General features: G+C 44.3%; 1 protein-coding gene across 2 annotated transcripts; it reads left to right on the plus strand.

The window, feature by feature from the left end:
* The first annotated feature begins 10943 nt into the window (after positions 1-10943).
* KDR (kinase insert domain receptor) lies at positions 10944-86004 on the plus strand. Of its 2 annotated transcripts, none has more exons than XM_069201143.1 (30): positions 10944-11193; positions 21396-21471; positions 22627-22823; positions 27994-28115; positions 42180-42348; positions 44070-44209; positions 45201-45372; positions 46757-46871; positions 46964-47127; positions 49250-49406; positions 53198-53321; positions 54523-54631; positions 56304-56651; positions 57341-57487; positions 57927-58058; positions 59434-59540; positions 59962-60097; positions 61630-61734; positions 62550-62663; positions 63262-63350; positions 65086-65242; positions 66241-66329; positions 70738-70860; positions 70996-71107; positions 71220-71319; positions 73185-73290; positions 77928-78073; positions 79519-79615; positions 79710-79798; positions 84255-86004. In XM_069201143.1, the coding sequence occupies exons 1-30, from the start codon at positions 11127-11129 to the stop codon at positions 84430-84432; spliced, it is 3987 nt and encodes a 1328-aa protein (XP_069057244.1). In that variant the 5' UTR covers positions 10944-11126; the 3' UTR covers positions 84433-86004. The 2 variants fall into 2 exon arrangements, with proteins under 2 accessions (XP_069057244.1, XP_069057247.1); XM_069201146.1 differs by having other exon boundaries at positions 73185-73275.
* The last annotated feature ends 58175 nt before the right edge of the window (positions 86005-144179 follow it).

Below are 144179 nucleotides of genomic sequence, written 5' to 3' on the forward strand. Positions count from 1 at the left end.
TATCAGTTTTAAACCAAATACCTAATACTTAGAAAAATATTGGTGAATAGACTTAGGCTTCGAGAGCCACAATTGATACATTCTGCCTAGAAGAGCCTTCTTACTGTATGTAGCCCTTATTTTAACATTAGGCAAATATTTAGTATTTTAGAGGAAGCCTAATTCAATGTCTTTTGCTCTAGACATAGAAAAGGCCTTCACCACTGTAAAGTGAAGATATGTGCTTAATATCGTGGAGAAGTCTGGGTTTGGGAATCGAGTGACTGAATGAGTCAAGGTGCTTTGCTCCAATCCCTCTGGTAGGGTGTGCAGAGAACACATCATCTCTGATTCGTTATGGGTCAGCAGGGGGACACATCAAGTCCCCCTTGCTTTTTGCTCTGACTATTTAATTGTTAGCATTTGTGATCCTGGGTATTGGTGAGGGTTAGGGTCTGAGAGAGAGAGCTATCACCCATGCTATCTCTTAAAATGCAGACATCCTGAGATATGACGAGGCCAGTACTGATCTTATACATTTCCCCCGTTTTCTGTCAGCCTTCTAGGAGATATCAGGTCGGGGGTTACCTGGAGTAAATCCTGTATATTCCCTTTAAACCCTCACACAGGCCACTGCCCTCTCTGGTTGGCAGAACACTGTGCTTGAAACATCATATGTTTTTTTTTTATTTGGCCATTAAAATATACTATGCAGACACTGACTTATTAAAAGGTAATATGAAGGTAGCTGTCTATTTATCATGGTTGCCACTTTCAGATGCGGGCAGAGTGGCACTGGTGAGGGTGACGGTGCTACAGCGCCTCTTCTACTATTTTGCTACCCTCCATATAGTCTCCACCGGGAAATACTTCCATAAGAAAGACAGCCTTTTAGGCTGTTAGTTTTGGGGCTCAAATAGACATAAAGTGGACTTAATGAAATTACAGGTGCCTACTGACAAAAGCAGTTGGTGCACCCCATTTTTTTAAGGCTACTACCTAACAGCCGAGTGGCAGTAGGCGGTCTGTTAACTGATGGATCGCTGTCTTCAAAAATAGAATTGTCCACAGCAAAATTGTAGGCATACCATCTTCTATCCCTGAAAAAGGCCCTTGAGAGGCTCTCCTACTCTTGCTCTACCTGATTGTTTTGTCTCAAACACAGTTTATGCCTGTCACACATTACAAAACCATATTCTCCTTTGATACCCCTCAGGAGACTGCAGGTTTACAGGCACCAATAGGATGAACGATTTAACACTTTGGGTAGAAGATGGGATTTCAGTGATAGGCGAACTGTTCCAAGGTACTCTGGCAAGTTTGTAGTCACTGCAAGTAGACATAGACCTCCAGACAGGTCAATTACGGTTACGCACTAGACCAGTGAAAGCCTTTAGTACCCATTGGGATATAAAGTATGAAAAATCACCCACTCCTGCATTTTTGCAAGCCCTACATTTCATGGGCGAAAGATGCAGGCTCCTTAGTTGACTTTATAAAGCTCTGGTATATCACACAGTAACTTCTCTTCAGTTACTAAAAGATAAATGGCAGGGAGATGTAGGCCGTGACTTTAATTACAAAGAATGGGAAAGACTGCTGTAATACCCGCATGAGGCCACCCGTAATACTCTACACAAAGCTTACTTGACACTGCTTAAAATCTAGTCAGACGCTGTGGCAGCATATCCAAGATGTCATAATAGAATGATGAATTTCAACACATAATGTACAGTTGCCCCCATGGAGAAAGAGACTGTATCAGCTGTGCTCTAAAAACTCAATAAAGATGTTTAAAAAATAGAGTTTTTCTGACTCTGTTCTGTGATAGGTACATCGTTCCCACATCTGTACTGAAATATGCTGACATTTCAAATAATTCAAGATCATGCCATGAGGATTTAACCACTTTGCTGCCACTTTTGACTGTCTCAATGTCTCCTCCGTTGATGGTAACACAAGGAGCCAGGATGGGAACATCTTTCACATTGCAGATAAAGGCAGGATACTAAGGGAGCCATCATTTTGGTGACAATCCCCTGGGCAGACCCCAAACAATAATACCGCCAACTGATAATGGTTCCCAAAAAAGCAAAATCTTGGAAATTTTTGATGTTCATTTGAAACTATTACATTAATGTATGTGTCCAAAAAGTCCACGGTTGCCACATATACCATTACTGCAATCAAATAAATGATTTTCAGCAAAGCCTCCATCTTGAACTGTATCTTCCTGATTTATTTGTTGACAGTTCTCAAATCTATTATCAAACAGTATCCTCCTGTCACCTTTGATGCTAGAAAGATCTTTGAGTTGGTGCCATTGTATATTGTTCCATCTTTGGACTGACTGTAAAGCATTCTTTACTGTTAGGGAATAGGCTGCTGATTTAATTGCATTCAGTTTCATCTGATTTGGGGGCTCCGAATAAGAATGGCTCCAGTTTGTGGAGAAAAGAGCTCTATGAGATAACCTTCCTTCACTATCTTAAGGACAATGACTTGGAAGAAGACTGCTCTCATTCCTTCAGGAAATGTTTTAACCTTCCCCCTACTGGCCAGTCTCGGCCATTTCTGGCATAGTCGGAGCTTCGAACATTTCCTGTCAAAGATGCTTTGTAATTTTATTCTAATTGGTTCTTGAAATTCTTTTCTTTCTGCTTTGTCACATAGTGGCCTGCCTGAGGTCTTGAAGGCTGTCTGAACAATGGTCTATTTGAACTATGATTGTATGAAGCTGTGTTGTGAGACTGCCTGAAAGAGGAGGAAACGTCTTCTGTTATTCTTATTCTGTGAAGTCCCTCCTCTAGTTCTGACCCAAAAAAGCTTAGTCCCTTCAAATGGCATACAATGTGCAGCATTCTTCTGTGTGGGGTCTGTATGTGTCATGGTCCTTGCAATTCATCCTGAAGGACAGTGAGGTTAATTCTGCCTATTTGTCTTCTAGGTAGTACTACTTCCTGTCTCATACTTAAGGAAAGTAGAGAACACCTGATTCTTTGAAGGAGGAGATGGGTGTGGGATTAAAGAGGCAGAGAAGACACTCACTTCCAGCAGGATGGATGGTAGAAGACCTGTTCTGGACTCCCCGAGGTACAGGATGCACAACATCACAGAGGCACAATACAGCTCACTTTTAAGAGAGAAACAGAAGCCAGTGAGTATCAGATAATGGAAGAAGGGTTCTTAGAACAGACCAATAGTCTAGAAATTATTGAGGTGGTCTATCTGTTTTCAGATGAGGAGTCATTGTAACTAACCTCTTGGCAAATCATGAAACTTGTTAGAGAACCAAAGAGGAGAAGTGCTGTGATCCACTAGAAGGCTGAATCATAGTTGCCAAACCAAAAGGGGAAATCCAAAGCCAGTTCAAAGACAGATTCCTACTCAACTGTGCCACGTCACAGGAGATAACTTGAGCAAGGTCAAAGAACAGTACTGGTTCAAAATACCAGGCTCACTCTGGGATCTGGGTGAAATTCAAATTAAGCTGGGGTAATTCACATAATTATGGGAATTTCACATTCCACCTGTTACTCAAAATTCATGAAATTACACATCATGTCACTTTTCACATTATGCACCATTTGCAGTACAAATGTGTAGAAAATACCATTTGTGGTAAACAATTTAGCATGAATGCCCAGGAACAGCAGAATGCAAGCTGCTGTTGTTCGCATTGTTTTTTTTAGGCCACAGCCTCCCTGACATCTTAGCTGTCTGGTTTGCTAAAGACATCTTAGGGGCATTCAGAAAGTTGACCTAGGAATACATTCAGCCCATTGCCTGCCATTGGCTTTGTGGTTTGTAACACATTTTCTTGTTTTCCATTTGCGGGCTTTATTTGTTGTAGGCTGCCCAGCTTGAGTTCATACCTTCCCTTCCCCAGCATTTGGTGTGCATTCAAAGACCAAGGTCAAATGTCAGGTGCTGTCTTTTGAGGGCCCTTGTTTACTTTTCTTCCTCTGACTTCAAAAGTGAGAGGATTTATATGACAATCTTGCTGGATACTGGGGGAAGGAAAGAGGGTTTTTTTCTACTACACATCAACATTTAAATGAACTGTGTAAGTATTTCATAATATATCAGAATTACCAACACAAATGAAGCACATTTTTTGTTATTTCTGAAGTATGTTGGAAGCAAATACTTTAATATGATCAAACTAAGTGATGCAATTTCCACACATTTTCGTCAGTGCGCTGTATAGTATTATTAGTAAAACTGTATGTCTGTGCAAATGTAAAGGTCGTCTCAATTGAAAATATTTTGTATGTAATTGCAATGTTCTACCACACCATGAATACTCTACTCTGCGCCACTCCACTCTACTTGGTGCCAGTCCACTCCACACCACTACACTCTACTCTCCATTACACCATTTTACATCACACCACTGCACTCTGCACCATTCTACTCTACACCACTGTACTCTACACTACACCAATTCACACCTTGCCTCTCTACTCTACCCTGTATAACTCTACTCTATGCCAATGCACTCTTTGCCACTCTTTTCTACACCACTGCACTCCTTGCCACTGCACTCTACAGCACTCGATTCTAGGGCACACCAATCTACTCTGCACAATTCTGCTCTACGCCACTGTACTCTGCAACACTGCACTCAAAACCACTGCACTCTAAGCCACTCCACTCTATGCCGATACACCCTGCGCCAATGCACTTTACTTTATGCCCCTGCACTCTACGCCAATCCACTTTATGCCACTCTAATCTACTCTGCACTACTGCACCCTGTACCACTGCTCTCTACACCACTTTACACCATTACACTCTATGACACTCTATACAACTGCACTCTACCCTGCACAACTCCACTCTGTCACTTCTCTCTGCTCTGAAACAATCTACTCTATGCCACTGTACTCTACTTAATTCTAATCCACTCTATGCCCCTGCACTCTATGCCATTCTACTTTTAAACATTACACTCTACACCAACACACTCTTCACAACTGCACCCTATGCCACTGCACTCTTCTCTGCATCACTGCTCCCTATGCCACTCTACTGCACTCTGCCACTCTACTCTGCAACACTGAAGTCTATGGCACTCTACTCTGCACTACTCCACTCTATGCTACTACACTCTATGCCACTGCACTCTATGCTTCTGCTTTGTAGAGCACTATCCTATACTCTGCACCACTCTGTGCTAGTCTACTCTGCAGCACTTTATGCCACTGCACACTATGCCACTCAACTCTTCTCTGTGCCACTGCTCTGTGCATTACTAAACTCTGTATCACTCTATACCACTCTACTGTATGCCGCTGCACTCTATGTCACTGTACTCTACTCTGACTACTCTAATCTGCGCCACTCTACTCTGCACAACTCTACGCTGTGCAACTTTATTCAGTGCCACTCCACTCTGCACCACTCTACTCTGTGCCACTCCAGCCTGCACCACTCAGGTCTCCACCACTGCAATCTACTATGCACCACTCTAATCTATGCCACTGTGTTCTATGACCCTGCATTGTACACCACTGAATTCAATGCCACTGCACTCAATGCCACTGCACTCCATGCCACTAAACTCTGCAACACTCTACGCCAATGTACTCCACATCAGTCCACTCTACTCTATGCCACTCAAGACTATGCCACTGTGTGCAACTCCACCCTATGCCACTCCAACATACGACACTCTGCCACTCCGCTCTACAACATTCGATTCCACTCTTCGCCATTCCATACTATGACATACTACTCCACTCTTTTCTATGCCACTAACTTTTAGCCATGCTGAACTGCAACCACACTGGTGTACAACATGACCAAAACACATTGGCAAAGCCAATAGCTCTTGCATAGGCAAGACCTACTGGCTTTGGCAATGTTTGTTTTTTTTTTGCATTTTTTTGTTTTTAGCATGAAGCGCCTTCTTGCTACAAAACTATATGTGTGGTGCATTTTGTGCTAAAATATAGTGCAAAATGATAGGTTTGCATTTCATATAACTGTGTAATTTCACATAATTTTGCAAAAATTTCACATAATTACACAAAAGCAAATTAAAGGAATTTTACACACCTAATTAATGCAAGGAAGCCGGAGACAGGAGAAAAAGGAAACTAATGAGGGGAAAAACAACATAGATATAAGAACGGAATCACAGATGTGAATTGAAACATTAAGGGAGGGAGTTGAAACAGTCAGTGTTGCCAGACAGGGTCTTCTGCATCCACTAACACTTCATAGGGCTCTGCCCTCTCTGACCTGGAAGTTAACTACCTGTCCTCTGGTGGCTAAGGCAGCAAGTTGCAGTCTGCCTTGGAAGCTGTTGTCCTCCATGACTATAGTCTCCATTTCCCTGTTCTCTAAATCCTCTATTTGGTATGGTTCCTAACTTTCTTGTGCAATGTCTTACCCCAAAACCATACAGTAAGCCCGTCTCTTAAGAAAGCATTCCTTCTTGCTGTAACAGATGCACTTTCTGTTGAGTTTCTTTCAACAGCTCATAAAATCAGAAAACAATGACAGGCCAGTGTAGGCCCCATATTTACCAGCTCCTATAGATAAATGAGCTCCTACATAAGCTTTCATTGATGCTGTCTGTCTTCTTATCTGTAGGGTCTTTTAGCATGGTTTTATCAGCCGTAGATCTACTCTTCATATGACTTGCCATGAAAAGAATCCACTATTACAGATTCAGGATTTAGTATCCATTTCCTCTAATGGATAAAGGTTGGGTTGACAATAAATCGGGGAGCAATCATTTTGTCAGGATCTCTCCACATACAATTACATCAAGAGCATGATGTAGCGGCAAACTAGGAATCTTCGTAAATTGTCTCAATCCGTTTTCTGGGGACATGCTGTGATCTCCTGTGTAGGAAGTCCCATAACCCTATGGATTCTTGCAAGGAATTCAGAAAGTAATTCTCTGGGGGATGTCATTTTCTCCTCCTCAGGCCCAGAAGAATTATGAGAATGTTTCTTACTGTCAGTCTGTTCAATGCCCTTATGATGGATACGACATAGAGTTTCCCAAATTATCCATCTGATTTTGTCCTTAAAGGATTTAACATCATCGTCTGTTCTAGTTCTCTTCACGTTTTTCCCTAGGAGGAGATGGAGAGCTGGATCTAGATAGAGAAGAGCCAAACTGGACTCATCCATGTGCCTGGTCTTCATGGAAGACCAACCCATAATGTTGCCTTGGAAAGGGGGACCAAAAATCAGCATATTTCTCCATACAAACAACCACTACTTACCACACTGAGTGTGCTTCTTAGATGATGATAAAAGAGCCAGGAAGATACTGTGCAAGCAGAAGTATGCATGTGCGCTTTAGTGAATTGAATCACTTTCATCATGCATGCGCATGAAAATCATCAGTGGTGGCTGCGTCTCCTCAACATGCTTGTGATCGGAATAGAAAAAAATAAACAATGGATGTGCTTCTGGCACTCGTGACCATCCAAGGGCAGACAGAATATTGGGAAATAACAGGAAGAACATATTCATGCTAAGTAGTATAACTATGCTAACCGTACATGCTTAACTTTGGTTCTCCTCCAAGTTAAATAAACTCTTCAAGGATCGCTGCTGTTCCCTCCTGGAGACTCATTGATGCTCCCTTGAAGGACATACAAACCCCTTTCCTTACCCATGACAGAAACGTTAAAGGATTCAGTGGTCGATGCCCCAGATGGGCAAGGGCCTCTTATTTCTACTCCTGCATCTCAGTTATGCTTTATAGCAACCAGTAGGCTGGGCAGGCTTACAGCCTAAATATTCCTACTTCCTGATTTTTTTCCTGTCATGAGGATTGGACCACCTCAGGTGACGGGGACAGGGACGTAGAAGAAGGGACAATGCACAAGAGACAGAACGAGAATGGTCGTTCCTGTTTTTTGAAAGTTCATTATTTCAAAATAAACTAAATCAAAAATGAAAATGATCTTTAAACTATCGATTACAGTTCATAAATATACATGGATCTTGTTTCTTCTGTCTTCTTCATTGCTTATCATGGCTTCAATTACAACTTAATTTTTCCTACTCTTCACTAAGATAATTATTCAGTTAGCTGTATTGTATTTGCAAATCACCAACAACAGCCATCATGTGTTTCGTGATTAAATATTTTTTTTAATGCTGTGAAATAACAGGAGATCCAAACCATCAATCCCTTTGATAACCAAAAATTAAAATAAAAACGTTTTGAGCAAACCTTAAAATCACTATCAAGTACAAACGCATTCACAAAAAAAAATCTAAAGGACATTGTTGTATTTAACATAACACCATCATCAACCATATAACTCACAACATAATGTTCTTCCTACTTGGTATTTTAAACATTAAGTATCAGTTCATCACTCATCTATAACTCAGTCACAAATTAAAATGAATTTCACTACCAGGAAAAATCAGAACCTCTTTGAATATAGTTAAATGATGTGTAAAAAATAAGTGGGGGTGGTAAATAGTTAAGAATCGAGGTATAGCAAGTTAATTTGTTCAATATATGCAGAGCCACTGGAATTATGTAGCTGGCGAGGGTCAAATTATGTGGCAGGATTGAATAAATTATGCCGCAAGAAAAGGAAAATTATGTACCGTAATGCTGCAGATTTTGTAATAGTATTACTTCATTATTTCATCATTTTTAAACTTGGCTCTGTGGGCATTGGCTGTACCTCATTAATATCAGTTTAACATCCAAATATAGAAATAAGCAACAGAAAGGTGACCAGTCCAGCTTTGCATAGGGCCTTCCACTGCACCGCAACACGTTTATTTTGCATTTTAGTAAAGTTTTAAGTGTTTGAGCTAGAAACAATTTTTTGTTAACATCTACAGATTATGTAGATGGATTATGTGGCAAAGGCGGCAAATTTATAGTTATGCAAAAATTGCCACCTCTGCACAATTACATAATTCCAGTGGCCCTGAATATATGTGTTATTTGTAGGGAGATTTTGAGTGCAAAAAAAGTCTGCTTGCTTTATACAATGCCCACCAAGGAATTCACGTCTCTATGTAGTTACCTCAGTGGCAATGAAATGAATTACATTACATCTTTCCCTGACTTCTTGTATGCATTTTACTGCACAAAGCCTGTTTAACATACAGCATTACATAGTACACTTCCTAATTGTTGTTAATGCTTGGATTCTAGCTTTTTATAATGCCTGTACAACCTGTGTGTAGCATGTGTATTTCCTGCTTACCGTTTTCAATTATGGATTAATTGCAATCCTTTGTTTTTGTTACAATGTTACTAAAGTTGAAATAAAGTTAAAAAAAGCAGGAGACATTTAATGGCAATAGAAGCTAGCATGTGATCGGCAAGCCCTGGTGCGAAAAGGAATGACCCTTGATTGAAACAGTCTAACATATAAGGTTATGACCCTACTACATATTGTGTGCAATGCCAATGCACCAGAGAATGTTGGTGACAATTACAGTCCATGAAGCTTCGAACCTCAGACGGTCAGAGGAGTAACATGAGTGCTAAACCTGGCAGGTTGGCGTTTTAGGAGGTAGATGTGCAATGAATTAAGGATGTAGTCCTGTTGACCAGTGAGAGTAGAAATACAATTTACCGGGGACACTATCTGTGTAAAAATCACAATACTGAATGTTGGAGCAGAATGTTGGGTTGCAATATGACAGGAAACGAAAGCTTCAAACATTAAAAGTTTTGAGGAGTGCAACAGGGTGTGCGCTTTGGAGTAACGCCTTGCATGGTGCAGATGTTAGATTAAAGGTACCATTGGTAAACATTGGAGTGGGTTTTGGAATGGTCGAGCGAGTATATCCATGCGCATAAGCTGCATTGCTTAAGTTTTCGGTTTTGTGTATGTGTTCATATTTTGAGATACAACACATTATGGCCCTCATTCCATCCCTGGCGGTCTCTGACCGCCAGGGCGGAGGGCAGCGGAAGCACCGCCAACAGGCTGGCGGTGCTTCCTGGGCAATTCTGACCGCGGCGGTAAAGCCGCGGTCAGAAAAGGGGAACCGGCGGTTTCCCGCCGGTTTTCTCCTGGCCCAGGGAATCCTCCATGGTGGAGCTGCTTGCAGCGCCGCCATGGGGATTCCGACCCCCTTCCCACCAGCCTGTTTCTGGCGGTTTTCACCACTGGCATGGGCAGTGCAGGGGCCCCCTAACAGGGCCCCACAAAGATTTTCACTGTCTGCTTAGCAGACAGTGAAAATCGCGACGGGTGCCACTGCACCCGTTGCACCCCTGCAACTCCGCCGGCTCCATTCGGAGCCGGCTTCCTCGTTGCAGGGGCTTTCCCGCTGGGCCGGCGGGCGGCCTTTTGGCGGTCGCCCGCCAGCCCAGCAGGAAAGTTGGAATGGCCGCCGCGGTCTTTTGACCGCGGGGCAGTCATTCGGCGGTGACCGCATGGCGGGCGGCGACAGCCGCCCGCCGCGGTCAGAATGACCGCCTATATGTCCCTTTACTTGGTTCATAGACACGTATTTGAAATGTAAACATCTAAATATTTGTGGGATCAAAGATGCGTCATACCATGGCATTCATTCATGGCAGTCATTTCTTAAATGTGAGGCGTCCTGTTGTGCCTCAGTCCCCCACGCAGCCGTCTCCACTCCGTGCGCTCTTTATTGAAAGGCCTCTTTACATACTCCGTTAAAATTAGCATATAAAGGTTGATGAAAGTAACATTGCATCTCTTTCCACCATGTATAAACTGTGCGTTATTATTTATAGGAACCATGGAAGAACAGCGTGCACAAGAAGGAAGTCCTTAGACACCTCCTGCGTGGCGAGCATTGGGAGTTCAGTCAGCGCTCCAGCTCCAGGCCATGAGGCCTCAGTGTGAGGAAAGGACGGCTCACCGCCGGGGGGCGCGCAGAGGGGAGTGTCCAGGCACTGGGGAGTGGCCTGTCTGTGGGCGGGAGGAGTCAACCGAGTCCCCTTTTGCTGCTGGAACTGAACTCCTCACACAGGACAGAGTGCCCTGACGCGCACTGTCACTGCTTGCGTCCCTCATCTGTACAGTGGAGCTCCGGGCTCATTGAGCCGCGCAGGACGCTAAGAGAGTGAGGAGAGACCCCGCTGTGGGCCCACTGCCCCAAAGGATTACTTCAGTATCCAGCTAACCAACTCGGCCCTGGGCACCGCAAGGATCGACATGGCAGCCCGGCTGGTGCTGGCTTTCAGCATCTTCTGCTGCGGGGTGGCTTCGCCTGAGACTTCTGGTAAGGCCGATGTACTTCTGTGTTCAGGGTGATGATTTAAAAAAAACAGAGAACCAAGTGCCCAATGGAATTTGAGTAACTCAGAAGCAAGTTAATGCAATGTAAAGGGTGGTGGGTGAACTGTAGCTGTCACTATGTTCAGCTAAACTGGACTGATTACTGGCGGACAGTCGCCAGCTGCCGACTTTGGAACTGGGGAATCGGTTTTGAGTCCCAGCGTCGGCTGAACATCTTGTGATTCTGGGCAAATCACTTAATCTGCTTGTGCCCACAAAATATTCATTTGCCCTTGCGTAATATAACTGGTGCCCGTGTCAAACGCTCCAATACATTTGGCTCGAGTTCGCGCTATATAAAACGGCAAAGAAAACAACCCAAAAAAACAATAAATAAAAACAAATGTGATGCAGGTTTCCAGTGTGAATCCTTTATTCCCGAGGGTTCCCCGTTTCTTGATGATAAAACGCACATTGGAAGCGTCCGACAGCCTCCTTGTCAGTGTGGAGGGACGGGGGTTTCCTTGTTTTCATGCCAGTGACGCAGAGGACCCACGGAGTCTTTCCCTGACTGCCAGTCTGTCTTTGGCCGGGGGAGAAGGTGCCCGCGCAGGGCAAGTGCCACGCATGAGATAGCGATGTGAGATGCGGGGTTGTAGGAAGTACGGATCCGGGTACGAACTTAGGAGGGCACCCAGGCCTGCACCTACCGCCCTGGACAGGCAATGCCTCCTCTATGCGAGGAGCGCCACAAGAGGTGATCTTCAGAAGTTGGCGCTATCATTGCATCTCAGCTGGAAGACGCTCTATCGGATGATGCGCAGCCTGCGGGCACTTCACAGGCACAGCGCTTGATACTGTAAAGCGCTTAAAAAATATATTTTTGCCCGAGGGAGTGGGTTGGGGGTCACTTGTATGAATATATTTCACTCTGCATGCGCGTTCTTCAAGGGCGGGTTTTCAGTCACTTGACAATGAAGGTTGTCAGCAATATCTAAGTCACGGCTCCAATCGCGCTCCGGCAGTTCGTGTGATTTTTGGCAAGTCGCATTATCTCCTTGTCACATGGAGCGCATACATTTGGAACACAAGGGTGCTGCTATCTCAGTTACCTGATGCGTGTCCTTTGGGGGTGGGGTTCTAGGGGTCCACCTCACATTTGTCTGTGTACTCCACCCCATCCTTAACGTGCTTCTGTTGTACTAGAAATGCAAATCCTGAAGCAAATACCACCCTTAATCAGCAGTTGTTCGGCAGATTAACCCTTTTCCCCTGAGTGCTAATAACACTGCATGTTTCACTACCCGAAAAACTGGTGGTGCATAGAGTCGTCGACATATACATTTTCAGTCTACGCAAATGCTCCGGGCGACCAGTGTACATGCCAGCGCACAATTGCCCAGTCACCAGTGCAAAATGGCCCGGTCACCTGTGCAGTGCGTATATTGTGCACCCCGATGCTCTGTCTGCAGCCAGCAATGTGACCCTTGCCCCTAGCTCCTCTTCCACCCAGAGAGGTTTTGGTCGAGTGCGTATAATGTCTTTGGTACCTCAACTACAGATATTTGACGGGCCCCAGGCCTGGGATTGTTCGTCTAAATAATGCTTAGTGTGACTGGCCGGCTTGTACCTAAGTACACTCAAGCCTACTCTCTGATTATTCCAAACCCACTCTGCCGAGTGGCATGTGTCCTGCTAAAGGGTTTCCGGGTGATGGAGGACAGCGCCTCATTATGGGCCTGCCTCACACCGCCGTCTGGGCACTTCAATTGAACTCAAGTGCGCAAGTGTCTTGACCGAGTTCATGTTTGGTATTCACAAGGGCGAATTTACATTCGCTTCTACAATTAAGCCAGTGTGTGTGAGAACATCTATGTACGGGGTGTATTGTGGGTGTTTTTGTGTGATAACTCATGCAAAGGTAGATTAAGATCACCGACTTCTAGGTCTGCAGGTATTCGCTCACTTTGCAAACAATTGATATACTGAATATCTTCAAAGGCAGGAGTACATGCGTATTTGTGGAACACCCTCACAATAATTTTGGGGTATGAGAAGGATTCTGCACAGGGATACTATTTTTCCGTGGAGAAACCAAAACGAGTTTGAAAGTGCGAATGTCATTTCACACGTGCTTAAAGATACATCACACATATGTCCTCATGCGTAACTGGTAACCTGTCAGTAACCTGGAATTCACATGGAAATGTAGAGCGGGGTCCACCAACTACTTCTGGGAATCTGCCCTGTTACAGATTCGCAGGTATTCCAAACATAAAATGAACCACTCTTTGTGGATTAGATCTCAAGAGTGTATTTCTGCGTGCCTGGATGGGACAGAGTGTGATGCTGAAGGTGTGCATGGCCTGGATGGGCAGGGTGTGATGGTGAAGGTCTGCGTGACCTGGATGGGGCAGGGCGTGATACTGAAGGTGTGCATGGCCTGGATGGGCAGGGTGTGATGCTGAAGGTGTGCATGGCCTGGATGGGCAGGGTGTGATGGTGAAGGTTTGCGTGACCTGGATGGGCAGGGTGTGATGCTGAAGGTGTGCATGGCCTGGATGGGCAGGGTGTGATGCTGAAGGTGTGCATGGCCTGGATGGGCAGGGTGTGATGGTGAAGGTGTGCATGGCCTGGATGGGCAGGGTGTGATGGTGAAGGTTTGCGTGACCTGGATGGGCAGGGTGTGATGCTGAAGGTGTGCATGGCCTGGATGGGCAGGGTGTGATGCTGAAGGTGTGCATGGCCTGGATGGGCAGGGTGTGATGGTGAAGGTTTGCGTGACCTGGATGGGGCAGGGCGTGATACTGAAGGTTACAGCTCATGATGCATGTTAATCATGGAGCTTCAGGAAGATTATTACACACATCCTGTCTGGGACCTGCTAATGCAACTTCATTACAATAGGCTTCAAAACAGGATGCAGAGGAAATCCTTGTTTTCTGTTCCCTGATGGCAGTGAACACAGAGATTGTATCCCTCGTGTCTTTTGATTTCTTTATCCAGAGGAACCATGAGACAGCTGCAACGTCTTAACACTCACCGCCTGCGGGTGGAAGTCCATTTATTCAGAAATGGATGCATCTGCTCATTGTTATGCTAGCTCCACATAATGTACTAGAGTGGAATGAAGTGTGAGGCACATACATTGAATTCTATATTTTAATGCTAGTTATCAGGGCCCGGATTTACTAAGTACTTGCATTTTGTGGGGTAAGTAAGGGTAGTTGGGGCCATGTGCTGGTCTCTAGGGATGTTGAATGGCCTATAAGTGGTGTGTGAGAATCTACTGGGGACTATATGATGGTCTGTTGATGGCATTCAAGGATCTACTTAGAAGTGCCTGAGTACTTGCTGATGATATGTAAGAGTTTATTGGCGCCATGTGAGGATAATTGTCTGTTGATGCTATGCTAGGGTTGTAGAGCATTATATGAGGGTGTTCTGATGGTTTGTGAGAGTGCAGTTGGAGACAATATGAAGGCTTGAACATGGTATGTGAGTATCTATTTAGGCCTACTTGGGTGCTTATTGCTGGTATCCAATTGTCTGCTGGTGCTATGTGAGGAGTCTGTTTGGGACTGTGTGAAGTCCTACTGATGGATTGCAAAGGTAATGGGGCACTACTTGAGGGCATTCTGATGGTATGTGACTGTATCATGGGACATATAAATTGCTTTCTTACGTGGATTACATGAATACTCCTTCATTGTTGCCAGTTCCTTGGTTGACCCTAGGTCAGTGGAAGGCTGCTGTGCCTACTGTCAGATGAGGGCATACAATCCCCTTTCTCAGGTATAAGAGCATTTCTTCAGTCTCAGGTCATCTCTCTACAAGTACAATGAGCCACATTGGGAATATCGATCTGACCTCCAACAAATCCAGCAGGTATGGAACTGTAGTGTTGTACCCAGTGCTTAAGTTGTAAAAAACATAAGTGCCAGTGCCCTCGTCAGAAGGCCACTGCGGCTTTCGCCACCCTTTGCCCCCCCCCTCCCCCAGCGCTGTCAATGACATTACTAACATACCTACTAACCATTACACTCCTACAAGTGTTACAATTCAGACTATTTCATGTCCCGAAAGCTATAAGAAAGGTTTGGCTGCAGGTTTTTATCATTTTTTATGTATATTGAGTAGAGAAAAAAACTGCTGTTATCCTCATCTCTAAATCAGATACACAGTGCCACCATGTGGCAGATTGTCATAAATTCCCTGTTGACGATTAATTGCTGGTGCCGAACACTGGAAACCACTGGCTCAAATTAAAACTGGTTGTATTTGTTAAGTGTACCCTGTTCTCATTCTTGGGGGAGAACAAAGGTTGTACGAATTCTCTTTGTGACATGCTCACTTGCACTTGAAAATGTCAACATAGTTCACAAATGCATCCATTATCAGGATTGGAGAATCAGGCTTTGTTATGTGCTCTACATTCCAGTAGTACAGCTTGAAAAGTTGAAATTCATAATGACATTTGGCCATAATGTCATTATAGTGTTTTTGCACATTTCATTGTTTCAGCCAGTCACCCTGAAACTCACGCTTGCAGGGACAGCTGCCTCTATCATGTTTGTTATTTGTCTTGATTTCTGGCACTGCTTATAACATCAGAACATATTTTTTATCTTTATTTTTATTAGCTAGTTATTTGTAGGTGTTGCGTTAAATATTTAATGCTGTTATGAAGCCTTGCACAGAATTGTATAGGCCCAACAGCCAGAAGCGTATCGCAGGCACCAGCAGCCCCTTCCGCGCAGGTGGGCCCCTAACCGTCCAAAAGACCCCCAAACATTTAGTAGGGGCCCCATTCAGTCCAAGTTCAACGAGTATCTGTGAGATACGCACGACTCGGTGACCTCACATCACATTTTGCATTTTAGAAGGCCTAGAAATGAAAAAAATGGGCACAAACGTTTGCGTATTACTTCAGTTAGTTTATTGCCTTCTAATGTTCTGAGTTCACGCTGAAGGCGCACTTTATTAATGCGTTGTTTCGCCGAACGTGTCACCCTGTGCTTCAGAAGCAGTTAACTGCGCACTTGAGCCGCTAGCTTTCGAGGCACTCCTGGAAATGGCGGGAAGCCCTCTGGCTTCTGCGTCAGAGCCCTCCTGTGGAGAATGTTTCGACACACTTTGGTCTTTCGCAATATACAAGCGCCTCGTACTCTAGCAGACCAGATAAGAACAGCGCGTACCAGGTAGTCCAATCATGAGTTTTCGAGTCACGTGGGAAACACTCGTCAAAGTAGGAAAAAGAATGACCGGACAGGGTGTAGTGCCCGTACTATTGTCTGCCTCGGTAACGTGAAGTCATTGTTTACCAAAATCATTTAATCGTTAGGCCTGGAAAAGAACTGTCATCATTTGAAGGAACTAGAAATCGCGAAATCACTTTCAACAGACGTGAGTGAGCAGGGCATTGGGTCGTAATATTTCTTTGCACCGCGTGCTCTAGCAGTACCTCAGACTGGCATAGCGCATAAACAGGAACCGCACCCTGTCCCGCTTTCCTGTTATTCAAACGTTAACGATGTCCTGCTAGAATCGCACAATTTATATCATAGGGGGAAATAGCGATAACAACTAAATGATTTAAGTCCACCTGCAGAGCAGCATGAAAAGTTGTCTTGCTGGTCGAGGGCGCTATTTCTGTCCTTGAATATCTCTGAAAATAATGAAAAGCGCCTTCGGCATACTTGGAAGCAAGTGAGAACCGCAGTGCTTGTTGAAAGCCTTGAACAGCAGGGACCCCAACGTATGTTGCATCCATTCCTGCTGCCGAAGTCCTTCCTTAGGGACACCTCTGCATAGACCGTCATTATCGTGCTTTGTAGTGGACAACAGGTAACAAGAACCCAGAGTGCACTACAGGAAGGGATTGTGTGGCTTCACTCTCTATGAACTGATGACCAAACCGACTTGTTTATGGAGGGACAAGTTGTACGAAGATTGGTGTTAAAAAAAAATACATTGAATCTATAGTTAGCAGTGGCACCTGGCTATCTTTGAAAGTGGTGAGGAAAAGCACTTAACAAGTGAAGAGAGCCATCCATGCATCCATTTTATTTATTTATTTTTGCAGTTTTATATGGTGTGACCAAGATCCATGAGGTGACTAAGAACTATTCATAAGAACTGTAACTAATGCATTGAAGCGCTTTACAAAAGAACAGTTTCATATGCAACAATGCATTACACAATTGACACAGTAACAATAGTTTAAACATATCTCATTAAAAAAAACCTTATGTCTATGTATCATAATAGTTTTTACTGTGAAGATTTGTAAAATTTGTGGTTGTAAAACTGAAAATTAAAAAAAAAATGGGTGAGCAGGCATTTTTCCTTACACCATGGTTGCCATATTTAATGCCAAGACTGAATAAAGATGGTTGCAGTGTATTAAACAGTCTAGTTGTTATCAGGGAGATCAGGGCACATCATGGAGGCCTCTGTGGGAATCATGACGGAATGGTGAGGAGGAAACACGATTTCAACATCCACTTGGCCTGGCTATTGTATCTGCGAAAGTCACGAAGATACAAGCAGCCCTAAAGATGGTATCCCAGTGCAATAAGACCCCCCTACACAGAGACTACAGAGGAGGCACCTCTGTCTCTCTCCAGTAAGCGGTGTGCTGACCCTTCAGTCTTTATAAGAGGCTACTCCAGAGGTGGCCTGGCTTGGACTTTCCATTATTGCAGGGCCGCAGAGCCAATCAAAGCTCAGCACACGTAAGTTAAAGGAAGGTCAATGATCGACAACACCAAATGCACAGCCCAAAAGCACCGACTATGATAATTGTGTTAACTTTACTGTGAAGATGCCCTGGGTTCCGGCAACATCTACTATGACGTCTGGTTACAGCATAACGTGCCACATGCTCTCCTGAGATGGAGGCTGCTCCTCCAGCCCCTAGATTGCTGGCAGAGTTGCCATTCTTCAGGGGCAGCAAGCTCCCTGGGAGTGAATTAGAGGTCCCGGGGATAGCCAGCCAGGGGGAGGTTCATTGAGGAGCACCTATCCCTCAGTTATCCATGCATCCTTCCATAGCTGCTTATATGGACTTGTTTACTTGACCTAAGTCATAGGTTGAATACCTTCTGGTGGAACCTTGAGATTACATTGTATTATAAGTATCAGTGCCACTGTGAAATGCTGTCTTCTGATGCAAATACATCGTATGATGAACATCTATTTAGTTATCATCAACATCTAATAGAACTATCATTTCCCTACTGATTATGGGTTTGCTTTTCTGTCCACTATGTCAGGAGTGCTGATATCGTCTCTTGTCCCTGCTTGTCACAGGAAATATAGAACAATAGAAGACATCTGGGGAAAAGGAAAATTTGGCAGGTACACAAAGATTAGACAAGGTTGGATAACACTGAGGATGTAGACAAAGATGGTGGGATCAGAGAATAGACAAAATGGGCATCCACGTAGGGAGTCAATAATGCGGACAGGCACATAGGTGTTTTATCTGTGCCAGGTACGTATTTCAGGCAACATGCAATTATAAGAAGAGAAAAAATCCCTGGGTTCTGTGAGCAGGCACATCTCTGGCTCTATGCTCGCTGCAGTGCTCACTGCAGTGGTAGGTGTTTATAATGCCCAGTCCAGATCATCACTGCTGCAATTGTGGTCATCCATGCGGGTGTTTGGGGGCTGCATAGAATGCCACCATTGAAGGGCAATGGTTGGTTCACTGAAGATCAGAAGGAAAGGGAGATGTCAAACTTGGGGCTCTACTTCTCATGCTGCACAATGCCATAATCCTGAAAAGGTGGACATGGTTAGCCTCATATTTGGCCTGTTCCAGTATTATGGCTTTTTCACAGATTATTGCCTGAAGTTTCCAAACCAAATTGGAGGTAATCTGGTTCCTATGATGTCATTTCCCATATACGGAGGCATTGATATGCGATGGATGCATCACAACTTATTTAGTCCCTTATTTTTTGTCACACGCATCACAGCATTTTTGTCCTTGATGTTGCTCCATTTTCTCTTGCGCTAGATCTTCATTGGATTCTTCATTTCTGAAGAATCATTGCTTGGCTGTTTTTCTACCTTGTTCAAGGAAGGATTTGGTGCCTTGTTTCGCTACACCTGTATTGCTCTTCCTCTTCAATCATGTTCTATCATGATTACTGAGGAGTTTATTTCTCTACACCGAGGAGTCGCCTTTTTGACTTCTTTTGGGGCGCTCTAAAGGAGACACTTGACACCTTTCACATGTATATGAAGTGCAAGGTGGCACCGTCGCTACTTGGGGGAGTCACCCTTTCCAGGGGCAATCACAAAGGAAGCCTAAAAGACAGTGGGAAACTGGACAAGTGGACACACACACAAAGAATAGATGGCATGGAAAAACACCTAGAGAGAAGACAAAGTGAGCAAGTACTCAGGAAAATAGCCAAGAAGAGCAAGTACCCAGGGAACTGGCAATGTGGAAGCTACATAAGAACAGAGAACGAAGTGGGTGGTATGGTAACACAAAATAGCTAGTTTTTAGCACCCAACTAAAAATTTCCTATATGGAGTGGTCCTTAACCTGTGATTTACCAAGTACAGAAAAACGATTAGTGGTGGCATGGCTTGGGTATATATATATACCTGTGAGCACAGTTACATAAAGGTGTACAATAAAGTGAGATTTATTTTTGTATAATTAAATATCACCGAGCCACCTAGCAACGCAAGTTTAATATATTTCTAATGTAATAAATACTGAAACAAATTGATAAGTTAGAATAGAAGGCCGACTGACTTCTATTTGCTAATGTTTTTGTCCCCGTGAGCTCCTAAACACCGCAAGAAGTAAAACCACATTTTAAGAAATTAGTTTGCTGTCTCAAAAGTTGTGAAACCTCCTTACCTTTAAACAATGTAGCATAAAAATAGGACAGGAAGGAAAGTCCGAAGGGCCAAGCCAAACAGGAAGGTCCTGAAGCATCCATCGCACTTCACAAAAGCGTGCCTGCTGTTCTGCACACTACCGACTCCATCACGGCGAGCATGGACAACATCTGGGACCTGCAGGAGAACAGCTCTAGAGCACCCGACAGATGCACCCATCAAGAGGACAGCAGCCCCCTTCCTGGGCCATGGGATTGAAGATTGTTTGGTCAATAGATCAAGTAGCAACATGGCATCTGAGATTTATCAATTACAACCTCTGATTAATAAAAGAAAATGCAAATGTGGAAGAGTTGATGCAAGGGAATGTGTGCTTTATCATGTTATCCAGACTTCATGTTATTTAAATGCCCGCGAGCGGAGGCAACAGTGTGCGAGATGTCAGTGAAATACATGCTAAAAAACCACAGTCAATAACAATCTGAATATTTGTAAATTCGTGAGATGGCTGAGTGTGGTGAGAGGGTGGGCATTAGAGTCAGTGTCAGTCTTTCCTTCTCACACATAGGCCGTACTTCAAAGACTGACTCAATCAACCAGTCTTGCAAGCACAAGTATGCAACAAATCGAACAAAGGGAAGCATTACAAGACCACGCTAATAACAGCAGTGTGATACAGAGCTGTTAAATAGCAATGCAAGGAGTGGTAGTACTAGTCCTTTTTAGGCCTGGCCTAGAGAGAGCTTCAGCTGTCTCGCCAACCTAATGTTTGGAAAAAAAAATCATAATAAAAAAGCTGTACCTATATATTAATGGGGCGGCCTTTTCAAACGTTGGTCTGTTCAATTGCCTTTCACATTTAAATTCTCCTCAACACAGCCTATAGTACGGGGCAATGGAGCAGAGCATTTCATCCATTGGCTGTCGTGCACTGTGAGTGTTGACGTTTTACTGGATCACATTTGAACAGCCATCTAAAATGAAGTGAATTTCAGTGCCAGAAGTGGTGTGCCTGTGTGCTGGGCCAAACCTTTGTTGTTATAGTTTTGCAAGTTTTTTAAATAAAATATAATACATAAAACAATTTGCATGTCTGTCACAACCATACCTATTATCTTTGGCAATGCTTTTTCAAGAAAGAAAATATTCCATATATATATATATATATATATATATATATATATATATACTACATTCAATTGAAATTTGGAGCATTCAGAGCACTTTCGGGATAGCTTGACTTTGAGAGGTCTAGATTATGAAATACATTTTGACCTCTAAATACTAGTTTAATATATAAGTTATTGTTGTATATTCATTTGCAACTTCTTTTCGTAGGTAATGGACCAAGCCTCAGCATTCAGAATGGCACAGTGAGAATACCTGCTAATGCTACTCTTTCAATTTCCTGCTGGTAAGTTACTTCAGCAGTGCATGCTTATGAGGTTTGATGGCACAGGTTGATTGAGGAAAGCTGCTTAGAAATACTGAACAGGGTCTTAAACAACACAAACGTTAAGAAGTATCACCCTTGCACATGAAAGTATCATGCCTTCTCTTTGTGTTGGTAAATCAAACCAAGCTGGTTTTGGGCACTTCTTGAATATTTACTCGTGAAAGAATCAAACAGTGAATGAAAAAGTGGACATGTATTTAAGAGGTTTGCAAGGGATTTGTGTTGGCCCAACTGAGGTTGGTTGCAATGGCAGGTTCTTGCCATTCCTAAGGGCGCAGTATGGTCATAATTACGTTTACATCCTTAAATAATTCAAGTGGCAAGAGTAGCAAAGTCACAGCAAAATCAAAGAGAAAGTGAAGTGAGGACCTTTAATAAAAAGACTTAAGGTCATAATAGGACCTTAGAAAGTGAAGTGAGGATCTTTAATAAAAAGACTTAAGGTCATATTAGGAGGGTTAAATGAGCCTCCCTTCAGATTTTAGGAGGGTATCCCGATAACCTGTCATGACTTCACCCCTTGTAGGTAAATGTTAGTCAGGGGCATAGCTAACATCAGTATGTCAGAGCATTGTATGTTGTGGTTCGAGGGGCCCATTGCATGCACTCCCATAATTGCTGCTTTTTGAGGCGTATTCCTCTTGCTTTCGATACGGCCCATGGAACCCTTATTAAACAACAGGGTTGAACAGTGCTGACCTACACCATATGTCAATGGAGCAGAGCTGGAAACATGGATTTGACTCCTGGTGAATCAACATTTTGTTTTTAGGATTTATTGCAAAAGGAAAGCAATTTCAAAATGGTTTGCAATGCCTTGTTTTTAAGAAATTAATATAAATTGCGATACCAAATTTCTACACATCCTTTGTGTGAATTCTGCTTTTCAGTAGAAGGATAACAAAAGAACTGCTGTTTTTTGAGTTTGCGTAGCTCAGAAGCAATGTAATTCAGTTATTTTTATACCAAACTTTATTTTAATTGACAAGATCATTTCAAAGAAGTATGCCAAAATTTAGAAATGAAACCCTTGAATGATGTGCACTGTTTGATGGACAACCCCCCCTTTTATTGTTCAGATCCATAATGCTCTTTTTAATTATGTTGTTTCAGGGGACAGCAGTTTGTTGAGTGGGTCTGGCCCAAAATTAAGAGCATTGGTGAAAACCACATTGATGTGCTTGACTGTAGCAATGGCCCATTCTGCAAAACAATGATAGTGAAAAAACTGAGAAGTAATGACACTGGAACTTACAAGTGCTTCTACAGAGAGAGCCAAGACTTTACAAGTGTTTACGTCGATGTTCAAGGTAGGTTTGATAATATGCCTATGTCTTTTCTTATTGCTTACTGTCATTGTAAGAGATGGTACATGGAAAAGGACCATCCCATTGTCGATATAGCAATTAAGATTACTTCTAATAAATTCAGGAACTATTATTACACAATCAAGTAAATTGATGATATTTTGTGGTGATACCTTCTCACAATGATATATGCTTCACAGGACACCTGCGTGTTCTTTCTAAATATGTCTGCCACTGGCCAAACCTGACTTTTCCAAGGAAGAATGTGAGTTGTTACCCACCCAGAAGTGTAAACATAGTGCTCAGTGGTATATTTAGATATATTTAGATAACTCTGAAATGGGTCTCAGGCCTTCATGTAACTTTGAAACTTTGTTATTATTTCTTTGCTGCTACGTAATATGTGTATGTGCAAATTACAGACATTTAGGGCCAGATGTAGCAAAGGTTTTTACCCATTCTGTGTCTATGGGAAAAAGTGTTTGTACATATGGCCCTTAGGTGTCAATCCAAAATATTTAGTGGAAACATTGTATTTACAGATGAAATCGGACAACTGAATTAAAAGCGCCTACCTAAAAATGGTGCAGCAGAAGAAATAGAGGCCTTTAATAGTGCTGTTGACGTAAGAGCAATCTTACTTTATCTAATGTAATCCACTACCCTTCTCAACGCCATGCACACGAGAGCCCCATTTGTCTGGCACCCGAGAAATAAGCTGGGTGGTTGCAGGGGCATGTACCAAGTGTCAGATTCTAATAGGATCTGTATTATCTGGTGATGACCCAGTCATAAGTGCGCTACTGAGGTCATGGCAGCCATTGTGACCTCCTGAATCGGACACAGAGGAAGGCAATGTAGGGACCCAAAAGAGAAAGAAAAGGTGTTGCAATGTTGACTTTTAAATAATATTCCTAATAGTCAGACATTTTAAATACTTAACTTTGCACAGTTGTGCGAAATACAGTACATGCTGGTCTTGACTTTTAATATTCTTATCAATGTTTTTGTTACTTTTACTTTGAATGGATTTTATTGCATTTCCAAAGTATGTTTATTGGTGTATTATCATGGAGTTTCATACCTAGTTCAACCAATAATCCTCATCAGGTGTTTAATCTAATTCCTCTGTTCATATTACTCCCTGAGAATCCTTTCTTGGTCGATAACCTTTGCCAGAAGGGCAAGGGTGTATTTGTTAGGTATATGCTACAAATCAGCAAGTACTTTTAGTTTCCCACCACAGAATTCATGTGTGAATACTCCCAAGTGCTAGTACCTCCCTCTAAGCCTCTTTCCCTACAAGCCTCCGGTGCTGAAAGAAAATCCACCCTTGAGAGCCAGTTTGTCCTAGACATTAAGCCCATATAAATCAAAGACATTGTTAGTAGCAACCTCTTTGTTATCTCTTAGAGAAACCTTGTTTTGCTTCCTGAAATCCCATTGCTGCAGCAAAATACCAAGTAGTGTTTACATTTGCACACATCCTACTGCTGCTCTGTGATGGCGGATGCTAGCCTGTCTTTTGATTTCATTGACGTCAGTTCTGCTTCAGGGTATGCTGAATGCTGAGCGAGAAATAAAAAAAAGTTAACCTCTGATCTGGGTCGTTTGACCAAGGCGATGGGTTGTAAGCAATTGTGCCAAAAACTACCAAATTCAGAGTAGTCTTCTCTTTTCTGACTTCATTGTAGGTGTTGATTCACAAGCACAGTACCCTGGTGAAAAGTATATTTAATATATGATTTATTTATTAATGTTTCTGGTGAGTCTGGACCAGACCATGATAGTCATTTAGGAGGTATTTCTTCGTAGCTAAGCATGTAACAGCATCCGTGATACTTAAGGATGTAAGTAGAGTGTGGAAGTTGTTATTGAGTGCACTGATAAGACCTGTTCTTGCAACACTTCCTGGGACTTTCCCATTAGAGGTCCTAACTCAAAAAGTATGGAAATATCACAATAAAATATGGATATTGTGAACTTCATACAGGATTTCATCGACCACTATCTGCTTTGGAAGAATGAAAACGCAGAACCTGAATGGTTATTTTTTTAACTATTGAAAGTGAAAACTAATTATAATTATATGAGGAGCGAATATTACAATTCATAGCATACAGAAACATACCAGAAGAAATTTAAGGGCAGAAGGTCTTTACCAAAAAGAAAATAATTATATAACATGGCTTGCATTTATACTTAGTTCATTAAAATGAAATATTTTCTCTTGCCCTCAAATCATTTGATATTTTTTCTATCTACAGTTTCCTTTCAGCCTGTAGAGTGATGCCTCAAATTTATAACAATGCAGATGTTTTGTCCGCTATTTCCAAATGTTAGGGGATTTAGATTTAACAATATATAGCCTGGCAGCAATGTTTGTGAGAAAATGGAAATGTGCAACACCCTTTGAGAGAGATTGATCAAATCTGAATATGATTAGTTCATCATTAACTTTCTTTTTCGGTTTAAAAAAACCATAAAAGCACACATAACAACATGATATAAAAACATAAAAAATATAAACATAATATAAAACCATAAGAAAGTTAAAGAAAATATTGTGCAATACACAGTGTGAGCGTTAGAATTTCTCATTCCAAGGGGCATACATTTGGTAGGGCCTTCGGTAAAACCGTGATATTTAAAAGTGTTCTTGGACTCAAGCAAAAATTGGTTAAAACCACAAAAGGGGGCCTTAAGCCCAATTGAGCTTTAAGTGCATGGTACATTGGAGTTTTGATGCTTCTTTTTCTGAGGTGCCATATAGAAGTTAAGTAACTGGCAAGCGAATAAACAACACAACTCCTAGCATCTGTCTAACATATTCTCAAGGCATTATGCCTGTCATCAAGCCCAAGAAGATGGCACAGAGGAATAATTCAATGAACATTCTGTTTGGCATATGCATCACAAAACAACAACAGGTGCTCGTCATTTCCCACTGCCTGGCAGCCCACAGGGCAGAAACTGGAGGGGTTAATATTACTCCTCCAAGAAGAAGTAAAAGAAACAATTGGTAAAATCCCCAGTCTGAATTTAATGTAAAGAGACGCTGACATAGAAAGTCATATTCACATAGTCCATAAAATCGTCAAAATAAGAGACACATAAAGGTGGATATTGCCTACTGCGGGAATAGCAGACATTTCGGCACCAATAACAATGTTCCAGTGATGGTCTTTAATATGACCCCTAGAAGTACTGGTCATTGATGTTGGTTTGGAACCAGAATTCAATCATACCTAACTTAACCAACCATGATTTAACATGTGATATCCACAGAAGCCTAGGGGGCAGCTGATGAGCTAAAATTTCAGCAAGACACTCCTGATAAGGCGCAAGTTGCTCAGTTGTCCAAATCTTTGCCCAATATAAAATAGGCTTAAGGTGAGCTTGTCAGAAACTTACCTAAGATTTAAATCAAAGCTACAGGGTACTAGTGGAATGCCTTTAGGAACATGATTAGTTGATCTGATGGACATAATTGTTTATAAGTGCTGAGTTATTTTTTTGGATTTTGTGCCAGCATTCTTGTAACAAGGTACAACAGGCAAGCATATGAAATAGGTCTGCTCTTTGATTCTGACACCCAGAAAGAAAAGAATTGTAATAGCATCCCAATTTAAATAATCTTGTGAGTCTATAATACAAATAAAATAATATTTTATAGTGTTGAATTTTGTAATTAGTGAACATTATTAATCAATGGCCCTACTCTAATGACTGTGGAATCATATGTAAATTACAGGTAACTTTTAATTTCCTGCTCTGGTAAGATGTTTGGGCCTCTAAATCATCTGATCTAAATGCATTAAAGATACTGTATATGGTCTGGATCCTTATATTATAATTGTTGTTGACAAAGACTCACAGTAGTGGACATTTGAATTGATTATGTTATGTCACTTCTATGTTTATTACAATATTACCTGATCTGTAAGTATTAACATTGCCTGGCAAATTAAATTTATATTGGCACTGATGGAACAACAGTAATGTCTCTCCCTGAAAAACCTCAACTGTTCAAAACAATTGCTGCAGTTCTACAAGGATGGCAATTAACATCACAAATGATTGAAGGAAAAAGTTCCTTTTTCCAGAGAAGCGTTTAGATATTATATTCATTAATTTTCAAACACAACCTCCAACATTGCCAGATACTCTTCGAGGCCCCAACAGTTTTGAACCATACTTTCTTGTGGTAACTAGTTTCAGTGAACCAAAGAACAAAGAAAAGAGCCAGCCACCTCTTCTCTCTGGCTAAGCAGATATATTGAAGGAAGATGTTATCAATTTAAAGAGCAAAATAGTGATGTATTTAAAATAGTGATAGTCCTTTGGCCTTTTCCACCCAAAAATAGAACTTAAAATATGGCACAGCACATCCTTCTCTCACTGTTAGTAGATTCAGAAAAAATAATGTCCATCATGATCTTTGATACCCACATATAAAACTACTTACCATTGAGTCTATACAATTAATAATTGTAATGGAAATAAACAGAGGAATAGCATGAAAAGGATACATCATCTTAGGCAGATCTGACATTATTACAAAATTATATCTACCTGTCATATGATGCCAGTTTTTAAGATTTATTTTAACCTTCTGAAGTACAAGGTCATAATCGCAACTATTGTTTTTACATCAGCTGTTTAGTTCACCCCAACAAAAGTGGCGGGTGACACTACTCGATGGTCCAATATATGAATATGAATGGTTCTACAGAATATCTGAGGTAGAGCTCTTCTATTTAAAGATAAAGTTCTGATGATCCTTCCTCGTTTAAACATCTCAATTTTTCATGGATAAATCTGAATTAACAATTATGGATTATTGAAAAAGCTTTTCATAAAATAGTAACTCTTCATTTAAAAAGCCACTTTTGTAAGTGCATGGAAAATATGTTACGTTTTTCAATTTGCACATGACTATGTGCAAGTTCCCTAGACAGAACTCGTGGCAGGGGCCATGGCCAAAGCAATTTATAGCCCACATTATTCACACATGACATTGCAAAAACATGTAAACTCCAAATTTCATTGAAACTTTGTGAACCAGCTATAGATCTTTGCCTTCTAGAACAAAATTTAAATTATTTGTTGTGTGAGCTCATATATGGTAAGCATACAATTTGCCTTCTAATTCTTGACATTCATTTTCTAGATAGTTGGTCTCCATTTGTGCCTTCTACCAATGAAAATCTTAACTTCTTTTACATCACTGATGTAACTGTAACCATCCCATGCCTCAGTACTGTGCCTGACCTGAATGTGACACTCTGCACGGTAAGTTATTAATCTCTCTACTTTATTTATCTACTCTGTGTGCAGTTATTCCTTGGAAATCACAATATACCTTACGGATACTCACTGCGTAGGATTAAGTCCAGATCCTCACTGAATCCCTGGCTTCGCTTTGTAACTCATAAAGCCACTGGTATCATTAGTTCTGTTTCATATTGCCAATGTAACCTGTTAATTACGAAAGTGGTCTCTCCAGCTGACCTTTGTTGTGCTTTTGCTTAGAACCTCTTGGCAGAAACTCCTACCCTTTTATTCTATATACCCTATTCCCTTCCCAGCCAAATATCTAGAGAAGCACATTAATACACAGTTATCTAAACATATCAACTCCTTCTTGATCACACCAACCTGGGTTTTGTCCTCTTTAGAATACGGATTGTGCATTACTTGCTGTTGTAGATGACTTTAAAATGGCAGTGAATCAGAGAGGACATGCTGCCCTGATCCTTTGCGAACTGCATACAGCATTTGACAGTGTGTTGCATCTGGGTTGTTTTGCTCATCTTGTTGCGTGGGCTCTCATTATCCTAAATGAGACTACTGGATTTCTAGGCAGCAGGATCGATAACGGTGTGGGGGACTGAGTCTGACCCACGTGTAAGGAACTCTGTCACCCTAAATCCGGTTGTTGCTCCGGCTAACTAGCAGTGCCTCATTTCTCCCACGGGGAAGAAATGATTGGGCAGCCGAGCGCATGACATCTTTGGAACTTCTCAGGGAAGTCGTGGTCACTCAGATCCAATTCAACTCTCTCATTCACAATATGGTCTCATATACAAATGACAAAGACAGTATAAGTTTTATATAATGTTTTAATAAAACGACTGTATTTTAGATATTAAGGCGTGAGCCGCAATAACCAGAACAATACAACATAGTAGGATTGATATAGTAACCAGGAGAGTAAAACATAGAAATAAAGCTATCATAATTCCTAACCGTTTCTACTCTCCCTCTGCTTGTTCTATTTAGAGCACAGCATGTTAAGCTTTCAGCTTGCCTTTCTGTATCACTAGGGAGACGGACACACTCATACCTGAGCAAAGGCCTGTGATCTGGTTCAGCATCTGCAACGAGGCAGTCAGCGTCTAGTTGTGGTTCCCTGGTCGGAATCTCCCTCTTGCATGTATTGGGACAAGGAAGTGATTTTATAACTAACATGTCATCGTGATCACAAAATGTTCCTACGCAGGAATGGCAAGTCTAGACTCCTACCACGTCTATCGGCAATGTACCAGACTGTATCCTTGACTAAAGCACAGAGTGAATATGTTATGAAGAACTCCAGTGCTGAAGTAGGCAAAACAGTGTGATATGAATAAAAAACAACACCGTAGAACTGGCTATTCTGTAAAATAACAGTACGAAGCCTAATCAAAAGCATTTAGAGCAAGGTGCACAGAGGCTCTAAGCTGTTAGCAAATGAATAAAATATATTTAGGGCAAAGTGCACAGAGGCCTAAGGCCTGAAGCTAATGCGCAAAATATACGTAAAACTGACCACACTACACCCTCCCCTTGTCGGTAGCAAGTGGTTCCAACAACATAAAAAAAAAAAAAACATGACCTAAATTTAAACCCAACATTTCGACAAGATGAGAAGACAACAAAGTCATAAATTTAGGAAACATGTGACGATAGAGCGAATTGCAATATAGTGTCAATTTAGTCGGGAGAGAGAGAAAAAAAATCCAATTGTCAAACAGAAGCAATAGAACGTAGAAGCTCCTCCACTTCGAGATATGTTAATATCGGAAGATCCACGCCACAAAGTACCATGGAGCAGGTGTGTTCCAAAGCCCCAAAACCATTGAGGGCGGCACCCCGTGTAGTGCCACGGAAAGAGACAAAACCATCTTCCTCCAGGAAGGGAATCTCATAATCCGCTTCACGAAGCAAACGCAACCGCAGTGCACAAGTCTGGGAATGAGCCCTAATCAGGAACATCAACAGATCAAGATCAACCACTGGAGAGCGCTGCTGTGAGAGACAGAAAGCCAGTGCATGTTCAAACGAGCACCAAAGGCATCGAAACACGGGTTGCACACAATCCAAAACCGGTCGGAACGACAAAGACCAGTCACACTCCAAATGAGCCAGGAGTGTTGCTCCAAAACGCTGCATCATGCGTTCACGACACAGCTGCGCTGACGGGAGCAGCAATACAGGATCTCGTTGCGGCGGGACAGCCATTGCGAAAAAAAAGCAACAATAGCAAAACTCCAGCAAATAAAGCCAAAGTAATTGGGAAACCCCCAAAAATGCTTCCGAAAATAGAGTGTATAGCCGAAGGTATCAAACCGAATACGGAAGAGAAGGTGTGAACGAAACCAACACCAACGGCTTTGAAAAAATGAGCAATACCAGCAGTGCTAGATGCATTAAATATACGTCCCACAAGTTCACCGAAGTGACTCGGAAAGTTAGTATTCAAAAGGGACTGTATCTCCGCCGATGACCTTGCCACTTGAAGTGCGTAGGTCTTGCTGGCAGATGTAAGGGCCACATGCTTTTGAAACAATAAAGCTTTCAGCCGACTCAACTTGTCGAAATCAACCTTGGAAGTAGCAATATGAGGCCAGATGTCCGCTACCTCCCTAAATTCAGTAGGGGGAAACAACACATTCCCGCAGCACGTAACGGCCTTGTTGACGACAACGACGTAAACTATTCCGGCACGCATGCCACAGCAACGTTCTCTGTTAAGAACAATGTAACTGCCGTTAGAAAGCACCTGGAAAGTGTTTTTAATTACCGGGACCGGAACTCCCTTCAGATAACAAGCTAAGTTAGCAATCGAAGCATTACACGCTCCGTGCAAGGACAGCTGTTTACAAACCATGGAATGGCTAACAGAAGCTTCGCATTCGCTACCGCTAAGAAAAACTTCCCGCAAACCATTAACACATCTGTACTGAAAAGGAAGCTCCCACACCTCGTGTATGTAACTGTCACCCAATAGTTCATATCTACCCACCGGAATGTGCTTCAAACAAGAAGTAAATTGCAGAGTGGAGATAGGCAAATTAATAACCCCATGAATCAACCACTCAGCTGACGGAATCTCAGCCACCGTAAAAGGCAGTTTCTCCAACTTTTCAATATTTAACATAACATACGTTGCTTCCTTCTTAGCCATCAATTGTTGTTGACGAGTTAAATTAAAGGAGATAAAGATCTCTCTGGCACGAATGTGCTGCCATGGAACGCGACCCGCCTTCAAGGTCTGAAGAGTCCAACCCAGCTGCATGATAGATCGTGTCTGACTCTGCCCATGATATAAAGAAGACATGTCTGATTTTATAATGTCAATAGCAGAAGAGACAATGCTGTCAATCGTGTAAACACGGTCAGAAAGGGTATGCATGCCATTATCAACAACAGACAAAGTCTGCAGCAGATTTTCTTGATCAATCTGTCTTAACCAGGCTGCAGCCTCCTGCTGGGAAAGTTTCCAAAACTCATTATACACTTCGTATAAGAACCTTTTTCTCCGGGGCACGTTGGGACCTGACAAGAAATCTTGTAAATCAGTACCATTAGACAATAACTTGAGGTGTGACTTAACTGCACCCAGCGTGGAGTACTTCAACCATTGTTGACAAAGTTTACCCACACTGTATGTAGTTATTATATCTGCATGTTCTGGTGAAATGTAACGAGGGTCTGCCCTACTAGTCCTGAACCCCCCAGAAGAAGTAACAAAACGTTGATGACACTGATTAGTGTCTACAGGCCACAATAACCACCTGCCCGGATGTAACGATGAAGCGTTAAGCGTACCATTCTGGACCCAATGCGTAAATTCACTAAAAGTATCATTCACATAGTGCTGCCAGTTATTTAATTTAGAAGGGACAGGTATTCTAGGCAAAGTCAATTCTCTAATCGACGCCAAGCCCAAACAACTAGTCTGTTGTACTGTGTCATTGAGGAAAATCATTTGCACAGGGATAATGCATGCTCGAAATAATGTATCTCTGCCTTGCATCTGCCAATTTTTCATACCCCAAACACTTTTCAAGTCAACAGTCTTCAACCAGTATTCATATCCTTCGACCGAAAGTTTAGATACAAACGAATTAGAATACAGTAATTTAGTATCGGTCAACAAAATTTGCTTATTAGAATACGGTGTCACTTTAAAATAGTAAGACTTAGCGTTTCGCTGATCATGCCCAGAAAAATATGCAAATTTATCATTATACGTTTTCGAACTCCCTTGTGGAGGAGTCGAGCAATGTTCCCATTGTACATAATTAAAGATTGACTTAGGGCTACTTGCTTTGTGAATAAAGTGGTGTCCATAACAGGTGTAGCAAAACATATCACCATGATTATCTTTAAATTGGTAAGCATCTTCATCATCATAGACAGTATAATATTGCAAATCTTTTAGCATAGCATCTACTGTCTTCACATCCCAATCATCAGAAACAATGCCTGGAATAACAATATCATTCATTGACAACTTCAGAACATACGGTATTTGAATCAATTCAGTGGGACCATATATATCAAACATTACTTTATCCCACACAATTCCATCCGGAATTGGTATTGCAGAAATGTTCACATTGGATAAGTCTCTTCGAACCATATGAGACGAAAAATGTGGTCTCAACACAGTCTCCACGTGCTCAATGTCTGATCGATCAGGAAGAAAATGACCATGTATTACCAGAAAAAAGGTAACCACAAATCCCAACCATAAAAAAATAGTCAGTACAGCCATAAAAAGCCACAAATAGTTCCAAGGAACAACTAAATATGTACGTTTAAGCCAACTTAGTAGCTTACGTGGACCTCGGATTGAAGACAGCGAAGACGAAGAGCTGGATACAGCCGCATCCGCGTCGTTGAAGCAGCCAGAGGCAGTTCTCGCAAAAGGTGCAACAGTGAACAAGGAAGCTGATGGAGGTTCTCTCCTAGGTACGCTATAAATCACATGTTCAGAAACATCAGTAGAACGTACAGCAACTTGAGAAAAAGAATCGATATCAAACGTCGACTGTGGAACAATCGCAAGATCATCTTCCACCCTCCCCAAGCTCGGAGAGGAAACATGGTCGGTGCTAATCACCTGCAGCGGGACTTCTTCCCCAGTAGTGAGAGGGATGCCGGAACTACTGGGTGTCCCTCTTGGTCTGCTGTGCAGAATCGGCCACATGTTGTAACTTGACATTATCAATGGAAACAAAACGATTTCCTTTGGCCCCTTGCAGCGGCGGCAAAATCACAGTTCTCGTGCCGCTCACCCCCAACACCGGGACAGGTGCTCGATAAGAAGGAGCAAATTCTTTCTTTACTGCGACCTTTTCACGCACTAGATCCCCAATCCTGGGTATCCAACCAGTAGGTGTTACTGGCTCATCCTTAATTCCAGAGGAGGCAGCACTTGCAGAAGAGTTATCTTCACGGAATTGTTGTAAATCCTGCAAAACAGTGACACGATCATTTATGTCAAAGGGCGTTTCTGCCGCCTCCACACCAGGACCATCTAGATCAGGAACATACATTCGTGTTCCGAACAGGCACTCATATGAAGTACGACCCCCCAGTGACCTTCTAGGCAAGTTATTAAGTGCTCTCTGTACTCCATACAGGTGGGCTAGCCAACTATGACCCGTACCTATAACCCTGGCTGTTAAGGATTGCTTTAAATCACGATTTAAACGCTCCACGACAGAATTTCCCTCGGGATGAAATGGAGACGAGAATTGGAGTCGGACCCCCAACGAAGCCATGGTGTCCCTGAATGCCTTAGAGGCAAAAGCAGGGCCCTGGTCCGAATGAAAAGCCGCAACTGCAAATGTATCGACAAAGATACGCAAATCTTTAATAACAGTCCGAGCGTCAGCCGAGCGCTGTGGCCAGACCCACACAAATCTGGAGCACGAATCTACTGCAACCAATATGTATTTGTATGCACTATCTGGTGTCAGTGGACCACAATGGTCCAAGTACACACACTGTAATGGTCTATTTGATATCAGAAGAGGAGTCTGCTGCGGGCGTCTAGCCGACGATACTTTAATTTGTTGACAGACGTCACAACAAAGGACATACTGCTTTGTCTCCTTATAGAGACCAGGCCACCAATAACGGGCCTGTAAAAGCGAAATCATGGCAGCCACACCAGCATGCGCAGATGCCACCCCTTCATGCGCTGCAGAAATTAATCGAGGTCTCTCAATCTTATTCGGTAACTCACGTACACCAACGCCTGGAATATTAACAACAGCATTTAGTGCACCACTCAAGCAGTAACTATATTTAGAAGGGAATCCTTTAGGAAATGGCGTGCCAACAGCCGTAGCTTTTATGGCAGCCGAAATCTCTATGTCTGGTTTTGAACTCGAACGAGTTACCGCGGCTACAGTGGCGATAGCCACTGCCGACTTTGCAGCCTCATCAGCCAAAGTATTCCCAGCAACGTGTATTCCAACGCGCTGGTGTCCAAGTGTATGTACAACATGGACTTTAGGAAGCGTCTCTTTCAGACCCGCAACCTTACCCCACAACTATATATGTTTAATGGTGTTGCCTTTAGAATCTCTGAACCCATTCATTTGCCAATAATGCAGATATTCATTGAAGGATTGCACACAGTAGTAGGAGTCACAGACTAGCAAGGTCAATATCGCCGGCTCTGCATGCTCCAACGCTAACAAAAGAGCTTTGAGCTCAGCCAGCTGCGCCGTGCAATCTCCCAAGGTTTTAGTATAAGTATGTCGGGGGCAGAAGACTCCCCCCTCCATAGTCCCGCTCACCACTGCACATGCAGCAGAATACTGTTGTTTAGTCCCAACCGCCGGTTGCGCAGAGCCATCGGTATACATGACCACTTCATATTGGTCAATAGGCAATGTGCCAGCAGGAACCGGGTACTCTATTTCATATTGAAGAAATTCTTGAGTCTGCAGCTTAGGGTCAAATATGTAATCCACATCAGTGGCCGCCAAAGATGTAGCCCATTGTATCCACCGCGGGTGTAAAGCTTTCGAATTAGGAACACTCGCTTTTGTAACAGCCTCCAAGGCCGGAATTGGGGAAACGACAATAATGCGTTGGCCCTGGGCTAGCGGTCTTTCCTTGATCACAGCCATCTGTACTGCAGTGAGAATTTTCTCAGTCTGTGCAAAACGTTGTTCTGCAGCAGAATACAAGTGGGACTTGTATGCTATCGGGACTGTCTCCCCTTCATTAAAGGTGACATACGTAAATCCAACAGCCCCAGGAATCACCCTGATGACCAAATTAGTTTTATTGTCCCGTGTGTGTAAATGTTTAACCGCTAAGAGGTCATTCTGCAGCTCTCGCAGTATGTGTGTATGCTCAATCGTCCAAAATCTACTTGAAAAATTCGGGCGAATCAGTTCATATAAGGGTTTTATACGTTAGGCATAATCAGGAATGTAAGTTCTGCCAAAATTCAGAAACCCCAACAAAGACTGGAGCTTCCGAACCATATTAGGAGGCTGCAGTAAAGCACATTTCTCCAAAAAATGTGGCGCCAGGCTCTTGCCCTCACTCGATAACTCATATCCCAGGAAAATAACACTGAGGAAGGCAATCTTCGATTTCTTAAAATTAAACTTATAACCAATATCAGCAAAACCCACAACAATGCGCGATACGCGACTGAGATGTTGTAGAATCTCATCGTCCGTCAAATAAATGTCATCAACATATGATAACGCCTCAGGGTCCAACTCGTGCAAAAGTTCAGTCACACGAGCCGAGAACAGTCCTGGGCTATTCTTATACCCCTGAGGTAAACGACAAAACTTTTTCTGAGAGCCAAACGCACTGAAACTGGTATAGTCCCGACTTTCGGGTGCTATATTCTGGCAGAAAAATCCATTCGAGATATCCAAAGTTGTTTTGTATTTTTTACGCACTATATTATTCATAAGCGCAGCGCTATGTGAATTCTGTATTGCATATGTGCGTGTATGACTATTCAAATGTCTGTAATCCACCACTATCCTATAGGAATGGTCCGGTTTAGCAACCGGAAATAAGGGATTATTCATCGGCGAGACACAAGGCTCAATCACACCTTGGTACTCCAATTGTGTAAGAATTTTCCGAACCGATGCCCTGGCTTCAAATTTAATAGGATATTGCGGCTGTGGCTGAGGTTCTCCTTTAATGGGAATGACATGATAAGGTGATTGTTTATCCCACCCCACATTATTTCTATATAGGGCGGGGGCTTGTGCTAGAGCCCATGAATTACCATATGACTCCGCTAGTTCTCTCGGAACAAGTGGTGAAAAGGAAGGCGCAATAACCTCCTCCCCAACTGGACAGTCGCGAACAAAGTCAGGTGGCCAATCTTGTTCGGCCAACAGGACATCATATGATTTCACCATATGGTCCCAAAAGATGGCGTGTACAACGCGGTCAACGTCCCCTTCTAATCGTAGAGTCACAAGATATACTTGATCAGGATCAGAGACTCGCATATCCGCCGTCTCGACTTGTATGAAGTCATCAGTTGCTTTCGCCTCCAGATGCTCTAGAAGACTCCGGCGAACTATTGTGACCTCTGCCACGCTGTCTAACAGCGCTAACGCCCATGTCTTGTTCGTCAAGAGAACTCTCTTCTTGAGCGGCATGTCTAACTGAGACTGCTGCCACTTTCTTCTTTTTAAACTGCTGTTTTTGTTGCAGCGGTTTCTCTTCTTGTTTAATAGAAACCTCTGCTGAGCGTTGTGAATCCTGTCTCGGTTTCACGTACTCCGTCCTCCGCTCTGACCGCCCACCTCTCTCACTTCTTTTCTCCGAGGAGTCCTGAAAGGAACGAGATTGGCGCGTATCAGTACATTGATATCTTTCAGGTGTCTTCAAAGTATCCCTATTCCTGAGATTATACTTATTTTGTGGGGTCTCCGGTTGCGGAGACTGCCCACCATCTTTCTTAGGTGTTTGCTGCTTCTTATCCCAGCGCTTTTTCGCACCCTCAGGTTGCTGTTGCTTAGAATTATCCTTATTATTTTTACCCTGCAATTGTGGCTTCTGCGGTCGAGCCCCTAGGCTATCACGACCAATACTAGAATATGTTTCAGCTATTATTCTCGAAAGTTCCCGCTCCTGATTAATCTGCGGAACGTCCCGAAGACGCATTCGCACTGCTAGTGCTACAGCCTCCCCCTTGAGATTACTCAAAATAATAGAAGAAACCGCGTCAAAATTACCCATCAATTGCATGCCTAAATCCAAGGCAGGGGCAGCCCCATATTCATCCTGAATTTGTTTAAGCACCTCCGGCAAATTAGCCAAGTCGGTGTACCGTGTGCTGTAGTATAGAGAGCGGCAAACACCGTGCCCCAAGTATTACAAAGATCCACCGTAGGAACCATCCCATACGGCAAACACATTGTCAAAATTCTATGCTTATCCTGAGGTCCCGTATGGGGAAATACTGCTTCCAGCGTATTAATTTTTTGCGCCAGCCAAAATGGAGTCTCCTCACGTTTAGCCGGTACTTTGCCCATTACAGAGTGTACAGTGGCCGGATTTATTCCCGGCACCACCGCATGTGGGTGAGCTGGAGCAGCACGCGCTGCATTAGTATTTAATGTCTGCATCACAAACTGAACTAATCGTCTGTACGTTGCAGTTAATTCCACATATAAACGACGCACTTCAGCCACTGCCACATTTGCCACTCCAGGATATGGTGTATATGTAGCCAATAAAGGCCAGGTCGGACCATCATTACTCAACGGACCTAACCTTACTGGTGTCACTGAATGTGGGAGGGCGCCATCAAGCCAATTATGGTGTTCTTGATAAGATAAAGGTATTTCTAAGTATGCATAAGCCCTGTATTGTCCAGGGACATTCGCAACAGTATATTCGTGAAAAGTATTTGTACCCCCATCAGCTGCTGGAAATATGACCCAAGAATAAAAAAGTTCCGTTCTATAGGCTGCATGGGCGTCCACCACAAAAGTGACCGGACCCCCCTGGACCGTCAGTCCATGTGCTATCAGATGACCCGTGAGCGGCAATCGCATATCAAGCGGTATATTTATTACAACTGGATTCGCCATTAGTATAACAATAATGGCTCTAGGACAGAGAAGGCACACCAATATCGGGGTATTTCCTTTCAAAGTTCAAGCTTGAACAACCAACCACTCAGTAATAGGATGTACCCAACCTGTGGTGGCGGAAACCCTCAGCCCCACGGACGTCTCCGCATACGGAACCGAGGAGTCAAAATATATACGAGACCGAGAGAGTCAGTCGGACCCAAACATTAGAGCCAGACCAAACGTTGGCGGCGCCATGTCGCGTGGGCTCTCATTATCCTAAATGAGACTACTGGATTTCTAGGCAGCAGGATCGATAACGGTGTGGGGGACTGAGTCTGACCCACGTGTAAGGAACTCTGTCACCCTAAATCCGGTTGTTGCTCCGGCTAACTAGCAGTGCCTCATTTCTCCCATGGGGAAGAAATGATTGGGCAGCCGAGCGCATGACATCTTTGGAACTTCTCAGGGAAGTCGTGGTCACTCAGATCCAATCCAACTCTCTCATTCACAATATGGTCTCATATACAAATGACAAAGACAGTATAAGTTTTATATAATGTTTTAATAAAACGACTGTATTTTAGATATTAAGGCGTGAGCCGCAATAACCAGAACAATACAACATAGTAGGATTGATATAGTAACCAGGAGAGTAAAACATAGAAATAAAGCTATCATAATTCCTAACCGTTTCTACTCTCCCTCTGCTTGTTCTATTTAGAGCACAGCATGTTAAGCTTTCAGCTTGCCTTTCTGTATCACTAGGGAGACGGACACACTCATACCTGAGCAAAGGCCTGTGATCTGGTTCAGCATCTGCAACGAGGCAGTCAGCGTCTAGTTGTGGTTCCCTGGTCGGAATCTCCCTCTTGCATGTATTGGGACAAGGAAGTGATTTTATAACTAACATGTCATCGTGATCACAAAATGTTCCTACGCAGGAATGGCAAGTCTAGACTCCTACCACGTCTATCGGCAATGTACCAGACTGTATCCTTGACTAAAGCACAGAGTGAATATGTTATGAAGAACTCCAGTGCTGAAGTAGGCAAAACAGTGTGATATGAATAAAAAACAGCACCGTAGAACTGGCTATTCTGTAAAATAACAGTACGAAGCCTAATAGAAAGCATTTAGAGCAAAGTGCACAGAGGCTCTAAGCTGTTAGCAAATGAATAAAATATATTTAGGGCAAAGTGCACAGAGGCCTAAGGCCTGAAGCTAATGCGCAAAATATACGTAAAACTGACCACACTACAATCTTACAGCTGATGTTATATAGGGTAAATGCATAGCTTGACTTTGATCTCTCATTGAGCAATGTCTGCAAATCTTATTCTTCTTACCTTCCATTCTGAATTTCATTCCTTATTATCAGGGAACATTAAGGGCCCCTTCTGAGCCCCACCCCTTTTTCAACATACACATCACCCCTTTCATTCAACTCATCTATTGACATGGTTTTACCTTGCTTTCATATGGGGACAATACTCAGATTGTACTGTGGCTCGATGGCAATGCCACTTCTTCCCAAATTAACTTTCACATATGTCTACTCAAATCTGAAAAGCAGAGATACTGCTTATGGGCACCTCCCTATAAAAGGGGCTCTGTCTAGTGACCCTCTAAACTGGGCCTGCACCTATCCCTTGTTAATCTGTTAAAATGTTTATTTAATTACACCTTTTCATTCTCTGTTCAGATTCAAAACTTTGCCTCATATTGTTTAAGGTACATCTGGGTTCTTCACAACATTTTGCATCTTCCTTTTGATTGTCAGGAAACTGGTGTTCTTTTATGCCTGGATTTCGATAGTTCTCTCTCTCTAGTCTTCCTTTGTACCTCATTAAGCAATTTCAGTGTGCACATTAGGCTGCAGCTCAACTGCTTTTTTGTCTCCTTTGTTTTTCATCAGTTTCCCATTTTCTGTCAGACCTCCATCGGTCCCGACTGGAAGGGGCACTGCCTTATAAACCTCTCTTCGTTTGCAACTAAGCCTTCCATTGTAAAAACTCTTCCTATATACAACATACATTTAAGAACTACTTACCATCTCTCTGTTTCTCTGTTAAGAACCTTTTTATGCCCCCCCCAGGTCTGCAAATCATGGGAGGAGGTCCCAAACTTTGAAATAACTTACTGTCCACTCTTTGTAATGAAAGCTGCTTTCAGACCATCCATAGTAAACTAAAACGTCACTGTTTCTCAACTGTTCTCTTCTTCCTTTAGGTGTTTCATTTTCCTCTGTGCTACTTTAACACCAAGACCTCATTAGGGTAACAGCACACTTTTACAAAACACCTCAATAATTAAATCAAACAATCAATCACATATTCCTTGTGGAATTAAGCTTAATTTCCCCTGTAAAGCGCTTATATTGTCAATCACATATGATCGATTGTGCAAAAACATGCTCCCTCCACCCTCCTTTTTGAAAGAGCTAGATTTTAGTCTAGCTTTTCCAAGACATTATTCATTGTCCTGTAGAATTATACCTCAGGTCTCTTCTTGTATAATGGAAGGTAATTGAGACTGACAAGAGTCATAAATAGATAATGCTGAGTATTTAGACAATACCCTATCATCAATTATATTTTATTACGTTAAGAATTTTGTCAAGTGCTCTTTAACCCACCAAAAGGATGTTCTGGTGCTAGGTTTGCTGAAAAGATGAGACAGGCACCTATGTGCTTTGAAAAGATAGGTGGAGGAAAATAGCCATGTTTTAAGCTGTTTTCTAAAAAACGCACAACCACCGCTACAAGTGTGGAGGATACTTGGTACAAACAAAAGATGCCAAGAGGAACGAAGCAACCTGGTGGATTGATAAGTCTGGATGTTCCCAAAAAATATGGGACCATTGCCATTTAAATATTTATGGACTAAGCAAAGACACCTGAAGCTGGCTCTCTTAGCTATCGGGAGCCAGTGCAGCTTTCTTAGGAAAGGACCAATTCAAACATAAAGAGAAAGATTATGAGTAAGTCTGGTTTCCTTGTTCTGAATAATATAGACTTGCAGTCACACCTCCCTGTTGTCCGCAGTTCCTAGCAGACATATGAATAAGTAAAGGTATTATTTAAATGTTGCTTTGTAACAAATGCTTTAAGTGCAAATATTTAACTCTTTGATTTTCAAAACTCAATAGTTCTGCAATTGTGCAAACGGTATAATCAGCCAATCATTAATTACTTGTCCAATTGACTTCGGACCTTTGTTCTTCCAAATATTGCAATGAATAGTTGTGCCTTCTATAATCAATTTGTATAATTCTAAATAGGAATGTCGAACTGAAAATAACCACATAGCTTAACTTTCCTGTAAGCATTTCACTAAGCCATTTTGTATTATGGGATTTGATTCGCAAGACCTAATTTCATTTAAATTGTACCTATAAAGTCCATCATCCTGAGTACCATACATGTTTGTGAAGAAGTTTAGGAAGTGGTTAGTTTTAATGAATTTGAAATGAAATAAAATACCAAATATTGTTTTGTTTGCTTTTTCATTTGAACTATCAAACCATATCATTGAATCGAGTCAACTATTACTCTTGTTATTAGGGGCATTCTACATTTTATTGTTAGTAAGTGTTCCACATTTCTAAGAAGTGGTTGGGCTGTATAAATAAAGCTTTACTATTTCTTGTAAATTGCATTGTATATGCCAACATACTGTGAAGATGATTAGCACCATTCAATTTAATTTCAATTACATCTACTCAGTTTTAAGGAGAGAAATGACAAATGTTTGTATTGTACATTTTTAAAAGTGTTGATCAGTTATAAATAATATATGAATTTTAAATGTTTTTAAACTTTATAACTGGTTCTCTTTATAGAAGATGATTATGATAATTTGTAAGTACATTTTGTTGAACTTACTTGAGCAACAAACATTAATAACATTAACAAAAGCATACATCTGACATAGCATTTTTCTTGCTGCATTTCTTTTTTGGGCTAACTTGGTTTAACACTATTGTATTTTATAGAAGTATCCTGAGCAGGAATTTGTTCCAGATGGAACAACAAAATCTTGGAACAGTCAAAAAGGTTTTACAATTCTGAGTGATTCGATCAGGTCTGCAAGCAGCGTCTTTTGTAAAGCTATAATAGATGAAGAAACCTTTTCCTCTCCGGTGTATTATCCCTGGGTTGTAGGTATGTCGGCAAATGCTTTTCTACAAACATTTATCTTTAATGAACATTTGCAAAGAACTCAGGCAAGGGTTCCCCTGAATATTGATTCAAGGTTCTTATCATAATTCCATCAACTGATGACTTGTGAAATCACCAGTGATATAGCAAAACAGCAATTAATGCTAAATGTCAGTGGACCAAACATATATTTTAAACCCTTTTTGAATGTTTTGAGTGGGGGGTAAATCTGGATAGAAAGCCATGTATCTACTTATATTCTCTAGTTCTTTAAACCTGGAAAACACACCACATGATTGCAGTCATGTTAAAAATGCCTTACATAATGTCAACAAGATGTATGCCCTACAGGTAGCCAAATCACTAGACCACTTCTAGGCTCTATTGTTTTAGCCAGGCAGCAGATTTTAAAGATACATGTGCCATTTTGCAAATCTTTTAGCTCAAATTGATTCATCCTATTAGGTTTTTTAATCTGGGATGGTTGGCTTACCAATAGGTGTTTTAACCCTGGATGCTCCATTTGTGAACTTTATTGATGATTTTTCTCCTCTCTGGTTCTTGAAAGACAGCAGTCATAGAAGTCTATCTTCAGAAGTGTAAATTCAGTTCTTCCTTCCTGTGCCTAATTAACTCTATCTTGTCAGGCACTTAGTAAGTATTCTGGATGGTGTTTCACTTTTCTTTGGTGACCTATTCAAAAGTCACACCAATCAAACTAAAGATTTTGAAAAGTGCTGAAACACTCACTAGACGTTGCCAGTACCTTATAAGGATTCCGAATGCTCAAATACCCTTCTAGGAAATAAAACAAAAACACTTTCACATTCACAACAATATAAAAACGCCTTTCACATTCCACATAATAAGTCAGATTGCACATTAAAATTCATGCATGTTATTTGATTCTGATGAGTGATGTTTTGTTACCTTTCTAGTGAATGGTCACTGAAAAAACTGAAAAAAGTCAAAGTGCCATTATAATAAATGTACACTGAGTTTGTGGCTTGTGTCATTGTACATCAGAAGTTTAAGGCTTATAAATATGAATCTCTTTAGAAAGGAACATTTTCTGCATCCGTATCCTAACATAATATTTGTGTATTGTATGTATTCATTTTAGCACTTGTTACATAGTTTTGCATGTATTAGCTTTACTTGTAGTTTTCTGTGGTATATTGTTCATGATGCATAATTAACACAGTCACCCTTGTGACATGCTATTCCCCACTCCCAATTGACACAACCAACCATCATACCACCTGAGAATCCACTTAGGCTTTGCCAATATTCACTGTCTGATTCTTCTGAGAAAATCTTTTGAGCACATCCAACTACTGTGCTTACTCAATACTCCCAAATGATGTCTCATTATGTTTAAACTTCTCGTTTTTGAAGCAGGTCCATACAATCCTTTTGATCTGTGTGCTATTTAAACTGGTATTTAAAAAAAACTAAAATAAATAGCCAAATAATAATGATTACAAATACACTCTCCTGACATTTTCCACATGAGAACAAGATTTCAAAATGCTCATTGATTAAGACATATTTGAAAGTTATCATGAATTTGTGTTTGGTTAGTGTAGTCACTGGGTACAAACACCACAAACTGATGTTTGTGTTTTGCTGTTCGCTTGTGTCTGTGAAATATATTTGGCAAATTCAAACACACAAGAGTTTGGTGTAATACTTGATTCATCTTTTTGGTTTGTTTCAAATAGGTTTCCAAATCCATGAAGTGCTCATAAAACCCCATCCTCTGGTGGAACGGACCATAGGAGAGCAGCTGGTTATTACGTGCACAGCCCGCACTGCTTTCAACGTTAGAGTTGACTTTACTTTGGATTATCCATTAAGCAAGGTGAGGATTATCAGGACATCTTTTCATTTTTTATTTGCCTGCTTGTTGTGTTTCATTATGTCATTGGAAATTGAATTCATAAACTTTGTAAAGTTTTCAAAGTTTTATAAACGTACCAGATTTTTCCCTTAGGTGAATTGTGAAAAAGTTAGTGACTTTTTTTTTCCGAAAACCATTTCAGAACAAAGAATTCTCCTACTAAAAATTGTTTTTGTTTTCATATTTTTCCCCACAAGATCTACTTTGGCAGGATTTATCTCTTGCAATTTAAACTTTGCAAACTTCGCAAAGTTTGCAAAGCTTGGAAAGTTTTGAAAAAGCTAGAAATATTGTAAGCTTATCTTCACTTCCTTACAGTTGTTAGGGCAGTTGCTTTGGTTGCCCTTCATACCGGATGTTTTTAACAGTGTGAATGGTGGATACAGGCTCAGACTTCCTGATTCATAAAAACGATGCTGCACTTTTTCAGTGGCAAAATGCCGAATGTAAATATGTGGCTTCATTTGTTTTAACCCAGTAGCTGAATTGCCACAGTGATGTTCTAGTAGGAGGATGGGCAGGCAAATGTGACGGGCTTGCACTCCTGTGTTTGCTTTGCATGGACTCCTTTGGTATCTGGACATGGTCATGGGAATCAGTTTCATGTTTTCAAAATGGCTGCCCTCACTGAACAAGTTCTTGTTTGGAATCTGGCAATCACACACCTTCTTGGATTACTTTATTGTTAAGAGTCCACTGATGCAATTTACCACTTTTTCTGTGTATGCAAGCTTTCTTTAAATCCGCACCTGAGCAGTGAAGCACTTGGCATCTCTGACCATTTTTGCCATGATTGCTTATATCTACAAAACCCTCACCTAAATAAATGCACACTTTTATGCTGAGCCAGATGTGGCCCTTCTCAATTGAATTGTGTTTGATCAGTTGTAGCCTTATAAGACCCAGATTTGTGATCAATTGAAGCTGATTAAATGCTATTATTGTTGTATAGGAAAGAAAATTAGAAGGCACCGACAACACGAAGAAGGAAATTCAGAATGGTCTGGAGTTTTCAAGAACTTTTGTCGTGGACAGTGTGACCCAGCAGCATTCAGGGCTCTACACTTGCATAGTCTTCAATTCAAAAAGGACTAAGAGCATTAGCAGCAATGTGATTATCTATGGTAAGAGCCCCCACCCGTTTACCTGCACAGGGAGTTGTTGTTCTGATGTTACCAGTACGTTGCATTCAACCCTTCATGCGTTTATCTTGGAGTACACAGATTCATGTACTTACTATCTGTCTGCAAAGTTACCTGATACACGCTTCATCTTTCTACTTCAATCGCTCATGGAAAATGCATATCACACAATCCGTGGTCAGTTTGTACCCCAATTGTCCTATTTTATATTTGATATTCTTTGTAATAAAAATTCAGTTACTTTATATGTGAAGTAAGTAGCATGACAATCCTACTATCCTACATAATCACACTATTAAATTACAAAATAGTGCATACCATTATATGTGCTGATACGTTTAGTTTTTGTAGTATGGAGTCATGGTGCCCCAAATGTGAATTGGTGACTGTACTAGAAGGAATGACCTAGCTGGTCTGCCTGGTCACTTTAGGCGACTTCCCCTCATTACAGCTGGTGCATACTAAGTAGTAGTACACCTGTTTGAACTGAAGACTCACAACTTCTATTAGCCTCTCTTGCTCTAGTAAGTATGTTTTGTCATGGCCTTAAGAAAAATTAAGTTTTCAATCCCTAAATTAATCATTTTTTTCCATTTTGTGGTCTTCCTTATCAATAAGTTCTGTTCTAAAAACCCTGTGTTTCTGGTGCATTAAGCAGTTTCACCAGACCATCTTGTATTGAGTAAAGTTGGTCAGGGCTTAGAGGCTGACATATGATAATAGTACATGCTTAGATCTTCTAATTGATTCTTGATAGGACACCAACATTTATACATCCACCTATGTTTCAAAACCAGGATGCATAGGTGTACTCCTTGTGTTTCTTTAATTTTTTAATGAAAACTCTCGTGGCACTTAGGGCCCAGTTCTCCATGTTGTAAGAATGTCTTGCCCAAGCAATAACGACTTATCTCTTGGTACCTTCGGGCAACACATGCTGACTTCCTCCTACTGTGGTGTGTGGTAGAGCACTGCACTGCCACTCTCCCACTGTTTGTAACTAAGCCCAGATAAAAGTTGTTCTAATCCACAAACAGCTCCGCAGTACAATTGATGAGAAACCACACTGCCAATGTTCTTAACACCCAGCTAAAATGCTGTCCCTCATTTGATCACCTTGTGATTGGTGTAGGGTTGTGGTTTTTAAAGAGACCCCTTAAAAGATGACAGTGGTAGAAGCATTGCAGCACAGCATTGACCGTAGGCCCAAGGAGCTGAATGGAGCATGATTAAAGTGACAGCTGTAAGGATTTTACCAATAATGCTGTCTACATGGGTCTATGTTTTCAGCAAAAAGATTAATGTAAGATATTGCAAAAAAAGTAATTGACTTTAAGAAAACTGTTTTGTATTTTTACCTTTTCAGAAAAACCTTTTGTGTCTTTTGATGGAAATATGGAATCCGTCATCGAGACAAGGGTTGGGGATCGTGTATGGATCCAAGCGAACTATACGGGGTATCCTCGACCAGAAATAAAATGGTAAAGTATGGATCACAGATGTGTTTGTAAAGCTTACCAACCTGTAGAAGAGCAATGGCTGAATTATATTGTGCACCTGACTTTCTCTGAAGGTGGAAGAATGGAAAGCAGCTCAGTCCCAATCACCTGATGAAACTCGGTTACGTCATGACTATCTTTTCTGCAAGTGAAATGGACGCTGGAAATTACACTATAGTGCTCACCAATCCCAGGACAAGGGAGCAGCGCAGCCGCACTGTTCTCCTGATTGTGAATAGTGAGTATACAATTCAGATTTTGTTTGTATGCTTTCCTTAATGCTCTTACTTGTGGTACGTCACCATGTTTTTATTTCCGTAAAGGAAAAGTACTCAGGTTCACCGGAGAGTTCTTCCTTTACATACATTACATTAGACAGAATTTTGCCGCTGAAATTAAGAACATGTTTTGATTTGCATTTTGAAGTCACAGTCACCAAAGGATGAACCAGAATAACAGAAATTACCAGGAAGGCCAGTTACATGCATGCTTTTCAGGATATCCACAAAAGATTAATATACCAACAATGATTCTTGATAGAACTCATTCACATAGCCCATAGTGATCCAGAAAACGTGAAATGAATCCGGCCCTCCTGGGCCTAAGTTGGGCACTCCAAAGTGTATGCTGCAGAGTTTAGGAAACTAGCAAAAGAAACCAACTTTAAAATGAAGAAAAGGAAAGAATAAGGCAGCTCTTCTGGCCTACTGGTCTGAGCCCCATTGGAAGTGAGAAGTTACTACCAACGAAATGTAGAGAGCTGGTGCTGGGAGATCATTGTGATGACCCACACTGAGCTCAGTGCTTTCTGAGAACCACTGAAGAATGGACAACCCCAGTTTAATATCACTGGACGATGGGGCATATCCCCAGGGTGGAGCACTGAATGGGCTATGTGGGACGGTCTCCATCTATAAGATGTGTGACGCCCAATTCTTCCAGTTCCATGTATAGGTGGCACTTGATTTGATCCTTGCAGGTCAAAGATAGAAACGTCAGCAGCGCTGACTCAGCCATTCATCATTCTGAAATTGATAAATTGTGTACCAAACTTATAGCTGCGTTCCCGTTAACAATTATGTTTGTGTTGTTCACTATGTAGGTAGTCACTGTTATTATTATATAAGGCCGTCACTGTTATTAGCCTTCTGATTAACCTTATGTTTCTTCTAAGATTGACCAATAGGGTGCCTCCCCCGCAATGCATTAGGGTATGTATTCGGGTTGCATTTATTGACTCTCAGTAATAGAATGGGTGCATTCATCGAGTTAAACTTAAAATGAAACTAATGTAGGCAAATAAAGCAATAGTGTACAGTAAAGGAGTGGAAAACAGCAATGAAGACTGCTCTACAAAAAGCACCTAAGGAGATGAGATGGTGGGCCTACATGTGATAATATGCTATATATTGTATGTGTTTTGAACAATGATTAACGTAAGGTCAAGGCGCTTGTTCCATGTCTTTAGGCATGGTGGCAGCCAGGCATTCAAGTTTTGGAGCTATTTGTGAAACCATACCAGGAAGTGGGCAGGACCACTAGAACAGCTAGGTATGGCGTGGCGCTAGCAGAAGCTGTACATTTCTGTTGCAGAGCTCACGCGCTCTTCCTTAATCACCGGGACCCATTGCTGTGGTAATGCACACTCTGCTTTACAAAGGGGAGCTCTGGGACATGTACTCCTGTGGCAAATAATCGGGTGGAAGCAGATGGTCCTTATTGGCAAGGGGAGAGCCCTATTTAAATAAAGGATCCTTAAATTCATTAGCGGCGGAAGTCAACAGCACTTTCAGTGGTGTAGAAGGGCTGTAATGTCCCATTCATAAATCAAAGGATGCCGAGGCCTAAACAGCACTCAGAGGCACATACACCGGCTTGTGCATCCATTTGGTAAATTAATGACCTCAGGACTTTTATTTTCCTGTGGCATTTTAGAAGGTAGGTCGATTGTAAAGTAGGTCGAGTTGTGAATCTTTTTTTTTTTTTTAAAGGTATCATTTCCCGCCCTCACTGGGACTAATTACTTAATTATTTATGCCCCACCGAGATCCACAATGCATCTTACCAAAACTCTGGTGTGATGCTGTGCCCACAAGCTTATGTCCGGTACACAATGAGTGGCGCTGAAACGTGGTTGCCTTGCCTTCTGTCTCCACATTCGATGTCAGAGAGTTGTTTAAAAATGCTCAAATGAGGAAAAAGTCTGAGGAAAGATTTTCAATGGCTATTTAATGAATACGAACCCTGTCGCTCAAGCCAGACAATTGTATGTGTTTACTTGCAAACGCCATGCCTTGCCTTTCAAAGGGTTGTTCCGATGCTGTACTTAACTTCTGACCATGTTTGTTTTCTCCTGCCAGTTCCGCCTCAGATTTGGGAAAAGGCTCTGTCGCCCGCCTTGGATTCCTTCAAGTATGGCAGCACGCAGGTCTTGAGGTGCACTGTCTCAGGAGTGCCCACGCCACTCAATATTCAGTGGTATTGGCAGCTGGAGGAAGACTGTGATTTCACTTCTCAGTAAGGACTCTTTTTGTACCCCCCCTCACACAGTGCTTCTTATTCTAAATTCCGAAGGAGATCCCGATGGGGTGTTTCATAGGATGTTATCTATAATGCATCGAGTGACCACCGTGCCTCAAGGATATGATTGCTCACCCATCTTTCACAGATATCCTTTGGCCTTAAACTAGTTGGGGGCCTCCTGAGAGAGTTCCCCCCACCCCCTGTGCTGTAGGGGCCTGGCTGCTTTACGCCCCTGCTCTTCCTTTAAGAAGGGAAAAGCATAAACCTTTGGTGTCAAATAGAGATAACCATCTAGTGGCTAAATTGCACAGTGTGAAAGTAGAACATCTGGCAATAATCCCAGCTTCCCTGCTTGACCCAACTGTGTTGTTCCAGGCAAATACTTTATTTCTACATGTCTCCTTTTTGCTCATCACTACTTGTGAGAGCACATTCAATTAGGCGTATTCTAAATGTGCGCCGCACAAAAACCTCTCTTTGATATAATAGCTAATAAATATTGCCCAGCGTCTAATAACTGAAGTCACATACAGGGTACACAAGGAAACTAACTTACCTACTAATTCACATATAGCAGTGTGATGATTAGGGTGGGGGCAGGAATGCTTATCAGTTCATTTTTTAAATTTCTCACATTTAATAAATGCCTCAATGCAATTAATTGAACTGACGTGCTAAAGTGACACACTTCCGCGTTCTATTTAAAAAAATATCCTTTTTTAATTTAAAAAAAAAATGTTATCATATGTTATCAAGATGTTTGCTGCACGATTGACATAACAAACATTCTGAAGGCGCGTCAGGTGCACGGGCTCTTAGAGCCAGATCCGACGTGTGACTCGGCATTGGCTCAGCCCTGTTTACCCAACTTCTAGTATGCCTATCTTTGGTTGACGAGTCCATATACGACATATGTGTTGCTGCCACCTGCAGGCCAAGGAGGAGGGCTGCATGCAGGAATCCACATCATAGTAGCAGCAGTCTTTCTCTTATCTGTGCGAAAGGCGATCCAGAAGAAGCGAGCGAGTTGATGTGAGCCGTGATAGTCACTGGTGCGTCTGCCCAATCAGCATACAGCTCGGTTTATCTGGGCAAACACCAGGCCACACTTCCTTGACACAGGCTTCACGTATTCCATTTTCCTGTTGTTGTTTTTCACAGAGCTTCCGCCAGCTTCCTCCGGTGTCCGAGCGCTTCCTACACAATAACTGCCTGTGGCCTCAGGACAATTCTGAAGGAGCCAGTTATTCCTCTGTTGTCTCTCTGAGTTCCCGTGAAGCCAATTAACTTAAATGCTTAAGTCTTTATGAATGGGCGTCTGTGCCAAGAATAGCTCCTTTTCCCGGTCCACAACTTTGATGAGCTGTGGGAAATCGCAGTAAATGAGAATAACAAACTGTGTTTATATTATTCTGGTGAAACCAGGTGCAAGAAGCAACACCCAAACGAAAAACATTTGTATTTGGACTGTTTTCGAGTCACTAGGACGGACGCTCAGATTATTTCCCGCTTTAAATGTGATTTACGCCTAAAAATGCACATGATTCACAAAGTTGGAAAGTAGGTGTGCAAGCATGTCACCTGTGTATACAGTATGCAACAGAGGCCTATGTTATGGATACTTAATCCCGAAATGGGCGTGGAATAGTGGATGGGTCAAGCAAACTGGAAGCAAATATGTGTAGAGGTGGGCAAGCCAATAAATTAACATGGATGGACGAAAAATAGCAGAGGCAAGGGTCTGACTTGGCTGTATGAGCCCATGCACAAGCCGAGGAATGAAAATGTTTGTCATGCAAATCGTACAACAAACATCATGCAAAATATGTTATAGTCTCTTCATACTTCAAAAAAATGCATTTCTTTAGCATGAGAAAGCATTTCACCTCAGTACATCAGATTATATCTCTGCATTGAGAGGCATTTTGTAAAAGTTCATATCCCCTACTGCCCTGACAACATTGTTATCCGTGAACTAAGATGCAAGTCATTTGTCATGTGCAACCTATTGTTGGCTTACATTCTTATTATACATGGAGCAACATTATAATCGGTTTAACACAAGAGAGGTTTTTGGACAGCACACAAAATAAACACAAAAGAATCACAAATTTCAAGGTGTGCTCATATATAATAATAAGAACAAAGAGACAGGTGAAATGTATGATTTGCCTGGGATCACACACTTTTGGTCATATGGGGAAGCCATGTTTGATGTCAGGTTTTTTGGTTTCAGATCGTGCAGCTCTGGGTCTGGATGGTTATCTATTTCTATCACTTGTTTTACATTAAGGCTTAATGCTGTTTTTAATTATTGACACATGAGATTAGACTGTGGGTGACACCCAAAAGACAAGAAAGCCTGGGTTGTTTTGGGCTTGAGGGTCCAAGATAACCTTGACCTGAGCCAGAGTCAGGCATCTGACTTGAGTCTGACTCGAGCCAGTCTCTAAAAAGTCCAACATTACACCTTATTTTCTTTCTTTATACATGTCTTGTTAAACCTACTTTATAGTGTCTACTACAAGAGAAAAGCACATTTTACAATGTATTTTAAATTTCCTTTGCAATATGTTTTGCATTTAAAATTTGATTGACAATACACGTTGGTGCATAAAACACATTTTAAATATTAGCATAACACTGACGCATATTTGTATCTTTCACAAGAATACTACAATCAATTAAGTCATGTAATATAAAAAAGTACATAAGACGTAACGTGTAATATGAATCTATATTGCCATTTATAAACCACTCATACTTCGGACTTACGAATTGTCAATGTCAATGTCAATATAGTCCCTCATTGGCAATATACCCCATATTACACAGTGCAAAAATGTTATTACCACTGTTACTACAGTAGAGTGCAAACAACTTGAGAAAACACTGATTAATACCTCACAGATTATATTCTAGATTCACTTTACAGCATTGCTTAATTTGGGCTTGCTGTTTCCGGTGCTGAGCATCGGCACTCATTTTTGAGTGCTAATTGAGGCGCTTCTTCTTCTGCCTCAAGCATTTGGTGCGAGCAAAAGACACATATGGGAAAGACGGAGGAAGGGAAAAACGAAAAAGTGTCACAAAGGGAGAAAGTAGAAAGCTGCTGGAGTGAGCTGAAGTGGCAGGGAGTGGCTTTAAACGGATTGAAGAGGCCCGAGAGGGCTTCAGGTTTATGCTGCCTCAGTATTCCGTGCTCGCATATTTAATTGCACCAGCCGCTGATTTAAGAGGAGGACTTTGAACACCGGCACGTTTTTATATACAAATTAAGCACTGCTTCATAGAACGAAATAAATGTGACCACAATCACAAGGCTAGTTATAGTAGTTTTATCTTACTCCTACATAAGAAAATCATACATGCAGATGCTTAGAGTTCAATATGGCATTTATTACCAATGTTGAGGGAGGAGAGGAACATCTTGAGGCTTTACTGTTTGAGACTCTTCATCCCTTCCAACACTCAACAATGAAAATAAATAGCATATTACACTCTTTGAATATCTGTGTGTAATATATGAGCACACACACACACACACACACACAAACATACACACATTATCCAGCATTGCATCACACATATCTTATGCATGAGTTGCAAGGGACTGTAAGCGAATCACTGAATAGTAATTTAACTAAATCTAAGTTTCATGAGTAGTTTTAGACTTTCAGAAAGCCACACCTTTTTAATTCTCCAGATTGCTCATATTTTTGGGATATTCATTTACCCTGAATAATTCTAACTTCATGACACCTTCTCTTGATCGTTTACTGTAGCCATCAACCGTCAAGCAGCAGTTCCTATACCTGCAAAAGCTGGAAGAACATTACTGATCAAAATGGTGGAAATCTGATTGAAAGAAATGAGACCCATGTTGGTGTCATTGAAGGAAAACTTAAGGTATGTTTATGTTCAGGACACCCTAAATACCTAATCAAGGTTGTGTTTACACCTGGGCTAAAATGATCAGGTGCCATTATCGTGCTTAACATATCACTACATTTTCTTCAATATAAAATTAAATAAGTAATATCAGTTCAAAGCCATTTGGGGAGAGGGCGCATGGAAATTCCCAAACAGTATAAAGCCATATGAGTGAAATTACTTCCATCCAGCTTCGAGAAGGGACCTCCCTAGCAACTCTTAAATAAATGGTGTGAGATTTCTTCGCCTAACCACAGGCAGCCCTTATATGTTACTTGTCAAAACAAAGCTTTTGTGTCAACCACTGATTCTTATTCATGTTTCCTCACCACATCTAACGTGCATTCTGTCTGCAATTCACTGATTTAAATAAAGCCTGTATCCCACTGTGCGTGTATTTTTGGTTACAGATTAATACATATCTGTGTCAACAATATAAATTTTCTACCTCAGGATACATAGCTAATCCTTTATTTCCATCTCCTTTAAACTGATCCAATGCGTCATTTGGTGCTTGGAACTTTTAGCAAAACACATTTTAAAATATTATTAGGATAATTTAAAATGTTTCATAATTTTTCACGGAAGCTGAAATTATTTGTTAAACATACTACAGTGTCCGTAAAATTTGATTAAAGTCTGCAATTGTAATTTTTTTTAATTTGTTAAAACTGTTTCCTTTACACTTGCGCATTTGCACAATTCTACAGGGCATTAGGAATGCTCTAAGCATTACCTTTTACTACAAAGGTATTTTAGGAGGTTTACTAAATTTAAATTGCTGATATAATATTCTACAGTAATTTAGAATAATCATTTTAGAAAATCGAAACTGCTTGCCAAATATCGCACCAAAGCTACAACTAGTAGATGAAGCATGTTATGGGTCTCTCGAATAGTTTGATTTGGTGAAATGTGTTCATAATTTATTTGAAGAGTTGGAATCCAGAGACAAAAAGCAGTGAACGTGTTTTAGATGTTATATCAATGTGGAGCTCACTTAATAACTATGCAGGATTCAAAAAGTTAGAAAAATATGAGGGCGCTTAGCAAAGGTTGGATACATTTTTTCAAAAGCTAATTAAAAAAAAGTATTAACCATGAAAGCGTTCATTTAAAAGTTCATAATCAGAATATGTCTGTTGTGATAAATTACAAATTTTCTTATTTTTTGCAGATCGTAAGCACACTTACTATTTCCTCAGCCAATGTATCAGCTGTATACAAATGTTTCGCTGCAAACAAAGCGGGCCAAGATGAGAGGGTGATGTCCTTCCATGTCACAAGTAAGTCACATTAGAGGTTACGGGGTCTCCATGACCTTCAAGAGAGCTCACTGATCCACGATGAATGGTGATAAAAGACACATTAAGGGGAACTACTTGTTCCCCTTCTAGAATTTCACTTGTAGCCTGTTTGCCATGTAAAATTCACTGGTGACGAACTATAAAATACACAAAAGTGCAAAGATAATGACTCCTATGTTTAAATAATTTTACTTCACCAGCCAGCATGAGGCAGAATAAGCAGTCAGGTAGAGTAGGCAGTCAGTCTACGTTAGCCACAAACCATAGTACTTTGGGTGTCATAAATAACAACAAGTGTCAAGAGAGAGTAGTGAGGATAAACTGCACACCCCTTCTCCCTTCTGCTGTCATAAGAGCCCTGCGATATGCCAACCAGTCATAAATACTACTTGGGCACTGATTCACTAGATTATCAAGGGTAGTGGGGCATCACACTACCTTTGAACCCGGATAACATCGCAGGTTGATCCCTACACCCAGTCCCTCAATATTCGTTAATTTGTTGCTGATGGTTTAGGGTATAGTCACAAATTGTAATCTAGAGAAAGTAAACAGGGCTATTAAAGCATTTTTAACTTATTTTAATTTTCTGTTGCTGCCACTGCCTTCATGACGCATGAGACCAGTTGCAGCATGGGCAGTCAGATGTACCAAATTTCAAGCCGACGTCCATATATTTAATATTAGCTGTTTGCCATCTGAAACAAGGAATGCCCCTCTTAATACTCACTTCTCTTCCTTTCCTCCCCCTTTGATGAGTGTGGGAAACACAACCGAACACTCTCTCTCTTGCACTTATGTCACTTATGTTTCAAGATTACCTGATAACTAGAAATTGTAGTTGACGATGCTCTTGCCAGTGTAGGTCATGGCTAGTTATCACTCCTGTTATGTCCTCCTACAAACAAAATGTTACGACAAAATTATTGAATTCTGAAAAAATAATGGATTAATAACAGTACTACTGTGGTTACTACTATTTCTGCTGCTACTACTGCTGGTGATAATAATAATAAAAATCGTAGAATTAATAATATCAAAACACCAACCACAAAAATAATAATGGATAGTAATACTGTTACTACTACTACTGGTGCTAGTAGTAGTACTTCTACTACTAATAATAGGAATACTAGTAGAAGTAAACATTCAGTTTCGGATTACTACCCAGAGAACTTTGAAATATCTCTTGGAACCTTTGCTGTCCCTACATGTATAGGATGCTCGTTTGATTTCCCTAAATCATTTTCACAGTCATATGAAATGTGCATGTATTCACTTCCCTGCTTATGTTAATGTATGATCCCTCTGAGTAACAGCGCATTGTACAGTTTCATTGGAAGGCATCTGTGTGGTGTGTGTTTAGGCAAATACATATTATTTTTTGTAAAGACATACATTTTCCTGATATTGGTAAAGTGGGGACATGTGGACTCTAAACCTTTCCAGCTCACTTGTCATATGAAATTCCTTAAACAGGAATACATGATAATGTCCTATTGATATTTTCATTGTCTGATTGAGTTCAGTAGCCAGTGTAATACAGTAACCATATCTCTCAACACCCAATTATATGTACATTTTGTAATGAGAAATTGTTTGTGTCTACTTACAATTTTAACAAGCCTTTAATGTACTGAATTTTTTTTAGGAGGTCTTGACATACAGCTCGATCCAGACAACAGAGTCATTGAAGAGGATCACTTTTCACTGAGATGCATTGCAGATAGACTAACATTTGAGGAGGTAACATGGTTCAACTTAAGCTCAGGAGAACTCAGAAAGCATAACAGAGGCTGGCTGGTACCCACAGTGTGCAAGAATCTGGACGTCCTGTTGAAAATGAATGCCACAAGCATGTATACTAATGGTGGGAACGTGACGTCAGCGATTGAGATCAGTAGTGCATCTCTGCACCACAGTGGAGAATACGTTTGCACTGCTGTGGACCGAAAGACTCAGAAAAGACACTGTCTAGTGAAACATGTGACCGTTCTAGGTAAGTGAGTGCTTAAAGATGACCACATTAAGGTACTTGTCTACAATATGCTGGACGGACAGGCCTTTGCCTAGGCAACCCGCAGCTGTACTCTGCTCTCTGGAATATTTCATTCCTCAAGTACAAATCTTAATTTTGATATAGAGGCAATGAAAATTATACAGCTCTGCTTTGGTTTTGACAAGGGCTGCAGCCTATTTTTGATATGGGGGAGGCGATACATTTGGAGAAAATACCCACTTCCTGTTACCAGGCTTGATTACTAGACATAGGTTTAGTGATCGCTAGGCTGGGAATTATACCCAGACCTTCAACGACTCTCCTATGGCAGTGTTATATTGTGTTTCTCTGCCTCAGCGCCACATGTATAGGTATAATAGCCCTTGAGTAATTACATTTGATCCCTAACCTTCCATAGGTAATAATTTGGTCACTGAGAACACACTTTAAAACATTTCTAGTATAATTATTATGTTTATGTCCAATGTATTCTACCTGTTAAGACAACCTATGCAAAGAAATGGGAGCTTGAGACACTTCGAAAATTGTTTTTTTTTAAATTTAAAACAAGATCATCACACATTATAGCCAAGATATGTTATTGCAGTTAGGCTTTTATTTGGCGCTGCATGCATCCTGCAATGGGTAGCAATAATAAGAACACACTTCTCCTTTTTTCACATAAACAGCACAACGAGTGCCTACAATTGAAAAGGAATTACAGAACCAAGTGGCAAATATCAGTGAGACTATAGAAGCAACCTGTCGTCCAGATGGCACGCCGATTCCACATATCACCTGGCTCAAAAACAACGAACTTCTTATTGAAGGCTCTGGTATGTAATTCTGTATACTCGTTCTTCCATTTGGTTACATTACAACCAGTCAACAGATTTTGCACACACTTTGTGGTTTTTCCTCGAACATACTTCACTTGCTAAAACATTACAATATTTTTGATACATGCGGTCATTGATGTGCAGTGTCATGTTGTTCCCAAGCTATATATGTGCTAATTTAAACCAACACATATGGACATTACATTACATAAAGTTATTTCAGGTCATGATCAGATGTGTTTCTCTTGTTAAAGGTTGCCACACTGTTCTTTTGCCATCCACACATCAAACCGTATGTAATATGGCGGCAAATTGTCTATTGTAGTGTAATATGTTCATTATTCCATGGCAAGTTGTGTGCAGCTTTAACCAATGAGAAGGGTTGAACACAACTCGGAAAACAACTACAAGTAATAACCTTAATTTTTCTTTACAGGTATTATTTTGAAGAATGGGAACCAAACTCTAACTATACAGAGAATTAGAAAAGAAGATGCAGGGGTTTATACTTGTGAAGCATGTAATGATGTTGGCTGTGCGAAAACAGAAGCAACTTTCACCGTGGAGGGTAAGTGTGCTTTTAAATGAAATATACAATTTTAATTGGGTCAGCTATGCTAACCTGAGTAAGCGAACTAGACCAGACGATAGGCACTGCCATTGCCCTTTTTTCTAGGAGTCCACCTTTCAACTTTTCATGAACTGAAGTTAGGTTACATTCCAAGTTATGCTGATTTCCCTATATCAGGGCATTTGAATCTATTTTAAGAAATGTCTTGCATTCTGCTGCTTTACTAATGAAGATACTATAAGTAACTAGGACCCCAAAATAAGTTGATCGTGACCGATCCAGGTGACTGTGTCTGAGATTGCATCACAAGCTCTATCAATTAAATTTTGTTGAATCAAACAAGCTTTCATGAATCACAGGCTATCTGCAATTTGGATGCTTAGAATACAGGAGGTCAGCTTTCCCCTCCTGTACTCTAAGCCTCACAACCACACACCTTTATAATTATTTCACCGTAAGACTTTATACACTCCGCTCACCTACGGTTGCTGACTCCAAGATACACCCAAGCATTCCACTGTCACAAGCTACTTGAATACTCAGCTTTACTCCTATAAGCCAGTTCGAGATCCCTGCTCATCTCTTCTGCTCATGCTTCTTTTCGAAACACATTATTCTAACTCCTACATTGCTAAAATAGCCATGATCATCACAGACAGAAACACCCACCACCCTTTCAGAAATCCATCATCAAGAAACTAAACATTCCAGCCTGGGGCTTAATGCGGGTCCCTAAAGCCCCTGTAGCTGGGGTTGAAGTATCCTTCAGGGGACCTCCTTTCATCCTAGGACCTAATAAATCTGTAAAATACAGGGGTGTCTGAGACTCCTCACCACACGCTGTATGTGGGTCCAGAATATTATGTTATTCCACTGTCCCACCCTTTTTCCTTCTATTGCCTTATGCCGTCATAATCTCTTTATCCTGTTGGCAGGAAGTAAAATTAGATTTGAGATGCTTCCGTTTTACGTTTGCACGTTTGCTTATTCTTTCAGTCACCAATCAGATACCTTCTCCTTTGTTAAGTTATTTCTAAAGTTGCCTAAAAGCCCACACGTAAAAATTGTGCTCAGACATTCTAATACAGGTATATTTCCCTTTGCAGCAAAATTTAGCTTAAAAACAAAACCAACGTTGCAACTTACATTTTCTGTCATAATGCCATCTTGCACTTTTTATGCATACTTTTTGTTTTGTTTAAGAATAAACCCAAAGAATAAAACTTTCTGGCTAACATAAATGGTGTTGGTCAGCTAGAGAGGTCTCTTTGCTAGAAAGTTTCCCAGAAGTTGTATTGAAAATATGAACTAATAACTTGAATTGTGACTCAGTTTTTGACTGGAAGTGACATGCTGAATGGTTCCTTTGCAGGCAATGAAGAGAAAACAAACCTGGAGCTCATTATTTTGGTTGGCACCGGGGTGATTGCCATGTTCTTCTGGCTGCTTCTTGTAATCATCCTCCGGAGCGTAAAGCGGGTAATGAAACCGTTAGCCTTGCCATCCTATGGACATTTCTCTTGCATGATAAATGAGAACTGACTGCACTTCTTTTGTGTTGATTTCCTCCATTGTTCTTAAATCAACAGGCACATTTTTCCTTGAATGCTGTCACATTCTTGTATGGTTTTCGAAGGGTCACTTAATTGGGTTTTAATTGAGCGAGATCTAAAAAAAAAGTGGCACAAACTTTTCCCTTGTGAAAGCCTGATGAACTATTTACAGTGGACAACATACTTCTGTGATGATTCTGGGGCTGCTCGGGGGTGAATTAGGCATGCATCATTGGTCTTCTTTTGCACCGAAGGAATGCTCCTCTGTTTATGGATTTATCTGCTTCTTATTTTTATCCTGGATGAGTAGTGCTTTGTGGGTGAGCTGGATTGTTATTGTTTTTCAGCCCAAAGATGAAGATTTGAACGGTGGGTACTTGTCCATCATTATGGACCCCGATGAAGTCCCGCTCTGTGAGCAATATGAGCGCCTCTCCTACGATGCCAGCAAGTGGGAATTTCCCAGAGACCGGCTGAAACTTGGTACGTCACAAAATCATGCCATGATATAATATCTTGGATATGATTTTACTTTTGCATCCCCAAACTCTATTGAAACAAATGTCACACCACTTTTTGAACTAAAGCAAAGGGCGTGTGTTCGAGTGGCCAATCACATTGGCCCTACACAGGCTGAATAACTGAATGTATGCGTCTTTTAGTGTCTATTTCTGCATGCTCCATTATCTGTTTACAGTGCTTCTCCTGCCTCCTATATAAGCACTATGTGGCATCATGTAACATATATTTCCAGTGGCTGAGCAGGGAACCATCATCAAAAGATATTTATTATGGTATAGTCAAGCCAAAAAACATTGCACCTGGGGCTCGTTGAAGGATAGGAGCGTGTAAGCATTTTTCATCGTTTTCTGCTGTCAACGAAGAAAACCTAGGTCCTTATACAACCTAAACAAAATACCTGGAACAATGCTGTCCACTATGTAGGGCAGTGAAACATGATATGTCATTTACATTATCACAATTTCATCTTTAATTGTGGGGCAATTTTAGAAATTCCAGAGCCTCTGTGATGCATTTCCTGCCCAAAATGAATGGCTATATCTCACTTGTGTGATATATGATGTTTTGTTTTTGCAGTACCTGAATGACACGTGGTGGGTGATACACACAACCTGCTCATAACACTATTAGCTAGGCTCACAAGTTAAAATTGCACATGTACTTCCATATGTTCACTCTCACTTTTGGGAGAAAAATTACTTAGAAACTAACAAAAAATCAAGGGTATGTTTAGAAAACTGAAACATCTCACACAAATCACATGTGTAAGCATGTACTCTTGCTTAATGTGTTTGGGTCACATTTACAATAGTGTTCATGCTCTGAAAAGTGCATTGCAACTCTTAATTGTTCCTCTACAGGGAAACCATTTTCCCTGAGAGCAACCTCTTCAAGTACATCATTTGGGTTATTCACACCCATCGCTACTCTGGAAACACATTTCCACTTGCCCTTGTCCGAACTAAATCTTTGACCATATTCAGAATGGGAAATGTGGCTTGCAAAGGTTTGTGAAAACCCAAAAATTGCAAGTTTGTGGGTGTCAATCACCTTCCCAAAGCATCCCCATCTCTAAGAACAGATTTGCTTGCACTTAATCTTATCTATATAATAGTGCATGTGAGTAAATCCCCTTATGAGTGTAAATCCACACTTTCTTTTTATATATATATCTAACGAAAATTAAACTTGCAAAAACAACCTGATTGTGCATAGTAGGTCTAGGAACAACTTTGTGAATCAGACGTTACATGTTTAAGTCAAAGAATCCAGGTAAATGTATACAAAAGTAATCTAGTGGTTAGACAGAATGAACCATGTATGTGACTGAATGTCTGTGATGGGCCAATTAGCGAATTTATAAGATGCTCAAATCATAATGAATACAGTTTATTTCAAGTGAAGATCGTGTGGAACAGATACAGAACCAGGAATGTCTGATGTCATGATTGCCCTGAAAATACATCTTAACATTTTTGACTATTTTCTCTTAGGTAAACCACTTGGGCGTGGAGCATTTGGCCAAGTCTTGGAAGCAGATGCATTTGGAATTAACAAAATTGCTACTTGCACAACAGTGGCTGTCAAAATGTTAAAAGGTATCCTTAAACATTATATCATATTAAACAAGTTTTTGCTGTAAGTATGTACACAGTGAACAGAGATTTTAGCGATCAGATGCACACAAATTACAAACTGATCTCTTTACACTCCCCGTGTGTTAGAGACATACAACTGGACATTGTTTCAGTTCCATATTTACTTTTAATAGATCATTATGTCTATTGCCTACTGAAATACAGATTGTACTCTGAGCATACTTAAGTATCCTTAAATGTCTGCATCACTGGATCAGTGGTTATTAGTATTCAGTATCACATATTGTTTATTCTATTTATTTTAGCTTATGAATGCGTCTATTTTGTCCAGAGCCACATTTCTGGCAGTGGCAATGTCTCAGTACATGTTGCTGGCGCACACCAAATTAATTGACATTATGTCAGCTCCAGAGAATATGCATTTTCAATAGTTCAACAACAAATGTCGTATTTTGTGGTGGGATTTGATTCTTCAATCACCAATCTTAAATACTAACTGTTGATCGCGTTTATTTATTTGGCGATATGTAATGATTTATATTTATGGTCAAAACCCAAACACATTTTTAGCAGTTGGATAACAGGCTCCCTACAGTGTCAATGCTAACTAAAACATTCTAATTAATTCAGAGAAGGCAGATATATCCTCTCTATTCATTGGAACCATAGTCTGGAACTGTTTTTAGAGGGTGGGTGCTTTTAGAAATATGGTGCCATATTTTGGTAAAAGCACAAAGTTGCAGGGTTCTTCTATGGTTTTGACATTTTCTTCCTGAGGATGTAGCATGAACGAGGTGCCATTGTTTGTTTTACAGAGGGGGCCATGTCCAGTGAACACAGAGCCTTGATGTCGGAGCTCAAAATTCTCATTCACATCGGTCATCACCTCAATGTCGTCAACTTGCTGGGTGCCTGCACCAAACCTGGAGGTAAGGGTGGCAGTTTGGTGACTTCAGGATTTAGAGCCTGAATTCCTTGGAGCTGTAAACATTCATAGTCCAGAGTCCTTGTTGTGAGGTTTGTAATAGGAATCATCAGGAGCATCTCACACATGAAATGCCTCATGATAGTCAAGTGCTCACCTTCCCATGCATTTTTTTCACCACATCCAGCCCAGTCACTCCTTAGCCTCTTCCTCTGATGCTCAACATCCCCTGGCGTAAAATGCTCACACATTTTCTACATGATTAGCCTGGATAATACCATTTGCCCAAACGTATTGAGACAAACTTTTGGCCACTACAGCAAACGTCATTTACTCCACCTTAGAACACATTTGATAGGTCATTTCAGTGGAAACATTTAAATCATTGTGGTTTTACAGGTGCCAATGTCTTTAAATCTGACAACCCCGATTTAGAAACACATATTCTACTGAACTTATTAAAAATATTTTAGTTAGGTATATTCTGATACATGAGAGGAGAGCATAGGGCTGTAATAGTTAAAGTGAAACAAAGGTCTCGCGTCACATGCTAAATCAAAGTACGGATATAATTACCTTGTGAATATTTTTTGTTTATACAGGTCCCCTAATGGTGATTGTCGAGTACTGCAGATTTGGGAACTTATCAAGCTACTTGAGAAGCAAGAGGAATGCATTTGTGTCATATAAGGTGAGACATTTTAATCTTGTATGTAATAAATGTACATTTGCATTAAAAGAAATGTATAGAGAAATAGCCTGGTCTCGTAGTAAAGATGCACGTATTTAAAGAATACATTATGTCAATTGTTACTATTACATTTGCATAGAGCAGGTAAATCCTTGGACAACACCTGCTGCCCACTTAATTGTCATGTAGGCTCTGGAATGAATTGGGCCACGGCACCCCTACCCCTCCGGGGAGCTATATTGTCAACCAGCAGGAACCCATAATTAGTGTTCACTGATAGAACAATGCATGCTTGTTTCAAATTGCGCTAGATGCAAGTTATTAGTTGGGCTTCATATATTCATAACTGGTGTGTCTGTGTCAACGTCCTCTTCATTATCTCATAAACATATCAATGGATACTGACTACACAGTGCCAGTAATATGAAATGTGCTTTACGTTGCACTTGTCCATCAGTGGAATATATCTAAATCCTTGTACAGGTTGCATGAGACTTCATGTATAAGAAATATAGAATTATAGATTGGTAGCAGTGAAGTAAGGGAGCGTTTTTCACCAGGGATTCTGAGAGACATCAAATAGACAACAAGAGCAAAGTTTGAGTTGTCTATGATGTCTCAGAACCCTGAGGTGAGAAACATCACCGGAATTCCCATTTTACCGATCTATAATTTTATGTTATTTATGGCCCTAAAATCATCTCACCATGCTTTCACCTACCATGCAGGGGCAAAAGAGTAATGAGTGAGCTATATATAACATGGCCTCTCTTCTGTGTCCAAAGTATTTAAAAAATCTGGTCTCCGGCCACCCACCCCATCACTCCATGTGCCCTCTCCTCCAGAAGCTGTGCCTAGTGTCCAGCACTGCTCTGACAGACTCAGATAGTCTGGCCAGAGCAGACTGGAGTACCTTAATGACTTAGCAACAGTGGGTAACTTTTGCTATGTCATAGCAGTGATTACTGGATTTGAATCCAGTTATTCACCCTAGTGACTCTACCAGAGCCATACATAACCATGACAATTGGTGATGTTTCCATCCTTGCCATAATATAACAGATGTTTTGCACATTCACCCCGCAGTCTCTCGACAATATTGACAGATAATGGATTTTTATTCTTATCCTGCTCAATGGTACTGCCATCACCGTTCTTCCATAAGTGAAGGGGAGTGCTACTTGCATTCATTGGGCTTTGTGCTACGCAATCTTCATGTTGGTGAAAGCTCAGTAATGGCAGGAACTAAACAAAAAGTGGAAGTGTTTCACTAAGTAGATGACCTGGTTGACTTAGATCTCATTATAGTCCTAGTCCCCCCCCCGTGACACATGCTCCTCACCCCTAGTAGTGTGCATTGTTTATAAATCACACCCTGTCAATTTAAGAGACAGCAGCCTCCAAAGTGCCATTGTGCACTATCTGCTCATCAGATGGGGGTTTGCAGTCACTGCAGTCCCCCCGAACAAAGCTGCAAAGTTCGCTCAGGGATGCTCACCATTCTGAAGCAGCCTTTCCCAGGACCAAGGGTGTTCATTGCTCAGTATACTTGCATCTTTTACCTTGATGTTGACGCACATGTCTTTAGAGGGCAGCTGGGACTGCATCTCTTGCTTTATCATGTCCTCTTAGATGTTCCATTCTCATTCTGGGAATAAAAAAACCTGCAAGGTGATGTATGTACTCTGAAGGGTTCTTTCCATTTTGATGTGTGAAAATGAATATTTCATTGTAGAACAAAGCTGGACGATTTAGAAATGGGAAAGAAATCTATGTTGCTGACGTCCCAGATGAAGTCAAGCGTCGTTTGGACAGTATTGCAAGCAGTCAGAGTTCAGCCAGCTCTGGCTTTGCAGAAGAGAAATCCCTCAGCGACGTGGAGGAAGAGGAAGGTAAGTCGTTACCTGAAGGGTTGTGTTGTGAGCTTACTATAGAGGGTTTGCTTGAGTCAGTGAAGGAACTACTCGTACCGAGTCCTCTGCGGCCAGACGGATATCCTGCTACGATAAATTCATAAACATTAAGCGGAGCTAATCATAACATCGAGCATTTCACCACTTTCTGCCACCCTGACCCTATATTTTCCTGCTTGTATAATAGTACGGGTGCCAGAAACTTCCTGAAACTGAACTACTCACCTTTATCAGCTTCTTGTACCCACATTTACTCAGCCCCTCACAATTAGCACAGTCATGCAGTTCCCCAAACCACCGTTGTTTCTGTGCTTCTGCTTCTGTTCTTTACTACCAGAAACACAGCCAAAAGCACAATCAGCTTTCAGCTTCACCCACAGCGGAGATCTGTCCTTGCAAAATGGCCCTGTCTTCCTCAGGCTTCAGTACCTCCACATCAGTGTTGCAGTTTAATGTATATTTCAAATCCATGCTGTTCAGTGTGTATAGTCTGCTGTCCATCTTATGGTAATGCCCCAATTTTTAATGTATCTTTTTTGAACCACTGCGTTCATTTTGTCTTCTTCCCAGCTTCTTCTCCTTTTGTTTTCTTCTTCTTGTACTGCATTTATGCTTCTTGTGGTACGTCTTTGAGTTTGCTCCATATTCGTTTTTGCTGTACATAAGTGTCACCTCTAATACAGCACTTCACTAAAAATGTGCCGTTTGTCAATATTATCTCGAGACCAATTACAGCCCTGTGTCGCCACTCTGCTTATGTAAAACTTTCTAATGACAGTCCATCACCTACACTAAAGTTACGCACCATGTGTAGTCGTACTGAGTACTTCTTGCCTCTGTGTGGTCTGTATCACACTATGTTAGGTACAATACTCATTCCCTTGTTCCCCAAAGACACGTTTACAGTATACAGGGCTATGCAAAGAAGCTGCCATGTGTGTTACTCACAGGTGACTTTGTTTTTATCTCCTTCAAAGAAATTTGCAAAAATCCACTGACCATGGAGGACCTTATCTGCTACAGCTTCCAGGTGGCCAGGGGGATGGAGTTTCTGGCATCTCGCAAGGTACGGTGTCATGTCAGACTCAGCATTGAAAATATTCAGCACAAAGCAAACTGGTATTCCAAAATAAATCCACATTTAATTATATACATGCACATTCCACGTATTATTTAATGACAAAATGATGTGCCACTGAAAGCAGGCAGGGAAAGGGTATGGATTGTGATTTTGGATAAAAACGTAAGTATATACGGAATGAAGTGGAATGCTTGCTGTGAAGGCTAATTGCACAAGGAATGCATGAAAACTCTGACATTATTGGTACTGACTGCTAGAGCAGTGGATGGAATGCAGAGGAATGAGGAAAGGAAAATGTGAACAGAGAAAACAAACGGAGTGGAATATTAAAGTGGAGTGGATGTTATGAAGGCGTGAAGCAGTAGTAGACATGAAAATGTTGGCAAATGTATTAGGCACGGTACTGTTCAAGCCTATTCTGAATTTAGATTTCTATTAAGCACATAGGCAAGGACTAAATTTGTGTTTTTTGCTTGTTCATGTATAATACTAAAGTGTTGACAAAGCGTGTGTGATATCTGCTTTTTCACTTCATTAAGTTTGCAAATTCAGCTTAGGTGATAATTACACAAGAAGGTGACCCAGCCACGGATTACAGCAGTGTGTTTTAATTGTGCATTATCTATAATATGATAACAAAAATAAATATAAATTCCCTAATTTGAGAATTCTTTGTGTAACAGAACTGGGAAGTAGAGCCAAAGACGAGTTTCAAAACGCTTAGGACCTGATTTAGGAGGCCCTAGCGCCACCTTAGCGCGCCATAGGGTAATTTCTTTCAAGCTAAGGCCGTGCTAAAGTGGCTTTTACATGCGGCATATTGACAAAGCAGCACAATGCATACATTGCACCACTTTGCAAACACTTGTGCCACGTTATGCCTGCGCCAGGCATAATGTATGCAAGGGGTCATTCCCCCATTAGGAGGGCAAAAAAAATGGCATAAGGAAATCTAAGGCACTTTTAACGCTCAGAGCAGGAGTTAACAGGGGTCATGCAATTGAACACAATGGGCCCCTATGTACTCTGTAGGAGTAGCACCCAAATTTTGTTGCTACTCCTGCAGAGTACATCAATAGCATCAGGAATTCTGACGCTATTGCCCCCAACCCTGTGCCATGGTGCTCCGTATTTTAAATACTGCGCACACATGGTGGAGGTGGGGGGGAACTAAGTGCTCAAGTACAGTGGTGCCACATTTCCTAAATCAGCCGCATAGGGCCTTTTTACAAGTACGGCGGTCCGCAGTACCCATGGTGGCGGTCCAACCGCTGCAACCTTGGTCGTCCGACCGCCAGATTATGGTTCTGGCGGTCGAACCACCAGAAGACCGCTGCCACCACAAGGATCATGGACCCCAAAGGGTTGGTGGCAGTGCACATCGTGGTCAAGCATGGCGGTGCTGATGTCGACACCGCCGTGCTGATCACAACTTTCCTTTCTGCCAGCCTTTTCATGGTGGGGACCCTCCCATTAAAAGGCTGGCAGAAAGGCAAAGGCTGAGCCTCAGGGGAGGCTCCTGCACTGCAAAGCTGTTGGAAGTACCTGATGATCCTGCGAAGGAATGTAATTGGTTGGAAATAAAATTTCTGTATAAAGATACAAACTGTTCAAAGACTTGCTGTGGAAGCGGCATGTGCCCTAAAAAGTGTATCTGACTGGTAAATGTGTGTTTACCTTTCAGATTTATCAAATCTGTGAACCAAAACACAATATGTATCGTAATCATACAGCGCCATGATATGGTAATTTAAATGGAAAAGACATCTATGCTCCCGGGATCTGGAGCAATGTTCCTATATCCATCAGGAGTGCACTGATTTAGGAAACAGTTGAAGACTTGCCTCTTTAAAGAACACTAAATCAAAAGCACTAACCACCCACAACCCACAATCCTATTGCTGTTTTACTTTTTTTGTCTTTGGCCATGTACTGCACTCTATTGCCATTTAGCTAGGTTTGTGCTATAGAAATTTCTTAGGATACAAGGGTTAGGGGCCATATTTATACTTTTTGACGCAAAACTGCGCTAACGCAGTTTTGCGTCAAAAAAATTAGCGCCGGCTAACGCCATTCTGAAGCGCCATGCGGGTGCCGTATTTAATCAATGACGTTAGCCGGCGTTAGCCGCCGGCGCTGCCTGGTGTGCGTGAAAAAAAACGACGTACACCAGGCAGCGCCGGCGTAGGGGGATATGGAGCTTGGGCGTCAAAAAATGGGGCAAGTCAGGCTGAGGCAAATTTTTCGCCTCAACCCGATTTGCGCCGTTTTTTTCGACTCCCAACCCCCATAGAAATGACTCCTGTCTTAGCAAAGACAGGAGTCATGCCCCCTTGCCCAATGGCCATGCCCAGGGGACTTATGTCCCCTGGGCATGGCCATTGGGCATAGTGGCATGTAGGGGGGCACAAATCAGGCCCCCCTATGCCACAAAAAAAAAAAAAAAAAAAAAACCTACCTGGACTTACCTTAATGTCCCTGGGATGAGTCCCTCCAGCCTTGGGTGTCCTCCTGGGGTGGGCAAGGGTGACAGGGGGTGTCCCTGGGGGCATGGGAGGGCACCTCTGGGCTCCTTCAGAGCCCACAGGTCCCTTAACGCCTGCCTTTTCCAGGCGCTAAAAAACGGCGCAAAAGCGGCGTACGTCATATTTTTTGACCCGCCCACTCCCGGGCGTGAATTTTGCCCGGGAGTGTAAATACGGCGCACATGCCTCGGAGTCGATTATTTAGACGGGAACGCCTACCTTGCATGTCATTAACGCAAAGTAGGTGTCCACGCAAAAAAATGACGCAAACTCCATGGACTTTGGCGCTAGACGCGTCTAACGCCAAAGTATAAATATGGAGTTATTTTTGCGCCGGAATTGCGTAAAAAAAAACGACGCAATTCCGGCGCAAACAGAGTATAAATATGCCCCTAGATATTTAAATCCAATGTGAAAGGAAATGGGAAGTCGTTCTAGCTGGTTGGAAATTGTTCCTGGGTACATTGGAAGAAGAGTCAGTAACTGAGAATGAGCTGGACAGCAGAGTTTCAAATAGCAGAGGAAGACGTAGAAAAAGTAATAAAAAAGAGAGCATTTTTCATCTGATTTAAGCACAGAAAGGATCCCATTTAGAAAGCATTTAATAGCGTGGCAAGCTATAAAATAATTTACGGGGGCTGCCAATCAGAGTACAGATCATTGCTAAAAGCGTTTACTATTGTCCATTCAAATAGGTTTTAATTGCTGTTTGTTTTGACTCAATTGACAGAATTTGTTTTTACTGTGAACATAAAGGGCCATATTTATACTTTTTGACGCAAAACTGCGCTAACGCAGTTTTGCGTCAAAAAAATTCGCGCCGGCTAACGCCATTCTGAAGTGCCATGCGGGCGCCATTTTTAATCAATGACGTTAGCCGGCGTTAGCCGCCGGCGCTGCCTGGTGTGCGTGGATAAAAACGACGTACACCAGGCAGCGCCGGCGTAGGGGGATATGGAGCTTGGGCGTCAAAAAATGGGGCAAGTCAGGCTGAGGCAAATTTTTCGCCTCAACCTGATTTGCGCCGTTTTTTTTCGACTCCCAACCCCCATAGAAATGACTCCTGTCTTAGCAAAGACAGGAGTCATGCCCCCTTGCCCAATGGCCATGCCCAGGGGACTTCTGTCCCCTGGGCATGGTCATTGGGCATAGTGGCATGTAGGGGGGCACAAATCAGGCACCCCTATGCCACACAAAAAACAACAAAAAAAAAACTACCTGAACTTAATGTCCCTGGGATGGGTCCCTCCAGCCTTGGGTGTCCTCCTGGGGTGGGCAAGGGTGACAGGGGGTGTCCCTGGGGGCATGGGAGGGCACCTCTGGGCTCCTTCAGAGCCCACAGGTCCCTTAACGCCTGCCTTTTCCAGGCGCTAAAAAACGGTGCAAAAGCGGCCGTACGTCATTTTTTTTGACCCGCCCACTCCCGGGTGTGAATTTTGCCCGGGAGTGTAAATACGGCGCACATGCCTCGGAGTCGATTTTTTAGACCGGAACGCCTACCTTGCATGTCATTAACGCAAAGTAGGTGTCCACGCTAAAAAATGACGCAAACTCCATGGACTTTGGTGCTAGACGCGTCTAACGCCAAAGTATAAATATGGAGTTAGTTTTGCGCCGGAATTGCGTAAAAAAAAACAACGCAATTCCGGCACAAACAGAGTATAAATATGCCCCAAAATGTCTCAATGTCACCTTAAGTTAGTGGGTTGGATGATGTTTTTTGCTCTAAAGCGGGTTTCTGCAGCAGTTATTTTTTCATGCATCGATAATCAGTTGAAACTGAGGGAATTAAATATATGAAAGAGGTTAGCTGCTAGTCAGAAAGGTCTTAAATGTCTGACAACCTTTATTTCCTCTTCTCTTTGCAGTGCATCCACAGAGACCTGGCGGCTCGCAACATACTCTTGGCAGAAAACAATGTGGTCAAGATCTGTGACTTTGGTCTAGCACGAGACATCTACAAAGACCCAGATTATGTGAGGAAAGGAGATGTAAGTTGTAACATAAACTTGGCAAGGAAAGATGTATTTTGGCATTGACTCACAATCAAGCAAACCTTCCAGCTATTCTTCTGAGACCTGCATGTGTCCTTGCCTTCATCCGATCCATCTTTTTTCTGTTTTCAGGCTAGACTTCCTCTGAAATGGATGGCACCAGAAACCATCTTCGACAGGGTGTACACAACTCAGAGTGATGTATGGTCCTTTGGGATTTTGCTATGGGAAATATTTTCATTGGGTGAGTATCATTAATCTTGGATTGAAATGTTGTCAAACGCTTGACCTAAATACCTCTATTGTTTGCACTGTGGATGACAGTGTTTATCATAACAATATATTTACTCTTCCAGGTGCCTCTCCTTATCCAGGCGTACATATTGATGAGGATTTCTGCAGAAGGTTAAAAGAAGGAACCAGAATGAGAGCCCCTGAGTATGCGACTCCAGAGATGTGAGTAATTGAAATTCATGTCACACAATACAGGGATTTGCACCTGGGGAAGTGCCAATACACTGGTTACTCCCTCCCCTCATAAAACATATTACTGGCCAAATGCTTCGCTCATGAATCCTGAAGTAGCACGACCTTGCTGCCTTTTACCCTCCCAGAAAAAATAACCTGGCAACCTGCCATCCTTTTTGACCTCTTTTAGAGCTTTCACTTCAAATATTAATAAGATATAACTGGCTACATGGTGCCATTTTCCTCTCTGGGCTTTTTCTCCTCCTGCAGACTTTGTCAGTTGCGGCTCATGGGGATTAAAAGGGATGGGGTGGCGCGTGGCAGGGGGGAATAATAATAAAACACAAAATATATATAAAAACAAAAAAAGTACCAGCTCCGTTCCCGTGCCGCTCCGTGCTGCTCGTCTCTCCCTCGTTGCTCCAGGCAGGCACAGGCTCCCAGCCTGCCCTGCGCCAATCCTGACGCTGCTCAGAGCAGGTTTAGGATTGGCTGGGAGCACCCAGCCAGGGCGCTCCCAGGCAGACTGGGAGCCTGTGCAGCTCTCGCCAGCCTGGCAACTGTGTTGCTGGCCTGGGGAGAGCCCTGTGCTCATGTGTGTTTGGCTGACCCGAGACGGCCAGCCAAACGCAAATGCGCACTGAGGGGAGTGCACAGTGCACTCCCCTCATCTTCGTCATACCCCATGGCCTGCCCCTTTAACAACCAAATATAGTTTATTATTGTTTGGTTGTTAAAGGTTTGCAGAGGCTGCTGCTGGTGGGGGGGGGGGGAGAGTGGGGGGGGGGCAACACTCCTCCACCCTAATGGAGGAGCCACCCCCGGGCTTCGTGATGCCATGCCAAAATGCACTATTTTTTAGTTCACTGGTGTGACATCACACCAGTTAACAACAGCATCCAGAACCTGCTGTTTAGTATAATTGCTGTCTGTTCAAACCATTCTTAATAACTTTCTCTGTGTGTTTGTGTATGTATTTATGTTTGTTACACTCTCTAACCTAAAGGCTTTTTAGACCAATACAGCATTTAGCATAGCCTGTTACAATTACTAAAGAGGAAAAAAGTCACTACACACATGGCCAGAATATTAAATATTTCTGGGAGATGGACATACCTTTTTGTATGAGCACAAGTTTTATAAAGTGTCACAACTCCATAAAAAATGTCCAGGACACATGTTTTATAAGTGTTACAAACTCATAACAAACTTCCAGGACACCATAGGGAACTGTCTTCTAAAAAAAGAGTTGGAATGGTGTGAAGTCTAACGTAGATCTCCATGATACATTTGTTCTATTAATCCATTACTTGCAATAGCCTAATAAAAGAAACAATCATTTCCACAGAAATGTTACAGAAATGCAAAATTCTCTTATCAAAGCTTGTTAAAATAGAGCTTGACTGCATCGTCCCTAAAGGGACCCCAAACTATTTTTGATACGCTTCTGTCTAGAGGTGCCTCTTTTTGTTTAACACTGAAAATTACAATCCCCCCAAATCTCCCCTCAATCCTAAATGAAATTTAGTTCTACGTCCACATTGTGTTCAAAGCATCATTTGTGGATACAGGGGAGTAATTGCTATTTATGTGAACAAGATCTAATCCACAGCAGAAATATACAGAAATATCAGACGGTGGTAAAACATTTCTTGACCATCCAAGAGAGAAAAATAATGCAACGCTATGCAAAAAGATATTATCATATTATGGAAACACACACCTGTATAACTTTAAAAAATGTTTTGAAAAACATCTTTGAACTGTGCAATGAAAGGAAACATTGCTTTGTACAGTATGTAACCTGGTTGCCTCATTAGTAAATAACCACTGTGGATTTTGTTTTTTCTCAGTTATCAGACAATGCTCGACTGCTGGTACGGAGATCCAAAATTAAGACCTATCTTTTCCGAGCTGGTGGAACATCTGGGAAACTTACTGCAGGCAAGTGCTCAGCAGGTATGTGAAGGTTGACAATTTATTACAGCTATAAATTGTGCCAGGGCATATTTGTGCCTTGTAAAATGTCTGTGAATAAAGCTAAAGCTGTTGTTTGCATTAGGCCATGTAATCTAATTTGTATAATAGACCCACACAATTATACATATAAAGAATATTTTGGCCCGTATTTATACTTTTTTTAGCGCCGCATTTGCGCCGCTTTTTGACGCAAAACGGCGCAAACCTACAAAATACAATGGCATTTTGTAAGTTTGCGCCGTTTTTGCGTCAAAAAACGACGCAAATGCGGCGCAAAAAAAGTATAAATACGGGCCTTTATGTTTTGCCAATAACTTTGGTGCCGATTGACAAATCTTCACAAAATGTTCAAGACCTATGCTTCAGTTGAGTGGGGGCCTCGAAAAAGGGAGGGTCTCAAAACACATTTTCCACATTAATTTTCCCATAGGGTCTTTAGACGTGCCTAGAGCCTGAACTGATGAACGGAATTACACCAGATTTGGCAGGAAGCTAGATCCTCCTGTTCCACAGATTGTGCTTTTTGTAATTTGGTGTAAATCCGTTCAGTAGTTTCTGAGATATTAGAGGGTAAAAAATATAGACATCTAGGGACGCAGAGGATCTGTGGATCCCACTTTCCCCATGCTGATTGGCTGTCATCACTTCAACAAGTTGGCAGCCATTTTATGACTCGTCTTCAGCCTAGTCCCACAAAAAAAGATTTTTAAAAAGGGGCCAGGGTAGGGACAACCTGACTCCCTAACCTTGGTGCAGGGGTCCCCAAGGTGAAAAAAAGGAGGGGGCGCAGTGTGTCCTCCTCCTAGGCCCCAGGAACCACCACGTCCTGGGGCTAAGATATAAAGAAATGTGGGGGTGCACAGCACACCCGCGCCCCAGGCACCGCCACCTCCTTGGGGCAAAACATGCTAAAATAATGCAGGGAGCCCCATGCGGCACCTGGGACCGGCACCTCCCCGGGGCAAACGTTGGCTATTAATGCAGACAGGGGCGTATGACCTCACCTCCGCAGGCCCCGGGACCACCACCTCTCCAGGGCTAAACATAAAATGAATGCAGTAGGCACTGCATGACCACCTGCAGCCCTGGGGACCACCACCTCCCCAGGGTATGCAATAATATGTATGCAATATGTATGCAGGAGGGCCCACTGGGCCTGCCCAGGTCCCCAGCCTCAGTAACCGCCATCTCCCCAGGGCTATTTATATAATTAATAAGGGACAGCATGGCTCTGCGTCCTGTGGATCACCACCCCGGCCTGAAATAAAATAATGACGTGGGTCCATCTTGGGCCTCTGGGACCACCATCTCCCTGGGGCAAAATTCAATGTTGGAGTGGGATCGTGCCATCCCCCCCCCCATTGTGGACCACCACCTCCCAGGGCCGGCTCCTGTTACCTCCTGAGGTGCTCACCCTCAGGAGGTAGCTGTTTCCTTTTGCTTGGTGGGAGCTGACAGCTCCCACCAAGCAATAGCAAACATAACTCCACTTTCTACAAGTGGGCGTTGTCAAACAGTTCCTGCTTGCAGAAAGTGAGGTTTTCATCTGTTTCCCTGCACGCAAATATGTGTGCAAGGAAACAGATTAAAACATTGCTTCTGTAAGGGAGCTGTTATTTAAACCAGTTCCCTTTTTGCAGGAGCAATGCCGGCTCCCCAGGACATTGTGAGCGGGATAGGACAGCAGGGGCCTTCAGACTGCCCCTGCGGTCCTCAGTTGGCAGTAAGTATCTTGCTTGTAAGCCACTTTGAAGTTATTCCACGAGAGATCATTGCAATAACAATAATCTCTCCACAGAATGACTTTCAAGCAGCACACAAGCAAGATGTGTGTTTGAACATTGTAGTTAGGTTTTGGTGCACACCAGAACAAAGTGACATCTGGCTTGCTGGTAAGGCTCTTGGACTGTTGCTCAGTAGGTTGAAGGTTCAAATCCTAGCATCAAATGCAGTGTGTCTAAAAATTCACTATTGTTTTGACTATTAAACATTCCTGGTGATGGAACATTTATATATTTTTGCCATCAAAATAGAAAGACTTACCTGTGGCCGAGAGATTAAGGTCCACTCTAGGTGTGTCAGCAGTCACATTCCTGGTTTAATTACTTTTCATATGCAACTATTTAAGATATATATTGAAATGTAATTGCACTCTTTTTACTGTCAAATATTTTTTTCTTTTGAATTTGTCCTAAAATATATCATTCTAGGTATATCATTCATCAAAGTCTAAAGAAACTCTCTGCGTAGTTATAGGGGGTGCGGCCAACCCCCGCCACGGTGCGGGGTTGGATGGTTATAGGGGGGTAGCCTCAGGGACAGGCCTGGCACAGCACAGGGTTAGGTGGTTATAAGGGCTTGGCTGCAGGGCCTGGTCACAGTCCACAGGTGGGGGACCGCATCAATACCTTCAAACAAAACAGTTCACACTGGTTTCCCCTCTATGATCCACTGCTTGGAGTAACATACTTTATGTTCACAGTAAACAAAGCAGACTGAAACCTTCCTGCGGTAGAGAATATAACAATTCTCAGGCCGTATTTATTCACAACCATATAAACACGACATAAAAAACATCATCATATGTACAGTATTTCTTTTCATCCTTAAATGTCCATAATTATTTACAATATGCATCTCAAATAGTTTATGTTCTTTAAAAAGGAGTCATGGTTGTCCACCCACCAGGCACCTGTGGCATCCTCTGTAAACTGGGGGCCGTGTTCCCCCCAAAACCAATTACGCTTCACAAGGGGAGACTCACCTGCCCCCTCAAGACAGAGGGGGCGCGGGCCAGCATGAAAACTATCCCCCAATCCAACCATGCCAGAGCCAACCCTAAGCAAGGGATCCCCCCTGGCACCCAATGGGAATGATACTGGGCAACCGGGCCATACCTTGGTCCCCTGGCGCAGTCTCATCCCCCCAAATTAAAAAATTCCAGGGCCATGTAATGGAGTACCGTGGGGGGAGCAATGGACATTCGCGGTAGCGGTCGTCCCGAGCCCCTTTCCTAAACCCACAGCACCGCCACCCTGGTTTGAGCCAAAAAGCTCATGATACCATCTTGAGTTTGCCTGCACTAGTATTCTTGATGCCAAGGTTATCCACCTGTTTTGTGCCAAAACATGACTCCTTCCCTCCTAAGGTCTTCCTAATACTGCTATTCTTTGGGGAGGGGTGGGCGGGAAAGAATTCCTCCAGTCCTCTGGAGGAGTGCGTCGATTGTCAGGGGCAGCCCAGGGTCAAGAAAACAACCTGACCCTAGAGGGACTTGAGTCCCCCTTTTAACTAACTCGGGCTGCCCCTGCTGATTACCTGGGAGCCCCCACCACACACCCTTCAGCCAATCGGCTCACCCCTCGGGGTGAGCGCGATTTTCAAAAAAATTCGCGGCAGCCTCAGGCTGCCGGCCGAAACCGGTCCGATCCGGCCCGCACCTGTATTGGGGGCGCGCTATGCCGTGGTGCGTGCCCCCTGCCCAGGCTCTGTAGCCAACACCTGCCGTGCGCGGCTGTAAGCCATTCATGGCAGTTGTTAGATTAACATTTAGTAATTAAAATTACTTTACGTTTTTAAAAAACATAGAAATTCACTGAAAAAAAACAAAGGTTACAGGAACGTAATGGTTAGGAAATATAATTTTTTTAAAAACATAGAAATTCACTTTAAAAAGCCAAAGGTTACAGGGACGTTATAGTTAGGTTCTGAATTCACTTGCACAAAACCACAGAAATTCAGCAGTTATAGTTGGAGTTATTTCTAGTATATAACTTGCGCCCTAAGGTAACTATAACTCGTGCAGTCACCATGCACTATTACAGCACTCATGACAGTTTCTATAATGTTATTATTAAAATATAAACGAAACAGCAGTCAAATTATTGAAGAAAAAACTGTGCATATCGGGGGCGCGAGTTATAGTTACCTTAGGGCACGAGCTATAGTTACTAGGAATAGCTCTAATTATAACTGATGAATTTCTATGGTTTTATGCGTATAAATTCAGAATCTAACTATAACGTCCCTGTAACCTTTGTTTTTTTAAGTTTATATACATATATATTTAATTGACTATATAGATAGATATTATATATACATAGATAGACATATATATATGGCATTTATATATACCCTTTCAGGCTTAGAGTTCCAGATAAATTATGCAAATAAGGGAACGGGGAACTCTTTACAGGTTTTGGTGGAGAGCAGCTCTGATATGGAGTATCCTGCAGCACCATAGACACTGAATCTGCTCTTCTCAAATGTCTGTTTTTCTAGCAGAGGTTTTAAGCATAGAATTAAACTGTGCCATCCTCAGCGAGCGTAAATGGGACAAAGCCTTTTGCATTTTTACAGCAAAGACTTTAAGCACAGAATTAGTACCATTCATAATGAACTGAAAAATAACAAAAGCCTTTTACCACTCAAGGCTCAGTATTACAGCTTTGCATTTGCAAAATACCATCCAAGCCAACCTGGAATGAATACAAGCAACCCTTTGCCTAAAATCTCTGCTAGAGAAATATTTGTATGCCTACTTTATGAGCACTCTTGTACTTTTGCGATTGATGGCTAGAGTATGTATTCTGATGGATGCTGATTTTATATTTCAGGACGGTAAAGAGTACATCCCAATGGGAGTATGTCTAAACATAGATGAAGACTCCGGGCTCTCCTTGCCAACTTCGCCGGTTTCCTGTATGGAGGAAGAGGAAATTTGTGATCCTAAATTCCATTATGACAATGCAGCCGGAATAAGGTACTGCTCTATATTTGGTAAACATCCTATCAATTATCGTGGTATTGAGGGGGGAGGCCAGAATTAGGAAGGAAGGACACTTCAGCTGTTTGTTTCTCCTTGATTCCTTGTTTTGGATGTTGGGAACACAATGGAGGGTTCCCTAATATTTCTTAAAGACCTTGTATACTTTGTCAACAATTATGAATGTCATGATATTTCTGATAAATATCAGTTTGCAATGCAGTCAGAATGGCACTAAAATAAAGTAATGGACCAGCTTCTAATAAAACTGAGAACTTATGAGTTGGAAAGGTGAGGTAGTTCTGAGGCATACAGGGAGAAAGTGGGATCACTTTCTGCATGGCATGATCAGGTCTAGATCAGAAAACAATGAGGTGTTTTAGAATGGAGCAGAGTTAAACCTTTAGTTGGACGCTGCCATCACATCTCAGCAGGACAGCCATATTCTTAACCTTTAATGGGACAGGCAGCCTATATTTCTATCTGATTGCTACACTTTTAAATGCGATGTAACTGCACTTTTTAGATGAACCATATACCTAGGCACAAAGTCATTATATATGTCTTCCACCTTGCACCTACTGCACGTAAAGGTGAACCAGCAGGCACAAATATTATCCCAACTTAAATCCCCACTTTTTACATATCACGTTTCAAACAGCAGAAGAGCCCTCTAACATTTCACATTTACTCCAGATACTTTCCTCAAATTTACTGTAAAAAAGATGAATCCCACTAAGTGCTCTAAGCGCCAGCCACAGTTGCTGTACTGTAAAAAATTTCCTACAGAGCAAACTCAGAGCCAACTCACGAAAATCACACTCTAAGGTTTCCCTATTGATGGTTAGTTGTGAATGGAGGCAACAAGTATTGCTCCATGACTATGACTCAGGGTGAGCGACTGGGTGGCATTGTCTCATATCACTCAGCCCTCAGTGCATTGAAACAGGTCCCCAATCAGGATGAATCGGAGGAAACACTGCTGCTGAGAGCCCCTCATCCCTTTGCAGACAATATTTCCTGCCTCCATTCTCTATTTCTCATTCCTGTGGCTGCCTTTGCTGTATTACATGGTTCAAACCACACAGAACATGCCTGCAACAGAGATTATTTCAATGATATGACATGTTCGTGGTGGAGGATCACTGCTGTAATGGTGTATCAGCGCATTAAACCACATTGGCAACACAGAAATAATGAAAATCTAGCTCTGCTGTACTGATCCTCCAAGTGTTAAAAGCTTTAATGTTGGGTGGCAGAGGTCCTCTTAAAAGGTTGCACAACCAAGGCTGACCTTATGGAAGCTAGGGCAGATTAGTCCTCAAAGAAACATCTTACTCTGCAGAATGCCTGATCGATTCACCAATACAATCTTGTTAGAAAATTATTACGTTCAAATGTAAAGACATAGTTACTTAGCCATGCTTTTCTTTCTTTTGCAGTCGCTACCTACAGAGTAGTAAACGGAAAAGCCGGCCAGCAAGCGTGAAGACTTTTGATGATGTCCCACTGGAACCGATAGTGAAAGTGGTTTTGGAGGTAAGATCATATACATAAGCTTTGACTCTTCCTCTGTTTTTTTAACGAACAAGGTCCATTCCCTCATCCTCTGATATGTATATCACTTTAATAGGATAATCAAACAGACAGTGGGATGGTACTGGCTTCAGAAGAACTGAAAACCCTGGTAAACGCAACAGGAAACCCATCAAACTCCTATAGGTGAGTCTTAGCTTATAAACTGATGTGCTCAGTAGACATTCACATGTGTTTCTCAGTGGGATGGGACAGATATCACCCACTTATGAGTTCAAATATCTTGGTGACAAAGCTGTCTTGTTTTTAGCTAGCAACAGCTAAGTTCTCACTAAAGTGTCAGAATATTTCTCAGTATCCATAAGCAAAGTAATGATCTTGACTTGTGATTTTTTTATGTTGTTCCATAAATTTGTTGAAGCTGTAGAAATGTGCAACCAGCAGGTCACAGGTTTGAATTGTAATAGATGTAATGCAAATTCTATTGAGCTGTATGAGTCCCATTTAGTTGGTTAATCGTAACACTGGTTAAATGAATTGCAGAAGACCTCCAGGAAGGATCTGGGCACCTTGAGATGGTGGTTTGTAAGATACCCAACTCTAGAGGAAGCACCATTGGCTCTCACTCTATAGTGAGAACACTGAGAATCCTACCCATGGATCAGTGTTTACTTCCTTACCTTTAATTTACCTAGAGTCAATAGGCGTATCCACGAAGCTGTCCCATAAGCTATGAAATGTGTGACTGCTGCTTGATAGTGACTTTCTTTTCAAGCCACCCCTCCTTCGTTAGTCAATGAAGTCATCAGTAACACTTTATGTGTCTCGCTTCCCTTGCTTCCAGCCTCCTGCAAGATATCACTGGTTCACATGGTGCTCAGTTTCCATTTAGACTATTGTGATGCCATCTGTAGTCAAAAAGAGCCCAGAACCATGCAGCTGGACTCGTATTCAGCTTTTATGGTTGCAAGGGTATCTCCGCTGCCTTCACAACACTTCCCTGGGCTCCCTAGGAGAGCCCAGACTTCATAATGCTGTGCAACAGGACTGCTCGACAGTGGCACTAGGAAGCTCTCTATGTCCTTCCATCTATCACAACCAAACAGAAGCCTGAGGTCAGCATCTCAAAAACTACTTTCCACCCTATCATTCTGTTAAGGAAACACTCTGCACTTAAGGGTGTGATTAGAAAGACTTCTTGCCCTTTCAGAGAGGACTGGAAACCGCCCATTTAATTCAGATTATGGACAACGAGTATATAATAGGTCCTATCGCTTTGATTTGCCTTGTTGAAGACTACACGCACCTCAGGTCAGTCAGATGCACAAGTCTGGCCCCTCCATACAGCAGCTGACGCCTGTTAATCAGGGGGCCACGATTTAATGCGCACATTGTACAAACTGCGGTAGTTTGAAGGACGTCAGTGCTCCGATTCATGGCAACCGTCCCGTCTTCCCTCATGACAATCTCAGGTTTTCACTTTCTGCCACTTTAGCGCTTTGGGGGCGGCCTCCAGCAGCATAACGTGCATACCTGTGTACCAACCGACTCCTCTTGTGGTACTATTATGTCAGCTTCCGTAAAGCTGCAGCTCTCCCTACTCACAACAATGGCACATGCCCTGCAGATATCCGTGGCGGGGAGGCGGGCTCGTCTTGTGTTGAATAGCGGCTCCTTGACCCCAGAGGTCAGGCACTACAGTAGGCTGGCCAAGGAGCCGCCGGTGCAACGCTTCAACCAGTGTGCCCAAGGGCAGTCACACAGAACTCCTGTGAGCGCAATCAGGGCACTGAACCGTGGCAGCAGGAAATAGGAAACTAGAGAGGTCTGTCAGGCAGAAAACAACGCCGCCAGGGTCCACAGCGGCTTGGGTTAGGCCTGCAGTCTTTACTTTACGTCACTGTGGATGGCTCCTATGCCGTCATTCATTGTCCATTACTCTACCTACTTTTGTCTGTAAGTTTTGGACTCCTATTATTTTCCTCCTATTTTCTGGTTAGCTACATATATTACACGCGATCACCTGTTAATGGCTGGTTCTCGCCTCGCACATGGCCACTCCTATAAAAACACAGGTTTTACTCTATACAGTACAGGTTCTGTAGGCCCAGTTCTCCATCCCAAGCACACCTTAACACTTACATTACTTCATAAATGTCCAGAATAATTTGATATGACAGCAGAAGTGGCACAGCTGGTTTATGCACCTGCTGTGCAGTCTTCTGAACCTCAAGAGTACAGCTTCATATTCTATCTAGACTGACTCAGTCTATCATCTCTCCCATTGATCCGAATCTTGCCAACCCTACGTAATTATATATTAATAATTCTATACATAATGGCAACTGATCTGCAGCACACCGAAAATAAAAGTGAAACATAATTTTCACTGAAGAGAATACTTTTATCCCTATTCTGTAGGCATTTCCATACGTAAGTCACACTTAGGTGCAGAACCAATTTAATTTACGAATACAAATAAAATGTAGTGATTCACAGATTGCAAGTTTGCCATCATAAATACTGAAAATTAAGCTAGTCTGGTGAAAGTGTTATGTGTCAGATCTTTCCAGAGAGTTGGGTTTGTTGGTGCACCATGGTGAGCACACAAGCCAAAGCTAGTAAACATATTCAACACACGTTTGTGAGGGGAAACAACGATGGCTGAACAACGACAGGCGTTTTCCACGAAAGCGGAACAATACTTTCCTGAACAACGACCCTATTTTCCTCTGCCTTAACCACGCTTGTCTGGACAACTAACATGCATGGTTAAGGCAGATGAAAACAGACCTGGAATCCGAGAGGACGCGGTCAGGTGAGTGGGGGTGGAGTAGGGGTGGGGGGTAATTTTAGGGGACGGGGTAGTTTTAATTTTTAAGGGCGGGAGTGGGGGGGTCGGGGTGATTTTAGGTTTTAATGGTGGCGGTGGAGGGTTGGGGTAATTTTAGTTTTTAGGGGCGCTTTAGTTTTAGGGGCGCTTTAGTTTTAGGGGCGGGGTGGGGGTTCGGGGTAGTTTTAGGTTTTTAGGGGCGGTCGGGGTTGGTGAAGTTTAGGTTTTAGGGGTGGGGTGGGGAGGTCGGGGTAGTTTTAGGTTTTAGAGGCGGGGTGGGGGATCAGAGGGGTCGCATGCTGGAGAACCATGCATGCCATTCCACGCATGTCTTTACCAGGAATGCCTTTACAAAGAAAAATCGTTGTTAATGCATTCATGGTAAAGACATTAGTGGTAACAATGCCGTCGTTGTTCCGACCGCGTTGTTCAGGCATGCGTGGTTCTAGCATGCGTTGTTCTGACGTATATTCACACATGTTTGTGAGGGGAAACCGACGGGCGTTGTCCACGAAAGCGGAACAACGCTTTCCTGGACAACGACCCTGTTTTCCTCTGCCTTAACCACACATGTCTGGACAACAAACTTACATGGTTAAGGGAGAGGAAAACAGACTCGGGGTCGGAGAGGACGTGGTCAGGTAAGTGGGGTTGGGGTAGGGTTGGGGGGTAGTTTTAGAGGCAGGGTGGGGGTAGTTTTAATTTTTAAGGGTGGGAGTTGGGGATCAGAGTAATTTTAGGCTTTAATGGTTGAGGTTGGGGGTTGGGGTAATTTTAGTTTTTAGGGGCTGGTGAGGGGTAGTTTTAGGGGCAGGGTGGGGGGATCGGGGTAGTTTTTGGGATGGGGTGGGGGGTCAGGGTAGTTTTAGGTTTAGGAGCGGGTTGGGGTAGTTTTAGGTTTTTGGGGCGGAGGGACAGGGGGGCCACATGCTGGAACCATGCATGCCATTCCACGCATGCATTTACCAGGAATACCTTTACAATGAAAAATCGTTGTTAATGCATTCGTGGTAAAGGCATTAGTGGTAACAATGTGGTTGTTGTTCCGACCACATTGTTCAGGCATGTGAGGTTACAACATGCGTTGTTCCGATGTCTATTCGTTTGCGAGTATTCACAAACTTTTGTGAGGGATTTTCTGCTCTGCAGACAGTGGTAGATTTGCTTGCTTTGAGAGGTAGAGTAAATCTGTTTTCAGCAAATTGAAGAGGAAACCCCTCTAAAATGGTGGAAAGGATTATAAATGGGGAAACAAAAGCCTCTTTTACACTGCAAACGTTCTTTTACATGACATTTCTGAATGCAGGGATGCACTGTATAGATGTACCTTTCTGTGTGCAAAATATTTCAGGCGTGGAAGTACTTTATGGATTCTGACAGTACATCTCTGACTTTTTGAGAATTATACCTTTATATTAAGTCAGGTTAGTATAAATAAAAAGGGAGCATTTTATCTGCAAAAGTGAGTCTTTAAAGTAAGCCTTGATATAAGGCTTGCAACGTTTTTATTACATAATCGAAGTACCATGTAGATTTCTGATATTGGCCTGTTCATAGTTCACTTAGCTTCCTGCTTTGACTTGTGCCATTTTATCCAAGAAGCTGGAAATATTTCCTTGTATGTGCTAGTAGTTACTGAAAATGGGCGTTCATGGTATCGACAAGAGTGATGACAATTTCTTGAGAGAAAAACTCTGTATTTTCATACTATCAATTATTGTACCTATACAAGGTGGAGAGGGATACTGGGCTATCTTAGGAAAGTATGCATATACCATTCCGACATATTTAAACTTTTTTTTTTTACAGTGGGCTGGTGTCCAGCAAAAGCAAGGAATCTGTCATGTCTTCAACTTCCCACCAAACAAGTGGCTACCAGTCGGGTTATCACTCTGACGACATGGACACCACGGCTTTCTCTAGTGAAGAAACAGAACTATTGCACCAGGAGAACAAGTTTCAGAACTGCTGCACCCTGTCAGTGTAGCATGACTTTGCAATCCAGCTGAACCCAGTTTCCGCTGACAAATCTGGAAGTCACTGGAAATGTGTTGGGTCTTAAATGTGTGCCTTCTTGAACATGCATGCGATTGACATTCCGCCGGCCTTCAGTGAAGGGCGACCAAGCTAAAGGGGACTTGCACCGTGGACCATACGGACTAAGTGAAGGACTTGTCAAGGAGCCGTGCCCTCCCTGGGCAGTAGAGTATTTGTCATCGACAGAAGTATTTATATATGTATATTTTTCTATAATTGAAATATGTGTTCTGTTTATTGACACTGAGTGTCTCCCATTTGTCAATTATTGCAGATAACAGTATTGTTAGAGTAAAAAGAAATGAAGGATAAGCTCTGAGCTATTTAGAGAGAAAAAAAAATATATATATATATATATATATATATATATATATAGTATGAGTCCTTTGGAAACTTTAGTAAAATAAACCACTGTGACCATAACTCGAACATTTATATAAGAAGCTGCAGTTTTCTCTTAATGGATACATACATTCTATAGGCCGTGTCTCTAATGACAGTTTGCTGAAAAGTGGCTGTACAACATTTTTACTACTGATAGTCGACTCACATTCTCCTGCTGACATTTGTTTGCTTTAAAGATATTTTACTCCAGTACTTTCACCTACACTCCTTTCCCAAAAAACGTCAGGCAAAACAATTTGAAGTGTCCTTTTGAGGGTTGTATTAGACGTTTGAACAAAGACATTGACAGGAGTAATGATCCATCAGGCCCGTATAGTCCTCCTGTATGGCCTGCTATAATCTACAGATAAAGCTAGGCTGGGAGCATGCTGTTTAGCCTGGGTGGAGAACCGAAAAACATATTACCACTTCACTGTGGTAGCCCACTCTGTAAATGTGTTAAACTTAATTTCATGTATGTAGTGATGCACTGGTAAAATAAACTAGCAGGGCCTCGTCACTTCCATAGACATAGACTGCAAAATCGGGGTCGGCTGGGATTTGTAAAAATAAAACAATCTATAGTTTGTCGTGTTAGCGATTATGATCCCAGTAGGAGTCGATGGTAACACTAATGGGTAATTGTTCTCGGTGCAAACGCTTGTACAAGTGAGTGCAAGTGAGTGAATGAAAAACACAAAATCTACATAAACCTTCTACAGGTGCTCCGCATCAGCAAACACATGAAAGTGACTATCCCTTGACTTTATGGCTGCTGTATTTCCTTCTTTAGCTATCCTTGTACCTATACCCACATAACATACCATGATAGTGAATTATGCAAGCAAACATGTCTTGCAGCAGTTTAACTTGTAGCCTGAAGTGGTTGTTTCTTAATAGCTAATGTATTTTTATATGAAAGCTGTTTTAGTTCTGGAACTCAGGAGTTGTGAGCCAACTTTGCCATGTCAATTATTTATAACATGTTCACGTAGAGTAAATGTAATATATGACAGTGCATCTTTATGAATATATATTGTACATAGATAAATATATATATACATCATGAGGTTATGATTCGCATTTGATGTCAGTATTAGTTATCTGTATTGTGAAACATAAACATTTTTTATCAATCTGAAGTGTCTGCCCTTTTTCTTTTAAAAAGTTAACAATCTGTGGCTTTTGGCTTCAGAGCTTGAGTGATACATGTTTTTCATGTGGCCTTTTCAAATTGGCGATCTTGTTGGAGTGTACTTTGACTTACGTCGTGGAACGCAGACTCCCAGAAGGCCACAAGGTTCCATTTTCTTAAACTAGCAAAACTACACAGGGCCAAAGTAAGCTCAGCTAACAATGCACGATTCCTGTAGAATGTTGTTTGGTGTGCTGTGAGGATCTTGGTCCGCTGTACCCCGGTGTGAAAGTTCTGCAAACTGCACGTGCTCTTTGGTCACAGTAACAGCTACCCGTCTTAATCAGTTTATATGAAGTATGATTGCTTTGTGAGGTGCGGCTGCATCTAGCTTTTCAAGAGCGTGAGTCCTTGATTTTGCCCTGCACAATCAGTGTGCAGAAACAACCTATCTCCAGAGCTCGCTCTTGGGCTGGTGAAGGTATTTCATCTGTCGCAAGACGAACGTCAATTTCTTATATCTGTTGGCTTTCGATTACTTTTCTGGTGCTGTTTAGACTTCATATTTTGGGCTGTAAAGTTGTGCAAAGCTACGAATCTCGCTGGGGAGGGGAATGAGTCCATCACATTTTTTGAAGCTGTGGCATCAGATCATCAGAGCAGACATGAGTATTCCACTCTGGCCTGAGCGGGACAGCGTATCTGAAGACTGATGTTCCTCTTTTTCTAGCTACAGCTGTCTCCTAAGTTTTTCTTCAAGGCTTTTAACTTTGGGTATTTACTTCTCTCTAGGGCATTTGATCATTTTCCAAAAATATTACTGGCAGAATTTGGCTGTTTTTCTCTTACTTAAACAATCTGAAGAGTGACAAAGATTTCAAGAGTTCCTGTGACCGGTCATTGCCTACCTGGTCGAGGATGTCACACAAGTGTGCCTCCTCTTGAGAACCACACAAGACATTGTGGAAAGGACTAGTATAGTCATTGCCTACCGGGTCGAGGATGTCACACAAGTGTGCCGCACAACACTTTGTGGAGAGGACTAGTACAGGGGATACTGCCCGAGAAGACAGTGCAGCGTGGTGCCCGAGGGCACCACGTGGGAATATTCATCTGAGGGTACATCCTCCCCTTTCCAAACACCATGGTCCAGATTAAAAAGTGTGTAGTATCATTGCTGCCGACCACAATGGGCACTAACTAGTAGGGTGTAATTTCTACCCCTTAGAGTGGGGGGGGGGGGGGGGTTGCCACCAGTCGATAAAAAACATTTTACCAAGCTACGAGCAATGCTTATTCTCAAGTTAAGTTCAGTAAATATTTGCAAGAGACCAGCACTTATGTCTATTTGTTAGAGCTTGTAGTCAAAACATACATCAGGTCACAGTGTTAAAACACTTACATGCTATTGAACCAGCTGTTTAGGTTGGGTTCGCTGGTCGATTAACAGAAAATAATGACACATTAGAAACCATAAAAAAGCCTCTAGGGCTGTTCTTGAACCCGAGGAATTAAGAGCTGCTGCCTTACGTGCGTTTTCTGGTGTCTTTAACATTGCTATCCACTAAAGAGATTATTGTAGCTTTTCAATGTTTGTCTTGTTTATAAATCGAACCTGCGCTGCCTTTCGAAGATTCTGTGTTCTTCTTTGCATCTGCGGAAATTCAAACTTGTTTTCAGCCACAGTCAAGGAAATCAGTAAGTCTAAAACCAAGAAACAGAAGGAGCTTATTATTTCAAAACATCTTAATGAGATATTCATTGGTTGACCATACAGCACGTTAAAAGTCATCAACATGGTTAGCAAAAAATCGAAACTGCCATTTAACCATGTGGCCCATTGGAAACATTAACCAACATTTAAGAAGAAAGGAAACTAAAAGGGAAAAAGAGAGGCCTAGGGAAAAAAAGAAGCAAATCAGTTACCGAGGTGAACACGTTCTACTATAAAATCCTAGCTAAAGGATGCGTTACATAACAATGTACAAACTTGGAGCTTCACAAACAGTGTACAAACTTGGACCACGAACACATCTCCCCCCGAAAAAGGCCAGGCCCCACCAACTCTCTGTTTCAATCAGACATCCATTCTGCACCCAACATAGACAATAGTGCATTCCACAAAAGATGTTTTGTAATTATGATTGTTTATAAATTATGTAAATTGTAAGTTATTTTTTAGTTAGATATTAGGTCTGAGTTGCTAGGTTTATAAGGGTATGTGGTAGGTAATTAACTAATAATTACTTCTTAATGTATTGATAATTGTTCTATTAGTTATTAATTATGTAAGTTGTGTAATTATTATACATTATAAGTTATATATCAGGTGAGGGTTGTTGGGATTGTAGGAGCATAGAGTGGTTAGTTAAGTAATGAATAATTAATTAATACTTTATTATTAATTATTTTATTGATTGTTAATTATGTAAATTGTGCAATGCTTCTATTTTTAAATGGGTTTGTAGAAGTATAAGTTAATTAATTGATAATGTACATGTATTTATTAAGTTATTATTAATGATATATTGATTCATATTTATGTGAATTGTGTAATTATAATATGTGTTCTATTTATATATTAGGTGTGCAATGTTGTGCTTGTAGCACAGGTTGGGAACTTATTAAGTAATAACAATTAATTAATTAATCATTTATTATTATTTATTTCATTGATTACTAAATTTGCTAATTGTGTTATATTTATTTACTTATATTTTAAGGGTGAGCTTCTAGGTTTGTGGGAGTATATTGCGGGAATTTAATTACACAATAAATTAATAACATTTTTTAATTCATACTTATTACAGTTTTTAAGAATCATGTAAATAGTTTATTTGCTTTTTAATATATATATATATATAATTTTCCTAATAAGAATTGTATATTTTTGGTCAACTAATATGTTTATTAAAAACTGTTATGTGTTTAAAGTAAACTTAACTATAATACTTTTTTTCATATTGTTTAAAGGTATGTAACATTATTTATTTGTTTAATTTTAAAAAGGGGCGGTCCGAAAACACGTTTTTTCCCATTCTTTTTCCCATAGGATCTTTAGACATGCCTACAGTCAACTGCTGAACAGAATGACTCCAACTTTGGCAGGAAGCTAGATCTTGGTGTTGTGTGTTTAGTTCTTTGGTGTAAATCCTTTCAGTAGTTTCCGAGATATTAAAGGTTAAAAAAATATAGATATCTAGGGACGCTGCAACTCCGTACATCCCAGAGATCTCATCGGTTGCCAACACTTCAACCAGGTAGTGTTGGCAGCCATTTTGGGACTTAGCTTCAGCCGAGTCACAAAAAATAAATAAAAGGTGGCAGGGTACGAATACTCTAGCCCCCTAGCCTTGGTCTTGGAGCCCCCCTCCCCCAGGGGCCCAGTTAGGGCAAAAAAGTATATGTTTTTAAATGTATGAAAATCTGTGGATCCACCGAAAATTTAAACCAAAACAAGCGTGGTTTCCCGCACCTGTTGTTTTAACCCCTTCGCTGCCAGGCCTTTTCCCCCTCCTGTGCAAGGCCTTTGTTTGCCTATTTGGGGCAGTTTGCGCTTAGGCCCTCATAACTTTTTGTCCACATAAGCTAACCAAGCCAAATTTGCGTCCTTTTTTTCCAACATCCTAGGGATTCTAGAGGTACCCAGACTTTGTGGGTTCCCTTGAAGGAGGCCAAGAAATTGGCCAAAATACAGTGAAAATTTCGTTTTTTTCAAAAAAATTGGAAAAAGTGGCTGCAGAAGAAGGCTTGTGGATTTCCCCCTGAAAATGGCATCAACAAAGGGTTTGCAGTGCTAAACTCAGCAGCTTCCTAGCTTTCAGGAACAGGCAGACTTGAATTAGAAAACCCAATTTTTCAACACAATTTTGGCATTTTACTGGGGCATACCCCATTTTTGCAATTTTTTGTGCTTTCAGCCTCCTTTCAGTCAGTGACAGGAATGGGCATGAAACCAATGCTGGATCCCAGAAACCTAACCATTTCTGAAAAGTAGACAAAATTCTGAATTCAGCAAGGGGTCATTTGTGTAGATCCTACAAGGGTTTCCTACAGAAAATAACAGCTGAAAAAGAAAAATATTGAAATTGAGGTGAAAAAAACATCAATTTTTCTCTACGTTTTACTCTGTAACTTTTCCCTGCAATGTCAGATTATGGAAAGCAATATACTGTTACGTCTGCTGGACTCCTCTGGTTGCGGGGATATATAGGGCTTGTAGGTTCATCAAGAACCCGAGGAACCCAGAGCCAATAAATGAGCTGCACCCTGCAGTGCGTTTTCATTCTATACCGGGTATACAGCAATTCATTTGCTGAAATATAAAGAGTAAAAAATTGCTATCAAGAAAACCTTTGCATTTCCAAAAAGGGCACAAGATAAGGTGATTCAGACATCTCTGAATTCCGGGGTGACCATACAAGCATGTGAATTATAGGGAATTTCTCAAATAGATGTCTTTTTTACACACTCTCCTATATTTGGAAGGAAAAAATGTAGAGAAAGACAAGGGGCAATAGCACTTGTTTTGCTAATCTATGTTCCCCCAAGTCTCCCGATAAAAATGATACCTCACTTGTGTGGGTAGGCCTAGCGCCCGCGACAGGAAACGCCCCAAAGCGCAACATGGACACATCCAAAATTTTGGGAGAAAACAGAGGTGTTTTTTACGAAGTGCCTACCTGTAGATTTTGGCCTCTAGCTCAGCCGGCACCTAGGGAAACCTACCAAACCTGTGCATTTCTGAAAACTAGAGACCTAGGGGAATCCAAGGAGGGGTGACTTGCGGGGCTCGGACCAGGTTCTGTTACCCAGAATCCTTTGCAAACCTCCAAATTTGGCTAAAAAAACACATGTTCCTCACATTTCTGTGGCAGAAAGTTCTGGAATCTGAGAGGAGCTACAAATTTCCTTCCACCCAGCGTTCCCCCAAGTCTCCCGCTAAAAATGATACCTCACTTGCGTGGGTAGGCCTAGCGCCGGCGACAGGAAACACCCCAAAGCGCAACGTGGACACATCCTAAATTTTGGAAAAAAACAGAGGTGTTTTTTGCGAAGTGCCTACCTGTAGATTTTGGCCTCTAGCTCAGCCGGCACCTAGGGAAACCTACCAAACCTGTGCATTTCTGAAAACTAGAGACCTAGGGGAATCCAAGGAGGGGTGACTTGCGGGGCTCGGACCAGGTTCTGTTACCCAGAATCCTTTGCAAACCTCAAAATTTGGCTAAAAAAACACATGTTCCTCACATTTCTGTGGCAGAAAATTCTGGAATCTGAGAGGAGCTACAAATTTCCTTCCACCCAGCGTTCCCCCAAGTCTCCCGATAAAAATGATACCTCACTTGCGTGGGTAGGCCTAGCGCCGGCGACAGGAAACACCCCAAAGCGCAACGTGGACACATCCTAAATTTTGGGAGAAAACAGAGGTGTTTTTTGCGAAGTGCCTACCTGTAGATTTTGGCCTCTAGCTCAGCCGGCACCTTGGGAAACCTACCAAACCTGTGCATTTCTGAAAGCTAAAGACCTAGGGGAATCCAAGGAGGGGTGACTTGCGGGGCTCGGACCAGGTTCTGTTACCCAGAATCCTTTGCAAACCTCAAAATTTGGCTAAAAAAACACATGTTCCTCACATTTCTGTGGCAGAAAGTTCTGGAATCTGAGAGGAGCTACAAATTTCCTTCCACCCAGCGTTCCCCCAAGTCTCCCGATAAAAATGATACCTCACTTGCGTGGGTAGGCCTAGCGCCGGCGACAGGAAACACCTCAAAGTGCAACGTGGACACATCCTAAATTTTGGGAGAAAACAGAGGTGTTTTTTGCGAAGTGCCTACCTGAAGATTTTGGCCTCTAGCTCAGCCGGCACCTAGGGAAACCTACCAAACCTGTGCATTTCTGAAAACTAGAGACCTAGGGGAATCCAAGGAGGGGTGACTTGCGGGGCTCGGACCAGGTTCTGTTACCCAGAATCCTTTGCAAACCTCAAAATTTGGCTAAAAAAACAAATGTCCCTCACATTTTTGTGGCAGAAAGTTCTGGAATCTGAGAGGAGCTACAAATTTCCTTCCACCCAGCGTTCCCCCAAGTCTCCCGATAGTAATGATACCTCACTTGCGTGGGTAGGCCTAGCGCTGGCGACAGGAAACACCCCAAAGCGCAACGTGGACACATCCTAAATTTTTGAAAAAAACAGAGGTGTTTTTTGCGAAGTGCCTACCTGTAGATTTTGGCCTCTAGCTCAGCCGGCATCTAGGGAAACCTACCAAACCTGTGCATTTCTGAAAACTAGAGACCTAGGGGAATCCAAGGAGGTGTGACTTGCGGGGCTCGGACCAGGTTCTGTTACCCAGAATCCTTTGCAAACCTCAAAATTTGGCTAAAAAAACACATGTTCCTCACATTTCTGTGGCAGAAAGTTCTGGAATCTGAGAGGAGCTACAAATTTCCTTCCACCCAGCGTTCCCCCAAGTCTCCCGATAAAAATGATACCTCACTTGCGTGGGTAGGCCTAGCGCCGGCGACAGGAAACACCCCAAAGCGCAACGTGGACACATCCTAAATTTTGGAAAAAAACAGAGGTGTTTTTTGCGAAGTGCCTACCTGTAGATTTTGGCCTCTAGCTCAGCCGGCACCTAGGGAAACCTACCAAACCTGTGCATTTCTGAAAACTAGAGACCTAGGGGAATCCAAGGAGGGGTGACTTGTGGGGCTCGGACCAGGTTCTGTTACCCAGAATCCTTTGCAAACCTCAAAATTTGGCTAAAAAAACACATGTTCCTCACATTTCTGTGGCAGAAAGTTCTGGAATCTGAGAGGAGCTACAAATTTCCTTCCACCCAGCGTTCCCCCAAGTCTCCCGATAAAAAAAGGTTACCTCACTTGCGTGGGTAGGCCTAGCGCCGGCGACAGGAAACACCCCAAAGCGCAACGTGGACACATCCTAAATTTTGGAAAAAAACAGAGGTGTTTTTTGCGAAGTGCCTACCTGTAGATTTTGGCCTCTCGCTCAGCCGGCACCAAGGGAAACCTACCAAACCTGTGCATTTCTGAAAACTAGAGACCTAGGGGAATCCAAGGAGGGGTGACTTGCGGGGCTCGGACCAGGTTCTGTTACCCAGAATCCTTTGCAAACCTCAAAATTTGGCTAAAAAAACACATGTCCCTCACATTTTTGTGGCAGAAAGTTCTGGAATCTGAGAGGAGCTACAAATTTCCTTCCACCCAGCGTTCCCCCAAGTCTCCCGATAAAAATGATACCTCACTTGCGTGGGTAGGCCTAGCGCTGGCGACAGGAAACACCCCAAAGCGCAACGTGGACACATCCTAAATTTTGGAAAAAAACAGAGGTGTTTTTTTGCGAAGTGCCTACCTGTAGATTTTGGCCTCTAGCTCAGCCGGCACCTAGGGAAACCTACCAAACCTGTGCATTTCTGAAAACTAGAGACCTAGGGGAATCCAAGGAGGGGTGACTTGCGGTGCTCGGACCAGGTTCTGTTACCCAGAATCCTTTGCAAACCTCAAAATTTGGCTAAAAAAACAAATGTCCCTCACATTTTTGTGGCAGAAAGTTCTGGAATCTGAGAGGAGCTACAAATTTCCTTCCACCCAGCGTTCCCCCAAGTCTCCCGATAAAAATGATACCTCACTTGCGTGGGTAGGCCTAGCGCTGGCGACAGGAAACACCCCAAAGCGCAACGTGGACACATCCTAAATTTTGGAAAAAAACAGAGGTGTTTTTTGCGAAGTGCCTACCTGTAGATTTTGGCCTCTAGCTCAGCCGGCACCTAGGGAAACCTACCAAACCTGTGCATTTCTGAAAACTAGAGACCTAGGGGAATCCAAGGAGGGGTGACTTGCGGGGCTCGGACCAGGTTCTGTTACCCAGAATCCCTTGCAAACCTCAAAATTTGGCTAAAAAAACACATGTTCCTCACATTTCTGTGGCAGAAAGTTCTGGAATCTGAGAGGAGCTACAAATTTCCTTCCACCCAGCGTTCCCCCAAGTCTCCCGATAAAAATGATACCTCACTTGCGTGGGTAGGCCTAGCGCCGGCGACAGGAAACGCCCCAAAGCGCAACGTAGACACATCCAAAATTTTGGGAGAAAACAGAGGTGTTTTTTACGAAGTGCCTACCTGTAGATTTTGGCCTCTAGCTCAGCCGGCACCTAGGGAAACCTACCAAACCTGTGCATTTCTGAAAACTAGAGACCTAGGGGAATCCAAGGAGGGGTGACTTGCGGGGCTCGGACCAGGTTCTGTTACCCAGAATCCTTTGCAAACCTCAAAATTTGGCTAAAAAAACACATGTTCCTCACATTTCTGTGGCAGAAAGTTCTGGAATCTGAGAGGAGCTACAAATTTCCTTCCACCCAGCGTTCCCCCAAGTCTCCCGATAAAAATGATACCTCACTTGCGTGGGTAGGCCTAGCGCCGACGACAGGAAACACCCCAAAGCGCAACGTGGACACATCCTAAATTTTGGAAAAAAACAGAGGTGTTTTTTGCGAAGTGCCTACCTGTAGATTTTGGCCTCTAGCTCAGCCGGCACCTAGGGAAACCTACCAAACCTGTGCATTTCTGAAAGCTAGAGACCTAGGGGAATCCAAGGAGGGGTGACTTGCGGGGTTCGGACCAGGTTCTGTTACCCAGAATCCCTTGCAAACCTCAAAATTTGGCTAAAAAAACACATGTTCCTCACATTTCTGTGGCAGAAAGTTCTGGAATCTGAGAGGAGCTACAAATTTCCTTCCACCCAGCGTTCCCCCAAGTCTCCCGATAAAAATGATACCTCACTTGCGTGGGTAGGCCTAGCGCTGGCGACAGGAAACACCCCAAAGCGCAACGTGGACACATCCTAAATTTTGGAAAAAAACAGAGGTGTTTTTTGCGAAGTGCCTACCTGTAGATTTTGGCCTCTAGCTCAGCCGGCACCTAGGGAAACCTACCAAACCTGTGCATTTCTGAAAACTAGAGACCTAGGGGAATCCAAGGAGGGGTGACTTGCGGGGCTCGGACCAGGTTCTGTTACCCAGAATCCCTTGCAAACCTCAAAATTTGGCTAAAAAAACACATGTTCCTCACATTTCTGTGGCAGAAAGTTCTGGAATCTGAGAGGAGCTACAAATTTCCTTCCACCCAGCGTTCCCCCAAGTCTCCCGATAAAAATGATACCTCACTTGCGTGGGTAGGCCTAGCGCCGGCGACAGGAAACGCCCCAAAGCGCAACGTAGACACATCCAAAATTTTGGGAGAAAACAGAGGTGTTTTTTACGAAGTGCCTACCTGTAGATTTTGGCCTCTAGCTCAGCCGGCACCTAGGGAAACCTACCAAACCTGTGCATTTCTGAAAACTAGAGACCTAGGGGAATCCAAGGAGGGGTGACTTGCGGGGCTCGGACCAGGTTCTGTTACCCAGAATCCTTTGCAAACCTCAAAATTTGGCTAAAAAAACACATGTTCCTCACATTTCTGTGGCAGAAAGTTCTGGAATCTGAGAGGAGCTACAAATTTCCTTCCACCCAGCGTTCCCCCAAGTCTCCCGATAAAAATGATACCTCACTTGCGTGGGTAGGCCTAGCGCCGACGACAGGAAACACCCCAAAGCGCAACGTGGACACATCCTAAATTTTGGAAAAAAACAGAGGTGTTTTTTGCGAAGTGCCTACCTGTAGATTTTGGCCTCTAGCTCAGCCGGCACCTAGGGAAACCTACCAAACCTGTGCATTTCTGAAAGCTAGAGACCTAGGGGAATCCAAGGAGGGGTGACTTGCGGGGTTCGGACCAGGTTCTGTTACCCAGAATCCCTTGCAAACCTCAAAATTTGGCTAAAAAAACACATGTTCCTCACATTTCTGTGGCAGAAAGTTCTGGAATCTGAGAGGAGCTACAAATTTCCTTCCACCCAGCGTTCCCCCAAGTCTCCCGATAAAAATGATACCTCACTTGCGTGGGGAGGCCTAGCGCTGGCGACAGGAAACACCCCAAAGTGCAACGTGGACACATCCTAAATTTTTGGAAAAAAACAGAGGTGTTTTTTGCGAAGTGCCTACCTGTAGATTTTGGCCTCTAGCTCAGCCGGCACCTAGGGAAACCTACCAAGCCTGTGCATTTCTGAAAACTAGAGACCTAGGGGAATCCAAGGAGGGGTGACTTGCGGGGCTCGGACCAGGTTCTGTTACCCAGAATCCTTTGCAAACCTCAAAATTTGGCTAAAAAAACAAATGTCCCTCACATTTTTGTGGCAGAAAGTTCTGGAATCTGAGAGGAGCTACAAATTTCCTTCCACCCAGCGTTCCCCCAAGTCTCCCGATAGAAATGATACCTCACTTGCGTGGGTAGGCCTAGCGCTGGCGACAGGAAACACCCCAAAGCGCAACTTGGACACATCCTAAATTTTGGAAAAAAACAGAGGTGTTTTTTGCGAAGTGCCTACCTGTAGATTTTGGCCTCTACCTCAGCCGGCACCTAGGGAAACCTACCAAACCTGTGCATTTCTGAAAACTAGAGACCTAGGGGAATCCAAGGAGGGTTGACTTGCGGGGCTCGGACCAGGTTCTGTTACACAGAATCCTTTGCAAACCTCAAAATTTGGCTAAAAAAACACATGTTCCTCACATTTCTGTGGCAGAAAGTTCTGGAATCTGAGAGGAGCTACAAATTTCCTTCCACCCAGCGTTCCCCCAAGTCTCCCAATAAAAATGATACCTCACTTGCGTGGGTAGGCCTAGCGCTGGCGACAGGAAACACCCCAAAGCGCAACGTGGACACATCCTAAATTTTGGAAAAAAACAGAGGTGTTTTTTTGCGAAGTGCCTACCTGTAGATTTTGGCCTCTAGCTCAGCCGGCAGCTAGGGAAACCTACCAAACCTGTGCATTTCTGAAACCTAGAGACCTAGGGGAATCCAAGGAGGGGTGACTTGCGGTGCTCGGACCAGGTTCTGTTACCCAGAATCCTTTGCAAACCTCAAAATTTGGCTAAAAAAACAAATGTCTCTCACATTTTTGTGGCAGAAAGTTCTGGAATCTGAGAGGAGCTACAAATTTCCTTCCACCCAGCGTTCCCCCAAGTCTCCCGATAAAAATGATACCTCACTTGCGTGGGTAGGCCTAGCGCTGGCGACAGGAAACACCCCAAAGCGCAACGTGGACACATCCTAAATTTTTGAAAAAAACAGAGGTGTTTTTTGCGAAGTGCCTACCTGTAGATGTTGGCCTCTAGCTCAGCCGGCACCTAGGGAAACCTACCAAACCTGTGCATTTCTGAAAACTAGAGACCTAGGGGAATCCAAGGAGGGGTGACTTGCGGGGCTCGGACCAGGTTCTGTTACCCAGAATCCCTTGCAAACCTCAAAATTTGGCTAAAAACACACATGTTCCTCACATTTCTGTGGCAGAAAGTTCTGGAATCTGAGAGGAGCTAAAATTTCCTTCCACCCAGCGTTCCCCCAAGTCTCCCGATAAAAATGATACCTCACTTGCGTGGGTAGGCCTAGCGCCGGCGACAGGAAACGCCCCAAAGCGCAACGTGGACACATCCAAAATTTTGGGAGAAAACAGAGGTGTTTTTTACGAAGTGCCTACCTGTAGATTTTGGCCTCTAGCTCAGCCGGCACCTAGGGAAACCTACCAAACCTGTGCATTTCTGAAAACTAGAGACCTAGGGGAATCCAAGGAGGGGTGACTTGCGGGGCTCGGACCAGGTTCTGTTACCCAGAATCCTTTGCAAACCTCAAAATTTGGCTAAAAAAACACATGTTCCTCACATTTCTGTGGCAGAAAGTTCTGGAATCTGAGAGGAGCTACAAATTTCCTTCCTCCCAGCGTTCCCCCAAGTCTCCCGATAAAAATGATACCTCACTTGCGTGGGTAGGCCTAGCGCCGACGACAGGAAACACCCCAAAGCGCAACGTGGACACATCCTAAATTTTGGAAAAAAACAGAGGTGTTTTTTGCGAAGTGCCTAGCTGTAGATTTTGGCCTCTAGCTCAGCCGGCACCTAGGGAAACCTACCAAGCCTGTGCATTTCTGAAAACTAGAGACCTAGGGGAATCCAAGGAGGGGTGACTTGCGGGGCTCGGACCAGGTTCTGTTACCCAGAATCCTTTGCAAACCTCAAAATTTGGCTAAAAAAACAAATGTCCCTCACATTTTTGTGGCAGAAAGTTCTGGAATCTGAGAGGAGCTACAAATTTCCTTCCACCCAGCGTTCCCCCAAGTCTCCCGATAGAAATGATACCTCACTTGCGTGGGTAGGCCTAGCGCTGGCGACAGGAAACACCCCAAAGCGCAACGTGGACACATCCTAAATTTTTGAAAAAAACAGAGGTGTTTTTTGCGAAGTGCCTACCTGTAGATTTTGGCCTCTAGCTCAGCCGGCACCTAGGGAAACCTACCAAACCTGTGCATTTCTGAAAACTAGAGACCTAGGGGAATCCAAGGAGGGGTGACTTGCGGGGCTCGGACCAGGTTCTGTTACCCAGAATCCCTTGCAAACCTCAAAATTTGGCTAAAAAAACACATGTTCCTCACATTTCTGTGGCAGAAAGTTCTGGAATCTGAGAGGAGCTACAAATTTCCTTCCACCCAGCGTTCCCCCAAGTCTCCCGATAAAAATGATACCTCACTTGCGTGGGGAGGCCTAGCGCTGGCGACAGGAAACACCCCAAAGCGCAACGTGGACACATCCTAAATTTTTGGAAAAAAACAGAGGTGTTTTTTGCGAAGTGCCTACCTGTAGATTTTGGCCTCTAGCTCAGCCGGCACCTAGGGAAACCTACCAAGCCTGTGCATTTCTGAAAACTAGAGACCTAGGGGAATCCAAGGAGGGGTGACTTGCGGGGCTCGGACCAGGTTCTGTTACCCAGAATCCTTTGCAAACCTCAAAATTTGGCTAAAAAAACAAATGTCCCTCACATTTTTGTGGCAGAAAGTTCTGGAATCTGAGAGGAGCTACAAATTTCCTTCCACCCAGCGTTCCCCCAAGTCTCCCGATAGAAATGATACCTCACTTGCGTGGGTAGGCCTAGCGCTGGCGACAGGAAACACCCCAAAGCGCAACGTGGACACATCCTAAATTTTTGAAAAAAACAGAGGTGTTTTTTGCGAAGTGCCTACCTGTAGATTTTGGCCTCTAGCTCAGCCGGCACCTAGGGAAACCTACCAAACCTGTGCATTTCTGAAAACTAGAGACCTAGGGGAATCCAAGGAGGGGTGACTTGCGGGGCTCGGACCAGGTTCTGTTACACAGAATCCTTTGCAAACCTCAAAATTTGGCTAAAAAAACACATGTTCCTCACATTTCTGTGGCAGAAAGTTCTGGAATCTGAGAGGAGCTACAAATTTCCTTCCACCCAGCGTTCCCCCAAGTCTCCCAATAAAAATGATACCTCACTTGCGTGGGTAGGCCTAGCGCTGGCGACAGGAAACACCCCAAAGCGCAACGTGGACACATCCTAAATTTTGGAAAAAAACAGAGGTGTTTTTTTGCGAAGTGCCTACCTGTAGATTTTGGCCTCTAGCTCAGCCGGCAGCTAGGGAAACCTACCACACCTGTGCATTTCTGAAACCTAGAGACCTAGGGGAATCCAAGGAGGGGTGACTTGCGGTGCTCGGACCAGGTTCTGTTACCCAGAATCCTTTGCAAACCTCAAAATTTGGCTAAAAAAACAAATGTCCCTCACATTTTTGTGGCAGAAAGTTCTGGAATCTGAGAGGAGCTACAAATTTCCTTCCACCCAGCGTTCCCCCAAGTCTCCCGATAAAAATGATACCTCACTTGCGTGGGTAGGCCTAGCGCTGGCGACAGGAAACACCCCAAAGCGCAACGTGGACACATCCTAAATTTTGGAAAAAAACAGAGGTGTTTTTTGCGAAGTGCCTACCTGTAGATGTTGGCCTCTAGCTCAGCCGGCACCTAGGGAAACCTACCAAACCTGTGCATTTCTGAAAACTAGAGACCTAGGGGAATCCAAGGAGGGGTGACTTGCGGGGCTCGGACCAGGTTCTGTTACCCAGAATCCCTTGCAAACCTCAAAATTTGGCTAAAAAAACACATGTTCCTCACATTTCTGTGGCAGAAAGTTCTGGAATCTGAGAGGAGCTAAAATTTCCTTCCACCCAGCGTTCCCCCAAGTCTCCCGATAAAAATGATACCTCACTTGCGTGGGTAGGCCTAGCGCCGGCAACAGGAAACGCCCCAAAACGCAACGTGGACACATCCAAAATTTTGGGAGAAAACAGAGGTGTTTTTTACGAAGTGCCTACCTGTAGATTTTGGCCACTAGCTCAGCCGGCACCTAGGGAAACCTACCAAACCTGTGCATTTCTGAAAACTAGAGACCTAGGGGAATCCAAGGAGGGGTGACTTGCGGGGCTCGGACCAGGTTCTGTTACCCAGAATCCTTTGCAAACCTCAAAATTTGGCTAAAAAAACACATGTTCCTCACATTTCTGTGGCAGAAAGTTCTGGAATCTGAGAGGAGCTACAAATTTCCTTCCACCCAGCGTTCCCCCAAGTCTCCCGATAAAAATGATACCTCACTTGCGTGGGTAGGCCTAGCGCCGACGACAGGAAACACCCCAAAGCGCAACGTGGACACATCCTAAATTTTGGAAAAAAACAGAGGTGTTTTTTGCGAAGTGCCTAGCTGTAGATTTTGGCCTCTAGCTCAGCCGGCACCTAGGGAAACCTACCAAACCTGTGCATTTCTGAAAACTAGAGACCTAGGGGAATCCAAGGAGGGGTGACTTGCGGGGCTCGGACCAGGTTCTGTTACCCAGAATCCCTTGCAAACCTCAAAATTTGGCTAAAAAAACACATGTTCCTCACATTTCTGTGGCAGAAAGTTCTGGAATCTGAGAGGAGCTACAAATTTCCTGCCACCCAGCGTTCCCCCAAGTCTCCCGATAAAAATGATACCTCACTTGCGTGGGGAGGCCTAGCGCTGGCGACAGGAAACACCCCAAAGCGCAACGTGGACACATCCTAAATTTTTGGAAAAAAACAGAGGTGTTTTTTGCGAAGTGCCTACCTGTAGATTTTGGCCTCTAGCTCAGCCGGCACCTAGGGAAACCTACCAAACCTGTGCATTTCTGAAAACTAGAGACCTAGGGGAATCCAAGGAGGGGTGACTTGCGGGGCTCGGACCAGGTTCTGTTACCCAGAATCCTTTGCAAACCTCAAAATTTGGCTAAAAAAACAAATGTCCCTCACATTTTTGTGGCAGAAAGTTCTGGAATCTGAGAGGAGCTACAAATTTCCTTCCACCCAGCGTTCCCCCAAGTCTCCCGATAGAAATGATACCTCACTTGCGTGGGTAGGCCTAGCGCTGGCGACAGGAAACACCCCAAAGCGCAACGTGGACACATCCTAAATTTTTGAAAAAAACAGAGGTGTTTTTTGCGAAGTGCCTACCTGTAGATTTTGGCCTCTAGCTCAGCCGGCACCTAGGGAAACCTACCAAACCTGTGCATTTCTGAAAACTAGAGACCTAGGGGAATCCAAGGAGGGGTGACTTGCGGGGCTCGGACCAGGTTCTGTTACACAGAATCCTTTGCAAACCTCAAAATTTGGCTAAAAAAACACATGTTCCTCACATTTCTGTGGCAGAAAGTTCTGGAATCTGAGAGGAGCTACAAATTTCCTTCCACCCAGCGTTCCCCCAAGTCTCCCGATAAAAATGATACCTCACTTGCATGGGTAGGCCTAGCGCTGGCGACAGGAAACACCCCAAAGCGCAACGTGGACACATCCTAAATTTTGGAAAAAAACAGAGGTGTTTTTTGCGTAGTGCCTACCTGTAGATTTTGGCCTCTAGCTCAGCCGGCACCTAGGGAAACCTACCAAACCTGTGCATTTCTGAAAACTAGAGACCTAGGGGAATCCAAGGAGGGGTGACTTGCGGGGCTCGGACCAGGTTCTGTTACCCAGAATCCCTTGCAAACCTCAAAATTTGGCTAAAAAAACACATGTTCCTCACATTTCTGTGGCAGAAAGTTCTGGAATCTGAGAGGAGCTACAAATTTCCTTCCACCCAGCGTTCCCCCAAGTCTCCCGATAAAAATGATACCTCACTTGCGTGGGTAGGCCTAGCGCCGGCGACAGGAAACTCCCCAAAGCGCAACGTGGACACATCCAAAATTTTGGGAGAAAACAGAGGTGTTTTTTACGAAGTGCCTACCTGTAGATTTTGGCCTCTAGCTCAGCCGGCACCTAGGGAAACCTACCAAACCTGTGCATTTCTGAAAACTAGAGACCTAGGGGAATCCAAGGAGGGGTGACTTGCGGGGCTCGGACCAGGTTCTGTTACCCAGAATCCTTTGCAAACCTCAAAATTTGGCTAAAAAAACACATGTTCCTCACATTTCTGTGGCAGAAAGTTCTGGAATCTGAGAGGAGCTACAAATTTCCTTCCACCCAGCGTTCCCCCAAGTCTCCCGATAAAAATGATACCTCACTTGCGTGGGTAGGCCTAGCGCCGACGACAGGAAACACCCCAAAGCACAACGTGGACACATCCTAAATTTTGGAAAAAAACAGAGGTGTTTTTTGCGAAGTGCCTACCTGTAGATTTTGGCCTCTAGCTCAGCCGGCACCTAGGGAAACCTACCAAACCTGTGCATTTCTGAAAACTAGAGACCTAGGGGAATCCAAGGAGGGGTGACTTGCGGGGCTCGGACCAGGTTCTGTTACCCAGAATCCCTTGCAAACCTCAAAATTTGGCTAAAAAAACACATGTTCCTCACATTTCTGTGGCAGAAAGTTCTGGAATCTGAGAGGAGCTACAAATTTCCTTCCACCCAGCGTTCCCCCAAGTCTCCCGATAAAAATGATACCTCACTTGCGTGGGGAGGCCTAGCGCTGGCGACAGGAAACACCCCAAAGCGCAACGTGGACACATCCTAAATTTTTGGAAAAAAACAGAGGTGTTTTTTGCGAAGTGCCTACCTGTAGATTTTGGCCTCTAGCTCAGCCGGCACCTAGGGAAACCTACAAAACCTGTCCATTTCTGAAAACTAGAGAACTAGGGGAATCCAAGGAGGGGTGACTTGCGGTGCTCGGACCAGGTTCTGTTACCCAGAATCCTTTGCAAACCTCAAAATTTGGCTAAAAAAACAAATGTCCCTCACATTTTTGTGGCAGAAAGTTCTGGAATCTGAGAGGAGCTACAAATTTCCTTCCACCCAGCGTTCCCCCAAGTCTCCCGATAAAAATGATACCTCACTTGCGTGGGTAGGCCTAGCGCTGGCGACAGGAAACACCCCAAAGCGCAACGTGGACACATCCTAAATTTTGGAAAAAAACAGAGGTGTTTTTTGCGTAGTGCCTACCTGTAGATTTTGGCCTCTAGCTCAGCCGGCACCTAGGGAAACCTACCAAACCTGTGCATTTCTGAAAACTAGAGACCTAGGGGAATCCAAGGAGGGGTGACTTGCGGGGCTCGGACCAGGTTCTGTTACCCAGAATCCCTTGCAAACCTCAAAATGTGGCTAAAAAAACACATGTTCCTCACATTTCTGTGGCAGAAAGTTCTGGAATCTGAGAGGAGCTACAAATTTCCTTCCACCCAGCGTTCCCCCAAGTCTCCCGATAAAAATGATACCTCACTTGCGTGGGTAGGCCTAGCGCCGGCGACAGGAAACTCCCCAAAGCGCAACGTGGACACATCCAAAATTTTGGGAGAAAACAGAGGTGTTTTTTACGAAGTGCCTACCTGTAGATTTTGGCCTCTAGCTCAGCCGGCACCTAGGGAAACCTACCAAACCTGTGCATTTCTGAAAACTAGAGACCTAGGGGAATCCAAGGAGGGGTGACTTGCGGGGCTCGGACCAGGTTCTGTTACCCAGAATCCTTTGCAAACCTCAAAATTTGGCTAAAAAAACACATGTTCCTCACATTTCTGTGGCAGAAAGTTCTGGAATCTGAGAGGAGCTACAAATTTCCTTCCACCCAGCGTTCCCCCAAGTCTCCCGATAAAAATGATACCTCACTTGCGTGGGTAGGCCTAGCGCCGACGACAGGAAACACCCCAAAGCACAACGTGGACACATCCTAAATTTTGGAAAAAAACAGAGGTGTTTTTTGCGAAGTGCCTACCTGTAGATTTTGGCCTCTAGCTCAGCCGGCACCTAGGGAAACCTACCAAACCTGTGCATTTCTGAAAACTAGAGACCTAGGGGAATCCAAGGAGGGGTGATTTGCGGGGCTCGGACCAGGTTCTGTTACCCAGAATCCCTTGCAAACCTCAAAATTTGGCTAAAAAAACACATGTTCCTCACATTTCTGTGGCAGAAAGTTCTAGAATCTGAGAGGAGCTACAAATTTCCTTCCACCCAGCGTTCCCCCAAGTCTCCCGATAAAAATGATACCTCACTTGCGTGGGGAGGCCTAGCGCTGGCGACAGGAAACACCCCAAAGCGCAACGTGGACACATCCTAAATTTTTGGAAAAAAACAGAGGTGTTTTTTGCGAAGTGCCTACCTGTAGATTTTGGCCTCTAGCTCAGCCGGCACCTAGGGAAACCTACCAAACCTGTCCATTTCTGAAAACTAGAGACCTAGGGGAATCCAAGGAGGGGTGACTTGCGGTGCTCGGACCAGGTTCTGTTACCCAGAATCCTTTGCAAACCTCAAAATTTGGCTAAAAAAACAAATGTCCCTCACATTTTTGTGGCAGAAAGTTCTGGAATCTGAGAGGAGCTACAAATTTCCTTCCACCCAGCGTTCCCCCAAGTCTCCCGATAAAAATGATACCTCACTTGCGTGGGTAGGCCTAGCGCTGGCGACAGGAAACACCCCAAAGCGCAACGTGGACACATCCTAAATTTTGGAAAAAAACAGAGGTGTTTTTTGCGTAGTGCCTACCTGTAGATTTTGGCCTCTAGCTCAGCCGGCACCTAGGGAAACCTACCAAACCTGTGCATTTCTGAAAACTAGAGACCTAGGGGAATCCAAGGAGGGGTGACTTGCGGGGCTCGGACCAGGTTCTGTTACCCAGAATCCCTTGCAAACCTCAAAATTTGGCTAAAAATACACATGTTCCTCACATTTCTGTGGCAGAAAGTTCTGGAATCTGAGAGGAGCTACAAATTTCCTTCCACCCAGCGTTCCCCCAAGTCTCCCGATAAAAATGATACCTCACTTGCGTGGGTAGGGCTAGCGCCGGCGACAGGAAACTCCCCAAAGCGCAACGTGGACACATCCAAAATTTTGGGAGAAAACAGAGGTGTTTTTTACGAAGTGCCTACCTGTAGATTTTGGCCTCTAGCTCAGCCGGCACCTAGGGAAACCTACCAAACCTGTGCATTTCTGAAAACTAGAGACCTAGGGGAATCCAAGGAGGGGTGACTTGCGGGGCTCGGACCAGGTTCTGTTACCCAGAATCCCTTGCAAACCTCAAAATGTGGCTAAAAAAACACATGTTCCTCACATTTCTGTGGCAGAAAGTTCTGGAATCTGAGAGGAGCTACAAATTTCCTTCCACCCAGCGTTCCCCCAAGTCTCCCGATAAAAATGATACCTCACTTGCGTGGGGAGGCCTAGCGCTGGCGACAGGAAACACCCCAAAGCGCAACGTGGACACATCCTAAATTTTTGGAAAAAAACAGAGGTGTTTTTTGCGAAGAGCCTACCTGTAGATTTTGGCCTCTAGCTCAGCCGGCACCTAGGGAAACCTACCAAACCTGTGCATTTCTGAAAACTAGAGACCTAGGGGAATCCAAGGAGGGGTGACTTGCGGGGCTCGGACCAGGTTCTGTTACCCAGAATCCCTTGCAAACCTCAAAATTTGGCTAAAAAAACACATGTTCCTCACATTTCTGTGGCAGAAAGTTCTGGAATCTGAGAGGAGCTACAAATTTCCTTCCACCCAGCGTTCCCCCAAGTCTCCCGATAAAAATGATACCTCACTTGCGTGGGGAGGCCTAGCGCTGGCAACAGGAAACACCCCAAAGCGCAACGTGGACACATCCTAAATTTTTGGAAAAAAACAGAGGTGTTTTTTGCGAAGTGCCTACCTGTAGATTTTGGCCTCTAGCTCAGCCGGCACCTAGGGAAACCTACAAAACCTGTCCATTTCTGAAAACTAGAGACCTAGGGGAATCCAAGGAGGGGTGACTTGCGGTGCTCGGACCAGGTTCTGTTACCCGGAATCCTTTGCAAACCTCAAAATTTGGCTAAAAAAACAAATGTCCCTCACATTTTTGTGGCAGAAAGTTCTGGAATCTGAGAGGAGCTACAAATTTCCTTCCACCCAGCGTTCCCCCAAGTCTCCCGATAAAAATGATACCTCACTTGCGTTGGTAGGCCTAGCGCTGGCGACAGGAAACACCCCAAAGCGCAACGTGGACACATCCTAAATTTTGGAAAAAAACAGAGGTGTTTTTTGCGTAGTGCCTACCTGTAGATTTTGGCCTCTAGCTCAGCCGGCACCTAGGGAAACCTACCAAACCTGTTCATTTCTGAAAACTAGAGACCTAGGGGAATCCAAGGAGGGGTGACTTGCGGGGCTCGGACCAGGTTCTGTTACCCAGAATCCCTTGCAAACCTCAAAATTTGGCTAAAAAAACACATGTTCCTCACATTTCTGTGGCAGAAAGTTCTGGAATCTGAGAGGAGCTACAAATTTCCTTCCACCCAGCGTTCCCCCAAGTCTCCCGATAAAAATGATACCTCACTTGCGTGGGTAGGCCTAGCGCCGGCGACAGGAAACTCCCCAAAGCGCAACGTGGACACATCCAAAATTTTGGGAGAAAATAGAGGTGTTTTTTACGAAGTGCCTACCTGTAGATTTTGGCCTCTAGCTCAGCCGGCACCTAGGGAAACCTACCAAACCTGTGCATTTCTGAAAACTAGAGACCTAGGGGAATCCAAGGAGGGGTGACTTGCGGGGCTCGGACCAGGTTCTGTTACCCAGAATCCTTTGCAAACCTCAAAATTTGGCTAAAAAAACACATGTTCCTCACATTTCTGTGGCAGAAAGTTCTGAAATCTGAGAGGAGCTACAAATTTCCTTCCACCCAGCGTTCCCCCAAGTCTCCCGATAAAAATGATACCTCACTTGCGTGGGTAGGCCTAGCGCCGACGACAGGAAACACCCCAAAGCACAACGTGGACACATCCTAAATTTTGGAAAAAAACAGAGGTGTTTTTTGCGAAGTGCCTACCTGTAGATTTTGGCCTCTAGCTCAGCCAGCACCTAGGGAAACCTACCAAACCTGTGCATTTCTAAAAACTAGAGACCTAGGGGAATCCAAGGAGGGGTGACTTGCGGGGCTCGGACCAGGTTCTGTTACCCAGAATCCCTTGCAAACCTCAAAATTTGGCTAAAAAAACACATGTTCCTCACATTTCTGTGGCAGAAAGTTCTGGAATCTGAGAGGAGCTACAAATTTCCTTCCACCCAGCGTTCCCCCAAGTCTCCCGATAAAAATGATACCTCACTTGCGTGGGGAGGCCTAGCGCTGGCGACAGGAAACACCCCAAAGCGCAACGTGGACACATCCTAAATTTTTGGAAAAAAACAGAGGTGTTTTTTGCGAAGTGCCTACCTGTAGATTTTGGCCTCTAGCTCAGCCGGCACCTAGGGAAACCTACCAAACCTGTGCATTTCTGAAAACTAGAGACCTAGGGGAATCCAAGGAGGGGTGACTTGCGGGGCTCGGACCAGGTTCTGTTACCCAGAATCCCTTGCAAACCTCAAAATTTGGCTAAAAAAACACATGTTCCTCACATTTCTGTGGCAGAAAGTTCTGGAATCTGAGAGGAGCTACAAATTTCCTTCCACCCAGCGTTCCCCCAAGTCTCCCGATAAAAATGATACCTCACTTGCGTGGGGAGGCCTAGCGCTGGCGACAGGAAACACCCCAAAGCGCAACGTGGACACATCCTAAATTTTTGGAAAAAAACAGAGGTGTTTTTTGCGAAGTGCCTACCTGTAGATTTTGGCCTCTAGCTCAGCCGGCACCTAGGGAAACCTACAAAACCTGTCCATTTCTGAAAACTAGAGACCTAGGGGAATCCAAGGAGGGGTGACTTGCGGTGCTCGGACCAGGTTCTGTTACCCAGAATCCTTTGCAAACCTCAAAATTTGGCTAAAAAAACAAATGTCCCTCACATTTTTGTGGCAGAAAGTTCTGGAATCTGAGAGGAGCTACAAATTTCCTTCCACCCAGCGTTCCCCCAAGTCTCCCGATAAAAATGATACCTCACTTGCGTGGGTAGGCCTAGCGCTGGCGACAGGAAACACCCCAAAGCGCAACGTGGACACATCCTAAATTTTGGAAAAAAACAGAGGTGTTTTTTGCGTAGTGCCTACCTGTAGATTTTGGTCTCTAGCTCAGCCGGCACCTAGGGAAACCTACCAAACCTGTGCATTTCTGAAAACTAGAGACCTAGGGGAATCCAAGGAGGGGTGACTTGCGGGGCTCGGACCAGGTTCTGTTACCCAGAATCCTTTGCAAACCTCAAAATTTGGCTAAAAAAACACATGTTCCTCACATTTCTGTGGCAGAAAGTTCTGGAATCTGAGAGGAGCTACAAATTTCCTTCCACCCAGCGTTCCCCCATGTCTCCCGATAAAAATGATACCTCACTTGCGTGGGTAGGCCTAGCGCCGACGACAGGAAACACCCCAAAGCACAACGTGGACACATCCTAAATTTTGGAAAAAAACAGAGGTGTTTTTTGCGAAGTGCCTACCTGTAGATTTTGGCCTCTAGCTCAGCCGGCACCTAGGGAAACCTACCAAACCTGTGCATTTCTGAAAACTAGAGACCTAGGGGAATCCAAGGAGGGGTGACTTGCGGGGCTCGGACCAGGTTCTGTTACCCAGAATCCCTTGCAAACCTCAAAATTTGGCTAAAAAAACACATGTTCCTCACATTTCTGTGGCAGAAAGTTCTGGAATCTGAGAGGAGCTACAAATTTCCTTCCACCCAGCGTTCCCCCAAGTCTCCCGATAAAAATGATACCTCACTTGCGTGGGGAGGCCTAGCGCTGGCGACAGGAAACACCCCAAAGCGCAACGTGGACACATCCTAAATTTTTGGAAAAAAACAGAGGTGTTTTTTGCGAAGTGCCTACCTGTAGATTTTGGCCTCTAGCTCAGCCGGCACCTAGGGAAACCTACAAAACCTGTCCATTTCTGAAAACTAGAGAACTAGGGGAATCCAAGGAGGGGTGACTTGCGGTGCTCGGACCAGGTTCTGTTACCCAGAATCCTTTGCAAACCTCAAAATTTGGCTAAAAAAACAAATGTCCCTCACATTTTTGTGGCAGAAAGTTCTGGAATCTGAGAGGAGCTACAAATTTCCTTCCACCCAGCGTTCCTCCAAGTCTCCCGATAAAAATGATACCTCACTTGCGTGGGTAGGCCTAGCGCTGGCGACAGGAAACACCCCAAAGCGCAACGTGGACACATCCTAAATTTTGGAAAAAAACAGAGGTGTTTTTTGCGTAGTGCCTACCTGTAGATTTTGGCCTCTAGCTCAGCCGGCACCTAGGGAAACCTACCAAACCTGTGCATTTCTGAAAACTAGAGACCTAGGGGAATCCAAGGAGGGGTGACTTGCGGGGCTCGGACCAGGTTCTGTTACCCAGAATCCCTTGCAAACCTCAAAATGTGGCTAAAAAAACACATGTTCCTCACATTTCTGTGGCAGAAAGTTCTGGAATCTGAGAGGAGCTACAAATTTCCTTCCACCCAGCGTTCCCCCAAGTCTCCCGATAAAAATGATACCTCACTTGCGTGGGTAGGCCTAGCGCCGGCGACAGGAAACTCCCCAAAGCGCAACGTGGACACATCCAAAATTTTGGGAGAAAACAGAGGTGTTTTTTACGAAGTGCCTACCTGTAGATTTTGGCCTCTAGCTCAGCCGGCACCTAGGGAAACCTACCAAACCTGTGCATTTCTGAAAACTAGAGACCTAGGGGAATCCAAGGAGGGGTGACTTGCGGGGCTCGGACCAGGTTCTGTTACCCAGAATCCTTTGCAAACCTCAAAATTTGGCTAAAAAAACACATGTTCCTCACATTTCTGTGGCAGAAAGTTCTGGAATCTGAGAGGAGCTACAAATTTCCTTCCACCCAGCGTTCCCCCAAGTCTCCCGATAAAAATGATACCTCACTTGCGTGGGTAGGCCTAGCGCCGACGACAGGAAACACCCCAAAGCACAACGTGGACACATCCTAAATTTTGGAAAAAAACAGAGGTGTTTTTTGCGAAGTGCCTACCTGTAGATTTTGGCCTCTAGCTCAGCCGGCACCTAGGGAAACCTACCAAACCTGTGCATTTCTGAAAACTAGAGACCTAGGGGAATCCAAGGAGGGGTGATTTGCGGGGCTCGGACCAGGTTCTGTTACCCAGAATCCCTTGCAAACCTCAAAATTTGGCTAAAAAAACACATGTTCCTCACATTTCTGTGGCAGAAAGTTCTAGAATCTGAGAGGAGCTACAAATTTCCTTCCACCCAGCGTTCCCCCAAGTCTCCCGATAAAAATGATACCTCACTTGCGTGGGGAGGCCTAGCGCTGGCGACAGGAAACACCCCAAAGCGCAACGTGGACACATCCTAAATTTTTGGAAAAAAACAGAGGTGTTTTTTGCGAAGTGCCTACCTGTAGATTTTGGCCTCTAGCTCAGCCGGCACCTAGGGAAACCTACCAAACCTGTCCATTTCTGAAAACTAGAGACCTAGGGGAATCCAAGGAGGGGTGACTTGCGGTGCTCGGACCAGGTTCTGTTACCCAGAATCCTTTGCAAACCTCAAAATTTGGCTAAAAAAACAAATGTCCCTCACATTTTTGTGGCAGAAAGTTCTGGAATCTGAGAGGAGCTACAAATTTCCTTCCACCCAGCGTTCCCCCAAGTCTCCCGATAAAAATGATACCTCACTTGCGTGGGTAGGCCTAGCGCTGGCGACAGGAAACACCCCAAAGCGCAACGTGGACACATCCTAAATTTTGGAAAAAAACAGGTGTTTTTTGCGTAGTGCCTACCTGTAGATTTTGGCCTCTAGCTCAGCCGGCACCTAGGGAAACCTACCAAACCTGTGCATTTCTGAAAACTAGAGACCTAGGGGAATCCAAGGAGGGGTGACTTGCGGGGCTCGGACCAGGTTCTGTTACCCAGAATCCCTTGCAAACCTCAAAATTTGGCTAAAAAAACACATGTTCCTCACATTTCTGTGGCAGAAAGTTCTGGAATCTGAGAGGAGCTACAAATTTCCTTCCACCCAGCGTTCCCCCAAGTCTCCCGATAAAAATGATACCTCACTTGCGTGGGTAGGGCTAGCGCCGGCGACAGGAAACTCCCCAAAGCGCAACGTGGACACATCCAAAATTTTGGGAGAAAACAGAGGTGTTTTTTACGAAGTGCCTACCTGTAGATTTTGGCCTCTAGCTCAGCCGGCACCTAGGGAAACCTACCAAACCTGTGCATTTCTGAAAACTAGAGACCTAGGGGAATCCAAGGAGGGGTGACTTGCGGGGCTCGGACCAGGTTCTGTTACCCAGAATCCCTTGCAAACCTCAAAATGTGGCTAAAAAAACACATGTTCCTCACATTTCTGTGGCAGAAAGTTCTGGAATCTGAGAGGAGCTACAAATTTCCTTCCACCCAGCGTTCCCCCAAGTCTCCCGATAAAAATGATACCTCACTTGCGTGGGGAGGCCTAGCGCTGGCGACAGGAAACACCCCAAAGCGCAACGTGGACACATCCTAAATTTTTGGAAAAAAACAGAGGTGTTTTTTGCGAAGAGCCTACCTGTAGATTTTGGCCTCTAGCTCAGCCGGCACCTAGGGAAACCTACCAAACCTGTGCATTTCTGAAAACTAGAGACCTAGGGGAATCCAAGGAGGGGTGACTTGCGGGGCTCGGACCAGGTTCTGTTACCCAGAATCCCTTGCAAACCTCAAAATTTGGCTAAAAAAACACATGTTCCTCACATTTCTGTGGCAGAAAGTTCTGGAATCTGAGAGGAGCTACAAATTTCCTTCCACCCAGCGTTCCCCCAAGTCTCCCGATAAAAATGATACCTCACTTGCGTGGGGAGGCCTAGCGCTGGCAACAGGAAACACCCCAAAGCGCAACGTGGACACATCCTAAATTTTTGGAAAAAAACAGAGGTGTTTTTTGCGAAGTGCCTACCTGTAGATTTTGGCCTCTAGCTCAGCCGGCACCTAGGGAAACCTACAAAACCTGTCCATTTCTGAAAACTAGAGACCTAGGGGAATCCAAGGAGGGGTGACTTGCGGTGCTCGGACCAGGTTCTGTTACCCAGAATCCTTTGCAAACCTCAAAATTTGGCTAAAAAAACAAATGTCCCTCACATTTTTGTGGCAGAAAGTTCTGGAATCTGAGAGGAGCTACAAATTTCCTTCCACCCAGCGTTCCCCCAAGTCTCCCGATAAAAATGATACCTCACTTGCGTTGGTAGGCCTAGCGCTGGCGACAGGAAACACCCCAAAGCGCAACGTGGACACATCCTAAATTTTGGAAAAAAACAGAGGTGTTTTTTGCGTAGTGCCTACCTGTAGATTTTGGCCTCTAGCTCAGCCGGCACCTAGGGAAACCTACCAAACCTGTTCATTTCTGAAAACTAGAGACCTAGGGGAATCCAAGGAGGGGTGACTTGCGGGGCTCGGACCAGGTTCTGTTACCCAGAATCCCTTGCAAACCTCAAAATTTGGCTAAAAAAACACATGTTCCTCACATTTCTGTGGCAGAAAGTTCTGGAATCTGAGAGGAGCTACAAATTTCCTTCCACCCAGCGTTCCCCCAAGTCTCCCGATAAAAATGATACCTCACTTGCGTGGGTAGGCCTAGCGCCGGCGACAGGAAACTCCCCAAAGCGCAACGTGGACACATCCAAAATTTTGGGAGAAAATAGAGGTGTTTTTTACGAAGTGCCTACCTGTAGATTTTGGCCTCTAGCTCAGCCGGCACCTAGGGAAACCTACCAAACCTGTGCATTTCTGAAAACTAGAGACCTAGGGGAATCCAAGGAGGGGTGACTTGCGGGGCTCGGACCAGGTTCTGTTACCCAGAATCCTTTGCAAACCTCAAAATTTGGCTAAAAAAACACATGTTCCTCACATTTCTGTGGCAGAAAGTTCTGAAATCTGAGAGGAGCTACAAATTTCCTTCCACCCAGCGTTCCCCCAAGTCTCCCGATAAAAATGATACCTCACTTGCGTGGGTAGGCCTAGCGCCGACGACAGGAAACACCCCAAAGCACAACGTGGACACATCCTAAATTTTGGAAAAAAACAGAGGTGTTTTTTGCGAAGTGCCTACCTGTAGATTTTGGCCTCTAGCTCAGCCAGCACCTAGGGAAACCTACCAAACCTGTGCATTTCTAAAAACTAGAGACCTAGGGGAATCCAAGGAGGGGTGACTTGCGGGGCTCGGACCAGGTTCTGTTACCCAGAATCCCTTGCAAACCTCAAAATTTGGCTAAAAAAACACATGTTCCTCACATTTCTGTGGCAGAAAGTTCTGGAATCTGAGAGGAGCTACAAATTTCCTTCCACCCAGCGTTCCCCCAAGTCTCCCGATAAAAATGATACCTCACTTGCGTGGGGAGGCCTAGCGCTGGCGACAGGAAACACCCCAAAGCGCAACGTGGACACATCCTAAATTTTTGGAAAAAAACAGAGGTGTTTTTTGCGAAGTGCCTACCTGTAGATTTTGGCCTCTAGCTCAGCCGGCACCTAGGGAAACCTACCAAACCTGTGCATTTCTGAAAACTAGAGACCTAGGGGAATCCAAGGAGGGGTGACTTGCGGGGCTCGGACCAGGTTCTGTTACCCAGAATCCCTTGCAAACCTCAAAATTTGGCTAAAAAAACACATGTTCCTCACATTTCTGTGGCAGAAAGTTCTGGAATCTGAGAGGAGCTACAAATTTCCTTCCACCCAGCGTTCCCCCAAGTCTCCCGATAAAAATGATACCTCACTTGCGTGGGGAGGCCTAGCGCTGGCGACAGGAAACACCCCAAAGCGCAACGTGGACACATCCTAAATTTTTGGAAAAAAACAGAGGTGTTTTTTGCGAAGTGCCTACCTGTAGATTTTGGCCTCTAGCTCAGCCGGCACCTAGGGAAACCTACAAAACCTGTCCATTTCTGAAAACTAGAGACCTAGGGGAATCCAAGGAGGGGTGACTTGCGGTGCTCGGACCAGGTTCTGTTACCCAGAATCCTTTGCAAACCTCAAAATTTGGCTAAAAAAACAAATGTCCCTCACATTTTTGTGGCAGAAAGTTCTGGAATCTGAGAGGAGCTACAAATTTCCTTCCACCCAGCGTTCCCCCAAGTCTCCCGATAAAAATGATACCTCACTTGCGTGGGTAGGCCTAGCGCTGGCGACAGGAAACACCCCAAAGCGCAACGTGGACACATCCTAAATTTTGGAAAAAAACAGAGGTGTTTTTTGCGTAGTGCCTACCTGTAGATTTTGGTCTCTAGCTCAGCCGGCACCTAGGGAAACCTACCAAACCTGTGCATTTCTGAAAACTAGAGACCTAGGGGAATCCAAGGAGGGGTGACTTGCGGGGCTCGGACCAGGTTCTGTTACCCAGAATCCTTTGCAAACCTCAAAATTTGGCTAAAAAAACACATGTTCCTCACATTTCTGTGGCAGAAAGTTCTGGAATCTGAGAGGAGCTACAAATTTCCTTCCACCCAGCGTTCCCCCAAGTCTCCCGATAAAAATGATACCTCACTTGCGTGGGTAGGCCTAGCGCCGACGACAGGAAACACCCCAAAGCACAACGTGGACACATCCTAAATTTTGGAAAAAAACAGAGGTGTTTTTTGCGAAGTGCCTACCTGTAGATTTTGGCCTCTAGCTCAGCCGGCACCTAGGGAAACCTACCAAACCTGTGCATTTCTGAAAACTAGAGACCTAGGGGAATCCAAGGAGGGGTGACTTGCGGGGCTCGGACCAGGTTCTGTTACCCAGAATCCCTTGCAAACCTCAAAATTTGGCTAAAAAAACACATGTTCCTCACATTTCTGTGGCAGAAAGTTCTGGAATCTGAGAGGAGCTACAAATTTCCTTCCACCCAGCGTTCCCCCAAGTCTCCCGATAAAAATGATACCTCACTTGCGTGGGGAGGCCTAGCGCTGGCGACAGGAAACACCCCAAAGCGCAACGTGGACACATCCTAAATTTTTTGAAAAAAACAGAGGTGTTTTTTGCGAAGTGCCTACCTGTAGATTTTGGCCTCTAGCTCAGCCGGCACCTAGGGAAACCTACAAAACCTGTCCATTTCTGAAAACTAGAGACCTAGGGGAATCCAAGGAGGGGTGACTTGCGGTGCTCGGACCAGGTTCTGTTACCCAGAATCCTTTGCAAACCTCAAAATTTGGCTAAAAAAACAACTGCCCCTCACATTTTTGTGGCAGAAAGTTCTGGAATCTGAGAGGAGCTACAAAATTCCTTCCACCCAGCGTTCCCCCAAGTCTCCCGATAAAAATGATACCTCACTTGCGTGGGTAGGCCTAGCGCTGGCGACAGGAAACACCCCAAAGCGCAACGTGGACACATCCTAAATTTTGGAAAAAAACAGAGGTGTTTTTTGCGTAGTGCCTACCTGTAGATTTTGGCCTCTAGCTCAGCCGGCACCTAGGGAAACCTACCAAACCTGTGCATTTCTGAAAACTAGAGACCTAGGGGAATCCAAGGAGGGGTGACTTGCGGGGCTCGGACCAGGTTCTGTTACCCAGAATCCCTTGCAAACCTCAAAATTTGGCTAAAAAAACACATGTTCCTCACATTTCTGTGGCAGAAAGTTCTGGAATCTGAGAGGAGCTACAAATTTCCTTCCACCCAGCGTTCCCCCAAGTCTCCCGATAAAAATGATACCTCACTTGCGTGGGTAGGCCTAGCGCCGGCGACAGGAAACTCCCCAAAGCGCAACGTGGACACATCCAAAATTTTGGGAGAAAACAGAGGTGTTTTTTACGAAGTGCCTACCTGTAGATTTTGGCCTCTAGCTCAGCCGGCACCTAGGGAAACCTACCAAACCTGTGCATTTCTGAAAACTAGAGACCTAGGGGAATCCAAGGAGGGGTGACTTGCGGGGCTCGGACCAGGTTCTGTTACCCAGAATCCTTTGCAAACCTCAAAATTTGGCTAAAAAAACACATGTTCCACACATTTCTGTGGCAGAAAGTTCTAAAATCTGAGAGGAGCTACAAATTTCCTTCCACCCAGCGTTCCCCCAAGTCTCCCGATAAAAATGATACCTCACTTGCGTGGGTAGGCCTAGCGCCGACGACAGGAAACACCCCAAAGCACAACGTGGACACATCCTAAATTTTGGAAAAAAACAGAGGTGTTTTTTGCGAAGTGCCTACCTGTAGATTTTGGCCTCTAGCTCAGCCAGCACCTAGGGAAACCTACCAAACCTGTGCATTTCTAAAAACTAGAGACCTAGGGGAATCCAAGGAGGGGTGACTTGCGGGGCTCGGACCAGGTTCTGTTACCCAGAATCCCTTGCAAACCTCAAAATTTGGCTAAAAAAACACATGTTCCTCACATTTCGGTGGCAGAAAGTTCTGGAATCTGAGAGGAGCTACAAATTTCCTTCCACCCAGCGTTCCCCCAAGTCTCCCGATAAAAATGATACCTCACTTGCGTGGGTAGGCCTAGCGCCGGCGACAGGAAACTCCCCAAAGCGCAACGTGGACACATCCAAAATTTTGGGAGAAAACAGAGGTGTTTTTTACGAAGTGCCTACCTGTAGATTTTGGCCTCTAGCTCAGCCGGCACCTAGGGAAACCTACCAAACCTGTGCATTTCTGAAAACTAGAGACCTAGGGGAATCCAAGGAGGGGTGACTTGCGGGGCTCGGACCAGGTTCTGTTACCCAGAATCCTTTGCAAACCTCAAAATTTGGCTAAAAAAACACATGTTCCTCACATTTCTGTGGCAGAAAGTTCTGGAATCTGAGAGGAGCTACAAATTTCCTTCCACCCAGCGTTCCCCCAAGTCTCCCGATAAAAATGATACCTCACTTGCGTGGGTAGGCCTAGCGCTGGCGACAGGAAATACCCCAAAGCGCAACGTGGACACATCCTAAATTTTGGAAAAAAACAGAGGTGTTTTTTGCGTAGTGCCTACCTGTAGATTTTGGCCTCTAGCTCAGCCGGCACCTAGGGAAACCTACCAAACCTGTGCATTTCTGAAAACTAGAGACCTAGGGGAATCCAAGGAGGGGTGACTTGCGGGGCTCGGACCAGGTTCTGTTACCCAGAATCCCTTGCAAACCTCAAAATTTGGCTAAAAAAACACATGTTCCTCACATTTCTGTGGCAGAAAGTTCTGGAATCTGAGAGGAGCTACAAATTTCCTTCCACCCAGCGTTCCCCCAAGTCTCCCGATAAAAATGATACCTCACTTGCGTGGGTAGGGCTAGCGCCGGCGACAGGAAACTCCCCAAAGCGCAACGTGGACACATCCAAAATTTTGGGAGAAAACAGAGGTGTTTTTTACGAAGTGCCTACCTGTAGATTTTGGCCTCTAGCTCAGCCGGCACCTAGGGAAACCTACCAAACCTGTGCATTTCTGAAAACTAGAGACCTAGGGGAATCCAAGGAGGGGTGACTTGCGGGGCTCGGACCAGGTTCTGTTACCCAGAATCCCTTGCAAACCTCAAAATTTGGCTAAAAAAACACATGTTCCTCACATTTCTGTGGCAGAAAGTTCTGGAATCTGAGAGGAGCTACAAATTTCCTTCCACCCAGCGTTCCCCCAAGTCTCCCGATAAAAATGATACCTCACTTGCGTGGGGAGGCCTAGCGCTGGCGACAGGAAACACCCCAAAGCGCAACGTGGACACATCCTAAATTTTTGGAAAAAAACAGAGGTGTTTTTTGCGAAGTGCCTACCTGTAGATTTTGGCCTCTAGCTCAGCCGGCACCTAGGGAAACCTACCAAACCTGTCCATTTCTGAAAACTAGAGACCTAGGGGAATCCAAGGAGGGGTGACTTGCGGTGCTCGGACCAGGTTCTGTTACCCAGAATCCTTTGCAAACCTCAAAATTTGGCTAAAAAAACAAATGTCCCTCACATTTTTGTGGCAGAAAGTTCTGGAATCTGAGAGGAGCTACAAATTTCCTTCCACCCAGCGTTCCCCCAAGTCTCCCGATAAAAATGATACCTCACTTGCGTGGGTAGGCCTAGCGCTGGCGACAGGAAACACCCCAAAGCGCAACGTGGACACATCCAAAATTTTGGAAAAAAACAGAGGTGTTTTTTGCGTAGTGCCTACCTGTAGATTTTGGCCTCTAGCTCAGCCGGCACCTAGGGAAACCTACCAAACCTGTGCATTTCTGAAAACTAGAGACCTAGGGGAATCCAAGGAGGGGTGACTTGCGGGGCTCGGACCAGGTTCTGTTACCCAGAATCCCTTGCAAACCTCAAAATTTGGCTAAAAAAACACATGTTCCTCACATTTCTGTGGCAGAAAGTTCTGGAATCTGAGAGGAGCTACAAATTTCCTTCCACCCAGCGTTCCCCCAAGTCTCCCGATAAAAATGATACCTCACTTGCGTGGGGAGGCCTAGCGCTGGCGACAGGAAACACCCCAAAGCGCAACGTGGACACATCCAAAATTTTGGGAGAAAACAGAGGTGTTTTTTACGAAGTGCCTACCTGTAGATTTTGGCCTCTAGCTCAGCCGGCACCTAGGGAAACCTACCAAACCTGTGCATTTCTGAAAACTAGAGACCTAGGGGAATCCAAGGAGGGGTGACTTGCGGGGCTCGGACCAGGTTCTGTTACCCAGAATCCTTTGCAAACCTCAAAATTTGGCTAAAAAAACACATGTTCCTCACATTTCTGTGGCAGAAAGTTCTGGAATCTGAGAGGAGCTACAAATTTCCTTCCACCCAGCGTTCCCCCAAGTCTCCCGATAAAAATGATACCTCACTTGCGTGGGTAGGCCTAGCGCCGACGACAGGAAACACCCCAAAGCACAACGTGGACACATCCTAAATTTTGGAAAAAAACAGAGGTGTTTTTTGCGAAGTGCCTACCTGTAGATTTTGGCCTCTAGCTCAGCCGGCACCTAGGGAAACCTACCAAACCTGTGCATTTCTGAAAACTAGAGACCTAGGGGAATCCAAGGAGGGGTGACTTGCGGGGCTCGGACCAGGTTCTGTTACCCAGAATCCTTTGCAAACCTCAAAATTTGGCTAAAAAAACACATGTTCCACACATTTCTGTGGCAGAAAGTTCTAAAATCTGAGAGGAGCTACAAATTTCCTTCCACCCAGCGTTCCCCCAAGTCTCCCGATAAAAATGATACCTCACTTGCGTGGGTAGGCCTAGCGCCGACGACAGGAAACACCCCAAAGCACAACGTGGACACATCCTAAATTTTGGAAAAAAACAGAGGTGTTTTTTGCGAAGTGCCTACCTGTAGATTTTGGCCTCTAGCTCAGCCAGCACCTAGGGAAACCTACCAAACCTGTGCATTTCTAAAAACTAGAGACCTAGGGGAATCCAAGGAGGGGTGACTTGCGGGGCTCGGACCAGGTTCTGTTACCCAGAATCCCTTGCAAACCTCAAAATTTGGCTAAAAAAACACATGTTCCTCACATTTCGGTGGCAGAAAGTTCTGGAATCTGAGAGGAGCTACAAATTTCCTTCCACCCAGCGTTCCCCCAAGTCTCCCGATAAAAATGATACCTCACTTGCGTGGGTAGGCCTAGCGCCGGCGACAGGAAACTCCCCAAAGCGCAACGTGGACACATCCAAAATTTTGGGAGAAAACAGAGGTGTTTTTTACGAAGTGCCTACCTGTAGATTTTGGCCTCTAGCTCAGCCGGCACCTAGGGAAACCTACCAAACCTGTGCATTTCTGAAAACTAGAGACCTAGGGGAATCCAAGGAGGGGTGACTTGCGGGGCTCGGACCAGGTTCTGTTACCCAGAATCCTTTGCAAACCTCAAAATTTGGCTAAAAAAACACATGTTCCTCACATTTCTGTGGCAGAAAGTTCTGGAATCTGAGAGGAGCTACAAATTTCCTTCCACCCAGCGTTCCCCCAAGTCTCCCGATAAAAATGATACCTCACTTGCGTGGGTAGGCCTAGCGCTGGCGACAGGAAATACCCCAAAGCGCAACGTGGACACATCCTAAATTTTGGAAAAAAACAGAGGTGTTTTTTGCGTAGTGCCTACCTGTAGATTTTGGCCTCTAGCTCAGCCGGCACCTAGGGAAACCTACCAAACCTGTGCATTTCTGAAAACTAGAGACCTAGGGGAATCCAAGGAGGGGTGACTTGCGGGGCTCGGACCAGGTTCTGTTACCCAGAATCCCTTGCAAACCTCAAAATTTGGCTAAAAAAACACATGTTCCTCACATTTCTGTGGCAGAAAGTTCTGGAATCTGAGAGGAGCTACAAATTTCCTTCCACCCAGCGTTCCCCCAAGTCTCCCGATAAAAATGATACCTCACTTGCGTGGGTAGGGCTAGCGCCGGCGACAGGAAACTCCCCAAAGCGCAACGTGGACACATCCAAAATTTTGGGAGAAAACAGAGGTGTTTTTTACGAAGTGCCTACCTGTAGATTTTGGCCTCTAGCTCAGCCGGCACCTAGGGAAACCTACCAAACCTGTGCATTTCTGAAAACTAGAGACCTAGGGGAATCCAAGGAGGGGTGACTTGCGGGGCTCGGACCAGGTTCTGTTACCCAGAATCCCTTGCAAACCTCAAAATTTGGCTAAAAAAACACATGTTCCTCACATTTCTGTGGCAGAAAGTTCTGGAATCTGAGAGGAGCTACAAATTTCCTTCCACCCAGCGTTCCCCCAAGTCTCCCGATAAAAATGATACCTCACTTGCGTGGGGAGGCCTAGCGCTGGCGACAGGAAACACCCCAAAGCGCAACGTGGACACATCCTAAATTTTTGGAAAAAAACAGAGGTGTTTTTTGCGAAGTGCCTACCTGTAGATTTTGGCCTCTAGCTCAGCCGGCACCTAGGGAAACCTACCAAACCTGTCCATTTCTGAAAACTAGAGACCTAGGGGAATCCAAGGAGGGGTGACTTGCGGTGCTCGGACCAGGTTCTGTTACCCAGAATCCTTTGCAAACCTCAAAATTTGGCTAAAAAAACAAATGTCCCTCACATTTTTGTGGCAGAAAGTTCTGGAATCTGAGAGGAGCTACAAATTTCCTTCCACCCAGCGTTCCCCCAAGTCTCCCGATAAAAATGATACCTCACTTGCGTGGGTAGGCCTAGCGCTGGCGACAGGAAACACCCCAAAGCGCAACGTGGACACATCCAAAATTTTGGAAAAAAACAGAGGTGTTTTTTGCGTAGTGCCTACCTGTAGATTTTGGCCTCTAGCTCAGCCGGCACCTAGGGAAACCTACCAAACCTGTGCATTTCTGAAAACTAGAGACCTAGGGGAATCCAAGGAGGGGTGACTTGCGGGGCTCGGACCAGGTTCTGTTACCCAGAATCCCTTGCAAACCTCAAAATTTGGCTAAAAAAACACATGTTCCTCACATTTCTGTGGCAGAAAGTTCTGGAATCTGAGAGGAGCTACAAATTTCCTTCCACCCAGCGTTCCCCCAAGTCTCCCGATAAAAATGATACCTCACTTGCGTGGGGAGGCCTAGCGCTGGCGACAGGAAACACCCCAAAGCGCAACGTGGACACATCCAAAATTTTGGGAGAAAACAGAGGTGTTTTTTACGAAGTGCCTACCTGTAGATTTTGGCCTCTAGCTCAGCCGGCACCTAGGGAAACCTACCAAACCTGTGCATTTCTGAAAACTAGAGACCTAGGGGAATCCAAGGAGGGGTGACTTGCGGGGCTCGGACCAGGTTCTGTTACCCAGAATCCTTTGCAAACCTCAAAATTTGGCTAAAAAAACACATGTTCCTCACATTTCTGTGGCAGAAAGTTCTGGAATCTGAGAGGAGCTACAAATTTCCTTCCACCCAGCGTTCCCCCAAGTCTCCCGATAAAAATGATACCTCACTTGCGTGGGTAGGCCTAGCGCCGACGACAGGAAACACCCCAAAGCACAACGTGGACACATCCTAAATTTTGGAAAAAAACAGAGGTGTTTTTTGCGAAGTGCCTACCTGTAGATTTTGGCCTCTAGCTCAGCCGGCACCTAGGGAAACCTACCAAACCTGTGCATTTCTGAAAACTAGAGACCTAGGGGAATCCAAGGAGGGGTGACTTGCGGGGCTCGGACCAGGTTCTGTTACCCAGAATCCCTTGCAAACCTCAAAATTTGGCTAAAAAAACACATGTTCCTCACATTTCTGTGGCAGAAAGTTCTGGAATCTGAGAGGAGCTACAAATTTCCTTCCACCCAGCGTTCCCCCAAGTCTCCCGATAAAAATGATACCTCACTTGCGTGGGGAGGCCTAGCGCTGGCGACAGGAAACACCCCAAAGCGCAACATGGACACATCCTAAATTTTTGGAAAAAAACAGAGGTGTTTTTTGCGAAGTGCCTACCTGTAGATTTTGGCCTCTAGCTCAGCCGGCACCTAGGGAAACCTACCAAACCTGTCCATTTCTGAAAACTAGAGACCTAGGGGAATCCAAGGAGGGGTGACTTGCGGTGCTCGGACCAGGTTCTGTTACCCAGAATCCTTTGCAAACCTCAAAATTTGGCTAAAAAAACAAATGTCCCTCACATTTTTGTGGCAGAAAGTTCTGGAATCTGAGAGGAGCTACAAATTTCCTTCCACCCAGCGTTCCCCCAAGTCTCCCGATAAAAATGATACCTCACTTGCGTGGGTAGGCCTAGCGCTGGCGACAGGAAATACCCCAAAGCGCAACGTGGACACATCCTAAATTTTGGAAAAAAACAGAGGTGTTTTTTGCGTAGTGCCTACCTGTAGATTTTGGCCTCTAGCTCAGCCGGCACCTAGGGAAACCTACCAAACCTGTGCATTTCTGAAAACTAGAGACCTAGGGGAATCCAAGGAGGGGTGACTTGCGGGGCTCGGACCAGGTTCTGTTACCCAGAATCCCTTGCAAACCTCAAAATTTGGCTAAAAAAACACATGTTCCTCACATTTCTGTGGCAGAAAGTTCTGGAATCTGAGAGGAGCTACAAATTTCCTTCCACCCAGCGTTCCCCCAAGTCTCCCGATAAAAATGATACCTCACTTGCGTGGGTAGGGCTAGCGCCGGCGACAGGAAACTCCCCAAAGCGCAACGTGGACACATCCAAAATTTTGGGAGAAAACAGAGGTGTTTTTTACGAAGTGCCTACCTGTAGATTTTGGCCTCTAGCTCAGCCGGCACCTAGGGAAACCTACCAAACCTGTGCATTTCTGAAAACTAGAGACCTAGGGGAATCCAAGGAGGGGTGACTTACGGGGCTCGGACCAGGTTCTGTTACCCAGAATCCCTTGCAAACCTCAAAATTTGGCTAAAAAAACACATGTTCCTCACATTTCTGTGGCAGAAAGTTCTGGAATCTGAGAGGAGCTACAAATTTCCTTCCACCCAGCGTTCCCCCAAGTCTCCCGATAAAAATGATACCTCACTTGCGTGGGGAGGCCTAGCGCTGGCGACAGGAAACACCCCAAAGCGCAACGTGGACACATCCTAAATTTTTGGAAAAAAACAGAGGTGTTTTTTGCGAAGTGCCTACCTGTAGATTTTGGCCTCTAGCTCAGCCGGCACCTAGGGAAACCTACCAAACCTGTCCATTTCTGAAAACTAGAGACCTAGGGGAATCCAAGGAGGGGTGACTTGCGGGGCTCGGACCAGGTTCTGTTACCCAGAATCCTTTGCAAACCTCAAAATTTGGCTAAAAAAACACATGTTCCTCACATTTCTGTGGCAGAAAGTTCTGGAATCTGAGAGGAGCTACAAATTTCCTTCCACCCAGCGTTCCCCCAAGTCTCCCGATAAAAATGATACCTCACTTGCGTGGGTAGGCCTAGCGCTGGCGACAGGAAATACCCCAAAGCGCAACGTGGACACATCCTAAATTTTGGAAAAAAACAGAGGTGTTTTTTGCGTAGTGCCTACCTGTAGATTTTGGCCTCTAGCTCAGCCGGCACCTAGGGAAACCTACCAAACCTGTGCATTTCTGAAAACTAGAGACCTAGGGGAATCCAAGGAGGGGTGACTTGCGGGGCTCGGACCAGGTTCTGTTACCCAGAATCCCTTGCAAACCTCAAAATTTGGCTAAAAAAACACATGTTCCTCACATTTCTGTGGCAGAAAGTTCTGGAATCTGAGAGGAGCTACAAATTTCCTTCCACCCAGCGTTCCCCCAAGTCTCCTGATAAAAATGATACCTCACTTGCGTGGGTAGGGCTAGCGCCGGCGACAGGAAACTCCCCAAAGCGCAACGTGGACACATCCAAAATTTTGGGAGAAAACAGAGGTGTTTTTTACGAAGTGCCTACCTGTAGATTTTGGCCTCTAGCTCAGCCGGCACCTAGGGAAACCTACCAAACCTGTGCATTTCTGAAAACTAGAGACCTAGGGGAATCCAAGGAGGGGTGACTTGCGGGGCTCGGACCAGGTTCTGTTACCCAGAATCCCTTGCAAACCTCAAAATTTGGCTAAAAAAACACATGTTCCTCACATTTCTGTGGCAGAAAGTTCTGGAATCTGAGAGGAGCTACAAATTTCCTTCCACCCAGCGTTCCCCCAAGTCTCCCGATAAAAATGATACCTCACTTGCGTGGGGAGGCCTAGCGCTGGCGACAGGAAACACCCCAAAGCGCAACGTGGACACATCCTAAATTTTTGGAAAAAAACAGAGGTGTTTTTTGCGAAGTGCCTACCTGTAGATTTTGGCCTCTAGCTCAGCCGGCACCTAGGGAAACCTACCAAACCTGTCCATTTCTGAAAACTAGAGACCTAGGGGAATCCAAGGAGGGGTGACTTGCGGTGCTCGGACCAGGTTCTGTTACCCAGAATCCTTTGCAAACCTCAAAATTTGGCTAAAAAAACAAATGTCCCTCACATTTTTGTGGCAGAAAGTTCTGGAATCTGAGAGGAGCTACAAATTTCCTTCCACCCAGCGTTCCCCCAAGTCTCCCGATAAAAATGATACCTCACTTGCGTGGGTAGGCCTAGCGCTGGCGACAGGAAACACCCCAAAGCGCAACGTGGACACATCCAAAATTTTGGAAAAAAACAGAGGTGTTTTTTGCGTAGTGCCTACCTGTAGATTTTGGCCTCTAGCTCAGCCGGCACCTAGGGAAACCTACCAAACCTGTGCATTTCTGAAAACTAGAGACCTAGGGGAATCCAAGGAGGGGTGACTTGCGGGGCTCGGACCAGGTTCTGTTACCCAGAATCCCTTGCAAACCTCAAAATTTGGCTAAAAAAACACATGTTCCTCACATTTCTGTGGCAGAAAGTTCTGGAATCTGAGAGGAGCTACAAATTTCCTTCCACCCAGCGTTCCCCCAAGTCTCCCGATAAAAATGATACCTCACTTGCGTGGGGAGGCCTAGCGCTGGCGACAGGAAACACCCCAAAGCGCAACGTGGACACATCCAAAATTTTGGGAGAAAACAGAGGTGTTTTTTACGAAGTGCCTACCTGTAGATTTTGGCCTCTAGCTCAGCCGGCACCTAGGGAAACCTACCAAACCTGTGCATTTCTGAAAACTAGAGACCTAGGGGAATCCAAGGAGGGGTGACTTGCGGGGCTCGGACCAGGTTCTGTTACCCAGAATCCTTTGCAAACCTCAAAATTTGGCTAAAAAAACACATGTTCCTCACATTTCTGTGGCAGAAAGTTCTGGAATCTGAGAGGAGCTACAAATTTCCTTCCACCCAGCGTTCCCCCAAGTCTCCCGATAAAAATGATACCTCACTTGCGTGGGTAGGCCTAGCGCCGACGACAGGAAACACCCCAAAGCACAACGTGGAAACATCCTAAATTTTGGAAAAAAACAGAGGTGTTTTTTGCGAAGTGCCTACCTGTAGATTTTGGCCTCTAGCTCAGCCGGCACCTAGGGAAACCTACCAAACCTGTGCATTTCTGAAAACTAGAGACCTAGGGGAATCCAAGGAGGGGTGACTTGCGGGGCTCGGACCAGGTTCTGTTACCCAGAATCCCTTGCAAACCTCAAAATTTGGCTAAAAAAACACATGTTCCTCACATTTCTGTGGCAGAAAGTTCTGGAATCTGAGAGGAGCTACAAATTTCCTTCCACCCAGCGTTCCCCCAAGTCTCCCGATAAAAATGATACCTCACTTGCGTGGGGAGGCCTAGCGCTGGCGACAGGAAACACCCCAAAGCGCAACATGGACACATCCTAAATTTTTGGAAAAAAACAGAGGTGTTTTTTGCGAAGTGCCTACCTGTAGATTTTGGCCTCTAGCTCAGCCGGCACCTAGGGAAACCTACCAAACCTGTCCATTTCTGAAAACTAGAGACCTAGGGGAATCCAAGGAGGGGTGACTTGCGGTGCTCGGACCAGGTTCTGTTACCCAGAATCCTTTGCAAACCTCAAAATTTGGCTAAAAAAACAAATGTCCCTCACATTTTTGTGGCAGAAAGTTCTGGAATCTGAGAGGAGCTACAAATTTCCTTCCACCCAGCGTTCCCCCAAGTCTCCCGATAAAAATGATACCTCACTTGCGTGGGTAGGCCTAGCGCTGGCGACAGGAAATACCCCAAAGCGCAACGTGGACACATCCTAAATTTTGGAAAAAAACAGAGGTGTTTTTTGCGTAGTGCCTACCTGTAGATTTTGGCCTCTAGCTCAGCCGGCACCTAGGGAAACCTACCAAACCTGTGCATTTCTGAAAACTAGAGACCTAGGGGAATCCAAGGAGGGGTGACTTGCGGGGCTCGGACCAGGTTCTGTTACCCAGAATCCCTTGCAAACCTCAAAATTTGGCTAAAAAAACACATGTTCCTCACATTTCTGTGGCAGAAAGTTCTGGAATCTGAGAGGAGCTACAAATTTCCTTCCACCCAGCGTTCCCCCAAGTCTCCCGATAAAAATGATACCTCACTTGCGTGGGTAGGGCTAGCGCCGGCGACAGGAAACTCCCCAAAGCGCAACGTGGACACATCCAAAATTTTGGGAGAAAACAGAGGTGTTTTTTACGAAGTGCCTACCTGTAGATTTTGGCCTCTAGCTCAGCCGGCACCTAGGGAAACCTACCAAACCTGTGCATTTCTGAAAACTAGAGACCTAGGGGAATCCAAGGAGGGGTGACTTACGGGGCTCGGACCAGGTTCTGTTACCCAGAATCCCTTGCAAACCTCAAAATTTGGCTAAAAAAACACATGTTCCTCACATTTCTGTGGCAGAAAGTTCTGGAATCTGAGAGGAGCTACAAATTTCCTTCCACCCAGCGTTCCCCCAAGTCTCCCGATAAAAATGATACCTCACTTGCGTGGGGAGGCCTAGCGCTGGCGACAGGAAACACCCCAAAGCGCAACGTGGACACATCCTAAATTTTTGGAAAAAAACAGAGGTGTTTTTTGCGAAGTGCCTACCTGTAGATTTTGGCCTCTAGCTCAGCCGGCACCTAGGGAAACCTACCAAACCTGTCCATTTCTGAAAACTAGAGACCTAGGGGAATCCAAGGAGGGGTGACTTGCGGTGCTCGGACCAGGTTCTGTTACCCAGAATCCTTTGCAAACCTCAAAATTTGGCTAAAAAAACAAATGTCCCTCACATTTTTGTGGCAGAAAGTTCTGGAATCTGAGAGGAGCTACAAATTTCCTTCCACCCAGCGTTCCCCCAAGTCTCCCGATAAAAATGATACCTCACTTGCGTGGGTAGGCCTAGCGCTGGCGACAGGAAACACCCCAAAGCGCAACGTGGACACATCCTACATTTTGGAAAAAAACAGAGGTGTTTTTTGCGTAGTGCCTACCTGTAGATTTTGGCCTCTAGCTCAGCCGGCACCTAGGGAAACCTACCAAACCTGTGCATTTCTGAAAACTAGAGACCTAGGGGAATCCAAGGAGGGGTGACTTGCGGGGCTCGGACCAGGTTCTGTTACCCAGAATCCCTTGCAAACCTCAAAATTTGGCTAAAAAAACACATGTTCCTCACATTTCTGTGGCAGAAAGTTCTGGAATCTGAGAGGAGCTACAAATTTCCTTCCACCCAGCGTTCCCCCAAGTCTCCCGATAAAAATGATACCTCACTTGCGTGGGTAGGGCTAGCGCCGGCGACAGGAAACTCCCCAAAGCGCAACGTGGACACATCCAAAATTTTGGGAGAAAACAGAGGTGTTTTTTACGAAGTGCCTACCTGTAGATTTTGGCCTCTAGCTCAGCCGGCACCTAGGGAAACCTACCAAACCTGTGCATTTCTGAAAACTAGAGACCTAGGGGAATCCAAGGAGGGGTGACTTGCGGGGCTCGGACCAGGTTCTGTTACCCAGAATCCTTTGCAAACCTCAAAATTTGGCTAAAAAAACACATGTTCCTCACATTTCTGTGGCAGAAAGTTCTGGAATCTGAGAGGAGCTACAAATTTCCTTCCACCCAGCGTTCCCCCAAGTCTCCCGATAAAAATGATACCTCACTTGCGTGGGTAGGCCTAGCGCCGACGACAGGAAACACCCCAAAGCACAACGTGGACACATCCTAAATTTTGGAAAAAAACAGAGGTGTTTTTTGCGAAGTGCCTACCTGTAGATTTTGGCCTCTAGCTCAGCCGGCACCTAGGGAAACCTACCAAACCTGTGCATTTCTGAAAACTAGAGACCTAGGGGAATCCAAGGAGGGGTGACTTGCGGGGCTCGGACCAGGTTCTGTTACCCAGAATCCCTTGCAAACCTCAAAATTTGGCTAAAAAAACACATGTTCCTCACATTTCTGTGGCAGAAAGTTCTGGAATCTGAGAGGAGCTACAAATTTCCTTCCACCCAGCGTTCCCCCAAGTCTCCCGATAAAAATGATACCTCACTTGCGTGGGGAGGCCTAGCGCTGGCGACAGGAAACACCCCAAAGCGCAACGTGGACACATCCTAAATTTTTGGAAAAAAACAGAGGTGTTTTTTGCGAAGTGCCTACCTGTAGATTTTGGCCTCTAGCTCAGCCGGCACCTAGGGAAACCTACAAAACCTGTCCATTTCTGAAAACTAGAGACCTAGGGGAATCCAAGGAGGGGTGACTTGCGGTGCTCGGACCAGGTTCTGTTACCCAGAATCCTTTGCAAACCTCAAAATTTGGCTAAAAAAACAAATGTCCCTCACATTTTTGTGGCAGAAAGTTCTGGAATCTGAGAGGAGCTACAAATTTCCTTCCACCCAGCGTTCCCCCAAGTCTCCCGATAAAAATGATACCTCACTTGCGTGGGTAGGCCTAGCGCTGGCGACAGGAAACACCCCAAAGCGCAACGTGGACACATCCTAAATTTTGGAAAAAAACAGAGGTGTTTTTTGCGTAGTACCTACCTGTAGATTTTGGCCTCTAGCTCAGCCGGCACCTAGGGAAACCTACCAAACCTGTGCATTTCTGAAAACTAGAGACCTAGGGGAATCCAAGGAGGGGTGACTTGCGGGGCTCGGACCAGGTTCTGTTACCCAGAATCCTTTGCAAACCTCAAAATTTGGCTAAAAAAACACATGTTCCTCACATTTCTGTGGCAGAAAGTTCTGGAATCTGAGAGGAGCTACAAATTTCCTTCCACCCAGCGTTCCCCCAAGTCTCTCGATAAAAATGATACCTCACTTGCGTGGGTAGGCCTAGCGCCGACGACAGGAAACACCCCAAAGCGCAACGTGGACACATCCTAAATTTTTGAAAAAAACAGAGGTGTTTTTTGCGAAGTGCCTAGCTGTAGATTTTGGCCTCTAGCTCAGCCGGCACCTAGGGAAACCTACCAAGCCTGTGCATTTCTGAAAACTAGAGACCTAGGGGAATCCAAGGAGGGGTGACTTGCGGGGCTCGGACCAGGTTCTGTTACCCAGAATCCTTTGCAAACCTCAAAATTTGGCTAAAAAAACAAATGTCCCTCACATTTTTGTGGCAGAAAGTTCTGGAATCTGAGAGGAGCTACAAATTTCCTTCCACCCAGCGTTCCCCCAAGTCTCCCGATAGAAATGATACCTCACTTGCGTGGGTAGGCCTAGCGCTGGCGACAGGAAACACCCCAAAGCGCAACGTGGACACATCCTAAATTTTTGAAAAAAACAGAGGTGTTTTTTGCGAAGTGCCTACCTGTAGATTTTGGCCTCTAGCTCAGCCGGCACCTAGGGAAACCTACCAAACCTGTGCATTTCTGAAAACTAGAGACCTAGGGGAATCCAAGGAGGGGTGACTTGCGGGGCTCGGACCAGGTTCTGTTACACAGAATCCTTTGCAAACCTCAAAATTTGGCTAAAAAAACACATGTTCCTCACATTTCTGTGGCAGAAAGTTCTGGAATCTGAGAGGAGCTACAAATTTCCTTCCACCCAGCGTTCCCCCAAGTCTCCCGATAAAAATGATACCTCACTTGCGTGGGTAGGCCTAGCGCTGGCGACAGGAAACACCCCAAAGCGCAACGTGGACACATCCTAAATTTTGGAAAAAAACAGAGGTGTTTTTTGCGAAGTGCCTACCTGTAGATGTTGGCCTCTAGCTCAGCCGGCACCTAGGGAAACCTACCAAACCTGTGCATTTCTGAAAACTAGAGACCTAGGGGAATCCAAGGAGGGGTGACTTGCGGGGCTCGGACCAGGTTCTGTTACCCAGAATCCCTTGCAAACCTCAAAATTTGGCTAAAAAAACACATGTTCCTCACATTTCTGTGGCAGAAAGTTCTGGAATCTGAGAGGAGCTAAAATTTCCTTCCACCCAGCGTTCCCCCAAGTCTCCCGATAAAAATGATACCTCACTTGCGTGGGTAGGCCTAGCGCCGGCAACAGGAAACGCCCCAAAACGCAACGTGGACACATCCAAAATTTTGGGAGAAAACAGAGGTGTTTTTTACGAAGTGCCTACCTGTAGATTTTGGCCACTAGCTCAGCCGGCACCTAGGGAAACCTACCAAACCTGTGCATTTCTGAAAACTAGAGACCTAGGGGAATCCAAGGAGGGGTGACTTGCGGGGCTCGGATCAGGTTCTGTTACCCAGAATCCTTTGCAAACCTCAAAATTTGGCTAAAAAAACACATGTTCCTCACATTTCTGTGGCAGAAAGTTCTGGAATCTGAGAGGAGCTACAAATTTCCTTCCACCCAGCGTTCCCCCAAGTCTCCCGATAAAAATGATACCTCACTTGCGTGGGTAGGCCTAGCGCCGACGACAGGAAACACCCCAAAGCGCAACGTGGACACATCCTAAATTTTGGAAAAAAAACAGAGGTGTTTTTTGCGAAGTGCCTAGCTGTAGATTTTGGCCTCTAGCTCAGCCGGCACCTAGGGAAACCTACCAAACCTGTGCATTTCTGAAAACTAGAGACCTAGGGGAATCCAAGGAGGGGTGACTTGCGGGGCTCGGACCAGGTTCTGTTACCCAGAATCCCTTGCAAACCTCAAAATTTGGCTAAAAAAACACATGTTCCTCACATTTCTGTGGCAGAAAGTTCTGGAATCTGAGAGGAGCTACAAATTTCCTTCCACCCAGCGTTCCCCCAAGTCTCCCGATAAAAATGATACCTCACTTGCGTGGGGAGGCCTAGCGCTGGCGACAGGAAACACCCCAAAGCGCAACGTGGACACATCCTAAATTTTTGGAAAAAAACAGAGGTGTTTTTTGCGAAGTGCCTACCTGTAGATTTTGGCCTCTAGCTCAGCCGGCACCTAGGGAAACCTACCAAACCTGTGCATTTCTGAAAACTAGAGACCTAGGGGAATCCAAGGAGGGGTGACTTGCGGGGCTCGGACCAGGTTCTGTTACCCAGAATCCTTTGCAAACCTCAAAATTTGGCTAAAAAAACAAATGTCCCTCACATTTTTGTGGCAGAAAGTTCTGGAATCTGAGAGGAGCTACAAATTTCCTTCCACCCAGCGTTCCCCCAAGTCTCCCGATAGAAATGATACCTCACTTGCGTGGGTAGGCCTAGCGCTGGCGACAGGAAACACCCCAAAGCGCAACGTGGACACATCCTAAATTTTTGAAAAAAACAGAGGTGTTTTTTGCGAAGTGCCTACCTGTAGATTTTGGCCTCTAGCTCAGCCGGCACCTAGGGAAACCTACCAAACCTGTGCATTTCTGAAAACTAGAGACCTAGGGGAATCCAAGGAGGGGTGACTTGCGGGGCTCGGACCAGGTTCTGTTACACAGAATCCTTTGCAAACCTCAAAATTTGGCTAAAAAAACACATGTTCCTCACATTTCTGTGGCAGAAAGTTCTGGAATCTGAGAGGAGCTACAAATTTCCTTCCACCCAGCGTTCCCCCAAGTCTCCCGATAAAAATGATACCTCACTTGCATGGGTAGGCCTAGCGCTGGCGACAGGAAACACCCCAAAGCGCAACGTGGACACATCCTAAATTTTGGAAAAAAACAGAGGTGTTTTTTTGCGAAGTGCCTACCTGTAGATTTTGGCCTCTAGCTCAGCCGGCACCTAGGGAAACCTACCAAACCTGTCCATTTCTGAAAACTAGAGACCTAGGGGAATCCAAGGAGGGGTGACTTGCGGTGCTCGGACCAGGTTCTGTTACCCAGAATCCTTTGCAAACCTCAAAATTTGGCTAAAAAAACAAATGTCCCTCACATTTTTGTGGCAGAAAGTTCTGGAATCTGAGAGGAGCTACAAATTTCCTTCCACCCAGCGTTCCCCCAAGTCTCCCAATAAAAATGATACCTCACTTGCGTGGGTAGGCCTAGCGCTGGCGACAGGAAACACCCCAAAGCGCAACGTGGACACATCCTAAATTTTGGAAAAAAACAGAGGTGTTTTTTGCGTAGTGCCTACCTGTAGATTTTGGCCTCTAGCTCAGCCGGCACCTAGGGAAACCTACCAAACCTGTGCATTTCTGAAAACTAGAGACCTAGGGGAATCCAAGGAGGGGTGACTTGCGGGGCTCGGACCAGGTTCTGTTACCCAGAATCCCTTGCAAACCTCAAAATTTGGCTAAAAAAACACATGTTCCTCACATTTCTGTGGCAGAAAGTTCTGGAATCTGAGAGGAGCTACAAATTTCCTTCCACCCAGCGTTCCCCCAAGTCTCCCGATAAAAATGATACCTCACTTGCGTGGGTAGGCCTAGCGCCGGCGACAGGAAACTCCCCAAAGCGCAACGTGGACACATCCAAAATTTTGGGAGAAAACAGAGGTGTTTTTTACGAAGTGCCTACCTGTAGATTTTGGCCTCTAGCTCAGCCGGCACCTAGGGAAACCTACCAAACCTGTGCATTTCTGAAAACTAGAGACCTAGGGGAATCCAAGGAGGGGTGACTTGCGGGGCTCGGACCAGGTTCTGTTACCCAGAATCCTTTGCAAACCTCAAAATTTGGCTAAAAAAACACATGTTCCTCACATTTCTGTGGCAGAAAGTTCTGGAATCTGAGAGGAGCTACAAATTTCCTTCCACCCAGCGTTCCCCCAAGTCTCCCGATAAAAATGATACCTCACTTGCGTGGGTAGGCCTAGCGCCGACGACAGGAAACACCCCAAAGCACAACGTGGACACATCCTAAATTTTGGAAAAAAACAGAGGTGTTTTTTGCGAAGTGCCTACCTGTAGATTTTGGCCTCTAGCTCAGCCGGCACCTAGGGAAACCTACCAAACCTGTGCATTTCTGAAAACTAGAGACCTAGGGGAATCCAAGGAGGGGTGACTTGCGGGGCTCGGACCAGGTTCTGTTACCCAGAATCCCTTGCAAACCTCAAAATTTGGCTAAAAAAACACATGTTCCTCACATTTCTGTGGCAGAAAGTTCTGGAATCTGAGAGGAGCTACAAATTTCCTTCCACCCAGCGTTCCCCCAAGTCTCCCGATAAAAATGATACCTCACTTGCGTGGGGAGGCCTAGCGCTGGCGACAGGAAACACCCCAAAGCGCAACGTGGACACATCCTAAATTTTTGGAAAAAAACAGAGGTGTTTTTTGCGAAGTGCCTACCTGTAGATTTTGGCCTCTAGCTCAGCCGGCACCTAGGGAAACCTACAAAACCTGTCCATTTCTGAAAACTAGAGAACTAGGGGAATCCAAGGAGGGGTGACTTGCGGTGCTCGGACCAGGTTCTGTTACCCAGAATCCTTTGCAAACCTCAAAATTTGGCTAAAAAAACAAATGTCCCTCACATTTTTGTGGCAGAAAGTTCTGGAATCTGAGAGGAGCTACAAATTTCCTTCCACCCAGCGTTCCCCCAAGTCTCCCGATAAAAATGATACCTCACTTGCGTGGGTAGGCCTAGCGCTGGCGACAGGAAACACCCCAAAGCGCAACGTGGACACATCCTAAATTTTGGAAAAAAACAGAGGTGTTTTTTGCGTAGTGCCTACCTGTAGATTTTGGCCTCTAGCTCAGCCGGCACCTAGGGAAACCTACCAAACCTGTGCATTTCTGAAAACTAGAGACCTAGGGGAATCCAAGGAGGGGTGACTTGCGGGGCTCGGACCAGGTTCTGTTACCCAGAATCTATTGCAAACCTCAAAATGTGGCTAAAAAAACACATGTTCCTCACATTTCTGTGGCAGAAAGTTCTGGAATCTGAGAGGAGCTACAAATTTCCTTCCACCCAGCGTTCCCCCAAGTCTCCCGATAAAAATGATACCTCACTTGCGTGGGTAGGCCTAGCGCCGGCGACAGGAAACTCCCCAAAGCGCAACGTGGACACATCCAAAATTTTGGGAGAAAACAGAGGTGTTTTTTACGAAGTGCCTACCTGTAGATTTTGGCCTCTAGCTCAGCCGGCACCTAGGGAAACCTACCAAACCTGTGCATTTCTGAAAACTAGAGACCTAGGGGAATCCAAGGAGGGGTGACTTGCGGGGCTCGGACCAGGTTCTGTTACCCAGAATCCTTTGCAAACCTCAAAATTTGGCTAAAAAAACACATGTTCCTCACATTTCTGTGGCAGAAAGTTCTGGAATCTGAGAGGAGCTACAAATTTCCTTCCACCCAGCGTTCCCCCAAGTCTCCCGATAAAAATGATACCTCACTTGCGTGGGTAGGCCTAGCGCCGACGACAGGAAACACCCCAAAGCACAACGTGGACACATCCTAAATTTTGGAAAAAAACAGAGGTGTTTTTTGCGAAGTGCCTACCTGTAGATTTTGGCCTCTAGCTCAGCCGGCACCTAGGGAAACCTACCAAACCTGTCCATTTCTGAAAACTAGAGACCTAGGGGAATCCAAGGAGGGGTGACTTGCGGTGCTCGGACCAGGTTCTGTTACCCAGAATCCTTTGCAAACCTCAAAATTTGGCTAAAAAAACAAATGTCCCTCACATTTTTGTGGCAGAAAGTTCTGGAATCTGAGAGGAGCTACAAATTTCCTTCCACCCAGCGTTCCCCCAAGTCTCCCGATAAAAATGATACCTCACTTGCGTGGGTAGGCCTAGCGCTGGCGACAGGAAACACCCCAAAGCGCAACGTGGACACATCCTAAATTTTGGAAAAAAACAGAGGTGTTTTTTGCGTAGTGCCTACCTGTAGATTTTGGCCTCTAGCTCAGCCGGCACCTAGGGAAACCTACCAAACCTGTGCATTTCTGAAAACTAGAGACCTAGGGGAATCCAAGGAGGGGTGACTTGCGGGGCTCGGACCAGGTTCTGTTACCCAGAATCCCTTGCAAACCTCAAAATTTGGCTAAAAAAACACATGTTCCTCACATTTCTGTGGCAGAAAGTTCTGGAATCTGAGAGGAGCTACAAATTTCCTTCCACCCAGCGTTCCCCCAAGTCTCCCGATAAAAATGATACCTCACTTGCGTGGGTAGGGCTAGCGCCGGCGACAGGAAACTCCCCAAAGCGCAACGTGGACACATCCAAAATTTTGGGAGAAAACAGAGGTGTTTTTTACGAAGTGCCTACCTGTAGATTTTGGCCTCTAGCTCAGCCGGCACCTAGGGAAACCTACCAAACCTGTGCATTTCTGAAAACTAGAGACCTAGGGGAATCCAAGGAGGGGTGACTTGCGGGGCTCGGACCAGGTTCTGTTACCCAGAATCCCTTGCAAACCTCAAAATGTGGCTAAAAAAACACATGTTCCTCACATTTCTGTGGCAGAAAGTTCTGGAATCTGAGAGGAGCTACAAATTTCCTTCCACCCAGCGTTCCCCCAAGTCTCCCGATAAAAATGATACCTCACTTGCGTGGGTAGGGCTAGCGCCGGCGACAGGAAACTCCCCAAAGCGCAACGTGGACACATCCAAAATTTTGGGAGAAAACAGAGGTGTTTTTTACGAAGTGCCTACCTGTAGATTTTGGCCTCTAGCTCAGCCGGCACCTAGGGAAACCTACCAAACCTGTGCATTTCTGAAAACTAGAGACCTAGGGGAATCCAAGGAGGGGTGACTTGCGGGGCTCGGACCAGGTTCTGTTACCCAGAATCCCTTGCAAACCTCAAAATGTGGCTAAAAAAACACATGTTCCTCACATTTCTGTGGCAGAAAGTTCTGGAATCTGAGAGGAGCTACAAATTTCCTTCCACCCAGCGTTCCCCCAAGTCTCCCGATAAAAATGATACCTCACTTGCGTGGGGAGGCCTAGCGCTGGCGACAGGAAACACCCCAAAGCGCAACGTGGACACATCCTAAATTTTTGGAAAAAAACAGAGGTGTTTTTTGCGAAGAGCCTACCTGTAGATTTTGGCCTCTAGCTCAGCCGGCACCTAGGGAAACCTACCAAACGTGTGCATTTCTGAAAACTAGAGACCTAGGGGAATCCAAGGAGGGGTGACTTGCGGGGCTCGGACCAGGTTCTGTTACCCAGAATCCCTTGCAAACCTCAAAATTTGGCTAAAAAAACACATGTTCCTCACATTTCTGTGGCAGAAAGTTCTGGAATCTGAGAGGAGCTACAAATTTCCTTCCACCCAGCGTTCCCCCAAGTCTCCCGATAAAAATGATACCTCACTTGCGTGGGGAGGCCTAGCGCTGGCGACAGGAAACACCCCAAAGCGCAACGTGGACACATCCTAAATTTTTGGAAAAAAACAGAGGTGTTTTTTGCGAAGTGCCTACCTGTAGATTTTGGCCTCTAGCTCAGCCGGCACCTAGGGAAACCTACAAAACCTGTCCATTTCTGAAAACTAGAGACCTAGGGGAATCCAAGGAGGGGTGACTTGCGGTGCTCGGACCAGGTTCTGTTACCCAGAATCCTTTGCAAACCTCAAAATTTGGCTAAAAAAACAAATGTCCCTCACATTTTTGTGGCAGAAAGTTCTGGAATCTGAGAGGAGCTACAAATTTCCTTCCACCCAGCGTTCCCTCAAGTCTCCCGATAAAAATGATACCTCACTTGCGTGGGTAGGCCTAGCGCTGGCGACAGGAAACACCCCAAAGCGCAACGTGGACACATCCTAAATTTTGGAAAAAAACAGAGGTGTTTTTTGCGTAGTGCCTACCTGTAGATTTTGGCCTCTAGCTCAGCCGGCACCTAGGGAAACCTACCAAACCTGTGCATTTCTGAAAACTAGAGACCTAGGGGAATCCAAGGAGGGGTGACTTGCGGGGCTCGGACCAGGTTCTGTTACCCAGAATCCCTTGCAAACCTCAAAATTTGGCTAAAAAAACACATGTTCCTCACATTTCTGTGGCAGAAAGTTCTGGAATCTGAGAGGAGCTACAAATTTCCTTCCACCCAGCGTTCCCCCAAGTCTCCCGATAAAAATGATACCTCACTTGCGTGGGTAGGCCTAGCGCCGGCGACAGGAAACTCCCCAAAGCGCAACGTGGACACATCCAACATTTTGGGAGAAAATAGAGGTGTTTTTTACGAAGTGCCTACCTGTAGATTTTGGCCTCTAGCTCAGCCGGCACCTAGGGAAACCTACCAAACCTGTGCATTTCTGAAAACTAGAGACCTAGGGGAATCCAAGGAGGGGTGACTTGCGGGGCTCGGACCAGGTTCTGTTACCCAGAATCCTTTGCAAACCTCAAAATTTGGCTAAAAAAACACATGTTCCTCACATTTCTGTGGCAGAAAGTTCTGAAATCTGAGAGGAGCTACAAATTTCCTTCCACCCAGCGTTCCCCCAAGTCTCCCGATAAAAATGATACCTCACTTGCGTGGGTAGGCCTAGCGCCGACGACAGGAAACACCCCAAAGCACAACGTGGACACATCCTAAATTTTGGAAAAAAACAGAGCTGTTTTTTGCGAAGTGCCTACCTGTAGATTTTGGCCTCTAGCTCAGCCAGCACCTAGGGAAACCTACCAAACCTGTGCATTTCTAAAAACTAGAGACCTAGGGGAATCCAAGGAGGGGTGACTTGCGGGGCTCGGACCAGGTTCTGTTACCCAGAATCCCTTGCAAACCTCAAAATTTGGCTAAAAAAACACATGTTCCTCACATTTCTGTGGCAGAAAGTTCTGGAATCTGAGAGGAGCTACAAATTTCCTTCCACCCAGCGTTCCCCCAAGTCTCCCGATAAAAATGATACCTCACTTGCGTGGGGAGGCCTAGCGCTGGCGACAGGAAACACCCCAAAGCGCAACGTGGACAGATCCTAAATTTTTGGAAAAAAACAGAGGTGTTTTTTGCGAAGTGCCTACCTGTAGATTTTGGCCTCTAGCTCAGCCGGCACCAAGGGAAACCTACAAAACCTGTCCATTTCTGAAAACTAGAGACCTAGGGGAATCCAAGGAGGGGTGACTTGCGGTGCTCGGACCAGGTTCTGTTACCCAGAATCCTTTGCAAACCTCAAAATTTGGCTAAAAAAACAAATGTCCCTCACATTTTTGTGGCAGAAAGTTCTGGAATCTGAGAGGAGCTACAAATTTCCTTCCACCCAGCGTTCCCCCAAGTCTCCCGATAAAAATGATACCTCACTTGCGTGGGTAGGCCTAGCGCTGGCGACAGGAAACACCCCAAAGCGCAACGTGGACACATCCTAAATTTTGGAAAAAAACAGAGGTGTTTTTTGCGTAGTGCCTACCTGTAGATTTTGGTCTCTAGCTCAGCCGGCACCTAGGGAAACCTACCAAACCTGTGCATTTCTGAAAACTAGAGACCTAGGGGAATCCAAGGAGGGGTGACTTGCGGGGCTCGGACCAGGTTCTGTTACCCAGAATCCTTTGCAAACCTCAAAATTTGGCTAAAAAAACACATGTTCCTCACATTTCTGTGGCAGAAAGTTCTGGAATCTGAGAGGAGCTACAAATTTCCTTCCACCCAGCGTTCCCCCAAGTCTCCCGATAAAAATGATACCTCACTTGCGTGGGTAGGCCTAGCGCCGACGACAGGAAACACCCCAAAGCACAACGTGGACACATCCTAAATTTTGGAAAAAAACAGAGGTGTTTTTTGCGAAGTGCCTACCTGTAGATTTTGGCCTCTAGCTCAGCCGGCACCTAGGGAAACCTACCAAACCTGTGCATTTCTGAAAACTAGAGACCTAGGGGAATCCAAGGAGGGGTGACTTGCGGGGCTCGGACCAGGTTCTGTTACCCAGAATCCCTTGCAAACCTCAAAATTTGGCTAAAAAAACACATGTTCCTCACATTTCTGTGGCAGAAAGTTCTGGAATCTGAGAGGAGCTACAAATTTCCTTCCACCCAGCGTTCCCCCAAGTCTCCCGATAAAAATGATACCTCACTTGCGTGGGGAGGCCTAGCGCTGGCGACAGGAAACACCCCAAAGCGCAACGTGGACACATCCTAAATTTTTGGAAAAAAACAGAGGTGTTTTTTGCGAAGTGCCTACCTGTAGATTTTGGCCTCTAGCTCAGCCGGCACCTAGGGAAACCTACAAAACCTGTCCATTTCTGAAAACTAGAGACCTAGGGGAATCCAAGGAGGGGTGACTTGCGGTGCTCGGACCAGGTTCTGTTACCCAGAATCCTTTGCAAACCTCAAAATTTGGCTAAAAAAACAAATGTCCCTCACATTTTTGTGGCAGAAAGTTCTGGAATCTGAGAGGAGCTACAAAATTCCTTCCACCCAGCGTTCCCCCAAGTCTCCCGATAAAAATGATACCTCACTTGCGTGGGTAGGCCTAGCGCTGGCGACAGGAAACACCCCAAAGCGCAACGTGGACACATCCTAAATTTTGGAAAAAAACAGAGGTGTTTTTTGCGTAGTGCCTACCTGTAGATTTTGGCCTCTAGCTCAGCCGGCACCTAGGGAAACCTACCAAACCTGTGCATTTCTGAAAACTAGAGACCTAGGGGAATCCAAGGAGGGGTGACTTGCGGGGCTCGGACCAGGTTCTGTTACCCAGAATCCCTTGCAAACCTCAAAATTTGGCTAAAAAAACACATGTTCCTCACATTTCTGTGGCAGAAAGTTCTGGAATCTGAGAGGAGCTACAAATTTCCTTCCACCCAGCGTTCCCCCAAGTCTCCCGATAAAAATGATACCTCACTTGCGTGGGTAGGCCTAGCGCCGGCGACAGGAAACTCCCCAAAGCGCAACGTGGACACATCCAAAATTTTGGGAGAAAACAGAGGTGTTTTTTACGAAGTGCCTACCTGTAGATTTTGGCCTCTAGCTCAGCCGGCACCTAGGGAAACCTACCAAACCTGTGCATTTCTGAAAACTAGAGACCTAGGGGAATCCAAGGAGGGGTGACTTGCGGGGCTCGGACCAGGTTCTGTTACCCAGAATCCTTTGCAAACCTCAAAATTTGGCTAAAAAAACACATGTTCCACACATTTCTGTGGCAGAAAGTTCTGAAATCTGAGAGGAGCTACAAATTTCCTTCCACCCAGCGTTCCCCCAAGTCTCCCGATAAAAATGATACCTCACTTGCGTGGGTAGGCCTAGCGCCGACGACAGGAAACACCCCAAAGCACAACGTGGACACATCCTAAATTTTGGAAAAAAACAGAGGTGTTTTTTGCGAAGTGCCTACCTGTAGATTTTGGCCTCTAGCTCAGCCAGCACCTAGGGAAACCTACCAAACCTGTGCATTTCTAAAAACTAGAGACCTAGGGGAATCCAAGGAGGGGTGACTTGCGGGGCTCGGACCAGGTTCTGTTACCCAGAATCCCTTGCAAACCTCAAAATTTGGCTAAAAAAACACATGTTCCTCACATTTCGGTGGCTGAAAGTTCTGGAATCTGAGAGGAGCTACAAATTTCCTTCCACCCAGCGTTCCCCCAAGTCTCCCGATAAAAATGATACCTCACTTGCGTGGGTAGGCCTAGCGCCGGCGACAGGAAACTCCCCAAAGCGCAACGTGGACACATCCAAAATTTTGGGAGAAAACAGAGGTGTTTTTTACGAAGTGCCTACCTGTAGATTTTGGCCTCTAGCTCAGCCGGCACCTAGGGAAACCTACCAAACCTGTGCATTTCTGAAAACTAGAGACCTAGGGGAATCCAAGGAGGGGTGACTTGCGGGGCTCGGACCAGGTTCTGTTACCCAGAATCCTTTGCAAACCTCAAAATTTGGCTAAAAAAACACATGTTCCTCACATTTCTGTGGCAGAAAGTTCTGGAATCTGAGAGGAGCTACAAATTTCCTTCCACCCAGCGTTCCCCCAAGTCTCCCGATAAAAATGATACCTCACTTGCGTGGGTAGGCCTAGCGCTGGCGACAGGAAATACCCCAAAGCGCAACGTGGACACATCCTAAATTTTGGAAAAAAACAGAGGTGTTTTTTGCGTAGTGCCTACCTGTAGATTTTGGCCTCTAGCTCAGCCGGCACCTAGGGAAACCTACCAAACCTGTGCATTTCTGAAAACTAGAGACCTAGGGGAATCCAAGGAGGGGTGACTTGCGGGGCTCGGACCAGGTTCTGTTACCCAGAATCCCTTGCAAACCTCAAAATTTGGCTAAAAAAACACATGTTCCTCACATTTCTGTGGCAGAAAGTTCTGGAATCTGAGAGGAGCTACAAATTTCCTTCCACCCAGCGTTCCCCCAAGTCTCCCGATAAAAATGATACCTCACTTGCGTGGGTAGGGCTAGCGCCGGCGACAGGAAACTCCCCGAAGCGCAACGTGGACACATCCAAAATTTTGGGAGAAAACAGAGGTGTTTTTTACGAAGTGCCTACCTGTAGATTTTGGCCTCTAGCTCAGCCGGCACCTAGGGAAACCTACCAAACCTGTGCATTTCTGAAAACTAGAGACCTAGGGGAATCCAAGGAGGGGTGACTTGCTGGGCTCGGACCAGGTTCTGTTACCCAGAATCCCTTGCAAACCTCAAAATTTGGCTAAAAAAACACATGTTCCTCACATTTCTGTGGCAGAAAGTTCTGGAATCTGAGAGGAGCTACAAATTTCCTTCCACCCAGCGTTCCCCCAAGTCTCCCGATAAAAATGATACCTCACTTGCGTGGGGAGGCCTAGCGCTGGCGACAGGAAACACCCCAAAGCGCAACGTGGACACATCCTAAATTTTTGGAAAAAAACAGAGGTGTTTTTTGCGAAGTGCCTACCTGTAGATTTTGGCCTCTAGCTCAGCCGGCACCTAGGGAAACCTACCAAACCTGTCCATTTCTGAAAACTAGAGACCTAGGGGAATCCAAGGAGGGGTGACTTGCGGTGCTCGGACCAGGTTCTGTTACCCAGAATCCTTTGCAAACCTCAAAATTTGGCTAAAAAAACAAATGTCCCTCACATTTTTGTGGCAGAAAGTTCTGGAATCTGAGAGGAGCTACAAATTTCCTTCCACCCAGCGTTCCCCCAAGTCTCCCGATAAAAATGATACCTCACTTGCGTGGGTAGGCCTAGCGCTGGCGACAGGAAACACCCCAAAGCGCAACGTGGACACATCCAAAATTTTGGAAAAAAACAGAGGTGTTTTTTGCGTAGTGCCTACCTGTAGATTTTGGCCTCTAGCTCAGCCGGCACCTAGGGAAACCTACCAAACCTGTGCATTTCTGAAAACTAGAGACCTAGGGGAATCCAAGGAGGGGTGACTTGCGGGGCTCGGACCAGGTTCTGTTACCCAGAATCCCTTGCAAACCTCAAAATTTGGCTAAAAAAACACATGTTCCTCACATTTCTGTGGCAGAAAGTTCTGGAATCTGAGAGGAGCTACAAATTTCCTTCCACCCAGCGTTCCCCCAAGTCTCCCGATAAAAATGATACCTCACTTGCGTGGGGAGGCCTAGCGCTGGCGACAGGAAACTCCCCAAAGCGCAACGTGGACACATCCAAAATTTTGGGAGAAAACAGAGGTGTTTTTTACGAAGTGCCTACCTGTAGATTTTGGCCTCTAGCTCAGCCGGCACCTAGGGAAACCTACCAAACCTGTGCATTTCTGAAAACTAGAGACCTAGGGGAATCCAAGGAGGGGTGACTTGCGGGGCTCGGACCAGGTTCTGTTACCCAGAATCCTTTGCAAACCTCAAAATTTGGCTAAAAAAACACATGTTCCTCACATTTCTGTGGCAGAAAGTTCTGGAATCTGAGAGGAGCTACAAATTTCCTTCCACCCAGCGTTCCCCCAAGTCTCCCGATAAAAATGATACCTCACTTGCGTGGGTAGGCCTAGCGCCGACGACAGGAAACACCCCAAAGCACAACGTGGACACATCCTAAATTTTGGGAAAAAACAGAGGTGTTTTTTGCGAAGTGCCTACCTGTAGATTTTGGCCTCTAGCTCAGCCGGCACCTAGGGAAACCTACCAAACCTGTGCATTTCTGAAAACTAGAGACCTAGGGGAATCCAAGGAGGGGTGACTTGCGGGGCTCGGACCAGGTTCTGTTACCCAGAATCCCTTGCAAACCTCAAAATTTGGCTAAAAAAACACATGTTCCTCACATTTCTGTGGCAGAAAGTTCTGGAATCTGAGAGGAGCTACAAATTTCCTTCCACCCAGCGTTCCCCCAAGTCTCCCGATAAAAATGATACCTCACTTGCGTGGGGAGGCCTAGCGCTGGCGACAGGAAACACCCCAAAGCGCAACATGGACACATCCTAAATTTTTGGAAAAAAACAGAGGTGTTTTTTGCGAAGTGCCTACCTGTAGATTTTGGCCTCTAGCTCAGCCGGCACCTAGGGAAACATACCAAACCTGTCCATTTCTGAAAACTAGAGACCTAGGGGAATCCAAGGAGGGGTGACTTGCGGTGCTCGGACCAGGTTCTGTTACCCAGAATCCTTTGCAAACCTCAAAATTTGGCTAAAAAAACAAATGTCCCTCACATTTTTGTGGCAGAAAGTTCTGGAATCTGAGAGGAGCTACAAA

This window comes from Pleurodeles waltl, chromosome 1_2, assembly GCF_031143425.1.
Source record: "Pleurodeles waltl isolate 20211129_DDA chromosome 1_2, aPleWal1.hap1.20221129, whole genome shotgun sequence".
Taxonomy (NCBI): Eukaryota; Metazoa; Chordata; class Amphibia; order Caudata; family Salamandridae; genus Pleurodeles; species Pleurodeles waltl.

Coding starts and splice junctions, on each gene's coding strand:
- KDR (XM_069201143.1), top strand. CDS start 11,127: ATGGCAGCCCGGCTGGTGCTGGCTTTCAGCATCTTCTGCTGCGGGGTG. Junction 59,541..59,961: donor TCCTCCGGAGCGTAAAGCGG/GTAATGAAACCG, acceptor ATTGTTTTTCAG/CCCAAAGATGAAGATTTGAA. Junction 79,616..79,709: donor TAGTGAAAGTGGTTTTGGAG/GTAAGATCATAT, acceptor TCACTTTAATAG/GATAATCAAACAGACAGTGG.